This window comes from Aptenodytes patagonicus, chromosome 4, assembly GCF_965638725.1.
Source record: "Aptenodytes patagonicus chromosome 4, bAptPat1.pri.cur, whole genome shotgun sequence".
NCBI lineage: Eukaryota > Metazoa > Chordata > Aves > Sphenisciformes > Spheniscidae > Aptenodytes > Aptenodytes patagonicus.
In genome coordinates this window covers 9,354,961-9,479,154 of record NC_134952.1, presented here as the reverse complement: position 1 = coordinate 9,479,154, position 124,194 = coordinate 9,354,961, and the positions used below count along the sequence as shown (strand labels likewise).

Genomic DNA, 124,194 nt, shown 5'->3' with positions numbered 1-124,194 from the left:
ACGTCCAGCCAGAGGCTCGCCCGTTCGCAAAGCAGAGTGAAGGCACTCCAATTTCAGAATTTCTTCCTTCCATTTTGCATGAGAGGCGTAAAATGTGGTTACACGCGATTTATGTCATTGAAAGGGTCTGTGCGATAAGGATTTTTACGTGACGACATTTTGGTGCATGTGAAGCACTGACAGAGAGCCTGCTGCTGTTCGCCGGTCAGACTGTTACCTAGAGGTGTCAGCGAGCGGGTTCTGTGCCAGAGCCGAAGGAACGGTTCGTAGTCTGCCAGGTGTGTTACACTGTACAGATTCATTCGTAGGCGCGTACGTGGTGCTTGCTACGTTCTGTAGCACACTGAGTGTTGTGTTGTTTCGTTATCTTGTCACAATATAAATACAAATTTTTATACCTTTCTGTTGTGGTTTTCAGGGTTTTTTAATTTTTCATCGTTTGGTTTTTTGTGTATAGCATTTCTTCTCTGCAAATCTTTTCATATCGGCGTAATGACTACTTCAGAAGGAGCTCACTGAGTTTTAGCAACTCAAATTAATAGTACGGTATGAAGGTTAGAGTGCTATTTAAATTAAAGTTCTTTTACCTATCTCGGCCCAATGTAACCCCAATAGTCATTAACGTTATTTGTCTCTAACCATGGGTGCTGCATAAATTTCCACTTCTACATTTCTGAAGACAAACCAACCTGTAAAACAAAGTGCAAGTCGAAATGCATTAGTGTCTGCTCTAAGTAATTATACTTGAAATCATTCCAGCTCTGTGCAAGATAGAAAAAAAAAAAGCATTAAAAGGCGGCCTACAAGTTCTGCATGTGTATTTTGTCGAACATGAAAGTCACATCACAAGTGATGTACAGCCAGACAAAAAAGAGCATTTTAGTTTGTTACTGGCAGAGATGAGAGGAGGGACAGAACTGAAATGCTTTTGCAAATTGCATCGTTATACTCTCAGCTGTAGTGTGTGACATCCACTGGGTTTTGTTTCAGTTTGTCAAGCACATTGCACTTAAATACAACGATGTCTTAAAAATACAGAAATAGTAGTTTTAGTTGAAATCATGGCAAGTAGCTTGTCGATATGCTTGTTTGGTTCAAATAAGCTGAGCTGCTGAATCAGTAAAAACATTCACGTGCAAAGCGTAGTAAACTATTTTTTATCAAAGCTTTCCTTGAAATTACCGCTATCGCAGAATAAGCATAAAATACAATCCAGCATATCACTAGCTTATTATAAATTAATCTCCAACAGGAAAAAGGCTGTAATAAACACTTAGCAGTGCTATATTTTGGGACAGCACCGCTTTTCTCAGCACAAGGAAGAATTGCATAGGGTAACAGAATTATGACAAACGTGGTGGCACTATTTTTGTAAATCCTGTACAGTTTATGACCTGTACAGCTTCTTTCCTGACATTTGTAATGTCCTATGATTTGTTTATAAGAAAAGTAAGATGCCTCATTTTGCTAATGATGGATATGTCAAATTTAATATTAAAAGTCCAGAAGCTTGCCTTGCCTATCAGGGTGAAAATGTTTTACCAAAGCCTATTTAAATGGAAAAGAGCTTTAAATTATAATTAAATTCTTGATGATATAACCATTGGCTTCCTCTAAAAGAGGTAGTTTAAAGTGGTTTCAATGGCAAAGTTCTCAGTTATTGTTATTATTCTAGAAACTGTGAATTACCCAGTGTTTTTAAGGACCTTGGCATGCAAGAAAGGTATGATTATGGTGTGGTGGACAGAGGAGGAGTGGAGGGCTGGCATTACTGCTGCCAGAAGAGCTGGGTTTGGAATAGCAGAGATTGCTGCTGGTAGGAGGCTGATTTCCTTTTGCCCGCTACGATTTTACGCTCCCTGGGCTGAGGGTGCAGCTCTATAAAAGCCCCCCGAAAGTTTGCTCTCCTCTGTGGCTGCTGTGCAAAGGAACCACTGCCCCACTGGGGAGGAGCTGGCTGGAGTTCGGTGGGAGAGGGGGAGCAGAGCAAGGAAGCGGGAAGGATCGGGCTGGTCCTTCGCGGTCCCTGCCGAGGCCCCTGCTGAGTCCTAGTGTACGTTCCCACACAAAGGTTCGGTTTCTTACAAACAAAACCCTTTTGCAGACAGCCCAGCTGATCAGCCCCGCGCGGGCTTTTAATCCAAAATAGGGTCAGAAGAGTAAACAATTTTCTAGAAAAAAAATAACCTTGTGCATCATATGTCTAAATACACTAAGAGTGTTAGCCCAAACACGTAGGCGCTTCTTTTTTATTTATGGCATTGAATCCAACAAAGCTGAAGAAAACTAATCACTTTGACCTGCCTTCCTGGGAATACAAGGTCTCAGCATGAAATCTACCGTTCCTCTGGAGAGAAGATACATGTGCTGGTGAGAGAAAGCAAGCTGGTGCCAAATTTCTGTCTTCTGACTTTGTTATAATAAAAGTTCACATGGCACTTCAAAAGCTGTGCTTAATTCAGAATATAAATTTGCTTAAAGCAATGGATTACTTTTTAGGACAGGGTGTTTCCAAAGAGTGGTTGGTACTCCAGCGATCTGCAGCAGGGACCTCTAACATCCCGCTGCTGCTATGAGCAGATGTGCAGTATGATGCAAAATGAAAAAGCTTCTACACTGTTACAGTTCATCAGCTAAAAACTTATTTCCATGTCTTCTCTGTGGGTTTGTTTTTTTTTTTCCACACAACAAAACAACACAAAGCAAAACTCTAAAGCAGTAATAAGCAAACCATTTTTAGAAGAGTTTTTCACCTGACAGATGTATCCTCGTGAGAGCGTTTATACCAGCCAGCTGCAATGCCTATAAGGTGGCAACTGCACTCCTCGGCTGTTTTTCACAGCCTTGGCCAACGGGTAACCGATAGCTTCTCTCCAAGGTATCAGGCACAACGATGTCATATTTTGCAGTGGAACAAACACAACATGGCATCGATGGAATAGTGCAGAGCTTGCAGACATCCTTCCAGAAATGTCTATGTCTTAATCTGCTGGAATCCACCATAAAATGGCTTGTAAAGGCAATAGGCTATCTAAGCAACCTCTCCGGTTCTTGGGCACAGATGCAAAACAACTGCTCCTAGAACGGAAAAAAAGGGTAAGGTAAGTCTTTAATTATGTTTTGACTAAACGCAACCAAGAAAAAAATGAATCGGAGAAAAACAATTGACCCATAAGAAGCTGCAAAAGCAAACACTGAAGCACATGGGGCTGTGGCTGGGTGGGGAAAGGGGCTGTACGGAATTTCGAAGATATGTTTGTAGGGGAAGGCTGTTGTTTAATCTCTGCCCTGAAAGACGATCGATGGTCTAACAAATGAAAAGTTGTTTCACATTAGAGGCTTGTTCTTTCAAAATGGGAAGTTTAAGTGCACAATGTTCTGACCTAAAATATTTCAATTCTAGCCTGAATTCCTATGCCAGTGGGGATTATGAGATCATGCTGTCTGTCAACTCCTCTTTCGTCCATCTGTTCCCCTCCTCCTTTCCTTGATAACTTTTGAACCTTCAGGCTAATTTTCACCAAATCTGGCAAAGCAGAGATAGGACGGAGGCTGCAACGATAATCCATGGTGAAAACTTTCATGAAAATTCCATGTCTGGGTAGAAAGAGAAATAAATTATTTCCTGCACTGAATGTGCCCGAAAGCTGGCCCCATTGAGCATTTCGCTGTTTCGAGAGGTGGCTACTGGCCAGCATGCATGTAGCTCCAAACCAGCTACAGAATGAGCATAGTCCTGCTTGCCCAGCTAAACAGATGGGGACGTAGGTTTTGTGAAAGGCCACGATGGAGGTGGGACATCAAACGCGTTTGAGTCTGGAAAGAGGGAGAGGAACCGGTCACACAGGGAACTGAAGACATTAGTTGCAGCAATCCAGATAGACAATTTGATAGACAAAAGATAGGCAATCTTTTATCAGATGCGTCTTCTTTCATCTAGGATGTGGACTTCAGTAGCAGAGCTGAATTGCTCTCGGGACAGCAGAATTTTAGAAAGTTTTCTAGGTGTCAAAAATTTGCTTTTACTCAGGCATTTTTTACACGAGTAACACTGATATTTATAAAATTAAAAAACCCTGATACTGTGGAGGCAAAAGCCTCCAAAACACTACTGTAGGACAAGTTGATTTTAGTGCAAGTAACTGACTGAACTGAAACGTCGTCGTCTTATGAAATAGGCTAGTGAATGCTTTTGTTCCTTCCCCATCGGAAAGACGCAATGCACTCTATCTGCAAGATGATTTGAAAACTTCAGCTAGCCTGAATTACAGCTGCATATCAGGCTGTAATCTGATGGGGAGGAATTCAACACAACAGCTCTTTTTACCCATGAGAACTCACTCAGGGTCAGGGTTTAATTTAAAAATGTGTCTTGCACAGACCACATTATACCAGAAATCAACATACTGCACTTTGTAGGCAATACAGGTGCTGATTTTGATCTAGAAAACCTCATGTGAGTTAGTCTTAGCTGTGCTGAGCTGCGAGGTTGCTCATTTCCCTGTGTTGATTCATTTCAGCAATTGCATTAAGTGAGATTGGAGAAGCTGCACATTTAGGACACGTAGTGGGAGGGCTCAGCCACCCACATACAGACTGGGTCAATGCCTCATCAGGGTGAAATGTAGAGATAACACTTCTGGATGCAATAAATTATTTATTTCTAGAATAACTGGCCTTAGAAACCACAAGGAAAAAACCCACCGTTCTGAATTTAGTCTTCAGCAGTGCAGAGGATCTAATTCAAGAGCTGTTAGTGGGTGAGCTGCTCCATAGTAGCGAGCACAATATAATTAAGCTTAACACTGTAAGAAGAGAGCAAGACAAATAAAGCAGACGGATACTCAATTTTAAGAAAACGACCTATGCAAAAATGGAGAAAAATGCCAGAAAACCATAAATGAGCGGTTCAAAAGCAAGAAGCCTACAAACACCCAGAAGGTTCACAAAATACTGTACTAGAAGCCCAGGTAAAATGTCTGACACAAACATAAACCGTGGCCCAAACCTCCCCCCTGCATGACTCGCTGAGAAAGCTAAGGAGGCTATCGCGAGGCAAGTAGGGAAGCCCAGAAAAACGTGGCACGCGAAATGTAAACAGGAAACGAAGATGGCTAAACTCGAGGAGCGGCTGCTGATAACGGGTGCTGAAACTGTTAGTGAAAAGTTTACATGATGCTCAACTCAGAACCAGCCCTCGCAATGCAGAAGAGGTCCTGCCATCATTGCCAAGAGCTTTCTGGTGGCTCCGTGAGCAGCAGCAGCCAAAAAGCCAAGAAAATGGAGCATCGTAAGGAAGAGCATTGGAAACAAGGATTTTGTAGAAAACCTTGGTGCACCCACACCTTAAGGACTGCGTGCAGTCTCGTCTCTGCACCTCAAGCAAGGCGCAGCAATGTTATAAAAGGCACACAGGACAACTGAAATCATCGGGGAATGGAGCACTTGCTTCACAGAAACCAAATTTTGGAACTCTCCAAACTGGGGAGGACAGAGCTGAAGGGAAATTTTCTGATGGTTTCTAAATTGCTATGAAAGCCACAGACAAGGTGAATGCAGAGGTGGTATTCACCAATCCTGCAATGCTGGAGCTGAGGATCATTTGGCGAGATTAGGAGAGGGTTAAAAAACAATTTAAGAAAGTGCTTTTTTAAGCAGCAGGTAGTGACGTTCCGGAATTTGTTGCCTTGTGAAGTTTTGGGTTCAAGCAGGTTCAAAAGGGATTAGACAAATTCACGGACCTGAAGTCCATGAAAAAATACTAAAAGGACTAGGCAGGGATCAATCACTATTACAGCAACCGCGGACAGCGGGGTGGTGGCCACCATTAGCCCTGCCTCTCAGCTTCGGGGAGGCGGGTGGACACACGTCCGCGGCACGGTTTCGGTCAAAGCTGAGCAACATCAGACTGCAGTCAGCTCTCCCTCGTCCCCTCCCTCCCGCATGCTGGGCGCGATGGGTGCCAGAACGATCACGGGTGGAGGGGAGGGGAAGGGAAGGGAGCGGGGAGGGAGCGGAGGGGAGGGCGCACACGAAACCCCCGCCGCGGCGAGGCTCAGGCGATCCCCTGAGGAGAGGGACGGCTCCGCCACGCAGACCCCGCCTCCGCGCCCTCTGGAGAGCCCCGCCCCGCCGCGGGTCGCCCGCCCGCGTGACGTCACCGGTCAGCGGGCGGGCGCCGGCCCACCTCCGCGCAGGCCCCCCTGTCCCCCATCGGCGCGAGGCGGCTGAGGCCCGCGGGCGCCTCTGCGGAAGGGCGGCGGGGGGCGGGAGGGGCGCGGGCGCGCAGGCGCGGTCGGCGGCTGAGCGGTAGCGCGCCGCCCTCTGCGGCGGGGAGGCCGCGCGAGACTAGCGCGTGGCGGGCGTTTCGAGCCGTTGGCGCTGCTGGCGGCCGGCGGCCCCGCCCCCTCCGCGCGGGGCTCGGGCCCGTCTCCCTCTGCCCTGGGCGGGGACGCTGCCGACGCGCTTCCTCGGCCTTCCCGCCGTTTTCTGTGTCTTCCCCCCCGCTCCGTGCAGTCGCTGAGGCGGAGCGCTGCGGTGAGTACCGAGTGGTGTGGGGTCGGGGCTCGCTCGCGGCGGGAGGGGGACAGCCGCCGCAGCGTCCCCTCTCTCCTCCCGTCTTCTCGTCCTGCCCTGTCCTGCTCCGGGGCGGCTTTTAGCCGAGATCCCCTTGGGGCTGTAGGCAGCAGCTGCCCCCGGGTTGGGAGCTGGCCGGCGGACGTTGGGGGTTATCGGCGCTGGGAGAAAGCCCCTGAGGGCCCCGCTCATGCGGGCTGAGCTGGCTGTGGCGGTCGGGCGTCCCCGTGCTGGGGACGGGGATCGTGTGGAGCTTCCCCGGGGGTCCTAAGATGTTGGTTTTGGTGTTTGATGGCGGCTTAAGCGGCAGTGTCAGCGTGCCTTAATGATCTCCATACACATACATAAAGCTATATGCGCTCCTTTTTATTTATTTTGACCACAGCCCTTTTTTAGCGTGGAAGGCAGAGGGCAGTTGGGAGGCCGCCCTGCGACACGAAGGTTGCATAACAAATTCTATTTCTTATATAATCTGTAACTCTAAGATAAATTAAATACACACAGAATTTCAGAAGGATGCATTTACTTGTTCAGCACTCGTGCCCTCCGGGCCGGCTGGCAAAGTGAGGCTTTCTGGTGGAATGTATGTTCTAGAAACAAAGTATTAAGTAATACCAAACTAAAAAAACCCCTGGATGTTACCAGAGTATTGCAGACAAGGCCTCCTGACTTTCTTGATAATTTATCCTATTCTTTGCTGTCTGTTGCACTCACTTTAGGATCCCAAAGCTGATGATTTGTTTGCTGGGAAACGGCAAAACAGCAAACGCCTTTTTCTAGTAACTTTTAAGTTGTGACTATTTTCACAAGAGAATTTACACTGATCTTAATGTTATTTCTTTAAAATTGATCAAAACCCTGCGTTATTATGTTGAGATATTTTTATATTAAAGGATTTCTTGTTCCATTTTCAGGGGAAACTTTAAAATGGAGGTTTAGAAGACAAGATTCTGCTTGCTGCTGAAGTAAAAAAAAAATCTTTATAAGCAAGATCTTGAAGTGCAGTGTGACATCACTGTAGTTTTGTTTTTAGAACAAGCTGAAAGCTCTCATTTTGGAAGAGTTACAATGATTGTGGGTTGGTTTTTTTAATTTAATGTGTGGAAAACTATATAAGTAAATCACTTTTGCAGGCCAATGAATTACTCAATGTTTACACCTGTTGCTTTTAAACTAATGGTAGTATTCTATTTTAGTAGTAAATTTATGTGAATTAAGGAAAACCATAAGCGTTTGCAAAGATAAGGGATTTAATTGATGTAAAAATGTGTCCTGATTTGATGAACAAAATGTATTAAGACATCCCTGAAATAAAAATTGGTTTCTAGTCTTTGAATAGCCACTCTAATCTAGAATAGCGTTCAGTTTTCTGGTGTGATCTGACACTTCCTTTTTCCTGTGCAGACTCTTTTTATTAAAATACTGAATGTTCATTTAAAATGACAAAAAAATTACAACTGGAATAATACCCCAGATTTTTTCATGTATTTGGATCTTTTCTGCTTACAAAAAATATTGTAATCATGAGCTGTGGAAATGATTTTGTGGAAACTCTTAAGAAAATTGGATATCCAAAAGCTGATGAGCTTAACGGAGAAGACTTTGACTGGCTGTTTGAGTCTTCAGAAGACAAATTGTTTCTGGAGTGGTTTTGTGGAAATGTAAATGAGCAGCATGTGGTATCTGAAAAAGAACTGCAAGATTTTGATAGTCTTCTTGAGTCTGGTAAGCCCATTTTGGAAGGAGATGCACTGGATGAAGTCCTTAAAACGTTGAAGCCCATGGATTCAAACAACAGTAGCCAAGAGGAGGAGGAAGAAGAGGAGGAACTGAAGAAATTAGAGGATGAGCTTCAAAATCTTCAGAAGTTAAAACAACTTCAAATTCATCGGCATAATAAGCTTCAAATGATGGTTTCTGCAAACAGCCATGTGTTACAAACATTAAATAGCAAAGAGGAAGAAGCACGTAAAGATTTGAAAGAAGGACTGGAAGTGTTTACTGCAGCAAACAATAAGCTTAATAATGAACTTCTGTCTCTTGTGGATGCAGCTAAGAAACTGGCCTCTTTCTTCACTGCTTCAGATTCAGACCAAGGGTCAGGTCCACATCCAGTGTTTTTTTCCCAACTTTCTTTGGACAAGTATTTGTCTCAGGAAGAACAAAGCACTGCAGCACTTACCTCATACGTAAAAACCCATTTTTATCAGGGTATGTCTGAATGGGTTGAAAAGTCACATGAAGACAGCTTTCAGCTTGTGGATATAAGCAAACAAGTCACTTGTGGTGAGACTAATGAAGTTTGTGAAGAGAGTCAAGAGATGACCAGGCTCCAGACAGCATATATTTGTGCTCAACATCAGCTAATTCAAATGCAAGCTAAAGAGGAGAGCATGAATTCAGCTATAAAATGCGCGGAGAGCATGCTACAGTCCTTAAAGGACAAGGTAAGCCGCAAAAGGTGATAGAAGGTAGTGGAGTTTTAAACAGGCATGCGTGTTCAACTGGATCTAGTAAAAGGAAGTGCTGAGCTACTGTTATTTCAACTATTTTTACATAGAGAAATTGCACTTTTATGAAGTTTTAGTCTTGCTCACAAAACTGCTTTTGTGAAATAGCTCCAGTTTCTATAGTCAGAAATTCTTCAGTATGGCAGAGTACCTTTAATTCTACTTTGCAGAATTACTACCTTAAAAAACCCCAGAATTTAGTAGTACCTTTCCAGTTTAGTTTAACTTTGAAATCTCAAATTATAACTGGCTCTCAGTTGTTTGTACAAGAAAAACTTAACTTTGGTTGAAATTTTGTCTTATTGAGGAGCTAATATGATAAATTTATTCCTGTTTATATTCTATAGCATAAACTTGAAAAGTTTTAGTTCACTAACTTTTGAAACTCAAGTATTTGTAATATGGTGACATTATGGTGATGTGTTTTAAATACCAAATAAATGAATCTGATAGTTGAAGCCCCAGAAATCTCTCAACAAGTGAGTGACGGGCAGATATGACTACTGAAATTTAAGAATGTGAAGAAATCATAACAGAAGGGAAAAATATTAGCTTATGCCAGTCATGGACTAACTTGAGGCATCATGTCAGTTTGTATATTTTCATTTATGGATGACTAGCATATAGGGCTTGATTGATTAGAGTCATTTGAAAAAGATTGATTCTGATAGCAGTGTTGATAGTCATCTGACTGAATATAAAAAAAATCATGTTTGCGTGTGGGATTTCAGTTAGACATGCTTGAAATCTGGGTGCTAAGTAAAATACAGCTCTTCCATTTTTTCCACAATAAACTGTTTCCTGGCCCTGTGATAGAATGAAATTACTATTTATTGAAATACATTTATTTGATATCTACTTTTTAAATCTGTATTTACCTTATGTTGTAAAGTTCTGTAAAACTGCTTGTGGAGTTTTCATTTAATTTTGTAGATACAAAAGGGGCAATGATTTTAATGTAATTTAAGTACATGAATCTTATGTGAACTGAAGAAATGTGTTAGGGAAGTGGCTTGGAGGGAACCATGAAGAAATTGACAAATATTTTGCTTTATGCAGGATATTGGAAAACAAGAAAACCTTGATGCCAAAATATCTAGCTTAAATGTTGAAATTTCAACAATTAAACAAGAAATAACTCGGATAAACAATGAAGAGCTGCTTCCCCTTTTGAAAGAGAATGCACGACTTCTGAGCGCGCCAGTGGTGAAAGGATACTTGGATCATCAGATTGCTCAGCAGGACTATTATGCTTCAAGACAAGATGAAATATGCAGGCATTTGGTAAGACAGAAAGCATCATTTGAACTTATTGAGCTAGCCTATGAAATGGAGTTGAAGAAACATAAGGAGATCCGCTGTCAACTTGAGAATTTGGTAGAATCTATGAAACAGAGCAGTAATGAGTTGCAACAGAGACTACAGGTCATAACTGAGCAAACTCAACACGCAAAGCCAAGAAACACTATTAGTTCAAAGGACGGTTTCTCTTGCAGGTAAGCGTTGTAGTCACTATTGAACTTTGACTTACTTTGAAATAATATGGGGGAGATAAAGGCTTATGCAAGCTGAGCCTTTTCTATTGCTAAGTTCTTAGTTACTTGCTATAGCTAGTTAGTATTCTGAATTCTCCAGAACTGAAGCCTTAAAGATACGAGATTTGCCTCTTGCTTATTCTTTGAAATTCTTTTCAGGTTTGCCTAAGGAAAAACTGTTCAGTTATGAGTCTTGCTAATATTGCTGAAGCATTCCCAAGCAATATCCAGAATATAATGAATGTTTAAAGCCAAACCTGTCTTATATGTTGCCCTGATCTAGGACCTCTTGAAAGTTGTTCTAGAAGTATCGATGTAGAGAACTGTTAATAACAATGATTTCGCAGATCATATGCATGGCCTCATCAGCTTAGCCTGCAAAAACCCCCATGTGGTAGAGGAGAGGAACGACTCCTTGAATATATGAAATATGTTTAGCTCATTTTTACTGCTTGATTTGCCATCTGGCTTCAGTGTCCTGTCACCCATGTAGGAGTCTGTTTCTTCACCATCTAAGTAATTAAGTCTCCTTGTAGCTCAGGCGATACAGTAGGCTTGTGTGCTGTGTTGCTGTCAGTTCAAGACTCTAAACCTTTTGATGAGGTGTATTGTATAATTACAGGTATGCATTAGCACAGACTTTTCCTCCTCCTTTAAAATGGTGTTTTAAGTGTTTTTTAATAGTTGATTGTTGAGTATATGTTGGGTAACTGCAAGAATTAGGCAGCATTAATTTTGGTCCCATTGTGCATTTGCATTGGCAACTTGTAACTTTTTTGTTCAGGTTTATTATTAAGTCTTCAGATCACTGAATCAGAATGTTGTCTGGCTACTTTTTCACTTTTTAAAAAAAAAAAAAAGGCATGTGTTAGTATTCATGATTGTGAAGGGAAGTTGAAAAAGTTACAAACCCTTTAGGGTTTGTAAGCAGAAGACATTTGAAAGAAACTCAGTTGCTTTTGAAATGTAGCTCCTGCTTTTATTAAAGCCACTCTGATTCTATATTGGGGCTCAACTTCTGAAGATTTTAATATGCAGAGGTGGTTGTAGCAACTGAGCAAAGTTACCTGTAATCATATTAGACTCTCCCTGATGCAGTGTAAGGGTACAGTTTGGTACAGCAGGTATTGCTGTCTTTTGCATGTCTCATAACTAATGGGAGAATTTCTTAGCAGTCTCTTCATAGATAGAAAATGGAAAATACTCCAGTAAGCTTGAAAATGTCATGAAGATTTCTGTTATTTCTCATTGGCCATTGAAGTCTGCTGTTTTTCAGCACTTAAAAAAATTGGATCTTACTTTGCTGTCCTTGAAGCGCTGGGAAATAGTTGGCAAAAGCACATTGTCAACTTCTGTTTGCATTCATTGTGTACTTAACTGTTACTTTGGTATTTCATTGCTGTTAATTTAATATTGAAACATTTTGGAGTCCTATTAATTGTGTACTAGCTATATATAGATAGAATCATTAAATCAGTGGGAGATACAGCAGTGTAGTAAGAGTACCCTGAGCAGTACTGTCCTTTACTAGTCCTCTGGCTTCTCAACATGAACATCTTCTCTTGACTAATAATGACAGGAGTGCTTAGGAAACTTAAAAATGCTTGTGTGTCTAACTTCATTTGTTACAGGCTGTATCAGCTTCTGGAAGGAGAAAACAAAAAACAACAATTGTTTAAAACATACAAAAGCCTGGAGCAGATGGCTCAGAAGTTAAAGCAGGACTGTGTTACAGTACAAGATCAGCTAGCAGCGTCTTCTCAAGAACAGTCTCTCCTTTTGTCCAAGCTAAAAAGTGATGTAGATACCCTTCATGATGCTCTGTATCATGGAGGAAATCAGATACAACTCAGTAGTCGGGTAAGCCCTTATCTAGTTATTAAAATTATTACATTAACGTGTGTCATGTTCTTTTACTGAGAAAAATGTAGTATGAAGGCTGTAGACACACAAACTGGCTCCCACATGTCAGCAACAAATTTATTAGCATAATGATGATGGGCCCAGTATTTACATTGGTCTTGGCAAATGTTGGATTTTGTAAATGTTGGCAGGTAATAATTTTTGTTTTGTGAGCAAATCGTTGCATCCAACTTTTAATTCCTTTCAAAGGCATATATAGTCCTGTATTGCTAGTAAGCTTATGGTGTGGGAAATAAGTTGTCTGAATATGGTGTCACTGGAAAATTCATTTAAATTTCTCTTTGTTTCAGACGGGCTTTTTTTCTCCCTGTTACCTGTAACACCTGAATAGTACTGTTTGGCCCCTTAAAAAGCCTGGCCGTGGGTGGGTCATTTGGACAAAATAAGAATATTAGAATTTTGAAGGACAGTTGTAGTAGGACAATCCTGCTACAGAGCTCCCAGGTGTTGGGTTTAGAACCTCTTTTAAACGGGAATAAGGGTTGTTAAATGCAACTTGGTATGGTTTTTAGATAATTGTAGATATCTCAAAAGTGGATTGAGGGAAGTCTTCTGTTACATAATACTTCCTTGGTTAAATACATAAAAATATATTTAACACTTCCATCTGTCAAGTGAATTTGCAACATATAGAACAGTTTTTATTTAAAAAATGAAACTTTGTAATTGGAATGCTATGTATTTAGGGATTATATGTTATTAAATCAATCAAATACCTTTCTATTGACTCAAGTTACCTCTTAAAACAGTGACATCTTTCTATTGCTACTGTTTCTCAAGAAAAGTAATTCCTTTAATAAGGAAATAATGTGCAAGTAGATGACTAGCCTACTTACACTGAACTACCATAAGAATGACAGTTGAGAAAATTGTAGCTGGTAATTAATGATTTTGTTATTTTAAAATTGAATTGGCTTTTTTCTTGTGATGTTTTTTTTTGGTGTTCCTTTTTAAGAATTGACTAACTATGAAAGCTTGTAATTGACTGAAAATGTCATTCAACCATCTGTCTAGTTGAGGGCCAGATTCTTATCATCTTAACTCATCTGGTTTAGTAAACAAGTAAATGAAATTACATTTTCATAACCTGATGTGAGTACCATTACATGGAGCTCAAAAGTTACGTAAATTGAATGGAATCCCTTATCACCTGTGTTTCTATTTCTTGTGATGACTTTTCACTTACAAATGAAAGTGGCTTCCAAAAGCAAGAAACTTCTATATTTCTAGTTCAGCTAGTGTATTAACAATATAAAAGTAATAATTTTTGTCTTGTATTTGTTGTTAGGAACTTACTGAGCAGTTTCATCAACTGGAAGTTGATTTAAATAAACTAAATCAACTCCTTATGGATCTGATTGCTGACGTGAAGTCAAAGAGAAACTTTTTAGAGTCCAATAAGCTGCATCAGATGGAAAGAAACTTGTATGTGTATTTTTTCAAAGACGAAGACCACTTGAAAGAGATGGTGGAGAAGCTTGAGCAGCAGGCTGAGGCTAAAGCCAGTGGTCTGGAAGATTAGAGTTTCACCACCAGTGAAGTTCCTAACGATTAAACTTCAATGTATTCTTAAGAAACGAAAACATGTTAATGTAAACTGTCTACAAGTTTATGGAATGATAAGTATTAGCTTATCAAGGCTAACATTTATCTATCATTGCAATGTATGTTTGGCTGCCACAGTTAAGAAGTTTGGATTGTATGCTGCTTTATGGCTTTTGGCATCTGCCCACTGAGTTCAAATCTCAGTTTTGTCAAAGTTCTTCGATATGAAGTAATACATTGGTTATTTGAACGAATTACATTCGGGCTGCTCTTCTGCTAGCCTGTATGTTGATTTCCACTGCACACAGCATAGTACAAAAAGGAACATTTCATACCCTTGAGATAAGTTTTCTCGCATGCTAAGAACCTTTGATATGTGAACTGAAAAATAAATGCGGAGAATGCATTCCAGATTTTGGAACATGAATGTAATGTGCTCATTCTGTAGAAGAGAGTTCTCCAAGGCAGATGTTCCGTGATTATTTCCCTTACAGCTCTCCTAAGAAGATTTGGTTTTGTTAGAAATGTGTTGGAATATGTACCAGAATCTGTTTCAAGTACCAAGACCATCTGTTTTAAGACGATTCCGATATCTCTTAATTTAACTTATGGCCTATCTTCTCCATTGAAACCAGTCCATACTCATACTGGGCTCCTCAAAGAAAAAGAATTTTAAATTTACCTTTTGGACTTCTGAGTTTGCTCTATGATTTATGATAGGCATTTCAATTCAGGGTCCTGATGCTTTCATACTTCTGCTTTCATGTGCATTGTTAGACTGTTTATCAAATTTTTATATAGCTTCCTAATATACCAATGGAACTAAATAGGCTTCCAGTCTTCTATATTTTGATGGGATCAGCTGTGCTTGATTTCAAGAGTTGTACATATTGATGGTTAGTAAATTAGCTTTAACTTCAGTAACAGTAGTCTTAAAATTATTTTGATGGCAGACTTTTAACTTTTATGTGAGTATAACTTATTTTTAGATGTTTAATTTTTTTTTTTAACTTACTGGTTGGATGTCTCTATATCTGGATTTCATGCTGCTTAACTCTATACCTTGTGTTTATTAAATGCCAAACACTTTAAATTCAGTTCAGTGTTGTCAATACTTCATCTGTGTGTTGGTTTTAGGTGTGTTCTTGTGCATAGTGTCTCATTTATATTTAGTCTGCTAGGTTCCCATTTTGATACGCCCCTGAGGCTTTAAGACTGCTGCTTCCCACCCTGAGAAGTCAGGGAGCGTTTTTACCCTGTGTAGGAAAGAAGCATTGCTCTTAATTATAAAAGCTAGGAGGAGTTGTGCATGGGGAAAGAAAGATTATGCTTCTGACTCCTGGAATGTCATGGAAAAGAAAGCCATTCTGCCTCTCTCCCTTTTGCATGCTTACTATAAAATTTGAGCTAGATAGATATAGCCAATACTAATGCAGCCTGATGGATGTTCCTCTTTGAATCTGGATACAAGTATTCAAATTTGCAATCTGCCTATGGCCTTCAGCTAAGAAAAATATTTCCATGTAAGCAGAGGAAATACTGTTTACTTGATGCTTAAACTGACTTGGAAGTCTACTCATGCACTAGATTTAGTGGGAGAAGACCAGAGTAACAGGACTCCAGTTATTAACTTGTATAGGAATAATTTACTTAACAGCAGTTTTTGGTAGAGCAATTGACTTGTACAGCTTGAATCCTTTAAATGTTTTGAAAATGTTGGGTATTTATCTTGTGGTAAGTTTTATGCATTGTTCTGGTCTAACTATATAAAGTCAATGAAGTCATCAGTACAGACACCCTTGTTTCTGATTCTCCCATATGTGTTGTACCTAGGGACTGTCCAGGTATTTTCTATGTATTATAGAATATGGCTACAGGTCAACTGGAAAAGAAACTGCTTTTCAAAAAAGGATAAAATTTAGAACAGCAATAGCTGCAGTCAAAGCTTGTAGAGACTTCAGGTGTTGCTAACCTGTTTCTTAAATTGACAGATAAGCTATGGTAACTCTTTAACGTTGTTAATATTTAATAGTGCTTGGGTACATCAATTATACAAAGTTTAAGGAATAGAGGTCTTTCTATGATAAGTATTTTCTCAAATAACACATCACTAATGTTTGTATATCATGATAGTAATACTTGCTTCTTTGTGTTAGCTCTATTTTGGCAGTTACTTGAAAGGTTTTTTTCTTGATAAAATCTGAGCACCGATAACAGTAAATGTATGCATATGCTAGATATAGACTAGTTTAAAGATGTTGAGGAAGGGGGAAGTATTTCAGACATAAATGATAATTCTTGGTTTATTTGTCAGATTTTTTTTATTAGAAGTTAGCTTTACTTAATAGGACTGCTTAATTTTTTATCGTTGTATTAGAACACTATTTCAAAGTTTCACTTAGTGGTTTTTGTAAATTACTGCAATTTGCTAATTTTTATTTACAATACTTAGAAACTGATAGGCATGTCAGGGAAGAAATGTAATTTTCTGTCGAGGAGAATGAATGGCTGAACATGTTCACTATATTTTGTCTTTAATTTCAACAGAATGTAAGTGCAGATTGCTCTGTGGCCCTGATATGCATAATTTGTGTATGTTCTGTGTTTAGGTTTAATCTTAAAAATGGAACGGTACACATCATACATAGGATGTGAGACTTCTAAAGTGCCTTTATCTGCTACTGCTCGGAAGATTATGACAGCTTTGCAGTCTATTCCTGTAGAAGTTCAGACTAGCAGAAAAAATAACCAGAGTGAGTAAATCTTAGCCTGTTTAAGTGTTTCTATTTTCAGTTGAAAAACTGAAACCCAAACAAACAAAACAATATCAAACCTCTAGTCCCTATTTAAAAATAAAAAAAAAGTGAGAATTTAGGTTTCCAGGTTTAGAAAAAAATATTAAGCTGTAACTGTGACATTTGCTGGGACTTTTCTGTTTAAATAACGCTCTGTGAGTGTAAGGAACTACGATATTACCAGTACCCTCAATTTCATTATTTTTTTTCTTCCTGTTCCTGCTATGTGGTATAAAAGTAGATGAGAATTTCAAACTGTTAATTAACTAATACTGCAAATTAAATGTATATGTTAACTTGACTCTGGACTAGATATTTAAAGCTCACTAGAGGTACTGGGAACTTACCAGAAGGCCTGTGAGCTCTCCAGACTTGTGTCTGTCCTTTAAACACATGTTCATTAGCAACTCACTCCTTGTGAAATTCTAGGAGGAAGAGTGAAGAAAGGTCCCAGTGGTAGAGCAAATGAGGTAATGTTAAAAGTGCCTCAGCAGATCTTTGTTGAGCAAATCGTACTCAGAATGTTGTGGATACTAGGGAGGTTTTGCAAGATGGAATTTTTATTCTCAATTCTCTGTATTTCATAGTCTGCCAGTCTTGTAGCTCTGGAAAGAAGTAGATAGAAAGTTATGAATTTTGCTCATTTTCAGTTGCCCATTTTCTCCTGAGAACTAGGTCCTAGAACATTATCTGGTCGATGAGATTTAAATCTAGTATTTGTTCTTGTATACATGGTGTTCGCTGCAGCCTCAGTTTTACATAAATAACAGTTCAGGCTCTTCTTTCAGTAGCAAAGTATTGGATCAGTGGAGCCTGGTGTAGCAGTGAAAAGGGTAGCAGTTCATTGCTGTGTAAATCAGTGATACACATTTGAAGAAATATGGGATGGGTTCATTTTAAAAAAGGACATTTGGACCAAAACCCAGCTTATTTTAAAGAAAATGGATCTCTCTTCAGACTCAGTTTAATTGCTGTTCTACTTCTCTTGCTACCTTGTCGTTTTCCCTTCATTAATTTTCCTGTGTAATGTTTCTGTCTTGGACTTGGGAACTCTGTACTGTGCGATATCTGTATTGTGTTATATTGTCTGCTCTTGATCCATTCACTCTCTGTCAAGCTGTAAAATTACAGATTCTCTTTTTTAAAAAACACTATGAAGGTGTCTGGTATCTTTAGCCAAATGAGCTTGCTGTCGTCTTTGTAGTGCTGCTAAATCCTTATTCACTGGGGAGGGAAAGAACAGTATAAGCATTTAGTGGTAGCAGGTCACATGACTAGTTTTTCTTGCTCTTGTTTTCCATGTAGTAATTACTCAATTGTTTCTAGTGTACAGGCTTAAGAACAAATTTATTTGAATTGCTTTTAGGAAATTGCCTGTACATATAGCTTTAGTGGATCAGCGTGGATCTGCAGAGAAGAAAAAGTTTGCCTCCCTTAAAAAAACCAAAACCTGTCATGTTAGTTGGTCTGTTTCAAACTGTATCGGACTGTATTTTATAGATAGATCTTTAAAGATTAAATTCTACTTACTGGAAAAACTGTTTGTCTTTAGAAGGTAAGTATTTGGTTCAAATAGGACAAATACCTGCGATGTTGAACTAGCGGGTGAAATTCTGTGGTTATTTTGGCAGTAGAGCTTGTAATGGTTCCATCTAGCCTTAAGGAGTTTGAAGGCAAGAAGGATGGGTTTCTACTGCCATCTGGTGATACTTTTTCATAAACCAGAAATTTGAGGCTGCATAGCTCTTCAGATACCTGTCGTTCTGAATACTGTGTGCTGAAGGAGAGAAATGTAATCCTCATCATCTTCTCTCCAGGGTGAATTTCTCAAGAAAAAGTATCTAGCTGTGAAACAATTAAAAACACTGAATGTTAACTCAGTTACTATCATTCTTAAATTATAATTTTATTGTTGTAGGAAGTGTCAAGAAAACCAAACCTAAAATGTCTGAGGCTACAAATACAGCTATGCCGTATTTGCTATTCTGACAGCTCAGGTTAGAAGCTTGAGCTGGAGATAAATAACTGATTATACATATACACCAACATGAAACTGCATGTAATACTATGAAGTAATAAGCTTAGTTTCTTCTGGAGACTAAGCTAGTTAGTCTTTGAAAATGCTTTTTTTTAGTATTTTAAGTACAGGGTGCTGGTTTGCCTAGTGTCCTGGTTTCGGCTGTGATAATTTTCTTCCTAGTAGCTGGTACAGTGCTGTGTTTTGGATTTAGTACTTGAATAATCAGATAACCCACTGATGTCTTAGTTGTTGCTAAGTAGTGCTTACACTAGTCAAGGACTTCTCAGCTTCTCATGCCCTGCCAGTGAGAAGCTGGGAGGGGGCACAGCCAGGACAGCTGACCCAAACTGGCCAAGGGGATATTCCATACCATATGATGACATGCTCAGTATATAAACTGGGGGGAGTTGGCTCGGGAGCTCGCTGGGCATCAGTTGGCGGGTGGTGAGCAACTGCATTATGCATCGCTTATTTTGTATATTTTATTATTATTATTATTTATTTATTATTATTTATTTTGCCTTCCTTTTCTGTCCTATTAAACTGTCTTTATCTCAACCCATGGATTTTACTTTTTTTCCCCAATTCTCTCTCCCATCCCATTGGTGGGGGGGAAGTGAGTGAACAGCTGTGTGGTGTTTAGCTGCCTGCTGGGATAAACCACAACACCTAGACAAAATTTTTTAAAAACAGTTTCAGTAGATAGAAATAGATCTTTTATGCTTTGTTTGAAATTGGTCATCAGCATATTAGATTCAGAAAGTGTCTTGCTGCTGGTAATGCAAATTTCATAGCTGAAAACAGCAGTGGAGTGTTGCACTTGGTATGGACCAGGAGTTGAAGGGGACAAAATACATATTTTGCCCATGAGGTGTTTTTTGGCTGGGCTGTAAAATTATCTAGAGATAATGGAATCCTAACTAATTGCAAACTCTGCAGAGACCCGCACTTCAGTGTTATCTTTTTCCCTGTTCCTCTTCCTGTACCTACTGAGTTTGTAACTACTGCTAGCCTGTTGCCTCTTGTTCTTTTATTCCAGTCTTCACTTGCTTCTCCTCTCTTCTTGGGGCTACCGGGCAGTGTTGAGGGCAGAAAAGAGAAGGCATGTCGTAACTGTTTCATTTAGTGTGATACAGAGTCCTGAGGTGCATTTACAAAGCCCTCCTTAAACTACACCGTCTGTCTGCTTTCAGAGCTGTAGGCTAAACATCACTGGTAGTTCAGCGGTGGGCCCGGGCTAACAGCTGTGCTGTGGCACAGGGCTTACCTTAGACCCAGCGCTGATAGCCATCCTGCTTCTTGTGGTGCTAGTTATTACCTTACCTTTCTGTCAGTTTGATAGGTCTGAATTCTCCTTGCTGTCTTGTTCTTGTCTGGTCTTACAATACCTGTTCTATCGCGAGGATGAACAATGTGAAAAAATTATCCTCTCCAGATGAAGCATGGTCAGTTCTCTGTAGGGCATGATATGCTAAGGATGTATATGCAAATAGTGTTTTACTGAAGAAAACTATTGTGGAATAATACTGCCTAATTCCAAGAAAACAGTTAAACTGTGTGAAGTGTGTAGAGTTTGTTTTTTTGGTTTTTTTTTTTCTTCTTGCCCATACCCCCAGCTTTACTTTGACCAAGATGGAATGTGTTTTCTTGAAAGAAGGAAATATGCATATTTATGGTGGTATAGTAATGCCTCTTCTGAATACTGTGGAAAATGTTTGTCTGCTTTGTAGCAAATTTGAATTATTTTTTTTCTTAATGGGGACAGAGCACGCTTTTGCATATGCATATTTAGGAACCTGCAGGGGCCTTTTAAGCATGAATGGTATTAATTTGAAGAAAATGGTTGTCATGGAAAATTTTATTGCAATTATTTTAGGTTTGGTAAAAGTGTCAGTAACGTAACACTGTATGTAACCTAAGTTATATGCACTACTCTCAGATTCATTTGTATTGTAAAATGTTTCCCATTCTTTTTTTAAAGGTATAGAGAAGACAAAGGAAAATAAACTAGGTGATAAGGATGCATATCTGAAAAATGAAAAGGCAAGCATATTGTAAGATTGAAGACCACTAAAAGCAGTCTTTTTATAGCAGGTTTGAAGTTTGTTATAGACCGGCTCTTTCATAACAAGCTTTATCACAATATATTGCATACACTCATAGTTCAGATAACTTCCCTCTGTCTTATTTTGCACTTGGCATCTATTTACCTATGAGAGTCTTGGCCCTGCTTCTGTTATCCTTTTTATAGGAAGTGAGTCTTTTGTGACAGATTAATCAGAAATAAGTAAGGTTGCCATGATTAGATCGTTACCAGGGTTTAAAAATGTTCTCAAACCTCTGTCACTGAACAATCACTAGCACATAATCATAAAGTGAGCTGATTCGTATGAAAAATTACTTTGTATTAGGAAGTTTAATTTTTGGTTTAATCATCTCTCTGAATTTGGTTTAATGTGCATGCGAGTGAGTGCCAGTACAGGAATGGGAATGGATAACTGCAGCAGCCCCAATTCAGGCTGTGATTGTAAGATCCATTCAGTGAATCGATGAGTTGCAGATACTGCAAGTGTACTCCTGTCCCAGCTGCAAATTTCACAGCCTTCCATACTCTGACTCTGGTGCATGTTGCACACTTCAGCAAGTCCATTCAGGTTGCTCAAGATGCAGAAAACTGGTTTCTTTTGTAGGGTGGGATAGTTTCCTACAAATTAAACTGGCTCATAGATAGACATGCAGCTGTGGGTACACATGGATAGTAGTAGAACCCCTTTTTGTGGTGATAAGGTGCTAATTTTGACTCACTGCATCTAGTGAAATTTTCCTACAGCCACATAAATTTTGAAACTACATCCTGGGAGTTGTTTTCTCTACTTCCAGCCATGTCATTATTTCTAGTAGAAGATCAGTTCTTCCTGGAAGCTGCTGCTTCTCTCTGTGGTTAATTGTAGTTCCAGCTGTATTATTCTGACTTGATAATTAAATTGCTTTGTTCTTATTTTTGAACCTTTAAAAGAGAATTGCTTATTCCTGATTCTATAAGTACTTGAGTGTCCTAATTCAAATTCTACTGTGTTAAACAATAAAACTATTTGCAGTTTGACTGGAGAATACACTTGAGTGAACTAGTTGTCTTTCTATGGCTCTTAAACATTTGGTCCTTCTGTGAGATTATTTTTCCACTTACGGTAACTTTTTAGTGTCCACTTTTTGATTAGCATTGCCAAAGTCCAATTAATTTGTCTTCGTTCAGAACAACCACTATTCATTTTGGCAGTAGCAAAAGCTTAATTGGCTCCCTTTTTCTATTTACTTAGAACCTGTTAATTGTACTTTTGCTGTAGAGTTGATCCTGTGATCTCTTTTCATCTTTTGACTCCGTAGTTCTGAGGTTTGGGAATACAGGAACTAGGTTGAGGAATATTACAAAAGCAGAAAAAAAAATTATTGGCTTTGTCGTTCTGGCTTGCTCAATCAATACAGATTGAATAGAGATAGACGATATCCTTTGATCAGTGAAAACTGTTGTCTTGGGGAATGGATGGGAGCCCTGCACAGCAGTAACTTGTGGTTCTTTTGAAGTGAGAAGGCCTTGGTTTTTGGAATGGTAGTGACAGCAGAGGTACTGAAGGACACTGGCTGTGCTACAAGAGCAGAAAATACAGTAATTATGAGGCTTCAGTTACTTTTCAATGGAGTGGGTGAATATTATGCTTATGCATGATGCTGAGACTAAAAATTAAGAGACAACTGCTTTGTGGAACAGTTAGAGAACTCACAAGAGAAATTGTTTTTTATTTGATTCTGTGTGAGATCAGGTTCAAAATCTTCCTGCTGAAAGATGCTCTGACAGGGACTATAATCTTTCCAAGGCATTAAAAGATAGATAAGTCACTACAGGAATGCTTCATTTCAAAAAAGGAAATTACATAAAAATGGAGGCACTTTTAAAAAAAAAATGTATGGAATTTTCCCTCCAAAACCAAAACATTTGTAGGTAGTATAGGGATTTATTCAAAACAGAATATTGGAGACTTAAAATGAATACTAAAATCTGTCCAGGAAAAAGAAGTATGGCTAAGCGACAGTATGAAGGAGACTACTAAAAAATGTCATCATGCAAAAAGCTGAACTTACCAGAATTTGTATTCTTTTATAGTTGCCTCATTTGAGTAAGTTAAATGTAAATATACAATAGTATAGTCCAAATAAACTTTGAGAAACAGCTTGCAAATGCATTGCTAATAATCGATCATTTTTTCAAATGCCTTAGGAGTCAAAACTCACCAGGTCCTGTAAGACCTGTTGGTGATCAAGGCGTAAGAGGAGTATTGAGGGAAGATACAACTCTGTATAATCTGTAAATAGTTAAATACACATTTACCTTGGGGAATCTTGGAAAGGTTGCTGGTTGCCATTCCAGAGTCCTTGTTTATGAAATCAAGACAGAGGATCTCTCTCAGCTGAAGACATCGTAGAAGCAACTAGCAAAATATACAGTAAGAAAATACTAGGGCCAATAGCATACCAAGGAAATTTCTGAAGGAAATCAAGGATGAAGGAGTAGAATCATAACATTACCATGCAACTTCTTGCTTAATGCTATTTAATAGCATGCTGCTGTAAAGGGATCCAGGGAATATCTGGAGTAGGAAAGCTGTTCTGGGCATAGTGGATTAAATGGAATAGAATATAATACTTCTTCAGTGCGACTTTAATATGTGTTTTTGTTACTTCTTACAATCTTGTATTGGTGGAGATCCGGTTGACTTAGTGTACCTGAATTTCCAAAATAGTCATTATTGTCCCTTGCCAAAAGTTCTTTAATAAACCAAGCTGTCATGCAAAAAGCTCTGAATATTGAAGCTAAAGATGAAAATGAATGGTCTCTTCTCTCTTCAGACAAAGGTCACTAATAACCTAGTCACTATGGAAGACAGGCTACTGGACTAGATGTATCTTACAGTTGTTAATTTGCCATTTTTAGTGTTGGACTAAGATTAAAAAAAACAGCGGTGGTTTTGGATGTAAGCAATATAAATCAACAAAATAATCTTTACTGATAAATACTTGAATTTTGCTTTATGTAATGTAGTTCCCCTAAACTGACTCTGTTTTGTTAGTATCAACATTTTTTCATAGAATATCACTTCCTTCAAAACTTATCTAAACTAACTCATGTATGTTTATTTTTATTTCTCCGAATAAGTTGGATAATTGGTTCACTAAAATATTTCCAATTTTTCCAGGAGATTCATGATTCCACAATTGCATTGTTAAAAACATTTGCCAGCCCTGAAAAAAGTACTGCTGGTCAGATAGTCAGGACAGTACATACCGATGAAATGCTTTGCTGTCAAGGTACCAAAATAGTGAGCTATTACCAGGATTTAGGCTTGCCAACATGGGGATATAGAGGAAGAAATCTTTCAGTAGAAGCAAAAAACCTGAAGGGTGGTGAAAAGAATGTAGCTACTCCCCTTAAAAGAAAGCAAGATGTGCCTACATGTTGTTCAGAGAAAACAAGAAGATTACCTGTAAAGACCTACACTTTTTCACATGAAGGGAGATACAGCTGTACTTCTGGACAAACAGAGTCTTCTGAAAATTATCCTTGTGATATCAGGAGTTTGGGATGTGAAGAAAAAAGAGAATTGCTTGCAACTATAGAACAGGCAGTGGCTTTTGTAACTACTATGATATTTCAAGATGGTTCTTCACAGCTCAACTCAGAGCAGGTTAGTGAATGATGTGTTTTGTTTAGAGTCAGTTTAGTAGAACCATTTGAACTGTGCATATGACTGTGATAAACACAAAACCATGTTCATTGGGAGCCTAGAATCTGGACCAGTTTTGTATATTATTGCTTACCAAAATATAAATGTAAAATGAGGTAAACCTTAATACTTCTGACTACATTTTGTTTTTAGTTACCAAATAAAACTTAAAAATGAAACCGCTTGGGCTAAATGGGCATTTCTATACTTAAAGTGAGACTGTTTGAACTAGATTTTTTTTTTCCTGCTTTTTACTATGTCTGTCACTGTGGACTTTTGTTTCAAGGCTGAGACACTTGCATGCTCCTCTACTGTGTCAATGGTGTATGCAATAACTCTAGTGTATGTAATAGGTTTCATATTGTAAAGTATTTGGGAAACTTTCTTTATAGGATTGCATAAAATCTGTCAGAGGAAACACTATTGTAATTATACTTAACAGGTCTTAACCTCATCAGTAAAAGGAGTTGTTGTGTTAGTGAAGAATCAGACTGATCACCCTTGCCCTCCCAGTTACTCTTCAACTGACTATACTTGGAATGCTCTTAATGAAAATGATAAATTAATTTATTTAAAAACTGAATGGTCATCTCTTTGGGAACAAGAACAACAGGCTGACAAGAAATTTGCTTGGTGAGAGTATGTAGGAAAAAAATACTGTTTTGCTTTATATATGCTTTTTGCAACAGTGATGTTGGTTACATGGCCCAGGCTTAATCTCCTTACATGTCAAGCTCATTGAATTTCATATTAGCTGTATTAGTTCTGTGTCAAGCCTGGGCTAATATAAACCAAATAAGAATAGACTATTCCTTTGGGCTCAGCATATCACTAACTGCAGCCCTGCAGAACTAGGTTGGGGTTCTGGTAGGAGCTGTTTACATTTGCCTAGAAATCCTTTATGAACAGCTTACAGCTATATGGCACCAAAAAACATGATTCATCCAGGTTTATCTTTCTTGAATTTTATCTTCCATTTCCTGAACTGCATTTCTTATCTAGTACATTTTTGATGTACGTTATTATGGTAAACATCCTTTTAGAGCTCTGCTAATATTTTTAGGTTTTTTAGCACAATAGGCTTTTTTAATGGCTTTTGAGATCCCGAATGAAGTTTTCTTAATATTCAGTAATAATGTTACATCAAAATTACAAGATAATTTTGTAAAGTAAATGCTTTATGTATCTGTTTAATAGTTGGACTAAATTTAAAAAAAAGTTGGATTATGCTTTAAATTTCCAGTTAGTATAACCAAAATCCGTTTTTATTCCTTACTATTAACTTTGAAATAGTATCCCATAAAGGGAGAAATGAGAACTGAATCTGATTCTTAGATATAACAGCTGCGTGTTAAAACTTCATTAGAATATTTTGACTTTCAGTAATAACTGCTTTATTGTAAATTGCTGAATTTGGGTTATTAAATTACAAAGCATTCATTTTCAAGATATTGGACTTGGTTGTTAGTTGCAGCTCTGCCACTGCTCCACTGTGACTTGAAACAAATCACTTCACTTACCTGTACTTCTCCAGCTGTAATATTGGAGTTACATGACAACTAGTTTAATAACTTTTTGTTAGTTTGAATATAGGTTGTTCTGAATTGAGAATAACATATCAATAAAGCATCTACATACGAACAGTAAAAATTCAATAATAAATTGAATAAGTGTATTAGCATTTAGATGAAACCTGTAGGTAATTATTTGTTGTAAGAATGGTGCAGGTGTTTCATAGTGGATCTACACTGTATACAATAATACCTTACGATCTACACAATTTCTAATATGTCCAAAAACTTGGTGCTGTGGTTTCATACCATCAAAGATAGTAGAATCATAGAGGTTGGAAAAGACCTCTAAGATCGAGTCCAACCATCGACCCAACACCACCACCCACTAAACCATGTCCCTAAGTGCCTCATCTACTCGTCTTTTAAATACCTCCAGGGATGGGGACTCCACCACTTCCCTGGGCAGCCTGTTCCAATGTTTAACCACTCTTGCAGTAAAGAAATTTTTCCTCACGTCCAATCTAAACCTCCCCTGGTGCAACTTGAGGCCATTCCCTCTCATCCTATCACTTGTTACTTGGGAGAAGAGACCAACACCCACCTCGCTACAACCTCCTTTCAGGTAGTTGTAGAGAGCGATGAGGTCTCCCCTCAGCCTCCTCTTCTCCAGGCTAAACAACCCCAGTTCCCTCAGCCGCTCCTCATCAGACTTCTTCTCCAGACCCCTCACCAGCTTCGTTGCCCTTCTCTGGACACGCTCCAGCACCTCAATGTCCTTTTTGTAGTGAGGGGCCCAAAACTGAACACAGTATTCGAGGTGTGGCCTCACCAGTGCCGAGTACAGGGGCACGATCACTTCCCTACTCCTGCTGGCCACACTCTTTCTGATACAGGCCAGGATGCCATTGGCCTTCTTGGCCACCTGGGCACACTGCTGGCTCATGTTCAGCTGGCTGTCAACCAGCACCCCCAGGTCCTTTTCTGACAGGCAGCTTTCCAGCCACTCTTCCCCAAGCCTGTAGCGCTGCATGGGGTTGTTGTGGCCAAAATGCAGGACCCGGCACTTGGCCTTGTTGAGTAAACTTGAAACTTGAAAACACTATAAAAATTATTATTTTTCTATATTGCCTAAAATAGAGCTTATAAAAAAAAATTACACGAATAATTAGTAAGATCTATATACTAATATAAATAATTGCTAAAATCTATTTAAAATAGCATGGATGTGGGAACTATAGGCATTTTCAAAAGGAATGGAAAAACGTGACAAAGTTGAAGCATACTAGGTTTAAATAGCATATTAACACTAGGCAATTATGGTAATTTAGATTGTCTAGTAACTTTTAAATCATGATTTTACAATACTACATTAACTCAGAAGCCTCTGATCTTATCTGGGTATATTAAAGTATTACAGGGATGCCAGTTGCATTCAATTTTGAGTGTCAAATAAGGATTTGTTTTCTTCGTGAATGCATGATAAAGCATATCTGCTAGGATGTTTAATTTATTATAGAATGAAGCTTCAGGTATTATTGAATTGAGAATTTAATATTAAAATACAGTATTCTGTTCTTACAGGAATAAAGAAATGTCTTAACTGTTTAGTATTAGGTGCTAATTAAATATATAAAGTAAATAGAGTCACTAAATTTAGTAGCAATATAGTGTGTGTTAATGAACTGCTTCTGTGCAGGCAAGTGTTGTTTCAAATGCTACATTGCAAAGTTCCGATTATTTGCTTCAACGCAAAAGATTTCCTGAGGACTCTACTTCAAGTTTATGGTAATGAAATTAGCTGGAAACAAGGTAACTATCTAATCTAATCTATGATCTAATCCTATAATCTCTGTGCTTTTGATGTTTCTCTTAAAATCACTAGGTGTAGAAGTAACAAGATTGGTGGTTAAGTAATATATTGTAATAATAAATAAGTAATAAAATATTTCCATGGTTTTAGTACCATGGAAAAGAACATCCTTCTTGGGGAGGTTGTGACCAGAGGCTTGGCATGTCAAGATGATGTATTTCTTCTCAGAGTAGGAATCAAATAATTGAATAATTTAAGGATAGCTTCCAGTGGAAACAAAAGCTCTCAACACAGTCCTGACTATAGCTGAAAAGGTCAAACTGTTTCAAGTTTCATGTTCCCTAGAAAAACTTTCTCTGCTCAAGAGGAAAGGCTAAAATAAATTCCAGAGGTGCTCATAGTTGTCAGAATTAGGAATCACTTGACTGGGTCCTTGTTTTTTTAATAGGAACAAATAAGACTCTTTTGTATGGATTTAAAAGCAACTACAAACAGAAGATATAAGATGTAAATATGATTTTTTTTTTCCCCCTTGGTTCTATGTATCGGATTACTGCTGAGTGAATTACAAAAACAAGTGTGACCTTTCAGGAAGGACTCCCTCTATGGAGAGTCTTCAGCTTGTGTTCAGCATTTGAAAAGTTTCATCAGTAAATCACAGTAAACTGGTGATGATTTAGAATCTGGTGTGAAGATCTACACAAAAGACACTTAGCCCTGGGAATGGGATAGGGGGGAAGAAACGTCATGATGGTACTGGCACTAGCGACAGTTTTATAACCTGTACACACAGGAAATACTAGATCTAGGTTACATCCTATCTGATGCATAGGATTTGAATCTGAAGTTTCTAGTATCCAAAAGAATTCTTGTCTAGGTTTTTTTAAACTTTGGAAGTTGATGCTTCCTCACCTATTATTTCTGCTATGGTAAAAAAAACCAAATCCAACAAAAAAACCTTGCCTTTTTTAAGGTAAAAAATCCCATCATCGTAAATCAAGCAAACACTGAAATTTGTGTCTATGTCATATTGATTGCGGTCACTTGAATGATTGCATTCATTCTCAAACTAGTGTACTAACTAGTGGAATACATACAGATAGCTCAGCCCTGACTAGTAAAATATGGCATGCTTTGCCATTGGGATTCACTAATATTTCGGAGCAGAAGGAGGACAGGACTTGAGTACCATTTCACAATCTTGAGGAAAGTATGCTTTTATCAGCACAGACTCTTCTCTTCACTTCATCCCAGCTTGACCCTAGTTTTGCTTCACTCCTTTCAGCTTTCTGTCTCAGTTCCATATGTGCCGCCTCCTCCCCTTGAAGGTGGTGTCCTTTTTCCAGGACTGAATTGGTGGCTATAACTCATTACTGCTACCCTCACCTTTGGTGAAAATTTTAGTTGGGAAGGAAGGGATGGATGGATGGATGGTTGAGGGGTTTGATTCTTTATCCTTTTTCAGCTAGAGACTGTCTCGTGCTCATTGTAAATAGACATACGAGAAAAGGATCTTTGAGGTATCTCAGAGACTATTTGGTAACAGGATTCTCTTCTTCCATGTATCCTTGGTAAGATGTAGTTGTTACTAGAAAAGTCAGTGCTCATTTCATGCAGTCTTCACAGGAGCTTGTGAATGTCCAGCATGTCACTAGGCAGAGCCTTCCTGCAGCCTCTGGGCATTTTCCGACAGCCATCAGCTGCCGAGTGTTTCTGCCCATCAGTGAGGCTGTGTTGCTTAGTCTGCCTCTTCACAATGCGTCATTTGAGTTCATGGCAAATCTGTCTGTTACAGTTGTCAAAGTTTCATTTAATTCCTGTAGGGATTACTTCCTGCTGAAAGAGTGGTGGAAATCCCATGGACACATCCGAAGTTTGGTTTTGGAGTGGATGCAGAGTTTGACATACTTTAAGCTGCACGATTCCAAGGCTAAGACTGTCCTTCCAATCACAGAAAGACTCTCTTAGTAGTACTGTCAGGAGGGTATCCTTGAGACAATTTCTGAGGCTGTGCCTTAGCATCTGTTAGCTTTTGAGGTGAATAGCTGTTTGCATTCAGAGAAAAGGATAGTGAGCTACATAAAATCCTGCTATGAGACCATGCAGATGAAGTATCCTTCGGTTATCTGGCCACTCCAGCAGAGCTCAAGCTGATTCAGGGGCAAGATGTCTCATTCCCTAACATCTGCTGAGCAGCCACATGAAGTTCTTTTCAGCAACAGTTATATCAGTGGAGGTGAACAAGCCTGGTTCTCTTTAGAATAGTCCTGCAGCTGTAACTTGCATTATGGACATTAGTTTGCTTCCAGGTAACTGAGTCTGTAAGGTTGCATAGCATGGAGGTCTCTGTAAATGTACTTGTGGGTTGTCATTTTAACTTACTTGGGATACTTAGATCTATCTTTGGATATATCACAAAGCATTCTAGTTACTAGTTTCTCTCTCCTCTTTGTAGTACTATAGTACATATGTTGAGATTTTAGTTAAAAGGGAAATGAAACAGCACTAGGCTTGCTCCATCCTATGTATCTATATGAACATGACAAAGTGCAGTGTAAGCACATATGATCCTATAGGACAAAAGGTTCTGATTTTTGGGAACAATGCATTGTGCACCCATATGTGAATTCACATATACATTAAAGATCTCAGAAGTCTGATTGCTAGGAAGGAAATCTTCTCTCCCTTGACCCCCAAGAGCAATTTTGTGGATATCAATCAAGTTAACAGCAACAACAAAACTGTATCAGAGAGAGATGCTCACAAGAAAAACTTCAATTTGAAATTTTTCAGTGATAAAAAAGGGAGGCTTTTACAGTCAATCTTAAGAACCAAAGGTTTACTTACATTTTAAAACTTGGACACCCCCCCCAAACCAAAAAACAAACCCACAAAAAACCCCTCTTCAAAAATATTCAATATTGAACTTACTCCTATGTAGTCATGATATTGACTGTTACAGCTGTGAATTCAGTGTTTAACTTTTTCGTAGTGTAAATGCTTGTCTATTTATGATGTGTGTCTACAGGAAAGATGGGCAAAACTTTAGAGGTATTTCTCAGTATGGGAGGTAATTTATATGTTTTGATTGTCAGAAATAACTTATTTTTGTAGTTGCTGATAGTGTCGTGTTAGATCCAAGGATTGCAGCATGGCTGATAAACCCCAGCGACACAGTTCCCTCTTTTGAATGTTTAATACAGAAGTATTTTGAAAAGCCTTTTTCTATGGGAACAGTAAATACAGATACAGGCACTCTGAGAAATGCATCAGTAAGTAGTTTGTTTTAAATTGTTTGTGGTTGGGTTAAAAGGGGAAGGAAGTGATGAAAGAAATTGCTTTTGCTTGCACATTATTGCAAAAAAAAGATAATGCTTTTCTGATGGAAGAAAATTATTATATTAATACTACTTGTTGGAAATCTAATTTTAAAGAAAGGGGAGAAGGGAAGGGTTCACTGCATTCTACCAAGATGGGATCATGTCCTTCAGGGGCAGCTGTAAAATTCTGCTTCAAAATCGTAAAGTTCAGTAACTATTAATTAATTAATGTATAATCTGATCTTTTTTTCTTTCTGTCTCCCTGCAAACTGACTTCCAGCTTTCCTTTCCAAAATATCTAATGTTTTGTTCTCTTCATTCCTGTAAACTTGTAGCCTGTATTTAGTTAATTGTTATTAACAATTTTGCTGAATTTCACAGCTGGTAAAGACACCTCATCATAGACTGAGGAACAGTAGGGAAATGTGAACCTTCAAGCATGTGTATGAAAAATTTGTGAATTTTTATTCTCAATGCATGATGAACTTTTTGAGAATTTATTCCCAGCATGCCGTGGTTTAACCCCAGCTAGCAACTAAGCACCACATAGCTGCTCGTTCACTCCTCCCCCCACAGCACTATAGAAATGTCTTACTGTCTGTTGAAACTTATTTACTGAATGTTGTAATATTTTGGTATTTATATTTTGGGCCATGGTGATCTACTCTGGACACATTAGTCTTCAGAGGTTGTCTGAATGATAAAAATAGATGTGCAGCAGCCTAAATGATGTTTTTTTGAAACCTTTCACTTTTCAGAGGCCTTGCTTGTTCAGCACAAGTACTGTAACATGATTATAGGGCTTCTAGGATACAAATCCACAGATGTCAAGTGGGCTTAGAGCATGGACAGAGGTCAGTTGTATCGCCACATACACATCTGTATAGACATTTCTGAGAAAATCAGAGCCTGTTTACTTTAAAACACTAGCTGTAAACTGCAGTTGTTCAGAAGCTACTTCATGAATTAAACTATTAGTGTAGGGAATGGACAGGCAAACAGGCAGAAGCTATGAAGTTGTTGGCTATTTCTATGTGATGTCCCCTCCTGTGAGTCAGCATCCTTTTGTCTTTCGCTAGCTTGACTCAGTCTTTTGTTCTTCATATATCACATCTATTCTTAGTTATCATTTCTCAACTTTGTCATCCTGATTCCCAGCTCTGAGTTAAATGTTGAAGTCTTATTTCCTTCCTGCCCTACTTCAGGTCTAGTTTGTTTCCTTGCCCCAACCATCTCCAGTGCCTTTATGCTGACTTGTTCACCCAAGTCCCAGTTAGTGCCTCCCTCTAACATCCTGTGATTACTCCCTCCCATCCCTTATGCAATTAATTTGTTCCCTGGACTCTCCCACTTTCTTTTTGGCTTCTCTGTTTGCTCAGTGAGTCCCGGTTCTTCCTGTGAATCCTGGCTCTTTGCCAGGTTTACCTCTTCAGCCTTCTTGCTCTGACTTTACTGGTAGGTTCCTGACAGTTGTCCGTACTCCCAGAGGGATCCACGTCAGGTGATACATCATGTCTTGTGCCCCACTACTTCAGTTAAGCTCCCTCTGTATTGTGCTAGTCTTGTCCACCTGACGTAGTACTTGGAATGACTGCTATTTTATTCTGTAGCCCACTAGTCATCCACACACCTCTCTAGCATAGAATATGTGCTCCTTGCTGCTTGTCTGTATATTTGATGCTGTGCCAAAAGGCTCAGTAAAAGGAGCCACAGTCCATATACCTTGAAACCTTTGCTGAAACAGGTGCTAAACATCATACTGCTCTTGTCATTGCTGCATTTGCTGATGAGGAATCTCGGTGTCAGTTGAAGCCTGTCACTGGGCTTACTTCCACCTCCAGAATGGGATCAAGTAAGCTGTCTGTTGCTGAAAGCATAGTATTTCAGACAGCTTGGTTGTTTCAGAACCAGTGGGTATGGATAAGGTTTCTTGGAGACAGGTTGATGGCTTTTCACTGGAGTATGGGCGTTAAATTAATATGTCTGGAGTAGAGAGAAGTCCTCACTGATAGGACTAGACTTACAAAACAAGGATGACCACCAGCGGATCTAGATATTTCAGCTTTGAAGAGAGCCCTCTGTATCCTACCTTCAAGGGCCTACCGTTTCTCAATCTTGCAGTGTTCAAGTCTGCTGTAGGCCAAGGGGAAACCTGTACAGTAGGTGTTCATATTGTCTACTCACAAATGACCCACACAAACAATGCTGAAGTTGTATAGACTAATAGCCCCCCTTGCGTAGTTGGGGATTACCCCATTTTAACTCTTTTCTGCTGCTGGGACTTTGCTGGGATATGCTTCCCACTAACAGACATCAGCTTACGTAGAATCTGTTTAGTTTTACCTGCTGTTATCTTGAGTCATATGGTCATTTCAAGATAAAAACAACTGTGGTCCAGGCTTAAGCGTGTTCTGAATGACTGCAACACTAATGCCCCTTTGTTTTATGGTATATGGTAGGAAAATGTGTCTGCAGCATAGATTACCCCAAAACTCTGGTAATTCTGTTTTTAGCATGAAACATAACTTCTTGTAACTAATAGGTGTCTCCTATGCTTGTTGCACTCAGCACTTCTCTTAAAAATTAGTTGGACCAATATGATAAAGTTCCCATGGTGGTTCTTCCCCAGCTGTGTACCAGAATGCATGCCTCTGTAGCAATAATGTATTATAATTTGTCCTAATATAAACTAATTTTCAGTCAGTTCTGGTTCTATTGTGTTTGTGCAGCAAGAAGTCATTTGGATTCCTTCTGCATTCTGTTTGGATCAAATAATGGATGAAGCATTGCTCTTGTCAGTCTGCATCTGCTGTAATGCTTTGGTTCCAGACTTCTGTTTTTCTCCAAATAATGGGGCTGTTTTGCAAACAGTAGGCCAAAATTGTGAGTTTTGTGTACAAGGCAGATTTTTACACACTGTTTGGAGGGTGGATTATGTTTACCTGTTGATTTACAGCTGACTCTTGCACTGTGAGGGCACAGGATCAAGTGTTTAGATGTACTGGTGTCTCAGTCCGTGCCTACCCTCACTCCCTAGAAACACAGCCAGGAGGTTCTGAGAGTCATCCTGAAGACAAGGAGGAGATAATGGCATCTAGCTCAGGGAGCAATTCCTGCAAAAGACCCTGTTCAGATGGAAAAAGGTGTCCAGAGATACCTTCTCACAAACTCAGAAGGGTCCTTACCTCCCTGAAGAGAGAGGAAGATCCTCCCCGTCCATTAATTTTGATATGAATATTTTTTTTTTAATTTTAGAAAAATCCTTAATTTGGAGATCTGTTTAGACTATATAGACCCTCCTTTAGGAAGGATTTTGAAGATTTCCCAACCACTTTGATTATTCTTACCTGCTTTTTCTTCAAAAGAACTACTGTTCTGGCTGGACAGATTAAAAGCCCTGGAGGACCATAGTATTCTGACATCGGGCCTGTTCTTAAGAAAATATTCTTGGAAACAATTTCAGTGGCAATCTTTCTGTTTTAGTCTATAATTCATAGCTTAATGACATCCAGCTTAGTAGAGTGATATCACATTTAGTTACACTGCATATACTCTTCTGGATGATAGAATCCTGGTCTTGTTCTTTACAAAATATTGGATGTTTCATTCAAATGGAAGCATTGTCTTCATGTTTTATGCAATCTTAGACGAGAGTGTAAATCTGATAACAAGTAGAAATGTCCTTTTCTTTCCTTCTCATCACAGAAGGACCAAAGGAAAGATTCTGGATATATCAAATAAAAATCGTGAAACTGAAAAGGGCAGCAAAGTCAGATTTGGTAGCATAGTTTCTGAGAGCTTACTCTGGTAAGGAAAACGCTTTCTAGCTCAGTTTGAGTGGAGAAAGCGGAATATATTTCTTTTGGAGCAGATTTTTTTTCTCCCAGCTGTAGGTATTTCATGAGAGCAGTAAGATAAGAAACCTGTAGAATAGCTGCAGATCTGTAGAGGAAAGAGACTTCTGCAGCTCATAGCATGAGAGCCCCTCTTAGTGTCCCATCAGCTCCAAGATAGGAATGCAAATAATAAAGTGAGCGTAGAATAATTAGGATTCCTTTAAAGTATACATAGGGTGAATGATAAACCTGAAGATAGATTGTACAAGATGCCCAAGGAAGCCTCTCAGTGCCTTTTCAATTGAGAAGCTTTCCACGTGTTTTCATGGCCATTTGGTTTCCTGTCAATGTATTCTTTTTTAAACTTTTTTGCTATTCTTGACAGAAAGATGTAATTCACTTGGGAAGCAGGTTTTAAATTTATTTTCAACCCTGCCTATGTGTATTAATTTAGTAGAAATGATCTTGGTCAATCTCTAGCAATGTGGCTATTGAGGAAGAAACAGTATGTGTTACCAGATTATCTTCTGAAGTGGTTAGGATTCTATTGGCCTCAAAATTGATTTCTGCTCGGATGAGTCTTCCATGTGATGTACATTAGTATTTTATGCTTGACAATGTGAGTGTAAGATTAGGCATCCTGCAGTTCTACTTGCTATTGATTCCCCGCCCCCCCCCCCCAACTATCATGGACAGGAATCTGCAATCAGTACTGCACTGTGTCTGGGATAATTATCTTGCGTTCTGGATTTCTGTACTTGCTCAAAATTCCATAGTCTTATGGGGTTTAATGCAGGTTTTCCTTGTTAGACTTCTCTCATCAGTCTTTCCTTTCAGGGATTTTTTTCTTCTTTTTCCCTTCCCATTTATTATATAAAACCAGAACTATACTAGAATCTTTCTTAGAAGTCTTAATTGCCCTTAATAGAATAATGCCTTATGTCAGATGAATCTCACATCTACCTTTTTGGATAGTCAGATGCTGAGCTCAGGGTATGGAACTCTACAGGATCTCACTAAATTGAGCGAGCACAAATTGAAAGTAATGCATGCAGAGTAGTTTCAATTTACAAAGAGATCTTGGAATCAGTGTTGCCAGTTTTATGTTGGTTCAATGTGTAGCACCAGCCAAAAAGCCAACAAAATATAAGGAAAAGTATTGAGAACAAGAAAAGGGACGTGATTTTTTTGCCATAGAAAACCTTGGTGCACCCACGTCTTGAAGACTGCAGTTTTGGTCTCTGCCTCAATAAAGGCACAGTGGGCTTCTGAAAGGTCAGAGGATCGAACAGCTGCTTTATAAGGAGGATGTGGAAAAAATTGTGGTTATTTAAGATGGAGACGGAAAGACTGAAGGGCACTATACTAGCAGTTTTCTAAATTATTATGAAGGTAGTGGATAAAGTGAATGCAGTGGTACTATTCAGCAAATCCTGCAGTACTATAACTGTGAGTCATTTGATGAAACTAGGAGGAGATGGGGTTAAAAACTGATAAATTTATTTTTTTATGTGGTTAGCAATGAAGTCTGCAATCTAGAGATAAACAAGAAAATGTTAAAAATATTTTTGAAGCAATCAAAACCTGGACTGTCCCTTAGAGATGATAGTCTAACTTCATGAAAAAAATTTTGTAGTCTGCAGATTAAGCAGGTTCTGTTAAACCAATTGTTCTACACCTACTGTACGTGAAAATAATTTATATATGATTCTCTTTATAAAAACTGTTATGTTCACCTCCTTCAACTTATTCTTCTAAACTAAATAAACCTGATTAATATCTTTCTCTGTAGGTCATGTTTTCTAAACTTACTATTATCTTTGGTTCTCTTCTTTAGCCTATCTGACATTTCTTAATGTCTGTCTGAAAGTATTGTGGCCAAGTTGCCCCAATACTTCAGCTATATCCTCAGAAGTATTTATCAACACAGAGTAAATACCTCCTTTTACACAAATAACCCTTAGTTTAATTTCACTGTTTTACATAAAAAACTATCATAACATGTCATACTTAACTCCATGTAACCTATTTTCCTGCCTCCAACACAGACCAGTATGTGATTCTTGGGGAAGAGTATATAGACAGGCAAGCACATAACTTTAGTCCTCAGGAATGCTGTCCTAGGTTCTATGGTTTGTGGCCCAGGAATTTTATGGGACATTGCTAGTGTTTTTGCACTTAATGGCTTGGATGTAAGTTTATTCCATAATTTTGATTGTTCAGCCATCGCTGAAGATACAGGCTGCAGGAAAGAAAATCTACATGCAGCGTTTTCACATTCCCTTCTTTCCTCACAGGAATTTAGTAATGAAAAGCAGCACTTTATTGTTTACATTTTGTGTATTAGCCCAATAAACAAATTTAATAGGTTGACATTAAGTTTGTTTCTAGAGATCATGTTCTTGGAGCTAATGATCATATTCTCAGTGTCTGTATGCATTTCAAAATGGTCTTCTAGCCAACTGAATGAGGTGGCATGGCTCTGTGCAGAACACCTCTGGAACAGAAGGGAAGGAAGTGAATAGTTCAGGCAGAGAAGAGCGGCAGTACTGATAGGAGAAAGAAAATAGCAAGGAATTTTTCCTCATTTTACAAGTAATAATAGAATTCTCACTTCAATGTCAAAGGCAGTGTAGTGATACTATTTCTCCATACTCAGTCTGTGCAAAATGTAAATAAAGGAACAGGTAAAATGTTGAATATTCATGATCTGTACTTCTCTGTTCATGAATTGTTTGTCAGAGGTCTAAGAACATTACTAAAATGTTAAATATAACAGGAGATATACAGAAAAATATATTTATCTAGTTTAATCCCTTTTAAAATAGATAGTATTCTAAATATTTTTGTTAGCATTAAAACTATTGATTTTTTTAAAAATTTATTTCTATCAGTATCAAAACTTAGGTGTGAACTTGGAGAAGCTTTATAATGTAATGATGGATCTTGCTCATGACTTACAGGTAAGCTATAAAAAGTAATTACTCAGATATAACTTTGGAGGTATTACCATGAATTAAAGAGAGTGGTGTGCTTCTCATTCAAATCAGAATCTCTACTCAAGTTAAATAGAAGGCTTCGATCTTTACTGGTTTACAGTGCTGGTCAACATTTAAAATAAAGTTGTCCATCAAAATTGCCTTTTTTTCCAGGAGGAGGAAATGGTTTGTCTCAAGGTTAATCTTTAGAAGAAACTTTTCCTCTGCAACAGTTAACTAAATATTTAAATGAAGATTCTAAGAATGGGAAACGTCCAGAATATTGTGACTTTTCTTTTGGTATTTTAAAGCTATATGAAACAGTCTAAAAAGTGTTAACAGAGTTAAAACAGACTGTAGGTGGGTTTTTTTGATTTATTCCTTGGGTACAAAAACTCTTAGCGTATCTTTTGCTCTAGGTTGTATTAGCCAGGCTTCTTAGAGAGGTGGTCGATGCCCTAAGCCTGTCAGTAAGAGGCATTTGGACAATGCCATTAATAATATGCTTTAACTTTTGGTCAGCCCTGAAGTGGTCAGGCAGTTGGACTAGATAATCATTGTAGGTCCCTTCCAACTGTACTATTTCCTTCCATTTTAGCCCTTATTGCAGTTCAGAATGCATCTGAAGAAGTCTTTTAGTCTTTTTTTTCTGTGTGTTTGTTTTCTCCCTGTAATCATATACCTGGAAAAGTGTCAGAATTTCGGGATACGCTTAGGTTCTGGTGAAAGGTACATCATAGAATCCTAGTGGTTTTCCTTAAAATTGATGATAGCAAGTGTAGGGCTTAGACCATTAGTTGATGGAGCCATATTAATCTGGATATCTAAGTGGTCCAGCAGTATGATGAAACAATCTGTGAAGGAAGGCAACAGGGAAATACCAAAGGCACAGAAATACCAAAGGCACAGAAACACTGAGAGCCAGCCTACAGGAGGAGTTTTTAGACAAGTGTTACTGTCTGATTGCTTCAGTGGTTAGAGAAAAAACAGACTTCCTGTTCTTTGTAACTAAATTGGGTATGTAATCCTATCATCTTTTATTTTCTTCCTAATGAAAACAAAGTTATGAATTCTGAATGGTTGCTTAATTGTTCAAGTAAATAAAGAAAAAGGGATAACTGTATGTCCTATTATAATGGAGCTTGCTCTAAAAATAAACCATTTAGAAAAATAAGGTGTGTATATTTCTTTGTTACTATTTCTGTACAAAATTATTACTATTACAAAATGTATTACTATTCCTGTACAAAATGAAGTGATAATGGACTACAGTATTTAGATACTATAATTCAGACTAAGTAGAATTTCATTCCGCAAACAGTGTTTTCATATAAATAGGGATTATACAGAAAGTGAAATACTGCTTACTGGAAAATAGATCCACATAATGACACTACTATATGTTTTAAGATTAAAATTGGCTGATACTGAAGAATTTATTTGTATCTTGCTTTACAGGTTCAAGGTTTGTGGAAATTATTTTGCACATTAGAGCTTCCACTTATCAAAATTCTGGCAGGTATGAAAGTTCAGTTCAAAATATGAATCTTCACTATTTTCACACAGCTGCTGACTATGCGCAAGTAAACATTTAGTATTCTGAGGTATAACATTTATCTTAGCCTCATAACAGCTGTGTGAGTTTGCGTTTCCAGTTTACAGTCTAAGAAGCATGTAAAATCGAAATTATGAATTGTAAGTGTTCTCGGTATATAATTGTATTTACAGTGATGGAAACACACAAAATACATGTGAACAAACAAGAACTGAAAAAAACATCAGAGATTCTGGGGGTAAATTTTATCTTTATTTTTTCTTTTGGAAATTGTATAGCATCATCTTTCTGCTTTTACTGAGGATAACTGATTAAAAAGAGGAGGAATCTTTTTGTTTTGTCACGTTTTACATGACAGTTTGTGGTTTCTAGTATTTTTATTATTATAAATATAACTAATGATATTTACATTTTAGGATACTTCCATATTTATTTAGGCAAGCAAAAAGGAGACATTTGCTTCATTAGCCTTACAGTTATCAGTAACCATCTTCCTGAGAAGTGATAGATACTTCTTATCTCTCTTTGTAAATAAAACACTCTTTACAACTTATGTGTTCTGAGAGTTCTAAGTTTGCCATTTCCCCATTGATAAAACCAGCTACAAGAGAATCCTGTTTTGTAGCATAAAATCTGACTACATAATCATAGTGGTCTGACAAATTATTAATTTACCAGAATAATTTGCATAGCTCTGTTTCTCACAGATCTCTAAGTCTTCAGTAACCTAAATTATTTTCCCGCAAATTTTGGTACTTTTTACTACAGTAAATCCCCTTCCCAGATCATGAAGAAATATAGATTAAAGAGTATATAAGCAATCTACTAAACCAAATGTTGATAGCCAGCAATGATCACAAATTATCAAATACCCTATTTTTAAATAGAAGTCCAATATACTTGCTAACTGAGGAAGTAGCAGATATTGAAGAAAGTAATATAAACTGAATAATTCTGATGTACTAATTTATAGTTGCGACTCAAAGAGCTTGAACAGGAAGCTCATCAAATTGCTGGAGAACAATTCCTTTTGACCAGCAGTAGTCAACTCAGAGAGGTAATATTTATACTACTGCTATTATGTAAGTTTTAAGTTCTGTAAATTGTTATTGATACAGAAGAATTATAAAGCATATAAAATTGTCCTTACAACTTCAGAATTATTTTTCTTCGATATTAATTATCTTACTTTCTGATTTTAATGGAGGACATAGCAGTTTTTCAGAAATATAACAATGTTGGATAATCTGTATTTGATTGTATTTACATAAATTATGCATTTGACTTTAGTAAATACACTACTTTTTCAATAGCTCAGAAATAAAGATTTGATGTTTTCAATTCTGTGTTAGTTCTTTGCTACAGTATGCTCTATTTTCTTGAAATCTGTTTTCTAGACTTAAGTTCAGGCACCAAATAATTTTCCTTTCTGTTTCAGCACTTGAAACACTGAAACATTTCTCTTATATGTTTTTTCTTACTATAGGTACTATTTGAAAAGTTAAAACTGCATGCACTGTGTGAGAAAGTTCACAGAACTGAAATACAACGACTTGTGTCCACCTCAGAAGTTGTGGTGAGATGGGAAGGGGTTTTAAAACCATCTGCATGATTTAGCAAAACTTCTAAATTATATTCCAGTGAAATTGTCATTTGTCTAAAGTTTTCCTAACAATCTTGATTTATTGTTGTATTGTACTAATCACAATTCATTTATTTATGCCAGAAATGAAAGTTGCACTCCATGATGGGGAAAAACAAACTAGCTACTGAAGCTAAACTTTAGCTATAAACCAGGGTTAAAAACTTTAGTACCAGCATGCATGTATGACCATCTTCCTTAAAGGAAGGAGACTTTCTTACTGGTCAGATTTTGGTAGCTCAGTATGACTGACTGGTTGGGTGAAAGAGACCACTGGTAAAAGAAAAGAACATTAATCTAAAATCTGCTAGTGAAGGAAATAGCAACCCAAACTTTCTCTTTGCCATCAGGAGATTTGGGCTAAAACCATGTTGTCATCTTTTTATGGCCCCTTATTCATTCATGCTAGGTAAAGAGGTCTGTAGGAAATTATTTGATACCTGTGATTTGAATAAGGAGTTGTCACTTTCTCTGTATGGTCCAGTGTTTTACTTCTTGTGTGCATGAATTTTCCTCAGGCTTTTTTTTTTTTCTTCTGTGGAGATGCTTGTCTTCAGTAAGAGCGGCTGCATTTGGAGTCAGATCTGCAGGATCTTGATAGAATCTTGTTCCCTTAGAGCAATAATGACCAGTTTAGATACTTTGATACACCTGTACAAGAGATCAAATGTATCTTCAGATTCAGTGCAATAAATATTGCACATATGAAGCTTCTCCAGTTCTTTCTTCTGTTAGTGTTGGAGCAGATAATTTTCAGCAATGCAGACGTTCATGTGTGATCCCACACAAGTGCAGACACCCGCCAAAAACACTTGTCTAAAAATGATGAAGTCATTACCAAGCAGACTTCTTGGTAACTTGAGGCAAATGTGGATGCTCCTTCCTTTTCATAGAACCATAGAATCATTTAGGTTGGAAAAGACCTCTAAGATCATCGAGTCCAATGGTTAACGTAGCACTGCCAAGTCCACCACTAAACCATGTCCCTAAGCACCACGTCTACACGTCTTCTAAATACCTCCAGGGATGGTGACTCCACCACTTCCCTGGGCAGCCTGTTCCAATGCTTGACAACCCTTTCGGTGAAGAAATTTTTCCTAATGTCCAATCTAAACCTCCCCTGGCGCAACTTGAGGCCATTTCCTCTTGTTCTATCGCTTGTTACCTGGGAAAAAGAGACTGACACCCACCTTGCTACAACCTCCTTTCAGGTAGTTGTAGAGAGCGATGAGGTCTCCCCTCAGCCTCCTTTTCTCCAGGCTAAACAGTCCCAGTTCCCTCAGCCGCTCCTCATCAGACTTCTTCTCCAGACCCCTCACCACCCTCATTGCCCTTCTCTGGACATGCTCCAGCACCTCGACGTCCTTCTTGTAGTGAGGGGCCCAAAACTGAACACAGTATTCGAGGTGCGGCCTTACCAGTGCCGAGTACAGGGGCACGATCACTTCCCTGGTCCTGCTGGCCACCACACTATTTCTGATACAAGCCAGGATGCTACTGGCCTTCTTGGCCACCTGGGCACACTGCCGGCTCATGTTCAGCCGGCTGTCAACCAGCACCCCCAGGTCCTTTTCCGCTAGGCAGCTTTCCAGCCACTCTTCCCCAAGCCCGTAGCGTTGCATGGGGTCGTTGTGACCCAAGTGCAGGACCCAACACTTGGCCTTGTGGCACCTCAGGCAATTGGCCTCGGCCCATCGATCCAGCCTGTCCAGGTCCCTCTGCAGAGCCTTCCTACCCTCAAGCAGATCAACACTCCCACCCAACTTGGTGTCATCTGCAAACTTACTGAGGGTGCACTCGATCCCTTTGTCCAGATCATGAATAGATCATTTTCTTAAGATCGTAATAGTAATGGTATTCCTTCTTAGAAGAGGAGAAGCCTCTGTGTAGCTGCACCTGTTTCTGGTTTGGTCCTGCAATTGTATTGCTCTAGTTTACGTGGGAGTCAAATTAAAGTATACAACTCATTGCTGAGAATGAACACCTCTGGGGAAGGTAGAAAGGTAGTATTTGTTTCTCATGTGTGAAAGAGGAAATTCAACTTTTGGGCTAACTGTCTGAACTACCAGGTATGATCTCTGAGGTAATGTCAACAGTATAACTGTAAAAACCACACACTACTCAAGGAGAAGGAGGTTTCATAGATCAAATATGTAATCTTGGAGAGTGACAGAGAGCCTTGGGAGATGGGAGGGATCAGCGAAATAGAATGCATGTCATCTTCTTGTGGGAACGTAAGATTTGTTGCAGTAATCAAAGCAATGCTTTTATCTAGTCCAGTACTCTCTTTCCAACAACTGCTGAGACTTGGTTATTTAAAGCAAGGTAGGCTGAAACCTTCCAATAGATAAATACTAGATAATTAATCTTAATACGTTGTCTCTCCCTGGTAGCAAGAAAAAAAATTATGCTTTTAAATCTCCATTCTGGTACAGTTGCATCTATTTTTCACCCTGAACTGTTGTAGTTCCAGATATTTTTGTTGTACCTATAAATATCCAATCTCTATTTTAATAATTTCAACAAAATTTTATGGCCATTTACAATCAAAGTAATCAGAAATATGCTTTTATTGCTTTTGGATTTGACAATTTTGGTTTTTCTTGAAGGTCTCCTGGAACTTGTATTGGGGGACGAACAGAAGAAATTCTCCTGTTGGATTGTGTGTGTGTGTGTGTGTATAAATATGTATGTGTGTATATATGTATTATTTTGTATACTGTATACTTTTATCATGTGCTAGACAGCATCAATGCAAGAGAGAACAAAAAAATAAACAAAGAACCATAAGTAAACGCTCCCTCCCCCCCATGCCCCAGTGTTTTCAAAGTTGTTGTGGAAAAGTTTTTATGTCTGCATGTCTTTTTGTCCCTGTCTGGGACAGGAAGGGAAATGAAATGGGAAGGGGTAATCTCCAGCCCTCCTGCTGAAGGCAGGGAAGAATGAAGGCTTCCTTGGGCCTAGGGTGAGATTGCTTGAAGGACGTTATTTAGCCGGTATTTTGTCCATTCAGCTTGGTGAGAAAATTTTTTCCTCCAAAACTTATTCTGTTAAGATTTTTAAATAATATAACCTAACAGAAAAGTATACCAGTAATTCACATTCTTTATTTTGCAGCTAAATAAGTTGAAAGATCTTCATCCTTTGCCTAAGATAATTTTAGAATACCGTCAGGTGAGCTGATATTTGTCACATAATGTAGTTGCACTGAAGCAAAATTAGCAAGAAAGAGAACATATTCACAGCTAAATAAATAAAAAAAAAGTTGGCTGTAATGTAAGTTCATTCAAATATTCATTTAAACCTTGAAGTTATAGGTATTCTTAAGAGTTTTTAAATTTAATGTTTATACTTCTGTTTTGCACTATGTTAGATTATATCTAGCAAACAACTGTTGCAAAAAATTGGAAAACACTTAAATTTGTCTAGTGCAATAAAGCGCACTCTTAGGGCAAAACATTTATTTTTTGAGTTCTGAAGAAATACTCTGCAGAAAGTAAAGGAGATAACTAGTTATGGGGTTTTTTAGGTGATGAGCTTCCTGAAAATCCAAAATGACCTAGTTAATCTGCTCTCACACTTAATGTTTGGGTTTTCAGTGGATGAGTTTCCAAGATTTAAAAAAAAAAAAAAAGTGTGGGGTTTTTTCTGTGTGTGGCTTTTCTGTGTAGTTTATTGACCTGGGGATATAAGATGTAAAAGAGTAAATTCCAGTAGCTCATTTACTAGTATCTGCAAAGACCTGGCTTTAGGGTATAACTGAGCACTTACCTAACTTATGCTAATAGGTCAAGCTATTAGTGAGTACACATCCATTATTTACTAAGATAAAACTGTCTTTTAAAAAAAGTCTACAAAACAAATTAATATGCATTTGGAAATTAAGAACTTTAATTTGAAAATTCTCTTTTATAAATAAGCATTTATCTAAACTTTTACGTAATTTAGGTTCATAAGATGAAATCAACTTATGTGGATGGACTACGAACGTGCATGAGAAAGGTAGAAATATAAAAAGTAGCCTGTAAAATATGGTATTTCAAATAAATCATAAAAGGATGTGAAATGATTGCAGTGTTTACAGTTTAAGAACTTTTATATATGGAAAATTATAAAGTATTTCTTTTTGATTCTGTAGTCCTGATTGCAGTGAGTTTTTATTACTGATACTTACATTAAATAAAATTTAGATGTACGTCTTCATCCTTTTCTTTTTGGGGATTTTTACTTTACTTGACTACAGGGATTTATTTCCTCTACATGGAATCAGACAGGAACTGTGACTGGCAGACTTTCAGCCAAGCATCCAGTAAGTGAGCCTATTAGAGATTTATGTTTTAATTAGAATTAAAAATTAATATTATTTATATAAAATATGTAGTATTTTTAACACATGAAATATTCGTTTTCATATAAGTCTAGTAGTTGCCATACTGTATGTAAATGGTGGACAGAAAAAGCTTATTAAATGGGTGTTTTACTCTAGGACATTTATTCTTATGAATATTTTCTGTTTTCTGTGGATCAGAATTTAATATTATTACTTGAAGTAGAGGAGTAGAATTGTGAGCCGTGCATGCGCCCTCTAGACTTCCACCGAATACTTCTTTGTAATGAATTCCTGGTGTTCATGAACCACTCCTTGTAAAGGATCGGTGAGCCCTGGAAGGTACCCTGGGGATTATGGAAAAAAAGGAAGCTCTTTTCTTCTGAAATTTGGCTTCAGGCCTCATAGCAGCAAAGGGCTAAGCTGGCTATGCTGTTGCTCTGGAAGTCTTGCCAGATGCTTATATGGTTGTGACACTTGGGCTCTTTGTGCTTCCTCTCTTGTCTTTGGCTATAATGATCACTATGTACATGCTTGTGGATGGAATGTGTTTTATTTGACTTTCTGGACTGCTAAATGCTTGGGGTTTTTCTGGTTTTTTTTTTTTTGTTATTGTTTTTTTGTTTGTTTGTTTTTTTCCAAAGTGGCCTTTTTAAGGGCATATTTGAATACATTTTATTACACCATTTTACTTGGAGTTTAGGAAGCGTTAATCCCTACCTTTGACTGTAGGGACTGGTGAGGCCTTTTGCGTTCCAGTTCTGTCGCAGCCCATAGCTGCGTGGATGAGTGTGCAGGACCTGGTGTGGGAGGAGACAGGGTTGCAGACTGCTTCAGGGGCTCAAGTCAAGGCATAGGCAGAGAAATAACAGTAGAAAAGTAGTGACTACCTACCTGTGGAAATATTCTGTTTGGTTTAATCATGGCCTTTCTTAGCAAAGACCTGACCTCTGGCCCTGCGGGAGAGGGGGAATAGATGCAGAAGTGGGATTTGGCTCATGAGGGCTAGAGGGAATCCATGAGGACGTTGTCCTTTTAACTTGTGCCCAAAAGTATTGTCAGTTCTTATCTGTGCAGGTTTGAGTACTGCTTATCTGTCTGTGCAGGTACTAGCCTTAAGCTTCATGGGTGCAAATGGCGTTAGAAGCTTTCTGCAATCTTGGGACAATGGCCATGGTCTTCCACAGCTCTAGGAGCAGAGACGTTAGACATAACGGTTATACTGTGACCACTTTGCATGGGTGGACTCATGTGATTCCTTGCAAGTCCTGACTGGTATGGTGACTTCTGGAGTTCTAGCAGCAACCTGTCCTGGGAGGTTCTCATCCTCACAGTACTGGTGACTTCTTTAGCTCTTCTTTTACCTATCTTCACAGTTCAGGTTTCATTTATATCTTCCTACACTCATGGTACATATTTCCATACAATTTGTCATCAAACAACTTATAGGAAGTGCTTGTGCTTTTTGCTGAGTGAAAAAGTGTAGGATTCTGAATTAACAATGGAATGGAGGAGTGTTACTGCTGCTCCCGCTTCTCATGCACCCACATGGGGGAAAGTGATGGGATAGAATGGAAAAGATTGATCATGAAGGTCACAGTTTGCTAAATGTTCTGATGTGGTGCACAGGCATTTACAAGTCAGAGCTGAACAGACAGCTGTCTTGAACAACCACATACAACACAAGGTGACCTTTGGCTCATCATACTAAAAATGACATGAAAACTACTTTTCTTAAAGGTTGTTTTTCCCCAAAATAATGCTGCTAAAGTTAGCATCCAGGGTTGCCTAAGGCTGGCTTTTACTTATAAGGAAAAATGTTGGCATGGCTTTTTTTGTGTGAAATGTTTATGGAACTTATACCATCTGTTTCTGAATCATTTATTGATATAGAAGATATACTGCAGTGCCCAGTCACTTTACTAAGTGTTAAAGGATTGGGAAGATTCTTGCCAGAAATCATAAATATTGTAGATATTTTTGCAGTTACTATGATGTTATGTCAAATTTTAGCTGAATATTTGCTGAGGTAGTTTATTTTTAACTGTGTTTTAAAATGCTTTAAGGAGTGATTAAAGCAAAAATATAAGTGTAAATCAGATAAAGTGAGAATTCAAACAGAAAAAAACATCCCATTTGCTGCAGTGGTTGTGGGAGATGGGATTCCAAACAAAGGTTTCTTTATCTTTCATTTGTTTTGTAAAGGTAATGGATCTGTCTGTCCTCTTTCCTTTAAGGCATTAAATGGAGTCCAGGAGGGATTTACTCATGGGTTTAAGGGGAAATGACCAGACACTAGGTACAGAGCAGGATTTCTTTTTTAGCTAAACTCTTCTGTGATGTTCTTTCAAACAAATCCACATCTGATGTATGGATGATGTATATTTTTGGCTTTATGTGGGTTTCTCCCTATAGATAAGCTTATTCACGTGAATTTTTGACTTCTGTGTTGCAGCAACTTGGAGGGGGTTTCTTGGTAGAACTTTACTTCTTCAGTGGCTTTCCATGTATACATCTATTTTAGTTTAACTATGCACTACATTTCTTCTCATTTGGTTTCTTCTTACAATGTGTGTGCTGCATAATTAGTGCATTTTTCACAAGTAACAGTGTTATATAATAATATAGTACATCGTTAAACAGGGACACACTTGATATTGTAGTCTCCCGCTATAGCATTGTAACTGTATATTTGCTACTCCATGAGAACCTGTGTATCTGAAACCTGAAAGTAAATATAAACACTAAAATTCTTCAGTCAAAATATTTTGTAATATATCCATTGGCTAGTTATTTTTTTCCACTCTATGATGGATTGCTTATGACTATTAGGGGAAGTTAATTAGGTTTATTATTTGAATATGTTATTTTTAATTAATTTTTGTATAAATATTAGTCTTGTCTACATTAGGATACTACTTTATTATATTGCTCATAGATAACTTTCCTATTAAATATATTTATTACATTCATAAATACTTGTTTATCTTCCTGAAACCTACCTTGAAATGCCACTTTCCAGCCTCTCACCTTTTAAAGCAAAAATAAGTCATGACAGAGGTGGAAAGGCATAAAGCCAATTAAGATCAAGCCTCTTTCAGAATGAACAGAGAGAAATCCTAACTCGAGATATAAAGATTGCATATAATTGGATGTTATAATTTGGTTTAAGATGTAAAATTCACTGCTAGAATCAGATATTCTGTATCAAGGTTTCTTTCCTCCAGGCTTCTGCAGCAGAGAGAACTGAAATGCAACTAATGAGTTTACACTTCTATACTTCAGAAGATGTTTGTATCATTAAACTAAAAAGCATAAAGTGGTGGGCTTCAGGGGGCATTTCCTTCCTTCTAGTAACAAAAAGTTATGCTGAAGATAAATAAAATTTTTTACCTTCTCAGACCAAGTGAAAAAAAAATAAAAGCATTCCTGTTTCTCCCCAGGAAAAATGCTTTTACCAGCTTGTCCAAAAAGGCAAAGAAATAAAATAACTTAACCTGTCAATCAAAGAAGCATGTTAGCCTTTAATTTGGAAAGCAGGAATGTAATTTGAAAGAGAAACTAATTAGGGTATGTTGAATGTTAATGTGCTCAAAGAGGGACCATACAAAACCTGAAATATTGAATATACCTCAGTCTCTCCAACAGATATAAGTAATATTTTCTGATAGTGAATGCATGATAGAGAATTGCATGCTTGTTCATTAGAAAAGGTGTGTTACTAATAGTGTTTGGAATATGAATAATAAATTACCCATGTGGTTTTCATTCTAATGGGAGAGACAATTTCTTGAAGTAGAGACCCCTTTGAGCAATTGCCATCAAAAATGAGTCTGTTCTGTCAATTAACTTAGCAAACCAGTTTTTCTGATTATCCACACTGTTATCAGTATTACTTCCCTTCTGGGCTGTCTTCTGGAGTGAATGGACTAATTCTTTCTGAGATAAAACTCAAATGTAGTTTTGGAATAGTTTTGGGATCGTTTGTGGACAGTGTGGATGAGATGCTGCCTGTTAGTCTCCCTTTCATAACGCTATCCCAATAGGTTTTACATCCTTGGCGTACCCAGATGCACACATCAAGCAAGGCGGACTGTCAGAATCGTGCTATCAAAACTATTGTGACAGCTCTGAAATTTCAGGCATTTTGTCCCAGGCCTCATTAAGGCTACAGGCTGATCTGTGATACTACCAGTACTCTTTCTGAAAATGTATAGTCTGTAGTCACAATTGGATTCCAGCACAAACAGGATGTTCTACAAGGTGTTTCAATAGTGGTGAGCTGCTGTACAAATTTGAAGTGCCCTGTTTTTCCGTGTCCCTTTCCTTCACAGCTTTTAGGAGGTGTTGGCAGAGCTGATGCAACGTAAGGAGCCAGACAGCAAGTCTGGGAGCAGGGATGTGATCACATCTTTTCCTTTCCTTCCTCCCCCACCCCCCCTTCTCCTTCCCCACCTTCTCCTTCCCCCTCCCCCCTTCTCCTTCCTCCCCCACCTTCTCCTTTCCCCCCCCACCTTCTCCTTTCCACCCCACCTTCTCCTTTCCCCCCCCACCTTCTCCTTTCCCTCCCCACCTTCTCCTTTCCCCCCCACCTTCTCCTTCCCCCCCCACCTTCTCCTTTCCCCCCCCACCTTCTCCTTCCCCCCCACCTTCTTCTTTCCCCCCCACCTTCTTCTTCCCCCCCCACCTTCTCCTTCCCCCCCCACCTTCTCCTTCCCCCCCTTCTCCTTTCCCCTCCCCTTCTCCTTCCCCCCCCCCCTTCTCCTTCCCCCCCCACCTTCTCCTTCCCCCCCCACCTTCTCCTTTCTTCTTTCCTTTTTTCAGAAATGAACCAATGCCTTGGCTGCTTTTGAAACTGCACTATTAGGAATATAATTTTTGTAAACTTGTTTTCATATACTGTCGTACTGAAATGAATGTTGACTTAAAATGGACAGACAGTATGGGTCTTACATTTGCATTGATCTTTAGTGTGTTTTCTATTTTTTTAAAATATGTTTATTGGAAAGCACTGGGGATAGAGACAAGTCAGACATTACAGATTTATGTAAAACATCTTGTCAAAAGTCTTCTATAATGTCACCTAGGCTAACAAAATCTTTTTTAGGTAAGTATGCTCTGATGTGGGCTTCACTATAATAATGGTAGGTTGTCTTAACAGAGATGAGAGTGTCTATGCGTTTTCTTGGACCTTTGCATCAAAGCAATTTAGTGTCATATTTTCTAGTCAGTACAAACAACTATCACTCAGATGAGCCTTTTAAGAGGAATTCCCTGCTAACATATGTTCAGTAAATTCCTCAGTATGTGGAACAATCTTGTTTCAGATGCTAAATTTTACCCTTTCATAAAACAACTGTTACATCTTTTCTTTAGAACGTAAATTCCTCCAGTCTGGAAATCTTGTCACTTTTCATGTGTTTGAAGGTCTAGTACTTGTACCTTTGGGCAATATTCCCTTGACACTGTTTACTCTAAAGCTATAATATACAGCTAATATACAACTAGTACAGTATTTACTAGCTCCAGCTGCCACTCAAAGGGTTGTTATCTCTATGCCTTAGCACTGTTTTTTCACCAAAACCAAATCATACCTTCTTGGAGTGTATCCCAGAGTTTTATAGTCTCTCGTATTAATGAACAGTAGTTTAACAGAGCTTGTGTTCTGAATATAATTTTTTTTCAGGAAAACAAAATGAAATAAGTAAATAAATTTAGTCAGTTTACATATGGGAAACAAAAGCAGTCTTTGTCTCTTTGAAAGAAGAGTAGAGCTGCGTATATACAAACTCCCTTGCTTGCTGTGCAAAGGTTAGTAATCTGTTAGTATATAACCAAGCATCTGGGCTCAAGCCATGATTTGACAAAATAATTTGTTACAGAACATGTCAAATCAATAAGTTACTAAAATAAAATATTTTTTGTTATTTTAAAAATCACTTATCGAGTCCTTTCTCATGTGCTGCTACAACACTATTACCTAAGGTCATTGCCAGGTCTAAATTTCAAAGAATATGGCAGAAAAAGGATTAGTCATAGGAAATCAAATATACTATTCTTATGACTAACTGTCTAAAGTAAGAAGTCAGTATTTTTGGTTGCCCTTTTCTTCTTCCCTTGTATTCACTTTGAAAGCTGCTTAAGCTTGTGGGAAGGTGATGAATTACTTCTAAGTCTTCCACTTGACTGACATCTAAAACCTTGATAATTCTGTGCTGCTGGGTAAGGCAAGAAGGGAGTGCATTACCTTTGAATGATTGTTCACTGCTGAAAAACAGTAACTAGTACGAAAACCTAAGAAATCCTTTACCAGAAGTCTGTATGACTGTATGTTGGTTTTTTTTTTTGACAAGGAAAAAGATGTCTTCAGTTTTTAACTAGCCACTAGGTGGCAATTGCAGACAAGTCAAGATTTGCTTCGGAATGCATGTACACATACATACCAGGCTGCTATTGCTATGGTGACCTTGTTCATATTTCCTCTATTTATTGAGCTACATGCTGTATTTTAAAAATTAGATCTTCAGACTGTCTTGAAATTGTGTCTCATATAGAAGTCACAGAAAATAAGTGTTTATTCCTCTACAATAATAAGTAAATACTGCTATGGACAATAATTAAATATGGCAATTTTCCAAAAGGGAAATCATGAACGTTTTTTTATTATTATTTCTGCTCTGTAATTTTTCATGAGTGAGTTGCCACCAGCTTTGGAGGTGCCAGACAAATTGAGTGAATTTGATGTTGTGAGTGCCCTCAGGACTCGAAGTCTTGTTGTTCTGCATTGCAAGAATACTACTTTGGGCAGTGTGCAGTTTTCCTTGCTACTTCTTCAGCAGCTTTGGCCTTTAAAGGAGCAAGCAGAGTGTTGACGGTTAAGGAAGCAGCTCACTGAACCTGTGCTTACATTTCTTCTCAAATTGATTAACTGAGCTATGAGAGCACAATTTATCAATAGGTGCAGTCCCACGTAGAGCAAGAAAAGACAACTAAAAAGAAGGAAAAGGAGTGAGAAAATTTTGAAGAAGCAAATAAACAGGGAAAAAAATCCACTACAAGAATAAAAAGAATCTATAGAGATGTAGAATATAAAGCTCAAAGGAGTTGTCATCTACCTATCTATTATCATTGTAATGAAGTCTGGTCTTATAGACCAAAGTATTACTTCTGCTCCAAAAGTAATACAATGCTAGTCATCAAACAGATGCCATGAATTTAAAAGCTTATTTTGTGTTTCATTGTGTAAGGCTGAGTTCTTGTTCAAAGAGTGCTACATTTCATGAGATAAACTAGAATTTCATTGCTCTGAACTTTTTTCAAACAGAAGAGAAAAATCTGTGTTTTTCTCAAGTATTAGGAAATAATTGATTTCCTGAAGCAACAGCTATTAGAGTAATTAAATCTGACAACATCACAGTCCCAGTAAATATTCTTGCTTGTAAGAAATGCAGTTAGTTTTTGCTGTTTGCTGGCATTGGTAGCCACAGTAAAACAATATTTAATTCCTCTACTGTCTTTATTTTGCTCTAGTGTTTGGCACTGTGCATCACTGTAACAGCAGGTTGATTAGTCGCTACATCAAAGGATATATAAATTATAACTTTACCTGGTCTAACTGCTTCCTTATAACTGCTCAGTCTAACTCCTTGGCTGTTTTTGATCTTCCCTCGTGACACATCCATACTGTATACATTTATGAATGGATACTCTTATCTCAGTAGTAAGTTTTGTCTCTGTTCCTATTTTTAAGTAAGTCCTTAGATTAGTGCAGGATTTAATCAGAATCAAATGTCTGTAGAATAGTCTGCATCTGTAGATGTAGAATTTTGGATACCAAAAATGGAAAGCTCAACAGAAAGTGTAACTGATTGAGAATAAACTCATCAAAGTGGGAACTGTGTATTATTGGTTGGATTTTGACTAGGTTTTGTTTTTATTGATAATTCAATTCTTCTTTGATACAATGACTTTTCTTATGGATTAGGGCACCCTTTTTGCAAGGCTTGAATGCTTTATGAGAAAGCTGTGTTTGTGAGGCTCTAACAGAGACATCAAGAGTCCATCAGCTCTGATTCTCCTTGCCAAAGTGAAGTCTGTCATTGTTTCTGAATGGCTCTGTATGCAGAAGCTAACAGTGTAAGCAAGAATCTACACTGTCTTCACTTGAAACAACAGACAAAAGTAGAACAACTTTTAACAGAGGTATTTTCAGAACCAAAACAGACTTCTAACCTGTGCTAAAACACCAGCATAAGGAATGCATCAAGATCATCAGTCAGGATGGATTATAGTGGCAAAAAAATCAGATTATGAAGGTAGGAGGAATCAGCAATCTGTTTTTCAACATGTGCAGTTTTAATCTGGTGTTCCTAGTGAGATTTTTTTTTCTGCCTTGCCTATGCACCCTGCTTTTCCAGCATGATGTTTCCTGAAGAATTTAACTAAAAAATAGTGATCCAACAACCATCTAGATGCTGGGAAAATGTGTCAAGTAACTGAAATTGTAAAAGAGGTGATGCACTGATGGAGGGCTAGGTCCCTGTGTGGCAGGTCCACTGCCAAAGAAAGGTATCACACCTGGACACCCAGGAAAAAGACAGCCAGTCTGTGTTTATCATACCCAAAGTGACATTAGTGGAGATCAGATTCAGTGCTTTTTTCTTTTAAGTTTGATAACTATATTACAAAATATAATCTTTAATGATTTAATGCTTGTAGGTGGTGGTGGGGGGGAGGGTTTCACTGCCAACAAAAAGGTGAAAAAGAAAAGGGTACAGTTGTAAGGGTGTGGGGTTTTTAAGCTGTCTACCAGTCATGACCTGAGATTTAACAAGGCCAAGTGCCAGGTCCTGCACTTGGGTCACAACAACCCCATGCAGCGCTACAGGCTTGGGGAAGAGTGGCTGGAAAGCTGCCTGTCGGAAAAGGACCTGGGGGTGCTGGTTGACAGCCAGCTGAACATGAGCCGGCAGTGTGCCCAGGTGGCCAAGAAGGCCAGTAGCATCCTGGCTTGTATCAGAAATAGTGTGGCCAGCAGGAGTAGGGAAGTGATCGTGCCCCTGTACTCGGCACTGGTGAGGCCGCACCTCGAATACTGTGTTCAGTTTTGGGCCCCTCACTACAAGAAGGACATTGAGGTGCTGGAGCGTGTCCAGAGAAGGGCAATGAGGCTGGTGAGGGGTCTGGAGAAGAAGTCTGATGAGGAGCGGCTGAGGGAACTGGGACTGTTTAGCCTGGAGAAAAGGAGGCTGAGGGGAGACCTTCTCGCTCTCTACAACTCCCTGAAAGGAGGTTGTAGCGAGGTGGGTGTCAGTTTCTTTTCCCAAGTAACAAGTGATAGGATGAGAGGGAATGGCCTCAAGTTGCACCAGGGGAGGTTTAGATTGGACATTAGGAAAACTTTCTTCACTGAAAGGGTTGTCAAGCATTGGAACAGGCTGCCCAGGGAAGTGGTGGAGTCCCCATCCCTGAAGGTATTTAAAAAACGTGTAAAGGTGGTGCTTAGGGACATGGTTTAGTGGTGGACTTGGCAGTGCTACGTTAACCGTTGGACTCGATGATCCTAAAGGTCTTTTCCAACCTAAATGATTCTATGGTTCTATGAAAACCATAAAAAATGGAAATTTCCATTTATACAATCAAGTAGTACTTATTAATTGTGTTGCAGGTTTACCAAAACTATTTATGAAGCTTGGATGTACATTTTTTCATGTATTTTCCATAATCAAGACAATACAATTCTTTTTTCAGAGCTTGCATTTTAAGACATGATGCACCGACTGACTACAATTTCTGCAAAATACTTGTTTCTCTCTTTAATCTTGGAATTTTAATGTTATGCTACAAGTGTACTTTATATATATATATAAAATATATGATATATTTATCTTTTAAAAAAAAATTGCTTGGCAATGAAACCAGAGTCTTTCTATGGCTTTCCACTGCCTCATACTATTGAAGGCTTCAATTCTATCAGTCAGAAATCATGTGAAGTAGAGAGAAGGCAATGGGTTGGCACTGGGATACATAGTTTAATCAATTACAGTAATGTTATAAAAGAAGAATCATAGAATCACAAGATTCTATGTGTCCACAGTGCTCATAGTCCAGCCCCCCTGCTCAAAGCAGGGTCCACTAGAGCAGATTTCTTGGGACCATGTCTAGTCGGGGTTTGAATATATCCAAGGATGAAGGCTTCACAACCTCTCTGTGCAACCTGTTCCAGTGTTTGACCACTGTCACAGTTGAAAAGTTTTTTCTTATGTTCAAATGGAATTTCCTGTAATTGTTTGTGACCGCTGCCTCTTGCCCTGTCATTGAGCCAGATTCTTCTCACTGGTGCCAATCTTCTTTACACCCTCCCATCAGGCATTCTGAGCAGAGGGGAAGGATCACCTCTCTTGACCTGCTGGTGATGCTCTTCCTGATGCAGCCCAGGATGCTGTTGGCCTTCCTAGGTACAAAGGCTCATTGCTGGTTCATGTTCAACTTGTTTTTCACCAGGATCCACAGGTCCTTTTCTGTAAAGCTGCCTTCCAGACTGAACTCTCAGATCCTGATAGCCCATTTCTCCAGACTTTGAGGTCCCTCTGAATGGCAGAGCAGCCATCTGATGTATCAACCACTCCTCCCAGTTTTGGATTGTCTGCCATCTTGCTGAGGTTGCACTCAGTCCTGTTATCCAGGTCATTAATGGAGGTGTTGAGCAGTATGGGCCACTGGGGTACTCCACTAGTGCCTGGCCTCCAGCTGGTCTTTGTGCCACTCATTAAAACCCTTTGAACCTGGCAGTTCAGCCAATTTTCAGTCCACCTCACTGTCGACTTATCTAGCTTGTATTTCATCAGCTTGTCTATGAGGCTTTTATGAGAGATTGTTTTGAAAGCCTTGCTAAAGTCAAGGTAAACAACATCTGCTGCTCTCCCTTCATCCACTGAGCTAGTCACTTCATCGCAGAAGGCTATCGTTGGTTAAGCACGATTTCCCCTATGTAAATCCATGCTGACTACCCCAGGTCATCATCTTGACTTTAGCATGTTTGCAAATGTTGTCCAGGATTATTTGCTCCATCACCTTCCCAGGAATTGAGGAGAGGGTAATTGGCCTGTAGTTTTCTGCATACTCCTTCTTGCCCTCCTGGAAGAAAGGAGAGACACTTTCTTCCAGCACTCAGGAACCTCCCCTGATTATCACAGCCTTTCAAACATAATTGAAACTGGGACCTTGGCTTCATCTATCCTTCTATCCATTGGAACCTCTGGAAATGAATTTTGGATTATGGTGTTGTTTTTATATGTTTTTAAAATTTTTTTTAACCAATGCTAGAATTTTCTTGTTAATCATCCACTAGAATAGCTTGATTTTTTTTTTCCCCCCTCACTCAGAAACAATGAAGAGAAGTATTAATAGTTAACTTTCACAACCAGCTTTTCCATCACACTGTTTCAAGTATATTCCTTCTCCTCTGTTGGAGCATAATTGCTCAGAAAGAAAAATTTTGTTTCTCTATAACTTCTAACGAGATGTGGATGCCCTTTTCTAACAATAAGGGATAACAGTCGCATCTCAGATTGGATCTGTGAAGGTTTTGCAGAAATATACTTGAAATAAATGCATAAAAGCAAAAATACAGGCTGTATTATGTAGTCCAAGGTGGTTATAGTCATTTACCAAAGCCACATCAATCTTCCATTTTTGATACACTAAAACTGCTTGAGTTGAAAATTAGGTGACAAAGGAAAGCTTTCTATTTGGAAGACTTTTCTGAGATTAACTCCTTATTTCTCCACCTTTTAAATATCTAAAACAAATTTATCTCATCAAATCTGATAATCTAAATCTTAGAAAACATCATCTCCAGGGGAATCTTAGGTCAAATTGTTGTAAGTATGTGTCATATACAGATAGACTGAACTACCCACTGGAGATGCCTGTCTTTGTCTACTGACTATAGAGGGATTCTAGACAGTTTAGACCAACGACTAGCCTAAAGATGTCTAAAACTAGATGAGAGGAATCTAATAAGCTATTCCAATAGCTTAAAGATGAGTATTACCACTTTCATGTTTCTTGAGTTATTTTCTAAAGATTTATTCAAATTATGAGTTATTAACTAATTTACAAGTGAAAGTACATTTTGCACTTGCAATTACTTACTAGTTTTTCAGAATTATTAGTAACGCTTCTAAAATTGCATTAAAAGCAGAGTTTCTGCATATGCTGTCAGTGAAAACAAGACAGCAATATGGTGATGTATTTTTACCATTGTAGATAGATTTTTGAAATAAATTTTTATTTATTTCACTTTGTTCAGGATTTTGAAGCTAATGAGTTAAGGAACAATAATCAGTGAGAGTAACTATAAACAACTCTTTAACCTGTGCTGGAGGTTGTCTTATTAAGTACATGTCAAAACCAGTATAGAGCCCAATGAAAAGTCCATGCATGATATCTACCATTAAAATGATTCAAGTCAGAATTAGAATGTTGTGATTTTGTTTTTTAAATGTGTAAAATTAGGCTCCCACATTCATGTCCAGGTACATAATAAAGGACTTAATTTTCTAAACTTCTGAGGAGTCTAGCTTCCATGGCCACTTAAACTGCTTATTATTCATACGAACAAGCACTGATCCTCCCCAACTTGTTATCGACAGAAATCAACAGTTATCAATAGAAATGTTAGTTTTGTGCACAGATTAAATAACCACTTATTTCAAAATGTGGTTAATAGCATTACAATAAGCATTGCCACAACTGTATTTTTAAATGTTTCTAGAAACTGGAGAATAAAATATTAAAGATGGCAAGTGTTTCTTCTGGGTCAAACTTCGTATTGATGGATTGAGAGCAGTGTTTGTAGTTTACCCATGCTGTGAAAATATTATGTATATTACGTAGTGGTTTCCTATCTCTCTGTGGTGGGTGTTCAACTTTAATACATTTAATTGTAGATCTTTAAGGGTGATACTAAGACTAGAAATGATACTGTTCTGTTTTGGGGGTTTTGTTCTTTTGCTTCTGCTTCAAATTTCAATAGCTTTTGCAGTCTGATTACATCCCTCCTAAGTTTAAAATAACAATTTTGAGTTCAAAATTACATAGAAAATGATCATTCTGATTTGGAAATTATATAGCACTATTCCCATCTCCTGAATTCACAGTATTACATAATATTAGTATGTTCATCTAATTTCTGAACCACTTGCAAACTAATTGTGTGGAATTACAAAAATTGAGCTTGATACCCATTACCTCTTGTCATGTGTTACCTTTCTAGATGAATAGGCGTAATGACATAAAATAACAGAATGAAGCTATCGCGTGTCATCTTTCACACTTTACTGGAGGTGTATGAACCCAAACCTTTAAAGAAAAATCTTCTGTTATTCCTACTCTTGCATGTTTGTTGATAAAATTAGTTCTCACTTTTAACCTTGACTGATGTGCTGTAGTTAATAAAGAGCTGCTTCTTTATTTTATCATGCATTTCAAAAAAGTGGGAATAGATATTAGAAACATTTCTAGAGGCTGAAGAAGAATTGGTTCCCTTAGCTTAAGGCAGGGTTCACGTGTATTCTTTTCTTGAAAGTAATGCACCATATCTAAAACATACAGGTTAAAATAAGATGATAATTATTTTTATTGGGTTACTAATTATGTTCTGTGGTGCATCCAGAGATTAGGATTTGGAAAGGCTGCCAGTGAGAAATTGTTCTTACAAGCTTTCAATTTTCAAGGAAGAGCAAATATTCAAAAGTATCTATAGTTACAGAAGCGTGAAGATTCCTTTGAAAGGCAAAGTGGTTAATCTTATTATTATATGGGAAAAACTTGTTGGCATTAGTATCACTAATGTTTTTATGCTGCTTAAACTGTTCATAAACGTGTTTTCATAAACTTTAACTTACTAAGCATTTATATTCTTATTTGTAGAACATTCAAGGTATCTCTAAACATCCAGTTAGAATTACAAAGAAACGGTACATAAAAGGTAAACTGTTTTTTATTAACATAAAAAGGCAATTTTATCTAATTATTTTATTGATTTATATTGTATTTTAAAGCAGACCAATAGCTCTAATATTAAAGAATAGAATAAATTATTGATGCTTAGTTATACATGATCATTTAAACCTATTACTTCTTGCTAGTTGTTCCTGCAAAAAGATTGCTGTTTCAGCACTGATCTAAATAGTCACAAACTTTTAGATTTTTTTTTTTTTTTTGTTTCCCTCGACTATCTCACTGTTCCTTTTTCCAGATGAAAATATGCATCTTAACTCCATCAAATATCCTAGGGATGATTTTGTGTGCATTCAGCTTATAAGGCTTTTCCCAAGGAGATGTTAAGGCTAGGTCATTTTAATCAAACTCACAACTAAACGCCAGTAGTTAGTCAGATGTGTTGTTTTTGATAACCGAAGTGGATTTAAGGCAGATGATTCGGAGAGAATCAAAGTAAAGTCTAGAAAAGCATGACCCAAGTGATAAAGAGAGGAAACCCACAATAGTAGACTCAAATAGAAGAGAGATTTGCCAACATAAACTCTCCTTCTTGAACGCCTACAGCCATAGCTGGGAAATGCTGCTCATTTGTTGCACTTGGTTCTCAAGTAAGGGCAGGGTTGCCTTTTCACAGCTATTCACTCCCTGCGTTTGAAATAATACAGATCATAAAACAGGAGTCTGTTGAAGACAATGTAAAACTTTTACAGCAGTTTTATCTACCTGATTAATTTTTATAAGTATTTTTTAAAAGTTGTTATAAAAAAATGTGTGAGCAGTGGCTGTGTAAACCTGAGCTGTCGTGCATTACAGTGGCACATCGGCCTTTCTGGAAACAGTCCAATCAGTTTTGTTAATGATCTTATAATCTGTGCTTCTCAAAAATGTATTAGTAAGTTTTTTTCATTCCTGAATCAAGACACACTTATTTTTTCCACTTTTATGCTGATCAGATTAATTCTTTTGTATTTCAAACCACCAGCCCTTTCTACACCAAGACAAGTGGTATTCCCAGGATGCACTGAGTTTCTAATGCCTTGTCAATGTACGTTATTGCTTTGTGATATTATAGGGGATTTCTGTCATTAGAATTTGGATGCTTGTATCAGCTGTATGTTCTCAATATTGTATTCCCCTGTCACCTGTAACTCAGAATTTGGTTATTAACACATCGCTGCAGCATGTTCAAAGATAAGAAAATATATTTTTTAGTTCATCTCTATAGACCCTTCCTTATCTGAATGCCTCCTTTATTAAGTGATCTGTGAATAATGTTAGTTATTGTAGATATATGTTAGCTAGTGTTTTGGAAAGGGGGTTTGATTTTGAAAAAGGAGGAGAAGTAAGCGGTACTGCAAGGTTGGCAGAGATAAAGATGTTGTACATGAATGGTAGAGTAAAATAATTGTGGCAGTTGGTGCTCTGCTAGGTTGCTTACATTGCCATTTGTGTGGTTTTAGTTGCATGTTTGGTATGTCATTTACAACCTCCTATGGTTTGCAACACAATATTTGGACTGGGGTTTGGGACTTAAATGTCTATCTCCTCTCTAGGAAAAGAAGAGGAAATAGTAACTATTTCCCCAAGAACATTGTTTGTTTCAAGAAAAGAATATACATTTTTAGCAGCAGGTAAGATAGTGTGTATTATTATTCTCATACATATTAATGTTTGCAGTTCTGTCATCTCTTTTTCCCCTCTCCTTTGGATGACATTATATTTTACAAGGCTGTCAAATCCCTTAGTATCAATTAATATTGTTATATGATGTATAGTCCTTAGTGTGCTTTGGAAGTGGATGATATGTAAGCCTTGTCAGTAGGAAAAAAGAGCTAATAAGATTAATTGACACCTGAAGATAATGAAGGAATCAGACACCTTGTGATCTGTAGCTGGAATATAACTTCTTCAGGGTGAGCTTTTTACAGGCATCTGGGTTTTTTGAGCACAAGGAAATGACTGAACAGTCCAGGCTTACGTTTTAATTTGTGATAGTTTGGTTAAAATGCAGGAATGTTTTTATTCTAGAGCAATAGATTTATTTTAACACTCTGTTTTCTAGATTTTTCCCATATTGAGTTAAGGATCCTTGCTGACTTATCATCTGAACCAGAACTTTTGAAACTGTTCCAAGAACCTGAGACCACCGATATCTTTTCCACACTGGCTTCTCAGTGGTAAGAGTAAATGTTGCATTTTTTTTGATAGTAATTAGACAAAATAGTAAGAATAACTTAAACTATTGTATTACTGTGTAGTGATAACAAAAGACAGTATTTTGCTACAGTATCTATTGTTAATACTTTTTTTAACACCATGAATTATAATTCCTTTCTGTCTTTTTGAGCATTTTCTTCTCCACTGTGGTAATTACGATATGTCAAAATGTTGCAATCCAACTGACCAGTATGAGCCTTGTGACTAAAGCTGGTGCAATAACATATTGTGAACAGCGCATGTTGATAATTTTCTCACTGCATTATTGTTCACCAATTCTTTTTTAAAATCCAGAGCCACAGTTAAGTAGGTTATCCATCTGAAAAATTGCAGAACAACTTTTCTCAGTAAAAGTACAACCATTTTTGAAGCCTGCTTGGTTATCCAGTAGAAGTATTGGAATCAAATTACCTATGTACAAGAAACAGAGAGACTAGAGCTCATGGGATTCCTTTGAACTCATAGGGTTTAGTGCTTCCATCTTCAGATGGATGATGTGATACTTGGAAGAAGTGGTACTTCAGTAATTAAAAAAAAAATATTTTTTATCTCTATTCCCAGATTATTATTTACTGATCTCTGCAGCATGCAGATCAAAAGATTAACTGTCAAAAAAGTTGGAATATGAGTTAGTTAGCTGTTTGAAGGCATTTCTTATTACTGTCTGTATCATGGTGATGCCTAAAAATCTTACTTGAGACTGGGACTCCCCTTGTACTTAGAAGTGCATGAGAATTCAGTAAGTGACAGGATAGATGTCAAGAAGCTTACGGTTTGAACAGATAGGTCAGAAAAAGATTGCATAAAATGCTATAACATATAAGCAGATTGAACAGAATGATGTCATGTAAATGTCATGCAATCTTCATATTTTCTCTTTGTTCCTCTCTCTGTTTTATGTCCATTTTTTGTTGGAAGATTGTTAGCTGAAAATGTAAGCAAAAATAGATATGATGAATTCATCAGTCCTGATCTAGCTCGATTCCTATCCTACAGTTTCTAAATTTTTGCAGGCATAGCCTTCCCAACCACAGTATTTCCTACTCACTGCAATATTTGCTAATATACTCTGAAGTAGGACAAAGAAACAAAATGGAGCTCAAATTATAATTATCCTGCTGCCAGCAATTGAATTGGTGCTTGAGGCATGTGCATTCTGGGAGAACACAATTCAAGGTCACAAACATCCCAAACAATATAGCTATGGAAAGGTCACCTTTCTCTTTAGAGTCACTTAGAAGTTTCTACTGATACTATAATAAATTCTTAGCTCTAACATGATATCACTAGAACCTCGTGATGGAGTTAAATCCTTATTTTAGTTTGGATGTATATTGCAAATGTATGCATGAAGATGAGTCAAATTTTGTCTCAACTCTGGGCAAGGCTCCAGAAATACCATTCAGCAACCTCACAGCTCTTGGCAGCCATCAACCTCTTCTAGTTGCTACACAGTAACTTTAAATTTAATGCAATATTACAGGCAAATATTTTTATCAGACAGAAGTGTCATGGTGTGTCTACAAAATCAGTACATAATGATTCTGCTGACTTTTCTTTTAAGCTTCAGGAAAGCTAATGCTTGGAAGTAACTTTCTATTGCATCTATTATATGACTGTTATTAATTACAGAAACACAAAGGGTGTGGTTAATCTCATCTAACCTTGGACATCTGTTATATACCTGGAGAGATTCATTTGACCTGTTGTTGATGTCCCCTGTGTAATAAGATCAATCACACATTAAAAGTGTTGACTTCTCACCATTGAGAACAAAGTAGGTCTGGGGTGGCCAGCTCACGTGTAGACATCTATTTATTCTGACAAATTCAATTCCTCCTATTGGATCGGTTCCTAGTGAACTCACCTTGGGTTTTGGAATTTTGTCCTTAATTTATTTAGCGCCAAAGAGAAGACTTAAATCACAAGCTTCACAGATACTTTCCCATTCCAGATATTTATTCATCTCTCATAGTCCACTATTGATAAATAAAATCTTTAGGGCAAACAATTAGTTCATTGACTTTATTGTAGTTGATTCCACCCTGTTGGTATTAAAACAAGTTATGAGAAGGAAGAGCAAAATAAAGAACAAACCTTTTATCTCCTCTTGGTCTCCTGATTTTCTCTGGGTCTTAATCCTTTAAAATCTGTGCAAGTGATATACCAAGTGGCATACCAAATGTTTTATTCTCTTTTGAAGGAATTGCACGTTGTTGCTATTTGTAAATCTTTTCTAACACATTTTGGACAATAGGAAAACCTTGACAAAAAAGTTTTTTTCTCTAAGAGATCTATAAACAATGAATTAGTTTCTGAAGCTCCCTTTCAAAAGAGCAAAATTAAGTTAATGTCAGTGTCTGACAGCATTCCAACTTCTGAATGCATGTCAGTTGGTATCTTTTAGCAGGTTTTCTGCATCTAAAATTCCTTAGATGAATGAATATTAAATCATAAATAGTAAAGAATATTTTATTGGACAAAAATCTGAGCCACACCCTAGAGTCCAGCCAAGTTTTATACCAGTTTATTCACTTTTTTTTTTCTAAGCTTTATGGCTTCTCCACTGAAATGTACCTCTATTCCCTAGCTGTCCTTCAGGCTAAAGCCTTCTATCTGAAATCCAACCTTTTGAAAAACCTTTACAGGCTTTTTATAGCATTTGGCAACAAATACACATGGTGGGCAGTTTCTGCAAAGAGGTTAGCTGTATGAGTTTCTGATTGAATTAAGGTCTCTTATCTATAAAAGCTTTCCTTTCATAATTTGGTTAGGCATGCTCTACCATGACTCAGTCTATCTCTGGGACCTTAGAGATGTGTCTCTCTTGGAAACCTGTTGGATCCATGTTTCTATTAAACATAATTTGTATGGAATCTTTACACTGGTCAACAGTGCAGCTTAGAGATGCATAAGTATGTGTCAACCCAAACTATGTCTATACATTACAGCAAAAGGCTGAGTGGAGGTACTAGCTTTCATGCTAAAATTCAGTGTCATGTGCAATACCATACCCAACCCAAAAAACCTAGCTGAGAGGTGATCCTCTCTGCAAGACTAGGCTGTAATCTTGTACTCCTGTGGCTAGCTTACAGAGATAGCTCATTTCAGAAGTAATGCAGCCTCCGGGCTTCCCTGCACTATGCTTAAATGTTTGCTGTAGATACTGTAGATACTGCTTGCTATAGACAGTTTTTTACATATTGTGTGTTCTGTTTGACAGAACTGTCTTGAAATTGCTATTCAGATAAAACGCTCAGAAGCTGGTGTTAGCTAGTCACTTAATGCCAGTTTCTGGGTAATGTCATGCTTGGTCTCATGTGTTTTATCTTTAAAGTGCTTTTTTCACACGGGAATAAAATTCATGGAATTTTATTCCATGGAATTCATGGAATAAAATAAAGATGGTGTCTGTTGGCCACTTTGCAATAGGTTTGCTTCTATTGGCTGTTTTTGTCAGTGAAAAGTCCAAGCTCATCTCTGCTTTGCACATCCAGTATATTTTCTGGTCATCTAACATAGCTACCCCAGCTAAAACTAAGATGATATAAATAGATTTTAATGTTCACTTGTATAAGCTTAGTACTATTCCTACTCTTATCCTATCCTGTCTGCAATGATGATCATATGCTATTACCAATGTTGTCTTACAGTGAGTACTGTGTTATGGCCTACGAAGAGCAAGTCTTAATTGACAGGTCAACACCTGCTATTACACGAACACCAAGAGTGTATTACATTAATGATCTACTTGCTACTGAACACATAATAAAGTTTCAAGGCCAGCTACCTGGAAGATCACCTTGTGTTATATTGTTTTGATGTCCTATGACAGTTATAGTCCTTTGACAGCCAAATCATTATCCCCGTGCTGAAGATGATGAGAGCTGTCTTGGCAGCTGTCTGACCAGCCAAGAGATCTAACTGCCATAAGGCATCCAAATGACAACAAATCTCAGCATGAAATTGCTCTCACTTCTTTTAATCTAGCTTTTACACAATAAATGAAAAATAAATAATAGTATTTAAAATGCTGTTGATGGGCATGTCTTAAAATCACTTTCAAAGATAGAGGCTGAAAAATAAGTTTACAGTCTTTTAGGTAGTCTGCAATTTCTTTCTTAATTAGAGGTGCGGTGATCTTTAGAGGTGCAAAAAGATCTTTTTAAATCTTAGAGTATTCAACTCTACATATCTCTTCTCCCAGGAAAATACAGAGCAAGGTTAGACTTTGTATGTTGCAGCTGAGATTCTGTTCAGCAAATATTGTAAAGTTAAAATAATTGGATTTGTTTAGTTGAGACAAGATATGATTTAGGAAAAACATGATAAAAGTCTTCAAATACATAAAAGGTTATTGCAGAGAGTTGGGTAGAGAGTGAATTAAGCATAATGAATGGGCTTATACTGTTGTAAGACATGTTTCAGTTAAAGAAATCTTTTGAATAATAAAGGTAGATTAATATGGAGATGGGCTACCTATGAAGGCTGTGGAATTTCCATTGCTGGAAGGAATGACACAATTAGACAAATATTTCCAAGGATAGCTGAGGTGACTTCTCAGTCTCTCTCACAACCATATTTTTATGACACTGTGATTTTATTGCAGATTGCTTAGAGCATTCAGTTGGAAAAGGGATTTCTTTATTTCAGTCCCATTTGGGGGATTATTTGTTTTTTACTTGTGATTGTTTAATTCTGTTTGTTAGTAGTAGCTACAGGGACAAAAGTCAAAGATTTATGAGACTCACCTGAGTACTCTAAATAGAATAGTGAGTACTTTCATGTTTGCTTTCCTTCTGAACTCATGAATTATGCTTTTTTGTTGTTGTTTTGGGGTGGCTTGGGGTTGTTTCATTGTTTTTTTTTGTTTTGGGTTTTTTTGTTTGTTTTTTTGGTTTTGTGGTTTTTTTTTTTTTCACAGTAGTCCCATTTCTGCGTGATCTTGGAGGATGCCAAACCTAGCTTGTGGCCTTGCAATTAGACCATGCTTTAATTGCATGTCACTGAGAGACAGAGTTGTGGTTGTGAATCCCATCAGGTGAAGAGACAACTGAGTTGCTGTCCCTCAGTAGCTGGGCAACTGTTCCAGGGTGGTACCTCTTCCACCGTATGCTAAGAAAAAGCCAACAAATCCAGAAGCTATCAGTGTGAACAATGATGTAATCAGATTACATTTCCTAGATTGGGTCATACAGGAGTCACAGAGGTGACACAGGTGGGCTCAGAGTGGGTCTATGATGAGCATGTGCACAGTGTTAGAATTTTCAGAGCCTATTAAACTGTCGGGAGGGAAGAGTTGCCTGAGGTACCCAGAGACTTCAAGTACATCCAGGATTAAGGGGCCACTTAGTGGAGTGAAAGGGGTTGGTTCATGGTTTTGGATATAGGCATCCACATTCATTTCTTGAATTTTGTCTAGGTCTCACAGTTCCTTATGGAATTGCCAGTATAGATTTGTGAGAGATGGACTCCCGCTGAGACTGTGTAATAGAGAACTGGCCAAAAAATAAATGTAGGGTTACTGCTCTGAGGTGAGCATCATTCCAGTGGCCAAGTCACTTAAACTAAGTGGGTAGACTGAGCTTCAGGTGTCTGCTTTATGTTTTAGTCTATAGAAAATTATTACTGTTATGCTTTTTTCTAGCGAGTGATTCCTGAGGCACGCTTGGGCAAACACCACAAGGTATTACAGATATGTTTGCAGCCTCTAATCATCTTAGTTTCTGTTTAGATGTGTTTGTCATAAATGTCCTAGCAGGTTTATGAAAACATTTTGCCCTTTCTAAATTATAACTATGAACTAAGATGTTAAAATGTGTAGACTGTATATCCTCATAAACCAAGAGGTTTGGAGGAAAAGACCCTCTAAGTAGGTTAGTTACAAATGGATTGAAGTGAAAGTCCAGTACTTCTATATCCAGAAATTTAGGTATGGGAATACCCAGGTGATGTATAGTCTCTAGGAACAATATTAGCATATGAAACGAAGAACATTCTCTTGACCACATTATCTCTCTGAGATTAAATCAATGCAAACTTAACCTAGAAGCGTTATTAAATATTGTCTTTTCAAGGTAAATATACCTTTTCTGTAGATGATATTTACTATTTGAAAAGGGGAGAAATTCAGAAGAGTCTTTAGTAAATTGTTTACAGTATGATCTAATTGCAAGCACAAATCTATTACTACTATAAACTGTGTATTTTTATTTCTGTGAGAGCGGAAAGATAATTGTCCCTGTGCACAAACTTTTCCATGCAGTGATAAATTACCTATGCATTTTCTGTCATATGTTGTGTCATAGGTTGTCTGTTGAGCCAGTGTAGATGCAGTGTAATGAAATCTATGTTGGTCTGTGCCTCAGAAAAATCCCTTTATAGATAAGACCGTTGGACAGTTGTGACTTAGTATTTTAGCTTTTGTACTCTGTTACTCTTTTCAGTTTGGAAATCATAGTATATGAATCGGAGAGCACACAAAAATTTGCCCATATACAATCAGTTTTCCTTATATTCTGCAGCTAAAGAATAAGAGAGTAGAGAAATTTTAATAATCTTTATTAAAAATACTTACGTAGTACTATGTAGTAGAGGAATATCTCTAATACTGTTCAATATGCAGATGTATTGTGTATTAAAAGATAATTACCTGAATAATCTGATAACTGCCACCATTCCAGTATGAAAACTGTCATTCTCTTTAAGCTATTAATTTCTACCTCTAAACTATAATTTAACCTGTACACATTAACTGCTGATGGTGGATTAAAGTAACAAGGTAATTAGCGGATACTCTTTAAGGGTGATATTTAATCTGATTATACCAATGAAAGGACAATTTGTGACAGTTGTGTGCAATGCTTACACTCAATGCTACGCTTGAAAGAAGGTTGTAGAATTTGATAGTGGTCTAGTTGCTCCTGTTTCACTTTGAGATCCAAGTTGTGTATAAAATCCAAACCTCAAAATATTCCCTTCTCTCTCATTTGTCATCTGCTTCCTTATATTCATGCTATTAGTGCTTTCTTTTGTGTGATGATGGAGAACAGCATGAATACATGTCCTTCTTCCAGGTATTGAATTTACCTTCTAGTAAGTAGTGGACACAGTAGTTGTGCACCTGAGTCTATGTGGCTTTCAGAGAGTTAAAAAAAAAGGCTGCAAAATAAGAGGACATATCTTGTTATTTCTTTGTAGCAATGGCAGTTAATATCTAAAATAAGGAAGTGTGTAGCTATCATGGAATTCCAAGGGATTTATAAATTGTTTACTGCTAATCATTTTGAAAAACTTTCTGTTTTTATAGTGTGGGCTTGGTTGGCTGGCACTTTAAGACATGGCTTTAGCTTATACTATCCTCGCCAGAATCAGAAGAACTTGAACACTTGATTTCCAATAATCTTGGGAACTGCAGGCTGTTTATAAAATGTACTGAACATAAAAGTCCATCTTTCCTCAGCTGATGTGTATGTGTGAACTGTTTCAGTAAGAGACAGGCATGCTAATTTTGGAAATTACTCGAGAAAAAACCTAGAGAGAAACAAAGCACAGAACTACTTGGGATTACCATAGCAGAAGGACCAAAGTTTGTTGTTTTTTTTTTTTTTTTAAAAAGAATAAGTTCAACCAGATTTGAATAAAAAGACCACAGTGCAGAAAGGTTTGTTTTGTTCTTCACAGACTGTCTTCCTCCAGGAAGTGGGGAAATTTTATTTCTTTACCACCTTCCAAGCAGGGGACTCAAGGAGCTGATTATATCTAATAACGGCAAGGTGAGCCAAACTGTTGCACACTGGCAGCTGGTCCAGCGGGAACTATGGCAAAATAGGGACTCTTGTTTTTCCAGCCACTTGGCAATTAAGGATACTTCCTGACAATAGCTCTATCTGTTGATATCCTGCTGTGTTCTGAAGAACACAGGAAATAAGCAGAGGTATTTTGGATATTCCTGAAATAAATCAAAATAAGTCCTCATGGGCTGAATTATACAAAAAGATAGCGTACTGCGTCTGTTTGAAAAAGATAAGGTCAAGTATGCACAAATGCTTGGTGGTAGGCTGACTAAATATATATACACTTGCCCATACCCATTTTATACAACTTTGTTTCAAATACATTCTTTTTATCAAATACATTAAAGATTCATACTCAGCCAAACACTGTCTTTTCTTAGGTTACTTCATGTAAATGTATGGTATAGCAGACATTGAATTCAGTTAAGCTGCCTACTCTCTTAAATAGCAAGAGCAAAGGCCAGTAAATCAGGAATGAGATAGATTTTTGAGACGCAAAAACCACATCTGTAGCTAAATAGTTTTTAAACAGATATGAATATTTGTGCTTCTATATTTATTTTATGAAAATATTATCAACAAGCTCTTGAAGGATTCATTATTGATCAAGAGATGTCACCTGGGTATTTGTTAGGTGATTAAGGAATAATGAAATAATCATGCTTATCCAGGTGGACTTCTACCAAGGAGACAAGAAGAGCTTTAGCTCTCCTCCTGTCCCTGTTAGCAGACATATGGTTACAAGATGCAGCCACAGGGTTACACAGCTCCCTTTCCCCCAGTTAGAGATCTCTCAGTTTTATTCATTGTCTAAATAATGATATATACCATCATAGGACTCTTAGAACTCCATCTTTATCTAAAGATTTTTTAGGTAATCCAGGCTATTTCATACATTTCTAATCAGATATTAGAACATCTAGTTTCTTGGATTGATTTCTCTACTTTTTATGAGCTTAATGTCAAGTCTAAAATGAATTTGGGTTAATTCATTTCACTTCATACATTGCAAAATAATGAAATCTTTGGGTTTTGGAGTTGCAATGAAGAAGAGACATTCCATGCCATTGAGCACATATAAGATTGTGAAACTATGTTTTGCAGTATTAAGACAAATTACAAGCATACCTGCTCTTCACCATGGAGTACTTAGGGTTACTTCTAAAACCCTGCCTTTGAAGAGAGTGGAGAAAAGTTTTCATGTGCATTATATGGCAGTCCCCTTAAATAAGTGTAACAATATCCCTACTGGAATCTCCATTTAGAAATATACGACTGTGTTGTGATCTTTCAGCTCTGAAGTTTGGCTAAGTAACTCAGCCAGTATTGATTCTCTGTAAATCTGGAGGTCCTAAACTCAGTGCTACCTGCTAGGAGTCTCACTAAGGGTTAACATAACATTTCTTTCATTATCATTGGATTACCTGGTTTTGTAATACTGTTATCATTTTTAATTAGTTTCAAGGCTTCTGCTTATTTTTCTTTTGTGAAATAGATTCTGAAGAAACAATTTTTGCAGTATTTTTAACTGAATTATTATTAGTACTTATCCATTGCCTCATTGTTTATGTATCATTTCTATTCTGATTAATATCTAAAATATCTCTCTTTTTGTATCTTTTATCTTTCTTTTTTTATTGAGAGTATTACTGATAAAAAGTGAGGAATCAAGAATTTGTTTCCTATATGCAGTTCAGAGAGACACAATTTCAACTTGAATGGGAAGGCGTGCTCTTCCAAATCAAGTCACATTCAGGGGCAGGTATTCTGTGGCAGAAGGTCTGATTGTGGAGATACTACTCATTATGAATCTGGTGTTTAATAATAACTTATTTGGTGAAATAGTTGTGAGTGAGCCTGTACCAATTGCAGCTCCTGCAGCTGTATCACTGCAGATTTCTTAGGATTGTTCTTGAGAATTTTTTTAAACCTATGAGGTACTATAGTATAAGCTTGAATTCCTGTGAGAATAAATGTGGTCTCTTCTGGTAGGAAAAGATGCTGACAAGGTGACAGCAGTTATTAAGAGACAGAGAAGCATTCAGAAGAGAAGCTCTAAGAAAACGTAAGGCAGAATCTCTCACACTGCTGGTTAGTGCTTTATGCTTGGTAAGAGTATGCCTGGTCTTACACAGGAGTGTAAGACTAGAAGGACCTTTCTGGTTGCAGGTGACAATGTCATAAACTCCCCTTCATAGATTGGTAGGGTCTTAACTTAGAACTAGTTTTAACCTACATAATGCTGTTGAAGAGCTGTTGAATACCCCATTCCTCTTCTGGCTAGAAAACTCATTTGACTTTCTGCCTTATATTTATTCCTACAGTTTATATACCCAAATTTTTCTTGCCAATGTTGCCCATTAGCTTTATTAGCTCTCTTCGCCCCCCAGTGTTTGCTTTGTATAAATACTTCAGGAAGGCAATCAAATGTGTTCTCAACCCTCATTCTTTAAGGAAACAAGACAAGCTTTCTTAGGGTATTTGTCATCAAGAGACCTTAATGAACTAGTGTTAGGAGCAGCTAGTTATGACTACATGGAATTCCATGTACATTAATCTGTATTTCTTCTTGGCAAGAAAATGAGCCTCTGTGGCACTGACTGACTGTGTCACTAAACGGCCTTAGTTACCAAAGCTAGCTTTTTTAGCTAGCTCTGAAATCTCTGCACCAGACCACAGTCTCAGGAATACTTGTGTCGTGGTCCAGAAACGTAACTTAGTTTTGGAACAGCCATGAAACTGGGCTAGCAGAATGATGAATGAAACAAAGAAATAATGACTTGAGAGGCTACCTTTATTCTAATAAATTTAGTGCCAGGGACGTTCCTGGTTGCTGGCACTCAAAATCTGGGTTGGTAAATTGGTCCCAACCAATCATGGTTGTGGCTCTGGACCAAACAGTTCCTGGGCACAGTTCCTGAATTAGTGTTGGCCGGGGATTATTTCCACCAGGCTGCTGGATGCAGCACCATGACTGGATGGTAAGAGAGTTTTAAAGTATGGATATGTGGTGGTGTTTTCCAGTTAGCTCCAGTGCTGCAGAATATTTATGGGCAGGTTTTAATATTGACATAGTCAGCGTCTCCTTTCACATGGCTGATTTTTTTTTTTCTCTGTTCAATATTCTGGTAGCCTACCACTACCAAATTCATGTTGCTTGAACATGAATTACATATGCTTGAACATAACCGAATTATGTTAACTACCCCTGATAGTACTGCTGTACAATATACTGGTGAGATTCTAATATTGACCTGTCATTGGAAATAGCTCACTTGACACATCCTGAAGTTGCATTTGTTTTTCCACAGCCAAACCACACTGTTTCCTAGTTGTTCCATGATCAATTATGACATCTTTTCTCTGTTTCTGATTCCTCATGCCCTACTTCATACAAAAATTCTATACTTTAATAATTCTTATTTGCAAATAAAATAGCTTGCAGAAAAGCAATAGTCTCTATTATTCTTTAGGCTCTGTGAAAGGTTTTATTTCTCAAGCTGTGCAGCATGTAGGGATAGGTTCACAATTACTACAGTCTGGATGGGGGAAATGGTGTCAGGGTGCTATCTAATTTTGTTCCTCTGCTGGGTTGGAGAAGAGTTTGTTGTGATATAGCTTGGAAGGCAAGCTCTAACATCTCTGTATATTGCATTTCTGTTTCTCTTTTCTGTCCTATTATTATACTCACTGTGGGATTAGGCAGTCTCCTATATATGCTTGAAAACATTGTGAAATCAGCTGTAATTGTATCCTCAGATTATGTCTCCAGTTTTGGCCTAGGAGTATTTAGCCTGGTATGTCATTAATGGTAGAGTTCATTACTTTTACTTAAATTTCTGTAAGGCTAACAGATTAAATAACTTCTGAAGAAGCATCATTATTTAAATCAGGCTTGTTTGCATTAGGCAAAAAGCACTAATTCTAGATTGAGATTTTCATCACTTTCAATAAAGATCACTTGTGAAATATGTCCGTTTCTTAATGAATGTAGTAACTATTACATTTTTGCATAATAAGAATTGTACTAAAGAGTACTCATCAAAAGATTCTGACAGGAAACACTTGAAAATTGTGGCATTTGCAAATATAATGTGCATGATAGCTGTAATAATTTTTGTTTTGCCTTTGGAATACCTTTGGTAGGTAGCTCTGCCTCCAGAAATTAGGGTTTAAATATATATATGTATATGTATTTGAACTTTTCTGTTGAGATATAGGAGACATCTAGGTTTTGGCTTTTGATGTTTAATTATTGCAGTATGTTTTTTTCAAAGAGCATTCACGTAGTGGTTTAATAAGCTATCGCTTTCTCCACCTACTCCGTTCTACTCCCTTGTCCCATCCCTCCCCCCCAAAAAAAACCTACTGTAAATGCTGAAATTTAGTAAAAGCTAGGATGTTCAGTTTGCCTTCTCAGAATCAGAGTTTTAGAACATTTTAAGCTCTGAGTTCAACACCTCATGGGTGTTGGTGTGGAATATTTTAACAGTTTTACTTTTGCAGCAAAGCAATTTCTATCTGTTTTGAAAGCTCACTTGCAATAGTTGATATTAATGAAATTTAACACTTGTCTTGCTTTGCACTCTGACAGACTGTCTGTATGGCAGCTTATGGAAATTTCACTTTGTAGTTTACAGTCCCTTGGAGAAGTGCAGCTGTGGCATTTGTTTAGACTAGCAGATAATAAGGCAGAGGGAATAAAGTCTTCAGGAAGCATGATGGCTTTCGTTTTTAGAAGAGCTAAACAATAGCTCTAAATAAACCAGGTTGTTAACTACAAGTTTAACAAGACAGCTTAATTTTATGTCACATTGGAAGCTTATTATTATTGCACATTAAATACTTTCTTAGCATTCTAGAATAAATGAAAAATAAAGTTTTAGAATTGTCACCACCACAACCAACACACAAACTAGTGAAAAAGCAAGCTCTGAGGAGGTTGGACAGTCCTCAGTTGTTTCGTGGTGTCTGATAACGTTTGGCTTTGCTAATTTCATGGAGAGGCTTTCTCGTGTATGAAAAGCTATCTCCAAATAGTCATCTCCTTCTAGAGTGACTTTGATAAAATGCTACATTTTTGAGCACACTCCAGAGCTTAATAAAATGTTTCCGTTTATTTCATTTAACTCAATTAACTTTAGTGTCAAGCTAAATCTTGATGAAATCAAGAATGCAAAGACAATTCATTCTTCACTTTTACTTTTGCCTTTAATTCAGTGTGATCATAGGCATAGTAGAAATTTAAACTGCGAGAGATGTTTTTAGTGAAGATTGAAAGAGATGGGATATGAAGTATCTCATTCCTCTCTGCAGAACCCGTTAGTTTAAGACCCTCATAGCATGACTGATTTTCTTCCTCTTTTGATTGCCCTACCAAGATATTTAAAAGTCTGCTGCTTATTTTTTCTGAACTATGTAGGTGCAGTTTGATGTAATGTGACATTTCCTCCTTTCTTCCCCACTTGTTTTTCCTGAGCAAACTGTACATTGTTGTAACAATATTATAGCTCCATGTTTTGTTCCATGTAATATCTGACATAGCAGTTACATCATGTTTTGATTATATATTAAGAACTCTGTTTCCTTCTGTTTCACTTTTCTGGTATTTGTGTGAAGGCTGCTCTGAAGGTCCATCTATTTCTTTATAAAGTTATGAGACTTCTAACAGGTCCAAGATGGGCAATTATTTGATAGTCTGCTACAGCTACCTGTATCATCTTCCAAAATGGCTTCTGTTCCTTCTTAACTATTTGAAGCCTCTTACAAAAAAGCTTGAAAAGTAGATGTGATAGTGAAGAAAGAACTCTAAAAGCATTAATTTGCATTTGATCCCTGACATTATTGTTTTATACAAATGGCTTCTGACAAATTTTGTCATCCCAATTTGTATAGACTCCTTAATCTGTTTACTTTTATTTGTTCTTTCAGTGATGGTGCCCATCACTGTTGATGTTCACACTGGCACCTGAAGCTGGGAGTTAGTTACCCTGACTTCTTTTTATTCTGTGCTCATAGACCCAAAGACCCTAAAATGAAAATGCCCTCTAGTTAATTAATTCCTTAAGCAATCACACGACTCAGAAATAAGTATCACTTGTCCATGTAATTCACTATGCAAGAGAGACAATGGATGTGAGAAGAAAACCCTCTTTTTTGTTCCTGCAGGAGTGAAGGAGAGAAACGATGAAGGTTGCAGGGTAGGATGTGCTCTTTCAAGCACCTTCATTGATGTCAGGGACTTTCTGTTCTGACAGATGTCCAGAATTGTGCATTTTTAAAGAAAAAATCTCTAAGTGACCTTTTTTGTCAAGAGCACTGAAAATAAGTGCTATCTAATTTATCTCTTCAATATCCAATATCTGGGACGTCAACATGCAGGTAAATATCTTAGTAAAGATAGTGGATCACTTTACTCCCAAATGAATCTTTCAACAAATTGTTACTGATGATAGCTATAATTTATGACATGACCTTGTTGCAATTTCTTTATCTGGTTCCCTGCTACTTTAAAATGTAGCAACAGAAGACTTTGGGCCCACAGAGCAAACTGCAAAGACATGTCTTTATCTTCTGTAAAATACATGAAAGCTAGATATCATGCTCTTTAAAAGAAGGTTGAGGACTAATGAAATAAATCTCCATGCAATGAACTATAGAGGCTACTCAGACAAAATAAATTACTTTATGATTAACCACTGGAAGGACTTTTAAAATCCTAAAGTGCTTCTGGAGTCTAGCAAAAGAGTTTTATAGGGGTTATAAAGCTTTTCCTGGTGCTAAACAGATATAAAACACATTAAAATGCAGTTTGGTAGGGTGGCATACAAAGAGGGAAAAGAGACACAATGACAAAAATGTTGCAGAGCTGGCTGTAATATAGGAAGGATGACATCAAGCTGACAGTGCTGTAGTCTTTCATTCAAAGAAGTTGAACACAACTAAAAGCTTTTATAAAAACCTCTAAACTAAATAAAACACATTCAGACTCCCTGAGTGGGAGGTTGTGACCCTCTCCCCTCTGTGTTTAAGTACATGACCCCTATATTTACATGGAAGATCCATGCCACAGATTCTCCAACATGTGCAGTGGCCACTGGAAGACAGCTCTGCCTCTCCTGATGCCAGGGTTGGAATAAATATACATGAAATGGGAACCCTGTGTATTACCCTTTAGATAAGGAGGAGGAGATGTGAGAAATCCGGTGTACTACTTAAGATATCCCAATGCCCTAGTTTGTTGATTCATTTATTGGTGCATATCCTTGGGCGAGGAGATTCTTTGTGTTATTCTGTAACCTTATATCTCACTTATGCAAACCAGCTTACGATAAAAATGTGAATACAAGCATTTGACATAATATCTGAATCAGACATGAGAAGTGTTTAGAAGTGACATAGATAAAGAAATAAAAGAAAAAACAATATATACTTAGGTTACATCAGAAAGGTCTTTCTTTGTTCGCTATTTCACCTGCTGTTTCCCTTCTGACAAGATGTTAATCTGCATTTCAGTCTTTGCAGACGTTTCTTTCCTTTTCTAGAAACATATCTTAACTTTATTTCCACTCTTCTGGGCAGTCTAGACAAATTTCATTTTTCATCCTGATGTCTCTATACTCTTATGAGGAAGACAGTCTAGCTACTTTTTGTTCAGAACGTAGCTGTGTAAATGCCTCATAGTTATAGAAGGCATATATATGTGGTTATATATGTGGTTTTCACTGAACATTCTGTAGCAAACCAAATATTAAAACTGTGTATGATAAAAATATCTAGATGGGCTAATTGCATGTACCTTATGCCTGGCTCTTGATTGACACGTGAGGCAAAAGTAGTGATCTATTTTGATAAGACAGTGGCTTCAGGGAAACTATTTCCCAACCTCTTCCTTTTCTGTATTTTGTAACAGAGACTAGCCAGGCAAAAGTTGTTCCAAGATTGCTTCCACATGTTACCTTAAAAATGTCCGAGACAACTTACGCCTGAGCCTTGTCAGCATTTTCCATTAGTCATGGAATAGCAGCTTTCAAAAAAATTGCTTATTCTTGCGCATTGCATTAACAGTGAGCAGACTAGGTTATGTGTAGCCAATCTTTTCCATATGTTTAGGATGCTCACATACATTGTGGTATATATTCTGCTTGCCTTAGGTATAATAAGGCCAATGTAATTGAAAAACTAAGCTTTCAGAATTTACCTCCTACATGAGCTATTCAGTGTACCACTGTAAAACTGAGCTTTTTCTAAAGCTTGCAGTTGTCACTAATTACATGAAACTGGTACAGACAGTTTATATGACAACACAAAGTTCCAGCCACAAACTTACAAAATATACAACCCTCATCTGCTATTAAATAGCAACAGGTGATGAAAAATGAGACACACAGTTCACTGATGAAATTTAAAAAAAACTGTAAAAGCAGTCAGATGAACGAATGTGTATTCACTCATACATTCGCTCATTTATTGCACATTAATGACCATGTATAAAATGAATTTAATGGCACTCCATCTCGTTTCCCACATCAACAACTCACAGCTAGGCCTTGGATTAATTGGCAGATGCAGGAGAGTAGCCAAGAGCTTTGTGGCTATTATGACTGAGCTTAGCTTGGCTGGAATGTAATGCAGATCAAGGCAACACGTCTGCCAGATATTGTGTTTGAGAAGTTTGTTCTGCCGTTTCCTGCACATAAACAGATGATTTCCGTCACCATAGAACATTTCCCAGAAATGCTGAAATGTCTTATCGCATTCTTTTAAGACTGATTTCCTTCCATTTCTACCTGTTCTCAAAGTTTTATTTTGGCATTGCTCAAACTTTATGCCCTGTGGCCTCTGGTTTTTTTTGTGTTCATGTACTTTATGCTGTGTGTGCTCATTTCTGTATACTAAAATGTGTGTTATTTCTTTCTTTTTAATATTCTGTACAGGTTAAAAATAAATCCATCCAGACCTCTACTCTGTATTAAATGTGTTATTCTAGTTTATAGTTAAGCTTTTTTTAAATTACAGATATGATGGCCATATTTTTCTTGGGTATAAAGAAACTTGGTATTCATATGTTTTAAAAGCTTAAGACTTAATTCAGCAGAAACTGAGATGTCTATTAGACCCCATTAATATATGAAACTATAGTGAATTTTGGAGAAACTACAGAAAATATCCAAGATGTTATCTCTGAAAAAGTAATAAATGACATGTGCCTGTTTTTAAGTTTCATATCTGCACTGTATGTTTCTTACTAATAATTTGATGTTACCCTTTGCTGTTTTGCTAGAAAATTTTTCTCCATTTTTTTCACTCTAAGAATTAGGCAGCTATTCTCTTTTAGGCATACAGCCCAGTTCTTATTAGAACCACCTTTTTAAAAAGTTTGTATATCTCTACTCTCACTATGTTAGATTTTCTACAATTTTCGGCTGTAAGTTGTTTTGCTGTCCTCACAGACCTTTCCAGATTGTTTAGCTCTGCTAACTCCTTCCAAGAATAATGAGATCTGTTAACCTGAACATGTCTTCCAGCACTGAAGTCCATTCTTTATTCTACCTAATAGAGGTATATCAAGTAAAGTACTATAAAGCAAAATACTTGCAAAGCAGTACTAAACGAAGAAAGGTAAAGGACAAACAAATCAGATGTGGAAATAGACTGAGACAAGTATGCAGGCAAGGACTGGAATGTGGGAGGTGAAATACTGCACATTTGGAGATGGCAAGTCAGGAGGAATTTGAAGATGATAATATTGATTATGAACTTGAACAAAATAGTGTATTTGAGAAAGTAATGAGAAGGATGTCATAAAATGGAAAAATGTTTCATGCTAGAACTGATAACTTCATATATATAATTTCCTGCAGGACTTCAGAAATTGTGTTATTTCCACAACAAAATCTGCAGCAAATTCTTTCTTCTCTTGAGCTTTTTTTTCTGCATTAATTTCTATTACCTTGCATTCATGTTCTTCCCGTTCCTCCAGACGTACATACAGTACTGGGTGAGCTGAAGTCTGCCTCCATGTCACTGGGCCCAGCAGCTAAGGCTTTTTTATGCCCATTCAGCTTCCTTTTTCAGTTTCAAGTTTATTCGAAAACAATGCATCTCCACTATAGATCTATTTTACATCATACCACAATTGAGTGCTGAGTATTTTCATGCATTAGATAGCTTGCTTAGTGATTGTAGCTTAAAAATTTCTTACACAAGTAAGAAGATAACATCTCCTTTTCAATATCACGGTATTCCATGATGAGTCCAAAGCCAAAATAAAAGTTTTAACTTTAAATAGGTTCTCAGGGTACCCATTAAAACAAATTAATTATCACAAATGTAAATTTGTTTGTAGAGGAAACAGGCTGAAGAAGAAAGCCCACTGGGGATTTCTAACATGGCTGCTGCGTTTCTGAGAAATTGTTCCTCCCCCCCACCCCCCCGCAATTTTGTTATTCAAAGGAATAAATAGTCTTCACCTCACACTGCAGGAATGCCACTCTGTATTACAGAAGGAATCAAGCATCCTAGGTAGAAACTAATCATTGTCAATACAAACAGAAAAAAACATTTTCATTATTAGGAAAAAAAAGGAATAGCTTTGATTAATGACTTCTGTTTGCTCGAGCACTTGTGATTTATATGGCAATTTCATACTTTATTATTCCAGATTCTTGAATGTGGTACATAAATTTACAAATATACAAAGTGCTAGATGTAATGCCTCCCTGCCAAGTGCTCACATTTCCCACTCTGACACACTAGGAGGTGTTGACTGACCATTTTGTTTTTAGCATTATCTTAAAAGAAATATTCGACATAAAGCTCTGACATTTTAATTGCTTCTCATGTATTTCATGACTAAGCAAAGATCAGGAAATGCTAAGTGACTCTTGTGATTGCCATGATCACAAGATGCATCCACATCTGCACCGATAACTCTGTTAGGCAAGGTTTTATTGTGACTGCTTACAATGGAAACACAGGATCCTTCTCCTGACACTGCCTATCATGATTACAGCAATAATTCTATTTCTGTTTTTCCTAGTCAGCCCTTTGAAGTTGAAGCTTGGATGATGCAAATTCATTCTTAAAATCCTAGCAGAGGGTCTTGCTGTGCACATAATCAAGTTCTAGTGTCTTCTTTCACTGTTAAAGCTTCTCTAGAACCACCAGTCCTTCCCAGCAAGACTCTCGTCTTGTGTCTTCCTCAGTGCCATGATCTGATAAGTATGTGTGTTCCTCTACAGATCTTCATGACTTCTTACCCACTGTGTTCTTTCTATTATAGCCCTTCTTTTTCAGAGAAGTGAACAGCTAACATACTCACCCCCTGCTGACCCCTTGGCTCTCAGTTGTCTCTAGCCTCAGACTTAAGTAAATCTGCAAGTAAATTCTATTGCTGTACTCCTGTCTCTTGTCTTCTCCAGGCCTCTAGTTCAAATTATGCAGTATTAGGAAAGCAGTATTACATTTTGCATTGTTTCCCTAGTTTCAGCATTCTTCAGTCTTAGTTCTTCATCTCAGAAAGGTCCTCAGGTAAGATCTACTTGCTTATCAGATTCTGTTTTCCCTCCTGGTTCTGGATAGATGCTTTCTCAAGTGTACATGTAGCTTTCTGCCAGGTTCTTCAGGAAATTCCTGTGGACTTTCTGCCAGAGGTTGCTTCAGGAAATCCTTAATGATGTCTAGTTTCCTAATTCTGCACTTATTAGCTCCAATTCCCACTTTGACCTCTTATTCAGGTACATTTGGGAATCTCAACCTACTTTTTTCAAGAGAGCCATGAACTTTTGACCTGGCATAACGAAGAAGGCAAATAGAGTCTCCAACTACCAGAATGATTGACTTAAGTGGGAATAGTCTTCATTACAGATGGAAAACACTATGTATTAGATTATCAGTTCTTCATCTTTCTCAGCCTAAAATGAGCAGTGAAAAGTCCATTTTATCTTTAAGCAATTAGCAGCATTCAAAAGAACAATGTGAGCTTCTACAAAACCAGACTATTTGTCCAATGAAGATTTGAAATCATATTCAATCTTATTTTTCCTCTTCAAAAAATCTGTACTGCCATAAGGACTTGCTTCAATCTGATTGCACTCAAGGTCTACCTGTTTATCATTCAGAGTGCCTAATTATATCAGCACTGTGCATAGGCTTGGCTAAAATCAGTGTATGGGCCAAACAAGCAAAAATTTGTGGCTCTGCTGATTTTCTAGGAGTTTGAATATCATAATAATGGGTGAAAGACTCTTCTTCAAGAAGATGCACAGAAATATGCCATTTTCTCAACACTCGTCAGCCAAAACTTTCACGACAAAGCATGTTTCATGGCAAAAAACTTTCATAATAAAGCATAACAAACTTTGCTTTTAAAAATGCAACCAAATCATCATGAACAGACTCATGAGGAGACTTATTCACAAACTGTGCATATGTCATCAAGTATCTCTGATAGCAGCTCATCTCTATGTTCCAAATACAATTTGTGTAGGTATTTGTTTTCAGAGTGTGAGTAGATGATTGAGATTTCTCCCAATGCACTTCCATTTAAACCAAATGATCAATATTCTTCAGTGTTGTCAATTGTCAATAATGTCAGTGTTCTTTCTGAAGCTGCCTTTGGATAAGGAAAAGCATAGGTGGCACGTACTTGACGATTGCAGAGTCCTAGCTTTTTATTTGCAAATTGCTAAATCCGTTGGCCCTTTCGTAGGACTGTTTACATCAGTTGGTGAGTGAATGGGAACCGGGAAGGATGATACTTTGCTGGGAGTAAACTAGCTACGCTCTCTAGTTAAGAAACAGCCAGTGCTGTTGTTTTATGAAGCATTTCTATTGTGGAGCTCTGTAAGACATACAGAGAGATTCAGTGCATGCTTTTATCAGTCATTATTCTCGATAAAAGGTTGGATATTCCTATTAGTGAAGCCCTGATGTAACCTTTGTTTAAATAAGCTTTAGGTCAGACTTATGCTTTGAGTCTCTTATAGAGACGTCATGTCTTGAAGAAATGCTGTTGCTGGAAAGATTTAATTTTTCTCATGGGCCAATACTGAATCCTCTTCAACCTAAAGAACTAATAGTATAGTAGTAGGACTTCTCCTAGTCAAGAACTTGATTAAAAAAAAAAAGGAAAGGAGAAGATGAAGATTAAAATTAAGAGTTTCATTTACTATGGACTATCACCACCAAAATTTGTAAAGAAGTTGTGCGTTCCTGGTCGAAGACAAAAGCTCTTAAATGCTTCTGTTCGTATCTTATAAGTCTGTAGTTATTAAATGGTTACTGACTTTAAATACATTTTTTGTAGGGATAATGACTTAAATTAGTTTTAACTGAAAATCTATGATTTTTGTTTGTTTGTTTAGGAAGAGGATTCCAAGTGAACAAGTGAAACATGCTGATAGAGAGCAAGCGAAGCGTATAGTTTACTCAGTGGTTTATGGAGCAGGTAGGCATTTTTAGAAAAAAACCCAGCTACAGTAGATTCATACTTTATGCATAATTTATATAAGTAGACTGAATTTATAAAGGTGAATAAAAGTTTGTCAGAGGATTACATTTTTATTTTTATCAAGGATTATTAAATGATCTACCCAGTATCAAAATTATCAAATTAATACAGCCACATTGACATATACAGAGACTACTCTGATTTTGTAGTTATTTGCTGCTGATGTAACTGAAGCATTTGTCTTTATCTAAAATGAGTTTAATTTTGAGTGGACTTTGCATTCTGTCAGTATATAGACACAGATGAGAATAATTGCAATGAAATTAAAAGAACTCCAATATTGTCTCAAAACACAGTTACAGAATCACAGAATGGCTGAGGTTGGGAGGGACCTCTGGAGGTCATCAGATCCAGCTCCCCTGCTCAAGCAGGGACATCTAGAGCCGGTTGCCCAGGACCATGTCCAGACAGCTTTTGAATATCTCCAAGGATGGAGACTCCACAACCTCCCTGGGCAACCTGTGCTAGTGCTCAGTCTCACTCACAGTATAGTGTTTCCTTATTTTAGATCTTTCTTCGCAACTGCAGAAAACCTGCAAAAATCCACACTGCTACCCATTCTGCCTAAGTCTTGCACAGGTCCTAGATAAGTCAAGACATTCTGCATAGTTTCAAAACTGCCTACCATTTCTTAAATGATGCCCAACTCTCCTTATGCTTCATACATGCTTAGAATTACCTTTTCTGGGAAGACTGATGCATATGTATCATCAGCCTACAAGCTCTTGTGAATTTTAGTGAACAGCTAACTAAACTTTATGTAGGTCTTCTGGAGAAATCCAAAAGCTCTACAGAAGATGAGTACTTGGAAAACTCATTTAGGAAATGAGAACCCTAGATTGCAGGCTTTATTTAACTTGGAAGAACTTAAAACTACATCTTGGGTTCCTGGGTGAGAATGCTTTATAAACCATCTTTTGCAGTGAGTCATCAACAGTCCTTGAACCAAAGGCAGAGTTGGCCAAGGGCATTCAATTTTTTATTTACGGCATTCAACTGGGAAGGGGAGAAAAACACTTCAATTTCAGCTCTCCAGAATATCTATTATATATAGGGGAGTGTGTAGACTATATACACACATATAAGAATATATATACACACACATGTGCATTTTTACATTAGGCTGTATTGCATTTTAAACATCTATATTAAAAAAGCCCAGCACTAGCTCCCTGCAATGTAATTTCAGACCTTCCCATGCTGAGACTGGAATCAAATCTCCCATTTCCAGCCTGAATGTTGTCATCATTAGATTATTTTACAAAATGCAAGCCTTAGCACTCCTGCCCCTTGGTCCATGCAGATGCTACACATTTCCTATCTGTTCCCTTCACTCTGGGTGGAACTTAACCAGACTGAATCACCAGCGGTTGAATGCCCTGTATTTCTGAATATAGTCAGTGGAGAAAAGGAAACGCCTTAAGTTACTGGGGCTAGAGCCTCCCTGAATAGAGCCTATGTCTGTCTACTCATGCTATAGAGAACTTAGATGATTAGATTAAGCAGAGTATTGGCACTCCCTCACTTGCTCTGTACCAGGCACTAAACATTTCGGTGCAGCAGTGCTTGATTTAAGTATCTCCATTTACTTGTTTGCGCTTCATCTCCCTCTCTCTCAAATGAGGGCAGTTGAAGCACCTGAAAGATAATAAAATGCTTCAGTTCATTAGCACTGTGTTCAGATCCTAATTAAGACATAACATGGAATGATACCATTAAACTATTTAGATAGAAACTGGGCTGACAAAAATAATTGTTAGATGCCTGAAATTGATGGACTGAATTCCACCCACAGTTTGCCTCCCTTCAAGAGATGGCTAACTTTTCATTAAGGAGACATTTTGTTACAACTGAGGAGTGTGAATAATATTTATTTCACTTCTTTTGGGATTGAAAAATACAGAAGCATTCCCTGATGAGCTTGCCTGTATTATGCTTACAGGAGTTACTGAAAATCTTTCATGTAATAAATAGTAATATTTTTTTTCTTTTTGTTTTCTTAGCTTTAGGTTACACTTGGTTCATATTTTCAAGGTTTTTTCTATAATCCTGGAGGATAGAAAATAGTATAATAAAGAAAGAAGAGTCTCATTACGTCTAGGAGTTGGTACTTCAATAAATACACCAAATATTGAGAGGGATGACAGTATTACTGTCTTTTGCTTGGTTTGGAGCAATTCAATTCACTTGCTTCTGCCTCAGTCATCTTGTAAAACTAAAGCACAGTCAGCTTAAACATCTGTAAAATAAGGAATTAATTCCATTCAATGGCAGTATGTTCAAGCCCTGAATTGACACAAAGGGATATCAAGGTGTTTAAATGAAAAGCAGAGAAACTAAAGATATTTTCAGTTTTGAAAGATGATATTACAGAATGGAGAACACTAAAACTCATAGGCTGCTGCTAACAATTCCCCTGGCACAGATAACTCAAGGAGAGTGCTCAGGGAAGCTTTAGTACACTCCTGAGTGTTGCTGTGCATTGCCTATGCTCCTGCATTGTGGAACATGATCTAACACAATTACGTGGCTGTACATTCCCCTCTTTTTGCTTCCCAGGAACTGCATTTCCCTGGAACCTTTCAGACCTCCTTACTGATATTGTGGCTTAATTTTTCCTACTATTTTATGCAATACTTTGTTCTGTATATCAATAGTTCTTTAGATGGATAACATGGACAAACTTAAATGTTACAGTTCTCTAAGGAAGCCACAGTAGTCTCGTAGCCGTTAACAATATGTGCTTTAGCAGATAGATTTGTCATTTGCTGACCCAGGAAGAAAACCCAAATTAATTAGCTGTCATATAAAAGTACCGACCTATAATAGCTCAGCAAGAGTCATCCTGGATGTCTTGTGAATTTCTTCTTCTAGCACCTTGTCCAGACTGGTGTTCCTGTAGCTCAGTGCAGATCCTGGCGTGACTGAGAACAAAATGCTACAGAATTGTTCTGAAATGCACATCAGACTGACAGTGATGGCATTTAGGTGGCTGAAATCTTCTCTCTTTCAAAACTGCTAGATAATTTTTCTTGACGGTATTACTGTGACAATAACCATTCTATGCCTTTGGTGCCTTGAGATGTCACCTCTCAGCTTATGTTATTTGCAGACACAGTGCTGGTTTTGTGTTGCTGTGCAGCTGACATAAATATATGTCTTTCAAACCTCATATGACTAGTGTTGATGTATGTTTTATTTTTACTGGAACTGTTTGGTTTTTAAATGTGTTTAAACTGTAGCTCTTAGTTTATATTTTCACACTCTGGAAAACTGTCTTCAGCTTTTTTCCACCTTATAAATGCTTTTAGATTCAACATAATATATATTGTGCATCTATATCCTATCCAAAAGCTATTATTCCTTTCTCTCTCTGTTGAAACACTTTTCACTTCTGTTTTTGGTTTTTCCAACCCTTTTCTCTCACAACCTGGATCCAGATTTTTACAGACATTGAGGAGCCTAAGACTGAAATCTGTGGGACTCAGACTCCTAACTGCTACTTGGTCTGATTGCTTCAGCAGTTAAGTTTTTCTGTGACTTCTACACCAAATCTAAAACTTCTAGCTAAACTCAACCATCCACATCTCCATCCTTTTTTAGATCTTCATTCACATTTGTGTTTATTTAAAATTGATTTCAAGTTCTTTATCTGCTCCTCAAAGTTTGCGGATTTCAACACTAACTAGTAAAATGATACTTAAAGCAACAAAGTTATTCTGTGAACAAGAGATTTGAACCACATTATAGGTATAAATTATAACTAGGAATTTCTTAATTACATACTTCCTATATACTTCTTAAGTATATTCTTAATCCAGTAACTTCAGTAAAACATTCAAGCTCAAAGTTAAACATTTGCTTTGTTGAAATATGACTGTAGTATATCAGATCCATCCTCTTCCACAGAGATAAGTGAAATTTAACTAATTCCACTAATTGTGAATGTAACAGTGCTATTGTATGTAGTGGATTTCTGTTCTGTTTTATTGCATAATAAAGATAATTTCTCTACCACCAGGTAAAGAACGTCTTGCTGATTGCCTGGGAATTACTCCTCTTCAAGCCAGTCAATTTATAGAGAGTTTTATGCAAAAATACAAGAAAATACATGAATTTACAAAGAAAACCATTGAACAATGCCGAAATAAAGGTAATCCAAAGCCTGTAAGCATATTTTTGTTAACTGATCAGCACTGTGTGACAGTGGTGAAGACAAAGATTCAGCTCAACCAAAATTCAGATCGTTATAGGACAAGAAAAACGATGGAGTATCATTTCTTGGTGAATCAGGTTTTTTTCTCTTTTAACCCTAAAAGGAGCTGGTTAAACCTGTCTGCCTTTTCTCAGGAAGATGCTAACAGAATAAGACGTCTGTTCTCAGGGTGAACCCTACTTAACGTCAAGTTACGCTGCATCATTTTGACATATAATGTACTCCAACACAAAAAAGCCCAGGGAATCTTTTACTTAATAAATATGCTACATGGCTGCTGGACCATGGAATTTCAGCCATTTAGTCAAAGAGCCAATTTACAGAGCCAGTTTTTTTTAACATATTTTTTTCTTTGCATCAGTCAGAACTTGTGTTCTTGAAGTTCAGGTGGTATCTGTGATGACAGGTGTGTACAGAGTGCTTCTTGGAGCCAGCAGCTGCAAACTCTTGCATCAAATTTGTTGTTAGTCTACATATTCATTTATATTTAGTGAATCCTAGGAATGCACTAATTTGAGGAGAGAAAATATAGCTGCTTGAAGTATTTTCTTTTAAAAGCTTATTAGCAGAACTGTCAAAATGGATTTCTTTTGTTTCTTAGTACACTATACTGTACCAAGACATTTTGTAGCAATAAATAGTAAATTTGCAATATAATATTACCCATCATTGTATGGGTGAGTGTCACGACAGAAACATGTAACTGACTTCTAGTCATGAAAATTATAGTATTCCTACTTTGTAGGGCTTAAAAATCTACTGGAAGCATGAACTGTCATTATGTCACACAATTGCATTCCTTCATTCATTAATATTACTGAAGAGAAGTGAAGTTACTGAAAATCTATTTTTAGCTATAATTAAGCCAAACGTAACGTATCTAGCAAAATACTACACACTTACTATATATTTCTTTGATCTATTTAAAATAACATAGCATTCTTTTCTTAAAGATGAATATTTCCTCCATAATCCAAGGGGAAATGGTTAACGACCTGCTACACCACTTAGACACACACAAGTCTATGGGGCCAGATGGGATCCACCCAAGGGTACTGAGGGATCTGTCGGAAGTGCTCACCAAGCCACTTTCAATCATTTATCAGCAGTCCTGGCTAACAGGGGAGGTCCTGGTTGACTGGAGGTTAGCAAATATGATGCCCATCTACAAGAAGGGCCGGAAGGAGGATCCGGGGAACTACAGGCCTGTCAGTCTGACCTTGGTGCCAGGGAAGGTTATGGAGCAGATCATCTTGAGTGCCATCACATGGCACGTGCAGGACAACCAGGTGATGAGGCCCAGTCAGCATGGCTTTATGAAAGGCAGGTCCTGCTTGACTAACCTGATCTCATTCTGTGACAAGGTGACCCGCTTAGTGGATGAGGAAGAGGCTGTGGATGTTGCCTGCCTAGGCTTTAGTAAAGCCTTTGACACTATTTCCCACAGCATTCTCCTGGAGAAACTGGCTGCTCATGGCTTGGACAGGTGTACACTTCACTGGGTAAAAAACCAGCTGGATGGCTGGGCCCAAAGAGTTGTGGTGAACGGAGTTAAATCCAGTTGGCAGCCAGTCACAAGTGGTGTTCCCCAGGGCTCAGTATTGGGGCCAGTTCTGTTTAATATCTTCATCAGTGATCTGGATGAGGGGATCGAGTGCATCCTCAGTAAGTTTGCAGATAACACCAAGTTGGGTGGGAGTGTTGATCTGCTCGAGGGTAGGAAGGCTCTGCAGAGGGACCTGGACAGGCTGGATCGATGGGCCGAGGCCAATTGCCTGAGGTGCAACAAGGCCAAGTGCCGGGTCCTGCACTTTGGTCACAACAACCCCATGCAGCGCTACAGGCTTGGGGAAGAGTGGCTGGAAAGCTGCCTGTCGGAAAAGGACCTGGGGGTGCTGGTTGACAGCCGGCTGAACGTGAGCCGGCAGTGTGCCCAGGTGGCCAAGAAGGCCAATGGCATCCTGGCCTGTATCAGAAAGAGTGTGGCCAGCAGGAGTAGGGAAGTGATCGTGCCCCTGTACTCGGCACTGGTGAGGCCGCACCTCGAATACTGTGTTCAGTTTTGGGCCCCTCACTACAAGAAGGACGTTGAGGTGCCGGAGCGTGTCCAGAGAAGGGCAACGAGGCTGGTGAGGGGTCTGGAGAACAAGTCTTATGAGGAGTAGCTGAGGGAACTGGGGTTGTTTAGCCTGGAGAAAAGGAGGCTGAGGGGAGACCTTCTCGCTCTCTACAACTCCCTGAAAGGAGGTCGCAGCAAGGTGGGTGTCAGTCTCTTTTTCCCGGGTAACAAGCGATAGAACAAGAGGAAATGGCCTCAAGTTGCGGCAGGGGAGGTTTAGATTGGATATTAGGAAAACTTTCTTCACTGAAAGGGTTGTCAAGCATTGGAACAGGCTGCCCAGGGAAGTGGTGGAGTCACCATCCCTGGAGGTATTTAGAAGACGTGTAGACGTGGTGCTTAGGGACATGGTTTAGTGGTGGACTTGGCAGTGCTACGTTAACCGTTGGACTCGATGATCCTAAAGGTCTTTTCCAACCTAAATGATTCTATGGTTCTATGAATTTCAATAACCAGACTTCTATGATAAAGAATCAGGTTTGTGAGTTTTGTAGACAAGTGTCATAACTAATGTCCTTGATTGTCGTCAAAACACCCTTGTCTAATTAGTACTTACTCCTCCTCTCACTCCCATCTATCAACCATTGTTTTAATCGTTAATGGTCAAAGAATAATCTGTTTCAGTTGTACAAGGTCAAAAAAATCTGCAGCAGGTCAACATTATTTAATATTTTTCTTGTTAATCCACCTCAGATTCCAACTTTCCAACAAAAACATTCCAACCTAGTGAGCTCATTTTATTTTCTGCAGTTCAAAGGTGAACAGCACCCACCTGACTTATATTATTTAGGTGTTATGAATGTCTGATACTCTGTGTAGACATGATAAGCATATAAATAATATTAACTTGTGATGAAGATATTTTTGTTAGTGTATTAGTATATGTGTTATTATGCTGTTGTTTTTTGATGAAATTATCAGCATATTAAAAAGACTACATTGAGACCTCATTCAAATATGTATTTACCGATTAATCTTTGACCACGGAAGCATTTTCTGCCACTATTATATGAAAGATGGTATTTGTTTGGGGATGCTAATCAGCTATGAGTATTGCAAGGGTGATTCTGTTGTGGAGACACACCACACAGGAATAAGGATATTACAGTAAATCTATTTTTCCCTGAGAATCCAATGTTTCAAGAATTCCATCTTTAGATACTGTTCTTCATGGAAAATGTTAGTTAAATTGGGAAGACTGATGTGCCAAAGAATATCCTAACCTCCAGATAATTCAGCTCCTTGTTCCAAAACTGGTACATTTGGTATCAGCGCTCCTGGAAATATACTAATTTGCAGAAAGCTCTATTAATTCAGCAGAACCATCTTCATCCTCCGCACATAAGTCTAGATATGTGTTGTCCATAGTAAGATCATAAATTTGTGTTTGAAGAGGTATCCTTACCACATGTGCTAGCATATCTTGGTTGCCAAAGAGGAGATGAAACTCTGTGGCAGTCTGAACTTCCATGGTATCTAATGACAATTCATGGGTAGTCAAGGTGATCAGAAGTATAATGAAAGGTTTTGTAAAGGTATATTTTTAACATGGATGATTTTTCATTTTTCTTAAAATAAGAAAAGGAGTTTAGTTTTGAAGCTGAGAAAATGTTTTGTGTGTGTTATTTTGACAAGAAGATCCTCACATCTCTTTTCCTCTCCCAACTCCTCTCGCTTGCCCTCCAAAATAATTATTTTGGCAAAATACGTCATTAGGCCTAACATAAAGCTTTTACTGTGTTTTCATGTGTTTCTTTTAAATTAAAACCCCACCACACTAGAGCTAAGGAAGATTGGCTGTGAAAGGGACATGAAAATACCACATAAAGAAAATGGAAAAAAACTTATAACTTTGGTTTTTTTTCCCCAAAACTATTTGATAATTTTGGGAAATATTCATTAATAATTTAATTACTCCACAAATTGATTTTTCTTTGCTATTCCCAAGTAAACTATTCATTGCATGGAAAGCTCTAATTATGGCTGCTAATAGATAGCTAATTCTGCTAGGTATTTATAGTTTCATCTCCCACAGAGAGAGTTTGCTGGTATATCAGTAGACATTCGTAATGAAAATACAGCTTTAATGAACAGAAGTTTTCCTTGTATAACATGTACCAATTCTCTGAATGAAATAATTCTTAGACCAAAAATACAATAAGCATTTAAGGTTTAAATAAAAGAAGCTCTGACTATTTTCAGAGGGCAAGATATTAAATTCACTCAGGCAGCACATAATTACAAAAATCTATATTAACTTGAAAAAGAATTTTTGAAATTTAATTTTAATCACTCTAAGAATACTAATTTCTGTTTAAATCCTACAAGGTTATGTGGTTTCCATAATGGGACGTAAAAGACCACTGGCTAATATCAATGCACAGGATTACAAACTACGCACTCAAGCAGAGAGGCAGGCTGTCAATTTTGTTGTTCAAGGTAAAAAACTGCCTGCCTACCTTCCTACTTACCTACCTATCTCTTTATCTGTGCTTGGCTTTAGTGGACAACTACTCTGATAATCTCAAAAGAATGAATATTCTAGTAGTCTACTAGAGTAGACTACTGAGGCATGAGTTTTATAAACTCATATAAAAGAGAAATTTAAATGATGTATTCTATCTACCTTGGAAATTGCCACTAAACAGTATCATAATAATAATAATAACAGTTTCAATGTTCTAATGCACTATAGTGCTCTGTGGTAGTTAAATATAGGTATAGATACAAACTATGTATAGAGAGAATATCTAGAAGTCAGTGCTTCAGGTGTATTGTTGTCTTAAAACATTATCCTTTCTGCTTTTGATAGTTTGTTATTCCAAAGGGTTTCTGTGATTATGCTGCTTACAGATTCTAGCTTTTATTTTGCCAGATAGCTTTAGTTTAAGAAATATACATTACAAGAATCGTGCATTGTTATTATTTGTTTTGAAACCCGACTCATTCTTTGTAAGGAACATTCAAACTTAATTCTGTGAAGGGCAAGAAAAAAGGTGTTTTGTCACAGAAAAATATTGCAAATTTGCCATTATGTTGGAAATGTAAAAATCAGCATGAAGTGCTCAAATGTTAGTTAATCCGATGCATTAACATACTCTGTTTAAATCACTTGGGGCTCAGTCCTGTACAGAATTTAGCCACCTAAAGAAAAAAATAAAAACTGAGCTGGCAGTCCAAGACTGAGATCCTTCTTACCAAGCTACCCCTTGGAACAATTTTTTTTTTAATTGGATGATGCTGACAGGGTTTTCACTAAGTTATATTGGAAGCGTACAATTTACAGGCAAGGAAAAAGTGCTTTCTAGACATGGTGATGGTGTGCTTTTTATAAAGTGATTTGAATTTTCCTTTTGAAAGGATCATGTGGGTTTTTTTTTTTCCTCTCCAAATATTATTCATTTTAATGTTTCATTTTAAAAATTACTTAAGTATTTATGTCATGTTTGACGCTCCTTATAATTAGTAACTGAATTTAAGTACTGTCTCTGCAAGGATATGTACAGATCTAGAATTCTAATATATACGCTGTTGCTTGAATAATAGTTGTGCTCAAGTGATGGCTGCCTTGCTGTAGTAGGCACCCAACTGTAGAATTTTAAAATATCCTTATAAAATCTGCAGCAAAGCTCGCACGTTTGTAACACTGGGCATGCCTGTACAACCTTCTCCAGAGACTTGTGTTCAGTTTACCTGGGTTTCCATCCAGCTGGCCGTCAGCCCTCTCCAGTTGAAGGCACAATGCTTGAGCTAATACAGCGAGTCCTGCTGAGTGTACAGTGTAGCATTAATAAAGCTACATGGCCTTCTGAGCAGCACTTGCTTATGTCCATCTGTCCAAAGAGCTTGGAGCTGAGGCAAAGCTACCACAGGACTGTCTACGAAACACTCACTTATAGTACCTACAATAATAAGATTATCATATTTCATTGACGGTTCAAATAATACTGGAGGACAAATCTGATGAAAAATAGTGTAACTGATATTCAAAATGTAATATTAGAAGGTGTGATGAAGCAGGAATTAAAAGCTCTAAAATATTCAGTATTCCTAAATTTTTTAAAAAATATCATTCTAGACTATGATGATTTTTTAATTTCAGGATTTCAGCTGTGAGATAATATTTTAAGACTGTAAAAACTTTTTCAATTATGCTAAAACATTTTACCACAGTTAGCATACTAAACTGCATCTAATATATGTGTTTTATAATTATATCTAGTAGTCTGATTCATTCAAGCAGTTTGCATTTTGGTTATGGTAGCAGCAACTGATAGCAGAAGACTTCTGGTGCATGACAATATTGAGAGGAACGTAGAGTTCCAGCTTTAACTTACTACAACTGGATTTCCCACAGTTCTTTCATAGTGTTCTTTCTCTTTTTGAATATTTCCCAGTTCAATAGTCTTTACCAATGTACAGCCTAATATTCTTCAGTTATAACTCAGCTCTACCTAACCGCATAGAGGAAACTGTTAATTTTATTTTTTATTATTTATTTATAATTGTGGCAAAATCAACCGGAAGGATATAGTTATTTTCTGTGAAAATATTTAAAATAACGTATCTCTAAAAATCATATCTCAGAAAAAAAATTATTTTGAGAATTCTTTTGTACTTTATTACTTTACATTGTTTCATGAAGAATACATATAGAACATATGTATTGTGATGGACTAGATGCTCAATCATATAATTTCATTCTCACAATCACTAAGAAGATATTTACCTGCCATTTGCTGAAACATCCTTTCCTACTTTTTATATCAACGTGTCCCTTTTTATGTTGTATTGAATCAGTTTGACACATCCTTTGAACAGGAAAACAAGATAGGTATTTGAGGCTAAATTTGCAATTAGACATAGCCATCTCAATAATCAGCTGTGGATCTGCACTTGATATAGCTAATGAGTAAAACAGAGTCTCAGTATGGGATTCAGAGGAGGCAGTTTGTCATAGAAAACCATGAAGAAAGAAGAGGTGTTCAGTCTATCTCCTCGATCTCTTAGATATTCTCTCTTAGCCAAAAGGGTCAACCATGTCCTGGGGTGTGTTAAGCACAGCATAGCTAGCTGGTCAAGGGAGGTGATTGTCCCACACTACGCTGCACTGGTGCAGCCCCACCTCAAGTACTGTGTGCAGTTTTGGGCACCTCAATATAAGAAGGACATCAAACTATTAGAGTGTGTCCAGAGGAGGGCGACCAAGATGGTGAAAGGTCTTGAGGGCAAGACTTAGGAGGAGCAGCTGAGGTCACTTGGTTTCTTCAGCTTGGAGAAGAGAAGGCTGAGGGGTGACCTCATCACAGTCTGCAACTTCCTCAAGGGGGGCAGCAGAGGGGAGGTGCTGATCTCCTCCTCTCTCTGGTGGTCAGCGATAGAACACGAGGAAATGGAATGAAGCTGCATCAAGGCAAGTTCAGATTGGACATTAGGAAAAGGTTCTTCACTGAGAGGGTGGTCGGTCACTGGAACAGGCTCCCCAGGGAAGTGGTCACGGCACCAAGCCTGTCAGAGTCCAAGGAGCACCTGGATGATGCTTTTAGTCATATGATTTAGTTTTAGGTAGTCCTGCGAGGAGCTGGGAGTTGGACTTGATGATCCTTATGGGTCCCTTCCAACTTGAGATATTCTGTGAATCTATGATTCTATGATTATCTCCCAGCAGAGTACCCTTACTGTTTGCCTACCTGGCTGTTCTTTATCCCTACTCTGGAAGTTGAACCATTTGGAAGAAAGAGTTCAAAATTCATTGAGTTAGGGGGTACAAAAAGAAAGATGTCTACGGTCTAGTACATTTAAGATATCTGATGGGACAAGGAGAATTATGACTTCCAGTCCCTACTTAAAGGACTGTTTCTGTATTTTACCTGATAAATCTTTATGTAAAATGTATTAAACCCCTGTTGCATGGTCCAGAACAAACCCCTTCACCAAATGGCAGGCCTGGAGAATCATTCTGCCTCTTGATCACCAGAAATGCGTAATCTATTATGTAACATGACGCTGTTTTATGCACCACTGCTCTTAACACTGTAATGTAATGAATATACATTACATACACATGGAAATATGAAAACGCATAAAATTAAATTTCCAAATGGAAATGTTCTAACCTTTTGTGACATTACATTTTAATTAATTTATAGGTAAATTTTAATTCCAATTTAGGGTTAGATAATTTTAGACATTTTTTATAAAAAGCAATTTTTCAACTCATGGCCATGACTGACAAATTGACTTTTAATTAACACATAATTTCATATTATTATTTTCTGTTTTTAATTAACATGTAATTATTTAGTATGTTATTTATTAATCTTACAATCTGTTTCACATAATACATGAATTGAATCTGCTAGTTTTGCAAATTCTTATAATTCAGAGTTTTCAGATGTTTTTCATTCCTATGCTATAGTTCCAAGAAGAACATTTTCCTTTTGCATGCTTTAAATTAAAAGCAGATCACTTTCTTTCATAGGATCTGCAGCTGATCTTTGTAAAATGGCTATGGTGGAGATTTTTACCTCTGTTGTCATTTCTCCGACTTTAACAGCCAGGTTAGTAATGAAGGACTGCAAAACTGTTTGATTTTAAAACAAAATTAGTTGAAATGAATGTGTTTCTGGCATTTTAAGCAGCTGTAGAAATATCGTGTATGGCTCTGAATCTTTTAACAGGCAAGGACTTGTGAGATGGTTTTGTACATTCAAAGTTATATCTTTGTGCTTAAATGGTTGGATCTGTAAATCCATCCCAAGGCGATGAAGTGCCCTGGGGCCATTTAAACTCAGTCAGATCTAGTTCAGTGGTTGTTCCGCATCTTTGAAATCAAGCCCACTGATCATATCCTTCCTGTATTTTGAGTGTATTGTACAATGGGAATTGAACATTCAGTGGGCTGGGAAAAAAACAGGAATCAGGAAACCAGTGCTCAAGCAAAATAAATGAACATTTTTTTATTCTTGTATAGATGGCTTTCCTTTGCTAAAGAAAAACTAGGTCATCATGATTCTCTTTTGTTGTGACTGCTCATAGTTGGGAAGGAGACACAGAATGTCCTCAAGATTTTTACGCCACTAGCAGAGATAATGAAGTTACTTTTCCTGTAATAAAGGATGGAGGGGATGGTGCAGAGTGCCAGTGAGCATTATTATTTGCTGCAATAGAAAGATACTTTGAAGGCAAACATGCAGAAAAAAGCCAAACAAATGGATTCTCATCTTTCATAATGCTCTAGTAAACAATCCAGTAGAACATGAATTTTTGTAGTAGAAGTTCAGATAAAAGCAGAGATAGCAGGTAGTGCAGAACATCAGTGTTACCATTGTCATCCAGAAGGTGAAATCATAAAAACTTAGCTGTAGAAGTCATGTATTAAGGACTTCAGTGGGAGTTTAGGTCAGTACAAAGTAACAGGGTTTGGCCTTCCAAACATATTTTGCGAATATCTAACCCTATAAATACTCTATGTGTGTTTGCGTGTGTGTCATTTACACACAGCAGTGTTGTCTTATTTGATCAATGTTTCAAAATGTAATTTATAATTACAAATATAAATTGCATGTGTTGAATTCAAAGGTAGGGTCACCCCTATGCCAAAAATAAAACTTGTTCTGAGTGACACTCTTCAGTGTTCTTGCAACTTTTTGAGGAAAATACCATTGAACTATTACCAAAAAAAAAGAAATAAGTGGCCCGCTAGTACAAATCTGAAATGGGAAATGGTTCTTTGGTGGAGATACTGCATGCATGCAGACAATGATACATTTATGTATTAAATGTTGGATGATGTACTACAACATATTGCATTGTACATTTTGGGGCAGATTCTCAGCGCTGATTATAATTCTTTCTGCTGCCTGAGTTGTACGAAGAGACCGGAATCTGGCAGCTGTGGCCTGGTTGAAAATTTCTGTAGCAGGTGTAACTTTGAGTTAGATTAGCAATAGAGCAGCTGCCTTCTGGGACAAGCAGCCAAGAGTCTTTAATGGAGAAGGCAAGTGGAGGTGGTGAGAGGGCAAAGAACATACTCCCTTCTGCAGGTCCTACCTAGCACACAGATCTTCAGGTTCAATAACTTGCTGTTTGTTGTAATTCTGAGAAAGCCAAAGTTTTTTGCGACTAATGCCATGTCTGATAAAGCTCGTGAATGTTTTCTTCTCTCAACAGAAAATTTTACTTGGGTTGTCCTTTCTCAAAACTATTTGTTTTAAAGAAGTAGTATCACCAAATGGCTAAAGAGGTAACAGACATGGGGAAGTATTGAAGTTTTACATGTTGAATTTCCTTGTGCTATGAAAGCATAGGGGAATGGCTACACCAGACATCAGAAAAGTATCACTGCCTATCCTTCTTATTCCTATCATAAATGTCACAGCTGGGAAAGGCCAAGACTCCAAGGGCATCTAAAAGAGACAGACTGTTTTAAACTGGAATTTTGAACTCCTGCCAGCCATTAACAACTGGATGGCTTTGCTAAAGGAGAGCCTTTTAATAGTCACTAATGGCTCCTTGCTGTAATATTTAGCAGGTACTTGCAAGCCAGCTTGTCGAAAAGCACAATCAATGCCTTTATAAATTCTGTGAACACTCACCTGGTTGGATGGTGGCGTTTGAAGGCATCACTGTGGTCTTGCCAAAATAGTACGGGACTGAAACTTGAAAATTAGTGTTTCCACTTGTCTGCCAGGTGACATTCAGTTAGTTATTTTTTCAGTGGTCTGTTTCTTGATTTTCTTATCAGTCAAGTCAGGATAATGATCCTAACATCCTTTCTAAAGTGCTTTGAAAAATATTGTTAAAAGGAAGTGTATACATAATTGGTGCTGTTGTTGTAACAGTAGGAATGCACAGTAGCTCTTCCAAAATGAGAAATATAATCAATCTCCTATTATCATCACATCAGATCATATTCATTCCAAAGATAGCACACTACTATCTTTTATTCTGTCTTCACTCCCTTGTAAGTATTTTTTTTCCCCATTAGAACTTCTAATTTTGGAAACAGGTTTTTCACTTTGAACAGCATATCAAAGAGAAATATCTTTTATATGTGCTCTAGAAGTGATTATGAACCCCACATTTACAGTGGGAGACAGTATCCTATAAGGCATAGCCAAGTAGTGGCTAACACTCAACATTTTGTCTTCCTTACCTTGGAAATAAAAAAAAGTAAATTCTAGATAAGGTCTTACAGTTTTTAGTGTTAGTTTGCAGGTATGTTTGCAGCCTTCTCCACTGACAGCACTGCATTCATTTTTCATATGCTGTAAGCTTTTCAGCTGTGAGCAAGCTCTGACCCAACAGTATGAAGCTTCATTTTTGTAGGACTAGTAGTCAGTAGATTTTCAGTTGTTTTTTGCACATACGATATTGCATTTGGAAGTCAGGGAAAAGTAGTCAAGTTACATTTTCATGATGCTTCATCAGAGAGGCCCTCTTGATGGAACAATATATTCCACTGTGACTGATCAATGGCTGTTCTGTCAACTAGCAGTCTCATTTTCCTCTTTGTGTTTCTTCATCTTTTAATTCAAATGCCAGCCTAGCAACTTTTGCTGTTGACAATAAAAAGTCAATCAGCTACTTGCAAATAATTTTACAGAAATGGGGAAAAGTAGCATTAAATGCAATACATATGGTAAGGAACTGATATTAGTATGGGTTAGCTACTGGCATCAGTGTTAACATCTCTGCATTTTGTGTGGCACTGACAAGTAATCAAAATGATTTCTTCAGACTTCTTCCATATTACCTAGATCTTTGTTAAGATGCTATTCTGCTGCTGATGGCCAAGTTGCTTACTGAAAATGTGCTGCTGACATAAATTATTCAAGTGCCAGCTTTTACCTGTCTGATACAATTCACAGAACCTCCACACAATGTTTCCTGCGGGCAGATGATAGCAAAGAAACTTCTGAAGTGAGATCAAGGCATACAGTAGCAGCTGAAAGAAAGATTTATGGAATTGATGAGAGTGGAAAGGTACTCAGTGAACTCAGATGGAGAGCTGTAGTTATTTTCAGTGTTTAAAATATCATTGCAGTGGCAGACGCATGGAAACTTGGTAAGAAAGAAGGATGCTGGCAAATTGTGGAAGAATTGCTGCCTATAGGAATTCTTGTAAAAATTAACACTTTGTAAGCTGAAGATGCACTGATGTTACCCAAAGTCTACCTAGTGCTACATGGACTTCTCAGAAAGTCATTAAAGACGATAATATCTCAACAACATGCAAATTAAATTTAAAAAGTCTACAGAACTATTGAATAATTTGGTGTGAATCCAGCAATTCTGCTTTCTCACCGATTTATTGTTCCTTCAGCACTGGACCTGTGCCACAAACACACAGCTTTACTTCTCAGCATGTCCAGAACCTAGTTAAAGAGACAGGTTCAGCAACAGGCCAGATATAAATGAATGATCCAAAAAGGACGAGCCACCAGCAAATAAAAGGAAAAGGCACAATCTTATTTTCTTGGTCCCAGCTGCTTTTCAATAGCAGTGGATGTTGGAGGTTTTGTATGTCTTCCTCAAGGAACAAACACTTTAATCAACCTAATGATTTTCTGAGTTGGTGAACTGTAAATGCAGCTTGCTTCTACACAGATAGCTAAATTAGTTAGAAACAGCCCTAATCATCCCAGGTACAAGCATTGTGTTATGTGACCTGGATTTTTTTCAGATACAAATCACATGATAAATCACAAATGATGCCTTTGTTGGAAGTGGCTTCAGTTTTAATTACACACAAGAACCTAAAGGCATTTTTATAAGGTGTGTAGGGATTCAAGCATTAGTATTTTATTGACTGGTTATAGTTTCTCAGATTCATACAAAAGGACATACTAATAAAACCAACTCCTTGATTACATCATAGCTTCAGCAAAATACATTCAGTAAACTGCTTAGTGCTGCTGCTGTGTGTGATGATTTTATTTAATTCTGGGCATAAATCTTATGTCCCTTTATCTGTTTCTTCAGGAATTAAAGAATTATTTTTACTCATGTTTCTTCGGTAGCGGTTATCCAGGATTTTCAAGCAAACGCTTATTGCTCTGGTACTCTGTACACATTTCCCAATATATGGTTGCAGATCTGCTCTAAAGGATTAACTCTAGCAAGATTGTCAACTTTTATTCTTAGCCTAATACTGGAGAAACAGAATCACAAGGAAAAGATAAAAGCTTTGGATTCCGCTTGAGAGGAGAATAAGATTTTTGTTTCACAGACATATGCTTTTGTTTCAGTAGCAGAAGGAAACATCCTAGATCATATTGCTGTGTTGGAAATGACTGTGAGCTCTCCATAGCTGCTGTCCCAGTCCAGTACATAGCTCTTTGCTTCCCAAAGTGGCCAAATAACTTTGTATTTCTAGGCATGCTGTGACAGCAAAATCATTACTTTCCTCAAGCATTCAAAGCAGTATTTTGCATGTATCCACAAGATGGTGAACTGCTACCTGAACACTTCATGCATAGTGAGCCAGAACAAGTCAGAATGATTTATTCTTTATAGAAAGAGGTAAACATATTTAACATGCTTAAATTTCACAGCCAAAAAGGACATTCATGATGTAGCAGGTTTTTCAATGTTCCTTTATGTGGGTCATTCAACACAAGTAAATAATTTTTGTTTATAAAAACCCTTTGTAGGTCACCTTTTAGATTGGTATGTTTTAAAACACTTTGGGGACGTGAAAATTCTATTCTCTTTAATTAACCATCTGTTCAGCTTCCTGCTCTTCATGATGTAGCTGCTGAGAAAATAAATTTCACAAGTTAGCTGAATTTTTGTAGTTAAAATGTTAAAATGTCAAAATATCTTGTTGCTCTTTATCATGGAAACACTGAAAGAAGCAGATTAAAGTTAATACAAGTAACATCGATGCAGGCATGATATATCACAAGCTATAGCTTTTATACTACCGTGTTAGAAGTCCTTATAAATGCAGCTTCAAAAGAAATTGAAAAATCTACAAAATGTTACAAAATTATCGTAACCTTGTTCCTTAGTTACATGACAACTTAATAGGCATTCTTTCCACTGGAATCTGTGTACTTTTGTAGGGAAACTGTGCAGCAATGAAATAACAGGTAGTATTTGTAGTATCAGGAAAAAATTAATTCAGTTTTAGTGTAGGGAATGTAGAGATTTCTAAGAAGAATTGGATCCAACATCCATCTGGTCCATTATTGCTGAGTGTGGCCAGTAGCAGATGCTTCAGGAGGAAGGTGTAAGGTTTGTAGTAGGATAGCCTGTCTGTCTGCAGATTTTCATCTTGCTCTGCTTCTGGGGCTGAGTCTAAGTTCCAAAACAGAAGATTTAAAATTCTTCCCCCTAAATCATTGTATGTCATAATTTCTAAATGTTCTTGAAGTCCATGTAAGTGTTTGTTACATGAGCAACCATTCTGGCTTATTCTGGCAATGTGTTTCATTACATGCCTTGTAAACCATTATTTTGTTTTATTAAATACGAATTTATTAAGTATGAATTTCTCAAATATTCAAGTCATTAAGTTCTTGTTTTTCAGTTGCAGAACATAAAACATCTTTCCATTTGTTATTATATATACGTTTTTTCGTATTCCCCCATTTATCTGATTTCAAAATATCTTATTCTTTTTATCATTTTTTTTCTAACCACTTAACAGCTTTTATGCTCTTTTGGGAATTTTTTTAAACTTATCATTACACAAAGCTTTTAACCATGTACTCTCCTATCTGCAATTTTGAAGTCTCCCATTATGCATTTAGAAGTTTCAAATTCAAAATGAAAAAATGTGATGTTACTAGTCGGATGATTATTTTATTCATCATAAAAGGGGATAACATAGGATGACAGACAAAGATATTAATATTTGGGATATAAAATCTGATACTTTTGTATCAGAAAATGGTATTAATTTCAATGATCAGGGACATAGTGCTATGATGGATTTCAAATAACTCATCTTTTTTGCTCCTTCTCCAAAGACAGTCGTTTGGTTTTAGGAAATCTCTTGTTCAGTTATGATTTAATTCTCAGCATGTCTTCAAATTAGAAATAAAATGTGTAATTTTTCATGGAAATTTTACACTTGAGTACTCTAGCTCAGAATCAGACAACCTGATGGTGCCACACCATTTTTTTCCTGAAGATGCAGAGCTAACCAACAAGAAGCAACTTAAACTATTTTAGTCTGGGCTCTCAGCCTGGTTCTTAGTCAGAATAAGATGCCCTTAATTCCTTATAGAATCATAGAATTATCTAGGTTGGAAAAAACCTTTAAGATCATCGAGTCCAACCGTATTATGCATAACCATTGGACCCTCTCTTATTTAAAGTTTTCCCACTTACCCAATGTTACACTTTGTTTTAATTTATTTTCTGTTCAAACTCTTAAACCAGCCAGCTCAATGTAATATGTGAGCTCCTCTCGGATATGCTTTAAGCAATACACTTAGCACCTTACACCCGTGGCTTAGCCTGTCTCATTCCCATCCTTTGTGCTGCCTGTGCTTAGTTAGACCTCCCATGGGAGTGTCAGGGGCTGTGGTGAGGGAAGTGAATAGAGACAGCAGTTGAATTTGAGGTGAGTTTTGAGTGGTCTGGAGCTGGCATGTGGTGGGTCCCGATTGCCCGCTACCAAACGATGGAGTAAATTAACCTGCAGTTAGTCTGTAGGAATTCATTGGTGGTTTATATTTTGTATTATCTTCACGCAGACCAGTCTGGAAAACTAGACCATATTATGCTTTGGATGAGTTTACAGCAGTAAAAATTTCCCTGGTGATACAAAAATGCATCACAAAAAAGTACAGAGGGCTGTTCTCTCTGTCTAACTTCAGGTGTCCAATGTAGGTAGCTGTATCAGGAGGTGGTACCCCTGCAAAGTCAATGCATAGAGTTGGGGTTTTCCAGATGTCAATTCAGAACACCTAAGTAAGAGCCTACCTTGGCCCCTGACTATAGAAGGAGCATGAATTTAATTAGTTTGAGCATCTCTTGCCACATTGTAATGGCCTGAAACACTGCACATAGCTGTTAAAAACCAGCTTCTGAGAAAGACTACCATGACGATCTTGTCTTTTTTTTTCCCTATCCTACACTGCCTTTTCTATGGGATATTCCTACAAAAGAGTCTGCAGCATGTCATGCCACAGCACTCTCGTTTGCAGTTTAGGCAAAATATTGTTTCCTTTAATAGTAAAGAAATACAATTGCCCACCAATAAGGTAATGGCTGTTTTGTTGAAGTCAGTTCAATAGTGTACTTATTTCTAGGCAACGCATTTGAAGTAGTCATGGAAAAACTTGCAATTCTGTACTTCAGAATAGAGAGGTCCAGATCTGGAATATATTGCTTTACAGTAACAAACAAAATCCTCATTTGGCCTTATATTAGACAAACTGGCCTGGTACCAAGAAAAAATAAAATATAAAGAGGCAATATGGCCTCATAAATAGAATACTATGAAAAAAAATCTCTTGGTGATAGTTTAATTTGTTTTGGCATATATTAAGTCAATAATATGATTATGATATAGTAATGATAACTGGGTGGATCCACTGAAGGCCTGAGAAGTTTAATCTCTGTGTTGTTTCATAGGAAACTGGAAGACTGATGAATGTAGTGTTGAAGAGAATAAAAAAGATTTTCTTTTTAAAATTCTATAGTGCAGCATAATAGTTTAAGAAGGATATTGTGTGCTGGCACACTAAACTGATGTCAAAAGCCATGTTCAGATTGGCAATCACAGAAATACTTACGCGTTTGAAGGTGCAGCTTGTAGCAGTATCTCCATTCCACACCACAGTCATACTCAGACGCAGGTCATGTTTCTCAGTAAAAGAAATCATGTGTGTACTCATAAAAAATGATGCCTAATCTGCAGGCAATCAAAAAAATAGTTAATAAAATATTAGCTTGTAAATCAAAGGCATTCTTATCATCTGTGGAACAACAAAAATACTAGTCTCTGCCTGCTTTGCAGTCTCTAATCCAGTTTACCATACATTTAGCAAGAGATAATAAGAGGAGCTTGCTATTTCAATACTCCTTCAAAGTGAAGATAATTCAGTTAAGCTATTAAGCAAAAGTATAGGCTTTTTCCCAAACTTGTTTCACTCAAGGTGTGCAACGGGTGGATGTGTGCACACACTGGAATGGTGAAAGCTATGAATTGCTTTGATTTTTCTTTCATCTGCATTGATGTCAAATTGAATGCTTCCTTCTTTGGAACAGCAAATTGCATGTGAATGTTATTACTTTAACAACCCTGAAAAAATACAGGTGGCCTTGTACTATAAACCTGCAAGAGTAGAACCCATTAAGTTGATGTGAGATGGATAAGAAAAAGAGATAAGATATAAAAAAAATATCTAGCTTGTTTGATGGAAATTAAGGAGGAAATAGTGTATACTATTCCACTTCTTGGCATCAAGCTAGGAAATCATGTTTAGCGTTAATTAAAACTTACGTAATATCTTTCATTCGAAAATAGAAGTGTGTTAGAAATACTTTTTTCTTAGATCTCACATCTCCGAGATAAATATTATTCCCATTTCCTAATTGAATGTGCATTGCTTAGCAGGAGAGTAGCAGAGCTAGGAAAAGAACCAGCAATGCTAACTTCTAGTTCCATATTTTAGCAGACAGAATATTATCCCGAACTTCAAATTAATCACTAGATGTTTAAGACGGGGTAGATGTAATTCTGCAACTCTGTGCAGTTTCTCAGTTAACTGACAGTATAACCAAGCTGATAGGGTGTGCTATTCAGGATGATAAGCATTGAGAAACAGGGTCCTTTAGCCCAGCTGGAGAACCATGCTAAAATAGCTGTGCTGGTTTCAGTAGATGAACTGGAGCATGTAGGGTTGTGTCAAGTCTATTGTGCTGTCCAGACAGAGATTTTGAGTTCAGTTCACATTGCTTCCACAGGTTTTCTGACTCACATAAGGTAGCACTGATCTCTGGTCCAACCCTGCTCCTCCTGAACTTGGTTTTACTTTTAGCATGGAGGTGAAGTGATCAGTTGATCCAATGCTGAGTGGTTTTGGAAATCCAGTTCTTTTTTCTCCATTCCTAAATCCTGATAAATTTATGATAAAATTTTTGATGTATATTGTAAGTTCTTCTAAGAAAGGACTTCTCCGTGCCAAATATTCAGAATATATGGTGCTCTAATCCTGACTGAAGACATGAGACACTACTCTGGTACAAATAATAACCAGTCTATCACATTTTTATTGCTCTGGTTTAATCAATGCAATTATTTTCACTTTTTCCATTGTTTCACAGTATATTCATATTTAATGTTCACAATTCTTTCTGATTTATACCTTTTTGCATGTCATTTCAACGATTATGAGGAATCTCTTGCTTTAATTAATTTACTTGCATTGGAAATTATAGCTTTTCATGTAACTGTGTTCTCTTGCTACAGACGATCCTGATCTTTTCATCTATTTCTTTTTGTATCCTGTGTCCCAATTTCCTATTAGAAATACGTTAATCTGTTTCACTCTGCTTCTGACTGTGTTGCAAGTGACTAATAATTTAAGATCTATTATTAGAGCTCACCACACTGTTAGTCAATGTCACATTGTAATTTAAGGCAGTGTGAAAATATCTTAGGATATTTTCCTGAAAGCTGTGAAAAGTTATAAGTAGTAACCATACTGATGTTTCAGCCATTTGTAAAGAATTATTTACTTGCATAACTGCTAGGTATTAAGAAAAGTCTACAATGGGCATTTAATTTAAATGTAATATATAAATTGCAAAGCAATTTGGAAATAGGTGGTACAGTTTCATGACTTAGACTCCCAGCTACAATAATTAAAGAAGTAATAAAATAAACCTAGTAGGAACACAGGCTAATCAGATATGCAGTATTTTTCCTCCTTGAGTGAGAACTACACTCAGGGATTATATGTGCTAGATTATATCTATTCTGCCGTGGACTTGATTCAATCAAATACATTTATTATTTCCATTGTGAAAGTACTTTTGCACCCAAACCAACAATTTAGGGTGCTATTCCTGTAAGCACTGAACAACTAAGTTACAGTCCATATGCAAGAGACTTATCAATATAGAACTAATACAGACAAAGAGAAAATCAAAGCAGCAGTATAAATTCATTACAAAACAGCTCTAACTGAAGAGCTCAGGTACGTGTAGTTGCATGGCTTTCAAGGTGTTACTGCTTTCAGCTGTACACTCTGTCCTTATGAAGGCAACTGTCCTCATAGCAGAGGCAACAGATCAGGTTGTGTATCTATGCCTACATTTGCATTCTTCAACCCACTTGTTTGTCGGCGTGAGGACACCTACTTTGCACTTAAGTGAAAAGGTTATTTCCTGGAAAGGACTCAAGTCACTGGCCAACTAGGAGTTAATATTGCTATACCAGTGAGCCAAGTACTCTTAGTATTGACCTAATTTGCATTAGTGAAACTGCCCATTTGCAACCACATTTATTCCAGCTCAACTTGAAAAAACAAGCTATATTAACAAAACATAGCCTGTCTCTATAATTTCTTGCAATTTTCTGCAAATTACGTTGGTTTTAAGTAATAACTTGTCACATCATCAAATCCCCAAATGACATTTATAAGCTAGTGAGCACAGCTTGGGTTTACGACCACGGCTTTTATGTTTTCAGAATATGTGGAGTGGCAATCCTTTTAACTCCATTAATGATTTTTTCATTTTCTTAGGATGTTTATTTTCACTTTAACATATCCATTGTGCATGTGACAATTAGTTGATGATATGAATGGAAAGCACTGTTAGAAATTTCTTGCATATGTTATTGAAAGCCTCTGAAATTTTTCAGGTTAATTGCCCAGATTCATGACGAGTTGTTGTTTGAAGTAGAAGATTCTCAAATCCAGGAATTTGCAGGTAAATAGAATCTCTCTTGCTCTTTCTCCCCCACCCCCTTTTTTCTCCCTATAACCTGTGATTTCTCAGAGGATGAAGAATTAATGTAACAAGAAGCAGCACATTGATTCTCATGATTAAGAAAACGTATACTAAGCAGATTTTTCTGAATGTTTTCCACCACTGGCTCTTATGTAGATAAAATGTGATATACTCCTCATCTGGAGTTCATCAACACGCTTATTTGTATTTAGTTTTCCTATCAAGATTCCCTCATCCAATATGTGAATCCTGTAAAGCTAAATAATAATACTTTCTCCAAGGTTTCAAAGGGTTTTAGAAGGAAATAAACCAGCTTAAAAAGAATGGCTTGGAAAGTAACTTCCTAAATACTTATGATTGGGGCCTGTTACATAAAGCAGCATGAAATTCTTAATGTAAGAAGACAATGTACTGTAATTTCTAAGATAATTTACTGCTTTTTTTATATTAAGAGAACTTTATGATGGAACTTTCAAGGTTAAGGGTTAGTAAAAGTTCCTGCCTACATTTTTATCCTCTCATCTGGCTTACTTCCAGACATTATTTCCTAAGCCAGAGTTTGTCTCAGCATCTGGTACAAATTTAGCTAGCAAACGAGGGCACATAGGAGGCTGTCGGGTCTCTTCTCCAGTAAGTAGTGGATTTATTCCTGCAGGCACCAAACATTTATTCACAAACTTTGGTCTGGTTTGAAGCTCAACAATACCTTTGGCTAAAACAATGAGCATAATGTCACAAATATTTTAAATGAACCAATACAAGAATATCTTCCATTATAACCTAAGCATCTAAGAAAAAATTAATTTCACCTTCCTGTGTTGCGTTCATTTAAACAGTACAATTTTCTTTATTAGTCTAATTTCATCACTGATCCCTCTTGTGAGTATTAGTTCATAATGAGAACATTAAACCTCCATCTAATCAAAACAAAGAACCAGGGAAATATTTAAGTTCAAAATATTAGGGGCATTGTAATGAATTAGGTTAATATATTAACATTTGACCTCTAAATACAGGAGTTTAAATCTGGTTTAAATTAAAAAAACACCATACAATTTATCAGAGATTGCAGTATCTACTTAGAAAAGACCAGTGTCTAAAAGTGCCGTAGTTTCAGAGTTAGAAAGTATAGTATATTGAATGAGATCTGTAAGGCAGCATAGAAGGATTTTTATTATCTTATTTTACATCAATTTGCATTAAGTATAAAAATAATATTTTACCCAAAAGATAAAAATTATTCATGGTTGCTTATACATACAGAAAATCACAGATTCTGCCCTCATCGGATCAAATTCTGATCTCTGTTACTAGTATTAATTTGTAGTAAATTCAGCAAAATCAATACCTTTCCAGCATAATGGAAAAAACCTCTAGCCATTGTATGAATAATAATAGTAAAGTATCCTGCTATATAAGCATGATGACTAAAGGCTTTTTTCTGAAAACACAAAAAGAGTCCAGTTCAAATGCTCAAGATGTGTCTGCTCTACACACCACTAGTTCGCATATCTCCACGTCTAGCTGCAGTGTGCAGAACAAACATACCTGTAAATTCCTTGTTCTGCTTCAAAGCTATCACCATGTAATTGAAATTGCTAAAATGACCTTTAGGAAATGGACCTGTGCAGTCTAGAAGTCTGAGATACCTTGGAAATTGTCACTGCACTTAACATAAGCTGCCAAGCTGGAGTGCTCAAGATGGAAGTTTGTTTCATTCTTCTGATTGAAGACTGATTTTTAGATTTGTCTCTACTTTTCCCTAAGAGGCAAAGAAAAAAAGAAAATTCTGCAAGACAGTCACTTTCAGGTATACTCACTTACCTCAGAACAGAAGAGTGAAAAAATGTCTTTTCCTTGACACTAAAGACCAACCTAAGACATTCGTTTCCTTCTTCATTTCTTCATTCATTCATTTCCTTCCCCTTTATTCATCACTGGTGAGACCACACCTGAAGTACTGCATCCAGTTCTGGGCTCCCCAGTACGAGAGAGATGTGGACATACTGGAGAGAGTCCAATGAAGGGCCACAAAGATGATGAAGGGACTGGAGCATTTCTCCTATGAGGAAAGGCTGAGAGAGCTGGGACTGTTCAGCCTGGAGAAGAGAAGGCTCAGGAGGATCCTACTAATGTATATACATACCTGAAGGGAGGGAGCATAAAGGACGGAGCCAGGCTCTTTCCAGTGGTGCCCAGTGACAGGACCAGAGGCAATGGGCACAAACTGAAACACAGGAGGTTCCCTCTGAACATCAGGAAACACTTTTTTACTGTGAGTGTGATCAAGCACTGGCACAGGTTGCCCAGAGAGGCTGTGGAGTCTCCGTCCTTGGAGATACTCAAAAGCTGTCTGGACACAGTCCTGGGCAACTGGTTCTAAACAGCCCTGTTTGAGCAGCGGGGTTGGACCAGATGACCTCCAGAGGTCCCTTCAAACCTCAACCATTCTGTGATTCTGTGTTTTGCGAATAGTTCTGCTACTGGTAAACGAACTAATCCAAGTTGGCTTAAAAGTGACTGAAGCTGGCTCTTCCTTCAGTGTCGTTAACGAGGTTTTTCCTTGATCTGACTAGGCAGAGAAAGGGTGCATCTGCATCAGCATGTAACTTCCAGTCAGGAGTATGATGATGAAGCAGATCTCCCTATTGTCCCCAGTCTATGGTGTGAACAGTTTTGGTTCACATCACGGAGCAGTCTGAGAGCAGTTGACCTAGATTCCTTTCAGATGAAACTAGATAGGAAGACTCTTTTCTCCTAATCTCTTCCAAGTATTTCAGGAGCTGCTAACTGAGGTAACAAATTAGGTATGTGAGTTTTAAACCAAAGGAGGAGTGTCAGTAGGATGTGTACTCCTAATTCACTTTAGTGCTTTGGAAGTCCAAATACGGTTTTCATACCTTTACCCAAAGTTTTCTCTCTTTTTTAAAGTCCTTACTCTTCTTACTTTTATTTGCCGATATTCTTTAGCTGTCAGCTTTGTCTTTACATATCTAATGAGCTTTTGTCCATTCAGAAACTTTAAATTACAGAATCTGCTGTCTTGCAGATTCCAGCCTGCAGCTTAGTGATCCAGAGAGAAATCTCAGCTGTACAGTCACAAAGCTCAGTAAAGGGAAAGACGTGGACTTAAAGCTAAAAAGCAGTGCTTGATGGCTTTAATAGGCTACAGTTCAGTGCTGTGTTAGTCTCCTGCATTTAGTGTGATCCAAGAAGCACTGGCCTACTATTCAGCGTGTTTGCATTCTGATTCCAGTCATGCTTCTGATCTACTTTTTTCAGGAAAGCAACAGCAAATATATGTGTCTCAGTTTTCTTATTTGCAGAATGGATATGAAATCTTAAAATACTTTTAAGATTTATAAATTAGAGAACATAAAGGTAAATAGTATTATTTCGATTAGATCATAGTGCAGAACATAAGCCTTCTCAGCAGCCTTTCCTTTATGGAAGCATTTCTTTTGTATTGTTTTACAACATTAAAATGTCTATTTGCTTCTAAGACTTCTGAGTGAAGGTTGAGAATTGCCACAAGGCAATCATAATGCTGGTGCTTTCTCTATTCCTGCTTAGGACTTCATAGGCCACACTAAGAATTTTCAGTACTTTTCAGTATACAGAAATCCAATTTATAGTGCACCTAATAATCTGTGCCCAACAGATGATTTTGAATCTTTTGAATGTGATAAACAAGAAGCAAACAATAAGATGTTCTTTTTTTTCTAATATATACTTCCTCACAAAATACTGCATGTAACTTAAGTTAGGTGTTTTCTGTATTGTGGAAGAATACCTTCTTCATACAGAATCCATCACCCACAGTTTTATAGTATGCATACGGTTCACTCTGAATGAACAAGGCAAAACATGATTTATTTATAACAAGGCTTTGAGTGTCCAAGCTTTGACATACTTTGAAATACAATAAAGCATGTACTACTCTGAATTGTGTAATTTTCAACAAAGATTCGGTGTATTATTTGCCTCAATTCTCTGTTTAGGGCAAAAAAAAAGGCGGCAAAGGATCTTTTAAAAAATCCTCATTTTCTATTGGAGGGTGCCTGGAATGATCAAATCAAAACATTTGGCAGAAATTGGTTTGGTTTTGGCAGAAGACTGTCAGCTTTACCGTCAATAATCTGCCTGGTTTTTAGCCAGCTTGCCGGTCTGGCTTCCTCACATCCTGAGCTCTCCAGCAGCCCAGGAAGCAGAAAGGAAGATGATATTTTGGGAATGCCAAAAACTGGGTTCTTGGATCTGAGAGGGCTCAGCATCTCTGAGTTCTGAAGTCTGTGTAATCAGGTAGACAGACTGTCCCCAAGTCAAACTGTGAGTCTGTCTAGGGACTCTGGAAGAGCATTCAGGAATTGCAGAACCCAATTTTTCATTTTGTGGAGACTATTTCTGAGACTACCTCTCCATGCTCTGTTTGAAATGCCTCTTTACCCTTTGATTATTCTGAATACATTACTGCTAAAGGTGGGAACACCCTTTGGGGTGAAGAAATGCAGAATAATTTTTTTTTACAGCACAGGTATATCCATATATACAACTGTAAGATCTGGCTTCTGATGTGTATTCCATATATACCTGGTGGATTTGAAAGGTGAACTTTGCCACTAGTGATTACTGTGGATTGTTCCTTGTCACTATGCTTGCTTAATTGCATCCATTAGTGAGAAGCATAATTAAATGAAAGACACTTGATACTTGAAATAACAGATTTTTGTAGAAATATGTGTATTCCAGTACTTTGTGTTGGACCATTCAATATCACAGTGCATTAGGGCAATTTTTAAAGGTGGTTTTTTTAGAACTCAATTATAATCATACATTACTGGTAGAATTAAAGAAGTTAATTTCTGCATCTGTTCTTATATTTGTTACATGTAAAACATACAGTTTTAAACAATTTTTCTGATATTTTGCCAGGTATAAAATATTTCAGCTGAAATACTTACTTTAAATGTAAGAACACCAAAAGGACCAGCCTAAGAAAAAAAAGTCAGAATAAACTAAGCCTATTTATTTTGATATTAAGATCAATTAAGATTATTACTACCTAAAGAACAATATCTTAGATTTTTTTAAAATCTGTCAATACAAATTCTTGGCTCATGTACAAATTCCATGAAATTTCATTTTATTCTGCTACAATTTCCCACTTAATGGCTACTAAGGCAGCTGCATAAAAAAGTGCACATGTTCAAAAGGGAACTCAAGTAACAGAAGAACAAAAGAATGAACTGGTCATCACAAGGTAGTGACATTTTCTGGTCTGAGCTGCCTTTTTCTAACTTGGAAAACACTGATGCATAAACTAAAGATGCTTCCAGAAAGCTTTCAATTTGTAAAAATGCCTATTCCATAGATCATATGTCTGGCCAGCTTTGACATGTTTCTGGAATCATAATTTCATAGGTGAATGAGCTTGAAAAATGTCTTCAGTTCAATAGGGACAAATAAGCTTTTGTTCCACAGCAGGCATGCATGTCTTTTCTTTGCTCCTATTCACAATAAGCGTATTTATTCTGACCAGTATCAAGAAAATCTAATATATGTTAGAATATATGTTAAAATTTCAGTTCCTCTATGATCTCGTCACTTCGCTGTCATCAATTTTTTTTAATACATAATATTTTAACATGACATACTTAGCACTTGCAAAACATTCCAGGATGAGCATAATCAACAAATCCCATAATTGCTGACTATGGGTTTTGAGAGATAAGTTGCAAAGGTTGGGAGAACAGCATTTTACAGATGCCATTGCAGTATATGGCTGGCTGCAAAGGAACATTTTAAAATTAATAATTTATGTGCCCTAGATATACTAGATTCTGAACAGAAATAATCATTACCCCAAAAGCCTCCAATCTAAATCTTAGAAAAGAAACAGAAGATTAAGAGTTGTAGAGACAGATCTATTTAAACATTGTGGTCACTTTTGTTAGTGACCACGCTCCATATGAGTTAAAGAAAATACAGTTTTGTATACCTGGATTGTTTATTTTGAGCCTTGAGAAAGAGGAGAGTTTTCAAGGAGATTTGAGAGAGTAGCGGGAGAATCAGGTATTAGAGACATTAGACTAAAGGGGACCTCTCCTGTGATTGCATACCACCATGCCGTATGGTCTCTTTTATAAATGATCATCACCATATGAAAAATTACTCCCACTGGGAGACTGTTCCAGAGTTTCATCTCTCCAAAATCTAGAACTTTAAATTTCCAGCCTAAATGTATTCCAGCCAGTTTACCTATTTATTTTTGTGCAAAGATTGTCATTTAGTTTAAATGCTTCCTTCTTCACTGTTTACTGTCTTAGCAGACTACTGAACAGGAATGGTAATCCAGCTACTTTTTCTTGATATTTCTGTTACCATTATATATTTATTATTTCATTCAAAATCTGTTGTAAAGTAGATGTAGGCAAATCTTTTGGATACTTTCAAAGGTATAATTTCAAATGGCTGAAATGCAGGCAAACCAACTTCAGATTGCTTGAAATGAATGGTTTTACTACGCCACCCACTAAACTCTGGGAAGAGACGGAGAAGTCAGTGTGACATGAGAAAGAGAACAGGGAGCCGAACTGACAGAAAAACAACATTGAAGAAAATGGAGCAAACCCATGGAGAGGTTTTTAATGGGTTGTCAAAGTGAATGAGGAACCATTAGGTTTGTTCACTGATGTGGCCACTTTAATCTGTGCTTTCTAAAATTAAGAGCAGTTAAGGATGCAGCAGAATTCTGATCGTGCCAGATGCCTTAAAGCAAAAACTGTATGAACCAACAGAGAAAGGTGTTGCAGTCATCGCTGCCATCATGAATCCCCTTTTGGGGATAGCAGTTATATGGGAGAGAACTAGTCAAATTCAGAGGTCTGGAGAACTAGGGGAAAACTGGTCTAACTCAGTGCATACGCAGACAGCACCCTTTATCATACCACTCACATCTTTCAACTCATGAATCGATGCTGCTGACTCATGCTCCCTCTTTTGTTGTCCACTGGAGCTCTTTTTGTCAAAAAGACCTATTCCTCCCGTTGCCCCGATGCTCTATTGCTGCTTATTTGTCTAACAGCACAAAAAATGTTAAGTTGCACAGAGTTGAGTGTGCCCTTGGATTGTTCTTAAGTGCTTTGGTGGAACATGCTGAGTGATTCTGCATGAGAAGTGCAGAATCCAGATGTTATGCTCTCACAAAAGCTGTGTGCAGTCGTAACCTGATAGGGAGCTTACTGATGGAAAAAATGTTTACCCAGGGACTGACTGACAATCCACTTAGCCTTCTGAAGGCATGCCACCTGGTCGGAGAGCCCCGACATCTGCTGCATTGCTGACCTCCCCGAGCTGGCAGCTTGTTCAAATTCAGAGTGGACTTCTTAAGATGGAGGCAGTCCAATGCTTCTCTATTAATTGTCATGTTGACTTGGACTAGATTTTAAATGGCTAATTATTTAGGCCAGCACTTCCCCTTTCGCAATCTGTGGTTGTCATGTTTGTTTCTGCTCTCCAAAAATGATTCTACATCCTATACTGGACCATAAACTACCTCAAATCTAACATGAAGCAAATATATAGGTGTAGCTGTACATGGATGTGTCAACAAATGTCTGTTTCCTCAGCCTTGGCACTTCAGCCACTGATCTTTTGAGTTACTGCATAATTCGGACTTCATGGAAAATCTTATGACAGTTCATTAGCACGCAAGTCTGAGCGAGCCTGCATAGTCTGAGCACTCCACTTCTGTTCAGGCAGAAGCTAGTTATCCTCATCATTATTGTCAAGCCAGCCTCAGTGTCACAGATGTGACACAAAACATTACATACTACTCTTCATTGCTGGTACCATTGGAAAAGGTTTCGGCAGCAGCCAGAGCAACAACCATACACAGCTTCTTAGAGTTCTTGTCGCGCCTTTGCATCTAACATCAGCTGCAAAAGAACCATGATGTGCATCAAGGGATAACTTCAAAGAAAGCTTCTAAGTAATCATGTGGTTTTTGGTCTAGCAGTTATCACCATGTATTGCATACCCTGATATTTCTCAATTCTGTAAGGCACGTGATGACATATATTATTTAGTCAGCCATCCTGTCAGAGCAATGAAGGTTGCTCAATAACTTTTGTTCTAGGGCTGCCTGGTATTCCTATTTCATTTTCACTAGCCAAAAGTTACTTCTTTTTTGAAAGCTGTTTATCCATTGAATCTCTCTTTGATTTTTATTAGAACCATATTGCGTTGCAGCAGCAATCTTTGTCAAGCAAAACACTAATTGGCATGACCAAAGATGACAAATCTGGTCCCAAATGATTGATTTGGAATAATTATAGATGCATTTTCACAGTAATAGTGAGCATAGTGTTATGACATGATGAGTTGTTAAGTTACATAAATCATACTGAAGTTTAATTGTTTAGATTCTTGATAGCTTCACTATCCCACAGGGAAGATTTTTTGTAAAATTTGGCCCTGGTATTTTTACTCTGAAGAATAAGATATTTTAGACAGTTCAGACTTCTAGTATTTTTTTTTTTTTTTTAATTGAGTTTTATGGCTGCACAGAAAAATTAAAATATATAAAATGTTACCAAACATATAATTAAGAGTACTGAACTTGAAAGCTAATACAGCACTCAGACATGCTGTACCTCTATATAAAATATACTAGTGCTGTACTTCTGTATTTATGGGCTATATAAGTTAAATAATTCTCCAAATTTCACCCTAAAATTCAATTTAAAATAAGGAATTGAACCTTCCACAAGAGATAAAATTTAACTTTAAAAAAAATCTGAAAAAATTGTAAATGGTTAAATTTGTTTTATGTAGAAATGCAGGTACTATATAACAGAATATAAAGCATGTAATTTTTTTTTTCTATATAATAATTCTAACATGGAAAACAAAGCTGTAGGTTTTCAAATTTACCTTTCAGCACTGGTAAAAAGAACAATGGAGTCCCTGCAGCAAACTACAGCCTTGGAAGTGCCACTAAAGGTAGAGACAATTCTGAATTTCCATTACCATCCCAGGCATGCTTAGCTTTGTATGTTATCGTCATCGTCTTAAGAATCTAGAGACAACTATTTTGCCTTTCACTTCAATAGTTTCAGTTTCATATTTGCAGGTAATTGCTTTTTTAAATTACTATAAAAATTCTAAAGGAAAATAACTGAAAGAAACTCAACCTCCTTTTTGGACAGTATGATTGTCATCTATTCTTTGTCTTAGCAATGCAGTATGGTAATTTCAAAATCGATTTCATTCATTGCCATGAAATTTCTGTTGGGTGTGGTAGAGTGAGAAATATGTGCCTTTAATAGGCTTTCTAAGTGTGCCAGGCATTCATTACTGCTGAAAAATTATTGCAAAAGATCTTTCTTCAGTAATTTTCACTTAGAATATTGGTCTTTTTAACATTTCCGTGTGGGGGCCTAACATATAAAGCAGACAAAATCATTGGTCATTGTTTAAAGTATAGGACACCATCTACCAGAACACCATCTGTAAAAACTGAGTAGATAGCTACACAGCTATTGTATCTATCTATGTATGGGACCTAATTGTAATTATTTTATAAAAGAATTATATTTTTCTCTCTGCAAGACTGATACCCTTCACCCTAGCCTACTGCTCAGCTTTTGTTGCTTAATAAAGGACTATAGCTCCTGGGAATCCCTAAATGAATTAAGTGAGCAACAGTCCGAGGGTTTCCAGTTTCCTGAGAAATGGAGTACTTGGTGTTGCCAGGTCACTCATTCAGCAGTATTACTAAATAAGATTTGGGGACAGAAAAAAGTTTATTCTATTTATTTCAGAAATGGTTACAACATACAGACTTGCACTAATGGAAACGGTTGAAAAACTACTAGATCAGTTCTAGCTTGTATTTCTTCCTCCAGATCTATATCTATTTCAGCATCTCAGCCACTTTGTGAGGCTTTCTCTGGAGGTCTTGCAGTTCCATATTTCTGGGTCCTTATGGAGCCCATCTTTCCCACAAAAGCTGAGAGGAGAGAATGAAGGGTATCTGAGATCTAAATTATTCTTTCTCCTTCCCACGCTGGAACCCCCCCTCGCTATTCACTTAACCCTTGTAAGAACTTGCACTCCTGTTTACCAGATTTGGTCAAGTGAGACCTTTTGGCCATACTGGGATTATACATTTCTTGCAGTGACACTCCCAAGCTTTATAAACTGCATTTCTATAGGTTGCTTACATTGTACACCTGTGCTTGCGTAGCGTCTTTTGTTACAAATTCCTTGAAAAAAAAGCAAGACTGTTTTTCAAGGTATACTACATCTAAATATTTTTAGTGACAGTATTAGACACCTGGCACTCATGCTGCTGTAAGGTGCATTAAAATAATCAAATATGGTATTACTGATGGTATATAAAGTGAATAACAACACTATAGTCCTTCCTTGATAGTTTTAGGAGACTCTTTTTGGCGACTTTGTCATAACCAACATCGTTCATACTTTGCCTGAGGAAGTCACTGCCATGAAATAAAATATGAGCAATTTAATAGGTTTCTAAGAAAGACAAATGTTTACATGGGTAATGAGAGCGTTCATAGTTACATGGGCAGAATATAATTTTAGTGTTATATATTTCAGACTAACCACTAACTGGCAGAAGGTTTTAATGTCCTATGGACAAAATGGGACACACCGTCTTAGAACACAGTTTGTTTCACCTCCGTCTAAGGTGTCTACTGTCACACACTGACAAATTCATCTCAATGCATTAGCAAATGGATTCAATATGTCATTCCTATGAGAACAGCAATTCTCTGTTAAATGACAACTACATTTTAATAGGTGAAAAGAAACACATTCTTGGACAATAGGCAGTTGTCTGGGGTTTTCAAAGATTAGGACTTTTTAATAGGCAGTAGAAGTATTTTGAGATACATATTTTATTACCTCTGTTTTGGTCTCCTTTTCTTGAGCAAATTACTGTAGGAGTCATCACATACTTTTACTCCTACTGCACATGAGACTACATGCATCATGAAGATACTTCATCTTCCTCTGAAGCATCACAAATGGATCGATGGCAGGGTCCAGATAGAAAACATAAAGTACCGACAGCTTGATCTCAGAGAAGAAATTGAGAGTGATCCTTTAGAAAAAATCTGTATTTTTGTTCTTGTTGTTTACGCTTCTATACAGTAAGAATATGTCTTTTAGGATTAGAGATGTTGAAGATGAAAAGATTTTTGTGAAATGCTCCTGCTCTCCTTCAGCACACTTGCTTCAACTAAATACATATTATGTGCTCTGTTAATATGAATATTATTTTTTAATATGGAGGAAAAATGTCACTAAAGTAGAGCACACATATAGTCTTAATGGGGAGAGATTTCTTTTTCTTCTTTGAGGAAAAGGATGCTTTATCTTTGAAGTAGCTTCTTTTCCAAAATATAATCCTTGCTAATGAGGCAGCTTTCATGTCAGAAAATCTACTGTGTAACAGAGCACCAGTAACTGCAAAACAAACTGAAATAAAACCAAAGCAACAACAAAAATACCCTAGAACTGGAAAAGTGGATGGTAAAAAAAGCCCTAGTATCTTTATGCATTACTGACAAACTTGCTGATTATAAACACTCTGATTATGTAGCTCTTTTGAAAAGCGTAATAAGATTAATTTTGGTTTAGCATATTCCTTGCAATTCAGTAACATGTATTTGCAATTTCAAAACTGAAGGTTAGTCTTAACTGTTAAGGTATTTTAATCAAAATTGTAGTGAAAATTAAGTATTAATAGATATGAAGAACATTTCATATTGGATAGGCACGTAATCTAGAGCAGTATCAACATCCAAAAGGAAAAGCAAAAATAGTAATCTTGCTATATGTGATGTGTGTGTTTGTTTAAATTTTCTTTAATTTTTTTCCTGACAGGTTCCCTTGAAAGTGATTCTTACCACTGGGAAATCATGGGGGTGTATGACAGAATTGCAGGAGATGTAAAGCAGTCATCGGGGATGTTATTCAGTACCCATACACCTCATTGGCCTATGCTGATTCCTCGCTGAATCACTAGGCAACAGCGCTGCTGGATCTTTCATAAGCACCTAATACTCTGCATGTGAATTTTTTTACTTCATTTTGTCTGTAGCCCTAGGCAACAGCAGTGAGATAAAACTGGTTTTTACCAGTTCATTGTGTTTCCTTTAGCCAAGGTAACCAGCAGGGAGCTGCTTTTGTTCAGAGCTAAATTACTACATGTAAGAAATGAAGCAAGACAATATTAACCCTTTGGGAACATGACAAATATATTTGAGTTAGATGGTTGTTTAGACTTCAATGTTAAATATTTTGTGAAGTGCTTGTGTAAAAATACTTCTAATCTGGCATTAGAAAGACACTATTTGAACTGTATCAGCAAGTGCTTAACTGTTGTGTTCAGCTTATTTTATAATTTGTGAGTAGAAGGCAGCTGCTTGGTTTGCATCACGTATTAAATGTCATGTTCCACAGACTTAGAAAAAGAGTGCTTTGGAAATGAAGAGTCTCCACCTTAATTTATATTTAGAATTTTGGAGCACAACAGGTAAACAAAACTGGATGCCTAAATGCATTAAAAATAACTACATTGTTGTCAATTAATTTCAAACTCAGTTTGTACACTGTAGCCTTAGCATACTTCAGAGGAAGTATTATAGTTTTGCCTAATCTATTATTTTTATTATTGATGCAATGCTAAATATTGTTTAGATAAATTTTAGGATTCAGCCTTATACTTTTTAGGATTCAGGCTTCTACTTTAATGTTTGGATTTGTTATTGATATTTTGTTTTTCTGTAGAGTTTATTCTTTAAATGAGTTTGTTTCATAACGTTACTGGTTGCCAAGGTCTGCCTCCGTGCTTGTGGAATATGAAACTGTCCTCAAAGTATACTAATTATTTAGAAGTTGAAGTCAAGCACGAAACTTTTAAGAGGTGTTCAGTATCTTTCAGCATTAGACCTCAAATGATCAAAGTCATATAATTTAAATTTTAAAAGTGTATAGTTACAGAGATTTTGCAGCAGTTTTAATTTGTATCATTAAACAATTTTGCATTGCACTTAAAGGCATTAAACTATTAAACATTGTTTTATTATGTTGCATATTAATCATACGTAACCTGTCAGCTGAAGTGAGTCAGTCGTTTCTAAAAATTGATTATTATAGCTATAAAATTAGCAGTGGTCATGTAAGCAAAGTCAGAACCTTCTATGTATTAATTGGGGGTCAGCTCTTTGGCTGGAGGAGAGTCCAGCCTGCATGGCTGTGACACCGCACCAGGGCGTGCGAGCAGAGGGTCTGATTCCACCTTTCCAACAGAGAAGAGGTTGCATGAAGTTTCTTCTGCTTTTTGCCATTTTCAACCTTTCTGTGTTTGCAATGGCATTGAGTAAGTATGAAATGTTCTGCTCTTTCATCTGATTCACTCTTCTTGAAGACCTACTGTTTTCAGGAGGCCTGTGCTAATTAAGCCTTGCTTCTCAAAGGCTACATTTCTAACCTTACTACTATATGAAAGAAGTCAACATTTTTTGTACATTTCCCAGATTATTTCCACCTTGTGTATGTTTCTTAGGATGCATACTTTTAAACTAGGTAGATAGTGTATTTTTTCAAGTCCTGAACAATACTAGGCATACCCTTCAGCCTAACAAAAAACAAATGCACACTTAAGAATATAAAGAACCTTGATCCTGTCCTGTGAATTGGCATCTGTTCAAATATGAAGCTACAGAAATGCAGAGGTTACCATACAGAACAAATTTTCAAACATGGCGCTTCACAGAAGACTGTCAGTCACAGTTCCCCAGACGCATGCACTGTGTATAGGTTGTCATACAGTGGGCAGAGTTAATACTTTGTTCTCCTTGTGTCCCAGAGAGGGACTGTGAGCTCCTCTGGGTTTTACCCCTTCTGCTTTTACAACTTTTCTTCCTGGTTTTAAATTTCCAAAGAGTAAGCTAAAAAAAGGAAGAGAACCAAGCAATAAGGGCACCGCTTTATCACACGTGTCCGAGGGCTCATTCTGCATACACTGGTGTGAGGGCAAAAGGCAAACTGGCATAAATTTGGAGGATTGTTGATGACCAAGATCTCAAGACTTGGTGCAGTTTGTGTCCCCACAACTTGCAGGATGCATACCATGAACTTTATCTTTCCAGTGCTCCAGATTCTCCAGTAAAGAAACTGTGTTTTCTTCTAATTGCAGCCTGTGAGTGAATTAGCATATATAGATTTATGGCATAGGTAGGTGGAGACCAGAGCTCTTTGATGTACATGCAACCAGCATCTGCTGCACTATGAATTACAAATACTGGGACGTGTTCTCCAATCTTTTGGGTCTGTTCTCCTTGGATAGCCAGGTGAGATCTAGTCTTCACTATCTGTCCTGTGCTACTGTGTTAAGGTATAGATTTTGTGGATTATTAGATTTCTCAGACCTCACTGAAGTGCTTTGGCTTCAAAGTTCCTCAGTTTTTAACTCATAAGATCCCAGGTATTGAGAAGAGTGCTGAGTCTTTGGGACAATTTCTTTCACTTTGCAATCCATTCCCACTGCCTTCCATCCTGCATGGCAATATAGGTTATATGTTATATAGGAAACAGTTACATTTTTCAAATTGTGGAATTGCAGAAGTATATATCTCTTTAGCATGGCAGTCATTTCCTTGAACAAGCTGCCTGAGATAGGGTAGTGTTTGCAATTCATTTCCCAACAAGGTCCTCTGGACAAGGCATCAGTTTTACCACACTTGTGTGCTGATCTATGTATAAATGTAAAATCAGGGCAGTGCAGTTTTTCCAAACCCGAGGCAAGCTACCCTACAGCATGCCTGAATCTGAAGAGCCATTATAGGGAAGCAAGGCCAGTCCTGACCACAAATTTCCTCCCAAATAAATACAGGTGAAAATACTCTGTATTTTATGACTGCCAGGAATTCCTTTTGGGTGGCACAATAATTTCACGCCAGAGAACTCAAGACCCTTATTATAATAAATGACCACTTTTTCAGGTTATTTTGGTTCTGCGTGAAAGGGAGTGTAAAACATGGGTAGGCTAGAGCAGGAGCAATCATAAGAGCCCTTTTCAATCCGTAAAACTCTCAATTTGATCCCTAAAACGATTCCCTTTTTCTCACAACTTATGAAGAGGTACCGGGAGAGCAAGAAACAAAACTTCTCTTGGAAGTGCAGAACCCTACAAAAGTACTGATCAATGAGTGTGGGAGATCACAGAATAGATGGGGAGAGGGGAATATCTGTCCCTGCTTAGCTTCAGTTATCTTTTGTGGGCAGAAGTTTCATTAATTGATTCTCTGAACACAGTAATAACCCCTTTTGAACTGATTTGTGTCTTTGGGTTTAATTTCAGTTGTGTCTTTGGTGGCCTGAATCTTCACTTAGATCATCTGTAAATCTTTTCGTTTGCCATGTGGAGTAGTGGGGAAGGAACGCTATTTGAAAACACTTTAACTCAGTGTCTGTGAGAAATGGAACAGCACAGCTATTTTCTGGCATTTGCATGGGCATGGCATAACCAGTACATACCCGCTCAGGACTTGAATCTTTTAACGTCCACATACCACTGTGGATCAGCGGGACTCTGATCTTGAATGTTGGTCCAACTTGATAATAACCATAGTTCTAACACTGGTGTCAGATTTTATGTGAGCAAGACATTTTAAATGTGAGGGGGAAAAAAAAGCCTCTCAGTTTTTGAAAACTGGGAGTCGATTAAGAGAATAACTCTGCTAGAGCATCCAGGACATCATTTGTTCTTGGTAATGAATAAGAAAAAGCCCTTAAAAGTAAACTAATTTCATTTTGGGAAGTCCACAGAACCTGATGCCTCATTTTCTTGTTTAATCTGATTTGAAAAGGAGGCCAAAGAATGGGTTGAAGGTTGTGTTATGCCTTCCTGATATATTTCCTCAATGGCCTAAAACATCTCTTCTCGCTTCAACATTGGAAGACCAGACTGGATAAATCCCTGAGTAACCTGGTCTTGACCTCATAGCTCACCCTACTTCGAGCAGGAGGTTGGACTAGAGACCTCCTGAGGTCCCATCCAACCTGAATTTTCCTATGATCTTATGTCATTCTTCAGTTCGACAACAGCAGTCATCTGGTTGAAAGACAAACCAGAAATTCCCTTCAAATATTCTGCTGTACCGCGTTAAAGTACGCAGTGCCTTACCAGAAGAAGCCCCAGAAATGTTTTGGGATTTCATTCCTCCTTCCCACCTGTGTTGCCTCATTCTGTGCCAGCATTTACTATATTCCCTGGCTCACGGACTCACTTTCGGCTGGCATACTTCCTTTTGGTATTAGCAGGTTGTCAGAAACATTCAGGGAGTGAAAAGGAATCAGTTCTTATTTCTGCCATTTTGCAATAGTTTTAGTAGGCAGGGTGTCTCTGGGATTTAAAATAAGTTTCAATCATGTCCTATCTTTGCCTTCCTGGGAAACTTCCCCAGCCTGATCGGCTCATCTCTACTGAAAACAGCAGCCTACAATCAGCTGGTTCTCTTGAGACATCTTTGAAGTACACTTCTAACACCCATTTTTGTAAGACCCTCTCATGTTATGAAGTGTGTCTTTATTATCCACTGTAAGTCCAAGCCATTTGTTATCCTCTCTGCTTGTGTTTTGAATTCTGGAGGTCCAACTTCCAGCCAACGTTTACACATTTTTGCTGCATTTTTCCATGTCA

General features: G+C 37.5%; 2 protein-coding genes across 3 annotated transcripts; both read left to right on the top strand.

Moving 5' to 3' along the window:
* The first annotated feature begins 6,433 nt into the window (after positions 1-6,433).
* Positions 6,434-15,182, top strand: HAUS3 (HAUS augmin like complex subunit 3). Of its 2 annotated transcripts, none has more exons than XM_076335804.1 (5): positions 6,434-6,537; positions 7,981-9,023; positions 10,146-10,582; positions 12,253-12,481; positions 13,833-15,182. In XM_076335804.1, exons 2-5 carry the CDS (start codon positions 8,100-8,102, stop codon positions 14,064-14,066), a joined length of 1,824 nt encoding a protein of 607 aa, XP_076191919.1. In that variant the 5' UTR covers positions 6,434-6,537; positions 7,981-8,099; the 3' UTR covers positions 14,067-15,182. The 2 variants fall into 2 exon arrangements, with proteins under 2 accessions (XP_076191919.1, XP_076191918.1); XM_076335803.1 differs by having other exon boundaries at positions 7,491-9,023.
* Positions 15,183-15,390: 208 nt separating this feature from the next.
* Positions 15,391-119,739, top strand: POLN (DNA polymerase nu). Its single transcript, XM_076335802.1, has 24 exons — positions 15,391-16,842; positions 20,886-20,947; positions 24,154-24,642; positions 25,124-25,314; positions 27,892-28,004; positions 31,120-31,277; positions 38,056-38,124; positions 39,598-39,658; positions 39,868-39,932; positions 40,668-40,751; positions 41,181-41,270; positions 44,454-44,510; positions 45,285-45,338; positions 45,580-45,645; positions 59,599-59,656; positions 61,224-61,301; positions 61,733-61,847; positions 83,051-83,133; positions 87,218-87,349; positions 91,860-91,970; positions 96,013-96,091; positions 107,365-107,432; positions 116,395-116,456; positions 119,373-119,739. The coding sequence occupies exons 1-24, from the start codon at positions 16,713-16,715 to the stop codon at positions 119,439-119,441; spliced, it is 2,544 nt and encodes an 847-aa protein (XP_076191917.1). The 5' UTR covers positions 15,391-16,712; the 3' UTR covers positions 119,442-119,739.
* Positions 119,740-124,194: the final 4,455 nt, after the last annotated feature.

What these genes read in the sequence shown, in the direction of transcription:
- POLN (XM_076335802.1), top strand. Translation starts at nt 16,713, where the DNA reads ATGGAACGGTACACATCATACATAGGATGTGAGACTTCTAAAGTGCCT. An exon ending in TGAAATTAGCTGGAAACAAG is followed by an intron (nt 28,005 to 31,119) that starts GTAACTATCTAA and finishes TTATTTTTGTAG; the next exon opens with TTGCTGATAGTGTCGTGTTA. An exon ending in ACTTATCAAAATTCTGGCAG is followed by an intron (nt 39,659 to 39,867) that starts GTATGAAAGTTC and finishes TTGTATTTACAG; the next exon opens with TGATGGAAACACACAAAATA.
- HAUS3 (XM_076335804.1), top strand. Translation starts at nt 8,100, where the DNA reads ATGAGCTGTGGAAATGATTTTGTGGAAACTCTTAAGAAAATTGGATAT. An exon ending in TACAGTCCTTAAAGGACAAG is followed by an intron (nt 9,024 to 10,145) that starts GTAAGCCGCAAA and finishes TGCTTTATGCAG; the next exon opens with GATATTGGAAAACAAGAAAA. An exon ending in AAGGACGGTTTCTCTTGCAG is followed by an intron (nt 10,583 to 12,252) that starts GTAAGCGTTGTA and finishes CATTTGTTACAG; the next exon opens with GCTGTATCAGCTTCTGGAAG.